Source organism: Phasianus colchicus, unplaced genomic scaffold, assembly GCF_987193195.1.
Source record: "Phasianus colchicus unplaced genomic scaffold, bPhaCol1.hap1.1 HAP1_SCAFFOLD_49, whole genome shotgun sequence".
Taxonomy (NCBI): Eukaryota; Metazoa; Chordata; class Aves; order Galliformes; family Phasianidae; genus Phasianus; species Phasianus colchicus.
In genome coordinates this window covers 341,961-481,738 of record NW_028325227.1, presented here as the reverse complement: position 1 = coordinate 481,738, position 139,778 = coordinate 341,961, and the positions used below count along the sequence as shown (strand labels likewise).

General features: G+C 49.6%; 3 protein-coding genes, 3 long non-coding RNA genes and 4 pseudogenes across 40 annotated transcripts; 6 read left to right on the top strand and 4 right to left on the bottom strand.

The window, feature by feature from the left end:
* Positions 1-26,514: 26,514 nt before the first annotated feature.
* LOC149911965 (uncharacterized) lies at positions 26,515-31,902 on the bottom strand. The gene is made up of 3 exons (XR_016462609.1): positions 30,989-31,902; positions 28,587-29,464; positions 26,515-28,218 (listed from the first exon to the last, which is right to left on the bottom strand). It is a non-coding gene; the product is annotated as an uncharacterized LOC149911965 (long non-coding RNA).
* A 283-nt stretch (positions 31,903-32,185) lies between these two features.
* Positions 32,186-42,717, top strand: LOC149911964 (coiled-coil domain-containing protein 81-like). Of its 13 annotated transcripts, none has more exons than XM_090132927.1 (13): positions 32,186-32,904; positions 34,819-35,145; positions 35,994-36,122; positions 37,885-38,108; positions 38,250-38,754; positions 38,838-39,303; positions 39,817-39,878; positions 40,433-40,586; positions 40,838-41,094; positions 41,429-41,499; positions 41,847-41,926; positions 42,049-42,159; positions 42,525-42,717. In XM_090132927.1, the coding sequence occupies exons 6-13, from the start codon at positions 39,225-39,227 to the stop codon at positions 42,710-42,712; spliced, it is 1,002 nt and encodes a 333-aa protein (XP_089989053.1). In that variant the 5' UTR covers positions 32,186-32,904; positions 34,819-35,145; positions 35,994-36,122; positions 37,885-38,108; positions 38,250-38,754; positions 38,838-39,224; the 3' UTR covers positions 42,713-42,717. The 13 variants fall into 13 exon arrangements, with proteins under 13 accessions (XP_089989053.1, XP_089989048.1, XP_089989047.1 ...); XM_090132922.1 differs by having other exon boundaries at positions 33,740-35,145; XM_090132921.1 differs by having other exon boundaries at positions 33,535-35,145.
* Positions 42,718-52,723: 10,006 nt separating this feature from the next.
* On the top strand, positions 52,724-58,746 carry LOC116244314 (uncharacterized). 8 transcript variants are annotated; one of them, XR_016462618.1, is made up of 7 exons: positions 52,725-53,716; positions 53,813-53,894; positions 54,010-54,104; positions 56,384-56,925; positions 57,402-57,602; positions 57,729-57,834; positions 58,478-58,746. It is a non-coding gene; the product is annotated as an uncharacterized LOC116244314 (long non-coding RNA). The 8 variants fall into 8 exon arrangements; XR_016462614.1 differs by having other exon boundaries at positions 54,007-54,104; XR_016462619.1 differs by having other exon boundaries at positions 53,813-53,902; positions 54,007-54,104.
* A 2,798-nt stretch (positions 58,747-61,544) lies between these two features.
* On the bottom strand, positions 61,545-64,954 carry LOC149911963 (uncharacterized; annotated as a pseudogene).
* On the bottom strand, positions 63,732-68,056 carry LOC149911962 (uncharacterized; annotated as a pseudogene).
* On the bottom strand, positions 66,834-76,149 carry LOC149911961 (uncharacterized; annotated as a pseudogene).
* LOC149911960 (coiled-coil domain-containing protein 138-like) lies at positions 76,088-95,309 on the top strand. Of its 14 annotated transcripts, none has more exons than XM_090132964.1 (16): positions 76,088-76,767; positions 77,611-77,704; positions 80,163-80,230; positions 80,677-80,778; positions 81,012-81,870; positions 82,609-83,072; positions 84,036-84,208; positions 84,681-84,740; positions 84,966-85,064; positions 85,781-85,840; positions 86,053-86,151; positions 86,498-86,572; positions 86,652-86,762; positions 87,519-87,659; positions 88,469-88,585; positions 89,493-92,300. In XM_090132964.1, the coding sequence occupies exons 7-16, from the start codon at positions 84,080-84,082 to the stop codon at positions 89,538-89,540; spliced, it is 939 nt and encodes a 312-aa protein (XP_089989090.1). In that variant the 5' UTR covers positions 76,088-76,767; positions 77,611-77,704; positions 80,163-80,230; positions 80,677-80,778; positions 81,012-81,870; positions 82,609-83,072; positions 84,036-84,079; the 3' UTR covers positions 89,541-92,300. The 14 variants fall into 14 exon arrangements, 13 of the variants coding, with proteins under 13 accessions (XP_089989090.1, XP_089989089.1, XP_089989091.1 ...); XM_090132963.1 differs by having other exon boundaries at positions 77,611-77,763; XR_016462635.1 differs by lacking the exons at positions 76,088-76,767; positions 77,611-77,704; positions 89,493-92,300 and adding exons at positions 78,157-78,245; positions 92,307-92,386; positions 93,125-93,142.
* Positions 95,310-95,313: 4 nt separating this feature from the next.
* Positions 95,314-108,246, top strand: LOC149911959 (uncharacterized). Of its 3 annotated transcripts, XM_090132954.1 has the most exons (4): positions 95,314-97,595; positions 98,151-98,573; positions 107,242-107,353; positions 108,119-108,246. In XM_090132954.1, exons 1-4 carry the CDS (start codon positions 97,259-97,261, stop codon positions 108,132-108,134), a joined length of 888 nt encoding a protein of 295 aa, XP_089989080.1. In that variant the 5' UTR covers positions 95,314-97,258; the 3' UTR covers positions 108,135-108,246. The 3 variants fall into 3 exon arrangements, with proteins under 3 accessions (XP_089989080.1, XP_089989078.1, XP_089989079.1); XM_090132952.1 differs by lacking the exons at positions 107,242-107,353; positions 108,119-108,246 and adding an exon at positions 100,427-101,938; XM_090132953.1 differs by lacking the exons at positions 107,242-107,353; positions 108,119-108,246 and adding an exon at positions 98,807-99,872.
* Positions 108,247-108,810: 564 nt separating this feature from the next.
* LOC149911958 (RANBP2-like and GRIP domain-containing protein 1) lies at positions 108,811-116,273 on the top strand (annotated as a pseudogene).
* Positions 116,274-127,019: 10,746 nt separating this feature from the next.
* Positions 127,020-128,900, top strand: LOC149911957 (uncharacterized). The gene is made up of 3 exons (XR_016462672.1): positions 127,020-127,138; positions 127,763-127,858; positions 128,573-128,900. It is a non-coding gene; the product is annotated as an uncharacterized LOC149911957 (long non-coding RNA).
* The last annotated feature ends 10,878 nt before the right edge of the window (positions 128,901-139,778 follow it).

Sequence of the window (139,778 nt, the reverse complement as noted above, 5' to 3'; positions counted from 1 at the left end):
ACATCTATTCCCTAGAGAAGTTTGTAAAATTACAAAATATTTCCTTTCAAGGTGCTCTTATTCATTTAATTATTTGCTTGCCTTCTTGCTTTGAGATTTTTCTATGTTTGAAACTGCAGATGAGATCTGTGACGTTACTTTCTAATAGATCTCTTGGAAGTCACAAAAATAAATAAATTAATTAATTAATTAATTAAAGTCTCCCTCTACAGTAAGATTGAAAATGAGCAAGCCATAGGAAAAATTTATCAAAAAGCAAGTCATAGGAAAGAAAGTAATGTTACAGAAGGCAAAGTATCCACTGAATTCATTAATGCAAAGCTGATGGAATATTTATATTCAAGCTCTTTTTGAGACAGAGAGTAAAGAGACATGATAGATAGATGTCTCTCGTCATGTTCCCATTTATGAATTTTTTAGACAATCAGCAAATTCATGGCATCTGGAGGCTATGACAACTACAATATATATTGTATTTTATCACTGATTTTTGAAGTTCATAATAAGCTCCTGCAGAATCATTGCCATACGAATAGTTCCTTCAATCACAATACTGCAGCAGATTAATGCATACAAAACAAACAAACAAACAAACAAACAAACAACAAAAAAAAAACCAGTAGCATTCCTATTGAACAGTCTTTGACAGCACTTTTTAAGATAATCTTATGAGGACTTCTGGGTGCTGAAATCTTATGGCATGAGTGGAATGGAGTCACTGATACCTTTGCTCATGGACTAGTTCTATCTTGCTATGTCAAATGTTACTGTTAGAGTATTCTGATGTATGACTGATTTCTTTTTAAGGAAGGAGAGAAAAGAAGAAAAATAAACAAGTCAGACCTTATCATTTTATGAAGAAATGAACATTTTTTTATGGAGATTATTTACTCCTTAGATAGTACAGTGAACAAAATCTTGGTCATGTGAATATTTACAAGAGAAAAAAAAAATTAGACTTGGAGATGCTGTTAAGGCTTAAGCCATAAGTATTTGAAAGGAATATTTACAATAACTGTTTTGAAAATATTGAAGTGCTAAAAATTAGAGCTTGAACAGATTTTGACAAGTTAATCCTATTTGCCTGTAGTGACTTTAAGTGAAACCATTGTTCCTCTTCACTATTAATTCCACATTCATCAGCTGTATTCATCATTAGAAAAATTTCTGTGATACTTGTAATTTCCTTTGCCATTGTCATGCTATTGCTACCAACTATTCATATCTCCATCACTCTCTCCTATGGTTGCCATATGTACTTCACAGAAACTCCATTCTCTCCAAAACTATATATTACATCAAAATATCACAGGGAATATTTAAAGTAGATAAGAAAGCCACTATTTAACTTGTGTGGAACCTAACCAATTTTCTTTTGTCCAGTGCCACTAGATAGATATACTGGACATTTTGTTTCATCAGCCTATGCTCACAAACAAACAAACCTTCACGATCAAAAAACTGATGAAGTGTCTTGATGGCCACTGGAACTCCCTATGCTGAATGAACTATATGTCCATCTGTATGTAAACATATGAATACATATTTATTCTTTTACACTTTTTTTTTCCACCTAAATTGTGAAGATACTTATGTGGTCTCATAATCCATGTAAATGGTTCTTTGCCAACCTCTCATAATATTTTATTACTCATAATAATAATGTTCACTAAACTGTCTTAATGAAAAGATGGACTTCTATGACCATAGAAGTGATGGAACTGCATAAAAATATTAAATGATAGATAGGAAGAAACATTTTGAAGCATATGTTTTGTCTAATCATGTTCTCATATTTGTAGCAACTGTATTAAATCATTGTAATTAAAATTGTTTTTCATTTTGGAGAAAAAAAGAATCACAGATTTGAGAAAATTATCAGCAGTCACTGTAAACTTAGTAGCTTTGTTTGTGACAGTGAATAGAACACTTAAGAGTTATCCGAAGCATCCAACCCTCTTTTTCTCTGTTTCTCTTTAGATATTATTATTCTGGATATTTCTACAATTTCTATGTAATTGATCTTCAGCCAGCATAGTCACAGTTCAACATCTGCAAGCATAGCTTGGTATTTACTTTTTCTGATATTACAGGTGCATGTCTCAGTACTTGTATTAAAACAATGGAGAGTGAGGGAAATGAACTGTGAAAACATTTGAAGATCTCTTTGAAAACATGCTCTGTTTGAAAGCTTAATTCTTTTCTAATGTACTCTCTAGCATGTTTTTTTTTTTCTTTTTTTTTTTCTTATTTGTTTTTACATAGAGGGGACTTCTTATCTTGAAGATCATAAAAATTGGTGATTTTCCTCATTTGCTCCATGGTACTCCTCAAACAGTAGAGTTTTGCAGATTTAGGATCAAAAATAACTTTTTTTTTTTTTTTTTTTTTTTATAAGTATTTAAAGTGTGGGTTGTTTACCTACTCCCCAGGAAGAAATAGTTGTGATTGTTTCTTTGCAAGTGTTTGTTATTCTGGTATGAAAGTAAGTGAGAACAGACTTCAGCTAATTTCTTATCTCTAGTGGTTAACAGTAATAGGTATGGGTCTATTTTGGTTCTGGCTGTGTCCAGCACAGGGCACCCCAGACACACACAGCAGCCCAGCAGGCCCTGTCATCAACTCGGCACCTAAGAATGGTACAATTTTTAAATGAAATATTAAAATTTAACATATATTTTTCATTCTTTTAACATATATTTAGTCTGATACCAAAAAATGTTTTATTTTTGTATCAACTTCTTGAAACCACAGCAAATTGAGCAGTCCATTATTTTTAAATGTCTAGCTGTAGTGAAGTTACTGGTGGATATTCTCAGGCACCACAGGTTTGTGATCTGCAACAGCAATGTGTATCCCATACAAGTACATTTGTTATGCATCAGTGGATGCATAATCAAAGTCAGATTTAAAAAAAATCTATTTTACATGCATACATATCCCACCAAAATGTTCAGTTGCATACTCAAACATTTTTCAATTACACTTGAACACTTTTTTAAATCATTCAGCATTTCCTTTAGAAGAGTATGTATTGCTAGTTCATTTTTAAAAGATTTTTTAAGGTTTTTTGATGGAATACTGTATAATCAATGAATGTACAGATGTTATAACAGAATCACTGAATGGCCAGGGTTGGAAGGGACCTCAAGGATTGTGGATCGCCAACCTCCCTGCACATGCAGGGCCACCAACCTCCCCATTTAATGCTAGACCAGGCTACCCAGGGCCCCATCCAATCTGGCCTTGAACACATTCAGAGATGGGGCATCCACAACCCCTCTAGGCAGCTGTTCCAACACCTCACCACTCTCTCTGTAAAGAACTTCCCCCTGACATCCAACTTAAATCTTCCCTCCCTCAACTTCAAACCATTTCCCCTCGTCCTGCCATTATCTACCCTTTCAAAGAGTTGACTCCCCTCCTCTTTGTAGACTCTCTTTAGGTACCGGAATGCTGCTAAGAGGTCACCCTGCAGCCTTCTTTTCTCCAGGCTGAACAAGCCCAACTCCCTCAGCCTGTCCTCACAGGGGACGTGTTCCATCCCTCTGATCATCTTTGTGGCCCTCCTTCAGAAAAATTGATTTAGAAATACTAAATTTTTTTTTATGGGACACTTGGACTTTGTTTATCTTTTAGAAAGTCACAATAAATTAAATAAGATTTAAATACATTCCCTTAAATATTTTCTTTGCTCTGAAAGTAATGCTTCCCATTTATCAAATTGTATCATCATAATCTTATATAATATAGTTTCCATTTAAATAGAATAAGTTCTAAGCTACAGAAGATTATTTTTCAATGTAGTCACCATGACTATCTATGCATTTTTGGTGGTGATTGAAGAAGGGCTTGTATGCTGCGTGTATTGTTTAAAAAAAAAAAAAAAAAGCCTGGAGCAGCAGATTTGATCCACTATTACTGTCACCACTGCTGAAACACACCACCTAACACACTATGCTAACACTGACTGTTAAATCTCTGTGAATGTTCATCAAGTATTGAAGAATGTCAATGGATGCTGTTTTTTCCACATGGAGGAATTCAGTTATATCTTTGTTTCATGTGCACTTCTGTGTCAGATATAATTTTCACAGACTGCCACTATGCTGCCATCATGGCAACAAAATCTAGTGGGATATTGGTGGGAACGTTCAATCTCTACTGTTATACTACTGATGTCTACCTCTGATATCATGGGCCAACAAAATAAAATAGAAGGCATTGCTTTCAGAGCAGCCTTTGCATGAGAAATCTATAAATCTTTCCTTTTCACATAAGTGCTTATGTAACTTCTAGATTAGAACCTCAAACTTTTAGAAGAATGTATGTAATTAGCAAGTTCTGAAAATAAATATTTTTTTTTACATTATTAATTGTTTTCAGCATTTATTTTTCCGAACAGAACTTCATATTTCTGTATTGGTTGCTGGAAAAAGAATTATTGCTTAATTCCTTGCATGGTAACATCTCTATTTTTCTTTTTCAGAAACTTGAAGTAGTGGATTTTTAATTCTTTCAATATAAACATGTTCTTACTTCCTTTCTTCCTTCGTTTTCTCTCTCCTTGTTTTCTTTATTTCTCATGGTACATAGTTGCCCTTTTGGTTCTAAGTATATTGAACAACTTGAGAGAATAACTTTATAAAACTATAGCTATAAGAAAGTTCTTTGTTACCTAAAAGATCGCATCCCTGGATGTGTTTAAAAACCATTTGGATGTGCTGCTCAGATACATGATTTAGCAGAGGCTTGTTAGGGTAGTAAGGTTAGGTCGTTGGACTCAATGATCTTGAATGTCTTTTCCAACCTGAGTGATTCTATGATTCTATTTGTTTAGCCACAGCTGGCATTTATGTAGCATGCTTTTATTTACGGATGCTCTTGCTTAGTGATGCATGTATAAGTGTGTCTGTCCCCCCATCACTTTACCCCTGTGTACATTCTCTTCAGGTAGAGAGAAAAGCGGTGATTCTGTTTCCTATGAAGACTAAATTGCAAACAATCATACAGACTGTTACTGAACTAAAGAAAACTGAGTTAGTTGTGTTGTTTTTGGTGACATCAGTGTTGCCATGGTACCAGAGGATCTCAACGCACCCCTTTTGCTTGGGTACTTCTTATATTTTTTTCTATGCCTTGTATAGATGCAGAAAATTGTACCATTGAACTGTCCACTGGACTAATGGGGTAAGTGGGACAGCTGTCCCTTCACCGCTGCTTCATAGCTTCTCTTCTTTGACTCGTTTTCTGAGGAAAGCCTCTGAACGGAATACAACTTGCAAGCATTGGTTGTTGGTTCTGTAGGTTAGATTCAGTGAAGCTTACTTATATCTGGTTAATCTGGGGAGGATTGAGATCCTCTGTATCTCTGTCACCTGTTCCACGTTTGAGCACCCTCACAGTGAGAGCCTTTTCATTCTACTAAGTGTCACCCTGGGTAGGGACACATTTCACTAGATGAGGTAAAAGGAGCAGTCCTTGAGAGCAGCCCTGCAGAGAAGAACCTGGGCGTCCTGATGGATGATAAACTTAACATGAGCCAGCAGTGCTCTTGCAGCTCAGAAAGCAAATGGTATACAGGGCTCCATCAGAAAAGGGGTGGTCAGCAGGGACAGGGAGGTGATTGTCCCTCTCCACTCTGCTCTTGTGGGGACCCATCTGGAGTACTGTGTCCAGATCTGGAGCCTCCAGTACAAGAAAGACAGAACTGATGGAGAGGGTCCAGAGGACGACCACAGAGATGATCATGGGACTGGAGCACCTTCCCTACCAAGATAGTCTGAGGGAGCTGGGCTTCTTCAGTCTGGAGAAAAGAAGGCTGCAGGGTGACCTCACTGCAGCCTTTCAGTACCTAAAGGGAGCCTACAAACTGGAGGGGAGTCATTTCTTTGAAAGAGTAGACAACAGCAGGACAAGGGAAAATGGGTTTAAGTTGAGAGAGGGAAGATTTAGGTTGGATGTCAGGGGGAAGTTCTTTACAGAGAGAGTGGTGAGGTGCTGGAACAGCTGCCAAGAGAGGTTGTGGATGCCCCATCCCTGGAGGTGTTCAAGGCCAGATTGGATGGGGCCCTGGGCAGCCTGGTCTAGCATTAAATGTGGAGGTTGGTGGCTGTGCACATGGCAGGGGGGTTGGAGATTCATGATCCTTGAGGTCTCTTCCAACCCTGGCCACCTGTGATTCTGCAATTTTTCTGGGAGGCAATTAAAGTTAACGTAAATACAGTTTTGCAGCTTACTGCTGTGCTTTCTGGAAACTTTTGCCTGTGTAGCTGTGCTCATCAGAGGTCATATTTCACTGCAGTCTGGCTGACATAAATAAGCCAGAAAGGTAGGTAGTATATATCTCAAGTGAAGCAGCAAATGACAAATTCACCAAGAAGTTTAAAAAATCGCTGCACTGCCCAATAACTCAGTGTATTCTTCTATGTTTTAAATACATGAGAAGACAATGCATTCCTGGAGCATGCCTGAAAATCAGTAAAGATGTGCAAGTTGACAACACATTCTAGCAAATCACACTGCCATGGCTTAATACAGTATTTTCCTACAAATGATCTTTACTGCTTTTTTGCTGAAGGTTATTGATCCTTCTGAGAATTTTCACCAGCTTCAGTGGGTCCAGTGCTTCATAGTATAGCTTAAAAAAAAACAAACAGGACCTTCTCCCTGCCTATCTTCAAGCTCTGTTTCCTTGTAGGAAGGTTACTGAACCTCATGTGGCCTGTAGCTTCCCATACAGTAATCTTTTTTTGCTGCAGATTTTTAAGAGTGATCCTTATTCCCCTAGCATTAAAAACAGCATCTTTCTTTCACACAGCCACTTGATTGTGTTCTTAAAATGAGATAATGACAATTTCCACTCTTGAAGATATTCAAAGCTCTGGATACTTGAAGCTCTGGATGTACTTATGGGCAACCTGCTCTAGCTGATTCTGCTTGAGCTGGGGGATGGACGAGATGACCTCTAGAAGTCCTTCCAATCTCAACAATTTTGCAAGTTTCTGAAGATGACATTATAGCTGAGGCAAATACAGTTCTCCCAGTCCCCTACCAATCCTTTCCAACAAGTTTCTAATAATAATATATTGTTGATCTTCATTTTGATTTTACTTTCATGTTATCTCACACAAAGTGGGGGGACATAGGACAGGAAGTAAAAAAGAACAACATAAAAGGAATGATGAATATTTTCACAAAATTAAATTATGTGGCCTGCCATATCTGAAGAAAAAGAAGGATATAAGTTCTTTTGAGAATTGCGGTTTAACTTGTCACGTAGCTAAACATCACACAGCCATTCACTCTCTCCAGACTCCCCCTTTCCATCCCAGATGGAATGAGGGAGAGAATTGGGGAAAAAAAAAAAAAAACAAAAAACCAGGAATTGCAGGTTGAGATAAAAACTATACACTAAGAAAGAATAGGAAAATGGGAAGAAATGCAACTATAAATATATAAATGCATACATTATACAGCCACAGTGCAATTACTCTCTACCTACTGACCAATCCACAGCAATAAATACAACTCCCTGCTGACCTGTGGCCTGCCAGCAATGCAAGTTCTTACCCCATACCAACCAATGCCCAGCAACCCTCAAGGGGTGTCTGTCCCATGTCCTGGCCTTCATGAATACTAGAGCACTTCTCCACCAGTCCAAGTCAATCTACATCCCCATCCCCCTTCAAACTTAGTTTACAGGTCTTTGGATGAGCCCTGCTAATTCCTGTTCCAGAACCCTTTTGCTACTGTGAAATAAACCTTTTCCATGTATTACTGTCAGGTCTGGTGTCTTATAAAACCAGCCATGATCAAAGAACTCAAAGCCCTGCCTATAGCATCAGTCTTGTAGCCAGGCATTTATGGACTGGATCCTTCTATTCCATCCCATGTCATCACCTGAAAACGAAGGGAGGGAAGAGAAAATAACTTGTGCCCCAGACCCTTTCACCAACTGTCCCAAGGCCTTGAAGACTTTCTTCATTCCCCTCAGACTATGGGATGCAGTTTCCTCCCCATCTGTGGAAGATCAGCAGAGGGTAGTAGTCATGACCTTCTGCATGTCATATTTTATAGAATAACCCTTGGCCTAATTCTGGCCACCTGTCCTGGCTCCACCCTCCCCTTGCAGTCATGCGTATAGTGGTGACTTCTTTTTCCCACTAAGTGGCCTGTCCTGGCTTGGCCATGGACATGCTCCCATGACTAAGCAAAAGCCAAGACATCTTTATTTCAGCTGAAACCAGAACAAGTGTTAAAAAGGACACAAAAGCATACCAAAAAAAAAAAAAAAAAAAAAATTACCTAAATTTAAATTTAGAAAAAGTTTGGCTTTCTTGAGTTCCAAGGTGATATAGTCTCCTTGTTGTCCTTCTCCATGGAAAATTACACCTTCACTTTCAGAGGTCTTAAATTTCAGAGAGATGACATCTTTCAATGTTTTCATTTTCTTGTTCCTGAATCTGTATGGTAGCACTACGTGGCCATCAAAATTGATAACATCAGCCCCTAATGAAGAAAAAAAAAAACAAAAAACATAACATTGTTTATGAGCGATTATATATTCCAGTAGCTATTGGAAAAAACAGATACGTTGTATGTAGATTGTATCTGAACAGAATAAAAACTTGTGCAAGTGCAGTATGCATTGCAAATATATTTTCTATTGACCAAGGATTATTCCTATAAAAAGTAGGAACGAGGAAGGGCATAAGTTTAATTCATAGGATGTAAAAAAGCAGCATCAGGAAAACAAATACTGCCACAGTACTGATTTTATTCTGACTTTTCTTAAATGTATTTGCTTTCCTATGCATTTTCTTAACTAGTTGACAACTTCTGAGTTATCATTAATTACTCATATTATGCCTCCTAAAATCAAATATATGCATCTGTGAAGACTGTTAGCACTAAGACATGAAACTAAAAAAATTGTGTAGGAGTTTTAAAATATTTTTCCTTGCCTTGTTCAGTTGTATATATAGAAATGTTTGAAAAATTTAGCTTCAACTGGTCTTGAGAAGAAAAAATTCTATCATTTGGACCAAGCTTTTATCTAGGTTTGGTTTTATTCAAAATCAGGGAGGGAAACTGAGGGATGCAATGATTATCTTTTAAAGTTAATCCAATATTCATGTAAAAGTTGCATAATATACTACAAAATTTGATATATTCTTATTTTCATTTTTTTAAGAATGAGACAGAATTTTTCACAACTTTTTTTGGATGCACGGTCCAGAAGTAATAGCTACAGAATTTCATTTCAATGAACAGGCATACTTCTAGTGAGTTTTGAATCTTCTCTTTTAAAAACAGTTCAGTAAAAGACTGCAAACATATAGATCTTTAAAATTTTATAGATTTGTTTAATAAAACCCTTTAAAAGCCACTTAACCTGTGACCAGTAACTAGTGCTCTAGCTATTATTTCTATGAGTATTTCCTCCTCTCTATTCACAACTAATAATTTAAATTCTTTAAAAATAATTCTTTCAAATGTTGATCTTTTTAAAGAAAAGAGTCTTCCCCACTTATATTCTACGGAAGCGTCCACTGTTATTGGCACAACATATTAGTATAATTCATTTCATGTTCTGAATTAAATAAAAAATAAAATTTATCATAAATTCTTCAATTACATCTTCCTTATTTTTGCCTGCTTCTATTGTGTGCCTATTTTCTTGTGTGACTGCTTGTAACTTTCTAAAAATCCTAACTAGTTTTTGTTATCATGGTGGAAAGTAACTTAAATCTTTCAGACCTTCTCAAAAACACACAAACAAAAACATTCCATTGTGCAGTTAGTGCAGCAGAATCTTAAAAAATTCCATTATAGCATTTTGTACATGATTAATATTACATATAAATGATTAATAAATTATATATATTTCAGTTCAAATTTAGGTAGTCAACATTATCCGCTATTATGTTAAAAAAGTTGCCTTTGTTTTTGGCAACATATGTCAGACATGCATTTTAAAAAATGCTTACTTTGAAGTAATTCTTGAAATATTATTTTTCATCCAGATTCAGTGAAGCGCCTAAAGAAATGTCTACAACCATGCCTAAATGTCTGGGAATTTAGGGGATACCAAAATGATCTGCTGAGTCAATTTTTACGAGTTCTGAGTCCTCAACTGCTATCAAGAGACTGCTTATGTACAGCATCAATGTAGGCTTCTTTTCACATTCTATAATTTCCAGGAACATTTTTGCAGTGATAGAAAAGTTACCTGAGTGTCAGAGAAAAGCAAGCTTCATGATGTTTATTCTTTACTGAAAGTATGTACAAACAGAACCAATGTTTCATTCTATTTCATTGTCCAGTCACAAAATCCACAACACATCTTCTATTCATTAACTAAACAACAGTCAGTTGAGATCAAGGCTTGCAGTTATGTTTATTAAGTGCCTGTCCATACATCCTTTCACCATTAAGCAAAGTGAGTTTTCTGATATACGCACCAACACATTATGTTTCTGTCCTTCAGGATTTTTCCAGCTAGACCAGGCATGTCCAACCCATGGACTGTGGGCAACATGCAATCTGGCGCAGCCTGTCAAGAGGCCCAGCCTCTGCCCCTCACCACCATGGTGATTAGTCTTCTTAACCTACCTGCCTGGTCTGGCCCTAGGTGCTCACCTAGAAACAACCACACATAGATCTGCCACTAACATCATGGTGACTGAAACCAGGAGCTCAGTGTACAGGTAAGTCAGGTTATGGCAAATAATTTTATACTATTTGATACTTTAGCCAAAAGCAGTACTGCAAACAGTGAAAAACATGCAGCCATGCTTTCTGTTTTGATAAAGGAATTTGAGACTATATTTCAAGAGTGATGAAAAGAATCTTTTTTTCTTTTCTTTTCTTTTCTTTTCTTTTCTTTTCTTTTCTTTTCTTTTCTTTTCTTTTCTTTTCTTTTCTTTTCTTTTCTTTTCTTTTCTTTTCTTTTCTTTTCCTTTTCTTTTCTTTTCTTTTCTTTTCTTTTCTTTTCTTTCCTTTCCTTTCCTTTCCTTTCCTTTCCTTTCCTTTCCTTTCCTTTCCTTTCCTTTCCTTTCCTTTCCTTTCCTTTCCTTTCCTTTCCTTTCCTTTCCTTTCCTTTCCTTTCCTTTTCTCTTCTCTTCTCTTCTCTTCTCTTCTCTTCTCTTCTCTTCTCTTCTCTTCTCTTCTCTTCTCTTCTCTTCTCTTCTCTTCTCTTCTCTTCTCTTCTTTTCTTTTCTTTCCTTTTCTTTTCTTTCCTTTTCTTTTCTTTCCTTTTCTTTTCTTTCCTTTTCTTTTCTTTTCTTTCCTTTTCTTTTCTTTCCTTTTCTTTCTTTCCTTTTCTTTCCTTTTCTTTCCTTTTCTTTTCTTTCCTTTTCTTTCCTTTTCTTTCCTTTTCTTTCCTTTCCTTTCCTTTCCTTTCCTTTCCTTTCCTTTCCTTTCCTTTCCTTTCCTTTCCTTTCCTTTCCTTTCCTTTCCTTTTCTTTTCTTTTCTTTCGTGTACTCATGACCCTATTTTCAGTTCCCATAAATAAATTACCTGCAAATTTTTAAATGTAATGTGTAGAGTTACAATCACATATTTAACTCAAACATTGATCCTGTCTCTTCATCAGACTTCTGTAAGACCTCTCTTAGCAGAGACAAACATTCCTTGCTTCACCACCCCATCTTATTCATGTCATTGCTCTCTGATTGTACATAAATTTGTGAACAACAGTTATCAAGGATGAAGCACAGAATGAATGAAATTTCATCAAAAGTCTCTCACTAACACCTTGAGAACTCACTAGGAATTGCAACCACTACTATAAAAACAGACTTGTGCATTGATTTCACAGAAATGAAATCAAATATCTTACTAGTTTTATGGTTCCCCACCCCCCCGCCCCCTTTTTAAAAATTAAAAATTGAAATGTTTTGTTACTTACATACATAAACTATATTATATATTTTACAAGAGATGCTCCAAAAATAATGCCTCCTGCTTTATTGTGTTGGCCCATGGTGACAGAGACAGATGTTGAAAGTGTGGTAGTAGAGGCTGAAACTTCCTGACCATATTCCATCACATTTTGTGTGTGACAGGATGGTGGTCTGACAAAATAACCTCTGACACAGAAGTGCATAAGAAGCAAAGGTGGATAATTCAATTCCTCCAGGTGGAAAATTGGCTCTCATTGACATTCACTGGTGATGACTCAACACTGATGAACACCAACAGTGGATGTGAATACGAGTTGGTAGGTGGTAGATTTCAGCAATTGTGACAGCTAGTCTCCTCCTCTGGTGCAGGTTTTTACAAGAATGGCCTGTGGTTTCTTGTTCATCCCTGGTGAAAATACACAGCTAGTGGTGGTGATTTTCTTGAAAAAATAGTATTATGAGGCTGAGAATTTGCTCTATCAAATAGTGTTATTATGCTCTTTGTATCTGTTGTAGTTTCCATGGAGATTTTACTTGCAGTAACCTACGTACATGTAGCCCACAAAAATTCCTCTTTTCTCAGAACATACCAGGCAAACCAAAAGTATGGAAACCCATGCACCAATCACTAATTCATAGGTCACTCTGAAAGTAATGCTTGCTATTTAGTTACATGCAAACTATAATAGAGGTTTATCTAGACATGAACCAGCAGTATGCCCAGGTAGCCAAGAAGGCCAATGGCATACTAGCTTGTACCAGAAATAGTGCTGCCAGCAGGAGCAGGGAAATGATCATCCCTCTGTACTAAGTTATAGAGAGGCTGCATCACAAGTACTGTGTTCAGTTTTTAGCCCCTGACTAGAAGAAAGACATTGAAAGCCTGGAGTTTGTCCAGAGAAGGGCAATTAAACTGGTGAGGGGTCTGGAGCACAAGTCTTATGAGGAGCAGCTGACGGAACTGGGATTGTTTAGTCTGCAGAAGAGGAGGCTCAGGCATGACCTTATTGCTCTCTACAACTACCTGAAAGAAAGTTGTGGCAAGGTGAGCGTCAGCCTCTTCTCCTTTGTAACTAGCAATAGGACTAGAGGGAATGGCTACAAGCTGTGACAGAGGAGTTCAGGTTGGATGTTAGGAAAAGCTTTTTTTCCAAAAGATTGGTCAAGCACTGGGATGGACTGCCCTGGGAGTGGCAAGTTAGATCAGAAAAAGGTAATACTTTCTTTCTCTACTAGAAACAGTCATAGGCTCCACAAAATTCTTCCTGTGGAAGTAAAAGAGATTAAGAAGACTGAGGGGATAGATTCTATAGTGCAAGTTTCCTCATGTCTCTCTATGACATTGTTACTCTACATTCTACTGGAGTAAAAGGCACCTACAGAGCATTTTTATTTCATGTTATTTTTGAACACAATTGATGTAATAGCAGCTTAGTATCACCAAAATAGACATGTCACATCACTGGAAGGTTTTCAGGCTCTTTCCAATTGCCTATATATATATGTACAGATATATATTAATATGTAGATATTTTCATGGATCACCTCAACCTATCATGACTTCCACAGCATTGACTTCGCATCCTATGAAGGAGGTCAAAGGAAAGAATTTAATTTTCTGCTGTTTGTAAAGTCCCCTATGTAGAACATATCACCTTTCCCCTAAGATCAGCTGGTATCTCTTTGTAACATCAGCATAAGTTACCTTGACTGTCAAGCATGTGACTCACATCTAATCAAGACTTTGACTAGATTTTTGTGGGTTTGTGGGTTCTCAATATGTAGCTCATGAAATACAAGTATCCTTTTCATACCTGGATCAGTCTTTCAGTCATGCAGTTATGTTCTTTTCATTATCAATTTACATAAATTATCACACACTTTAACAGAGTCAAGTAAAAGTATCACATATTTCTAAAACACGGCCCTGAATATTATGCTTTGAAATCATTCAATTAAAAAAGAAACAGGACTAATCTTTGATTGAGTAGCTTTCTTTTATTCCTAGCTAAGCTACCAGCATGTGCACTGGCCTATATAATAATTCAATATAATAATTCACCTAAGGATTACATAGCAATTATGTTTAAGAGTCATTATGTATAGAAAGATGGTAATGACTTATGTTCCTTCTACAATGACTCTCAGCTATTTAATATCACGATAATAACCATGACAAGAAATGGTACTTAGACAGTAAAACATATTGTTCCTATAATTGAAGTGTAAATATATAATATTTTTCATCCTTAGTCACTAAACTAACTACCATTAATAGGAAAGAGACAGTATATAAGTGTATACATATATGTTTATATATTTGTTTATATATTTACTTAGTGCACGAGAGAGACAGGAAAAGAGGAAGAGAGACAAAAATGTGGTAAGATAGGAAAAAAGTAACTGACAATATTGAAAATAAATATATGCATTTAAATAAGAAATATAAATCTAATTACTTTAAACCTGAATTCTCCACTGTTGGATTTCCTGAGATATGGATAAGCACTATTGACATGTTAAAAATACAACACTACTTTCATCTGGCTAGGAAAATGTATTAGCCCTTAATCCATACATTTCTGTGATGCCACATTTAAGCAATTTTCCTCTGAAGAACAATAAATCAGAATATCTCGAAGAAGGTGTTAAAAAATCTGGTGACAAAAGTGACCCCAATTCCAAATCTCAAAGGAAAATAAGTCACCACCCACAGTCTTATTACCTTATTAGACTTGGGTAGGCTTGTTCAGATATTTTTTGCCCTATACTTGTATCTACTTGAAGAATTTTGTAAATTTTGGTCAGTGAACAAAATCTGTAAAAGAGATTCCTTTTTGAATTCCAAAATAATTCATTTAATTAATTACAAACAATTTTGAATTAGACTCAGACTCCAGAACTTCCCTATTTCCTCTTTTTTCTGGTGACGGAAGTGTAACTATATGTCATGGTTTTAGATTTTTGTTCTCAGTATTCCACATCATAACATCATGTAGTACATGTTAAAGCATTAATGCTCCTGTTCCATGCATAGTAGATACTTCAGGGTACCTGTTTTAGAAGAGAAGAAGAACTATATCCCCCAGAGGACTGCTCACTGTTCTGTTACCATTTCTGCTCAGTGGGAAAGATAAAAACCATTCGTAGATCTCTTGACTTCCCTCTTTTGATTTTCTGGCTCATCTCTGCTCCCAGCCATATCACCTCAGCTTAATTAGAGTAAGGCTTCTATTTTTCAGACACTCTCACTTTAGTTATTAGCTTCAATTCTAATTACGTTATATTATATTGCATTATAGTATGTTATCTTGCATTCTGATATCTTATTTAGTAAATTAGTTTGTTTCTCCTCAGATCATTGCCACTGTGCTGTTTTTAGACCCATCTCCCTACCTTTTCCCCTTTTCCTTTTCCCAGGGCTTGGATTCGCAGGTTCCCCTGCCTCATTAGTCTATTACCTATGTTAGTGTCTGAAAAGTGTTAGAATAGAAGTAGAATAGTGCATAGAGGTGCTCATTCACAAAAACTCAACAGTGATTTCATAACAGCTAATTTAGCTACTTTGATAAACGTTACTGCCTTGAATTACTAAAAAATTCCTGCTAAGAGCAGGTGTCAGTGAATTTACATTGGACAGAATAGCAGTGTACTTTCCAGAGAAATGCTTGTGAATATATCTGAAATCAAGCCAACAATATTCATAGGAAATTTACCATTCACACATATCTCAAAATTGCCAATGGCTTCTACACGATCAACTCTGCACACTTCTTACAAAACATTTCACTGGGATTAAAAATATAAAGGTTCTGTACTAATGATTGCTGGCAATCTTAGGTGAAATTTTTCTCACTTTTTTCACTTACATTAACTCTATTACATCTGACATACTTTTTAGATTAAAACATTTTTAGAGTGAGGATCTTCACTTTCAGCATTCTTTTCTTAACATATTATGTGAGCCTTATGCTGCTGTATGGGCACTAATGCATATACTAATTCTGTATGACTAAAAAGCATTAACCATGAATCTATCCTTTAAAAGCATCTATCTTTCAAAAACGTAAAATGTATCAAAGAGCCTCTCGCTGGGCTACCATATTCCACACATGTACAGTATTTTGTTGTTGTTATTAATCACGGGCACCAAAATATCATTATGAAAATTTAAGCACATAAACAATATATTATCAACATACTGCTCTGATGACCAAGAAGGCCAATGAGTTCATTGAAAAGAGCATGGCCAGAAGGTCCAGGGAGGTGATCTTCCCCCTCTGCTCTGCTCTGGTCAGGCCTCACCTGGAGTACTCTATCCAGGTCTGGGCTTCCCAGTACAAAAAATGCAGGGATCTCCTGGAGATAGTCCAGCAGAGGACCACAAGTGACCTGGAGAGTCTCCCCTGTGAGGAAAGGCTAGGTAACCTGAATCTTTTCAGCCTTGAGAAAAGAAGACTGAGAGGGGATCTTATTAATGTCTATAAATATCTTAAGTGTGGGAGTCAAAGGGACATGGCCAACCTCTTTTCAGCAGTCCATGGGGACAGAACAAGGGGAAATGGCCATAAAGTTGAGCATAGGAAGTTCCAAACCAATAAGCGAAAGAACTTCTTCACAATGAGGGTTACAGAGTACTGGAACATGTTGCCCAGAGCTTTTCTTCAGAGGAGGGGAGTTACATTCAGCTAGATTGAGTCAAGGTTAGATATCATGGGGAAGACAGAGACCCCCATGCTTTCTGGGAACGCATCCTCATGGGGACAGTCTTTTTCTCCCAGCTGGAAGATGTCCATGCTGCAGCATGTGTCTGGTGCCACTTGTGCTCCTGTCACTGAGCACCTGTGAGAAAAGCCAGGCTTCATGATCTTCCGCAATCCCAGTAAGCATCTGTAGGTAACACTCACTTTTTTTAATACTGATTGTAGGCAGTTCCCTCAGCCTTTGCTGCGACTGCTGGGTGCCCTGGACTCTCACCAGCCCTGGCTGAGCTCTTGCTCCATGTGGCAATGTCTTTTTCATACCAGGGACACCAGGTAGGGACTTAAGAATCCACATGCAGATTCTCAAGGTCCAAAAGGGGGGAAAAAATAGAGAGAGAAATATGTGTTGTTTTTGTTGTTTTTGTGAGTTCGTTTTCTTAAGTATTACTCATTTTTTATTTATTGAATCAATTGTTCAATATGCCTCATCTTGAAAAGATGACCTTCATGCTGAACTTCAGGCTGCTTCATGTCAGAACCAAAGTCATCTTCTCCACATGAGTAGCCACTTCTGTAACTTGTTTGACACATTCTCAGGGCCCCAGTCAGCTCAGGTCCTTCTGCTGGATTCCTTCTGTTGTCCTGGCACAGCAGCTCAGAGAATGCTGGTCTCTGCCTTCCCCTATTCCTGAGGACTTGGGGAAGAAGAAATGACAGATTTTGGCAAGGGAAAAGGATGGAGATGCGAAGGATGGTCTCACAGGAGCTTTTGTTGTCAAAAGAATTACCAGGAATGGCCATGTGAGCCTGCAAGGTGGTACTGGAGTTGGGACTCCGCCAGCTAGTGGTAAACTTATGGGATGGATAGTTTGGTGCCAAGACAGAGGTGGCCATCTGGGGAGAGGTGGACAGGACCCTGCCTGGCCACCAGAGCACACAGCTAGTTTGAGCTGAAGGGGAAATACTTTGTCCAGTAAAGATCCCAGTAAATCCTGGGAAAGCATCCTTCAGGAATAATATTGGAATATTTTTTGGAATTTGGAATACTTCTTTCTTTCCAGACTTTTTCTGATAATTTGAAAATTTTACAGCAATCTATATAAGTCGATAATTATTAAACTTGCTTTTAGCTTTTACATTATACAGTTTTTAATTTTTTACTTGTAAATTTACTTTCCCTCTTAAAAGCTCAAAACATATCCTGATTGTGTTTTATCAAAAAACAAATAAGTGAATAAAATATATAAACAGGCAATTTCTCTAAAATTAGAAATCTGTTACTCAATTTTCAGGCACATAAGAAGCTGGCTTTCCCTCAAGATTTAGCTTTTTGACCTCAAACATTAGTGAAAGATGCAGTCAGGATTAGCAGGTTCTAAACTGTATTGACTCTCAGGGAAAAAAAAAGCACTGAAGTTTCTGTTCAGATTCTATCTGAAGAGACTGCTGATCAGTTCTTTATTAGAAAAATTTCCATTTTTAGTGAACTTTTGTCATAGGAAATACAGACAAAAATAATAGCTATTTAATAATATATTACAAACTACCAAAATAAAAACATCAGAAGAAAGCTAGAAATTACTTCATCAAAAGTTACTATAGGAAGTAGATTAATTATCTGTTAATATATATTCTGCTGGTCCTATCGTCTGATTTCTTGACTGAACAAGCCTACACATGCAATGTGATGCTGAAAATGCTTATCACTATTTATAGACAAGATTATTCCTACCTTAATGGAGGAAAAAAAAAAAAAAAAGCATGATAACATCTAGATAGGAAAATTCTTTTTATTAAAGGCCAAGAGGAAAGGAAAGCAAGAAGAACTCTTAAGAAGAAAGTGAAAAAGAAAGAAATCAAAAGGGAGAAAAGCTTGAAAAGGGAACGAGGGGGGGAAGAATGAAGTAAAGAATGCTGAAAGTAGGGACTGTTCAAACCTCACTGAAATTGGCTGTAGTGAAGGGGCAACAGGATCCCTTCTCTGATAATGGGGGAATAGAATTTATTTATTTTTTCCTAGAAGTTCATATTGTGTTGCACTGGTGATTAAAGGTGAGCATTGCTTACATATAATCATGGACTGGCCTGGGTTGGAAAGGACCATAATGATCATCTAGTTTCAACCCTGATGTCACGGGTAGGTTTGCCAACCGGCAGACCAGGTTGCCCAGAGCCACATTCAGCCTGGCCTTGAATGCCTCCAGGGATGGGGCATCCACAACCTCCTTGGGCAACCTGTTCAAGTGTGTTACCGCCATCTGAGTGAAAAGCTTCCTCCTAACCTCTAACCTGAATCTCCTCTGTTTCAGTTTAAGACCATTCCCCTTTGTTCTATCACTATACACCCATGTAAACAGTCTTTCCCCTCCTGTTTATAAGCTCCCTTCAAGTATTTGGAGGCCACAATGAGGTCTTTCTGGAGCTTTCTCTTCTCCAAGTTAAACAAGCCCAATTCCTTCAGCCTTTCTTTCTTTATACAAGAGGTGCTCTGGTCCTCTGATCTTAGCAGCCCTATCAGGACCTGTTCCAAGAGCTCTGTGTCTTTCTTGTGCTGAGGGCCCCAGGTGTGGATGCAGTACTCCAGATGGGGCCTCACAAGAGCTGAGTAGACGGGAACAATCACCTCCCTCTCCCTGCTAGACACTCCTCTTTTAATGCAGCCCAGAACATAGTTGGCCCTCTGGGCTGCAAATGTACACTGATGGTTCATGTCTAGCTTCTCATCTGCCAGTACCCCAAGTCCTTCTCTGCAGGCTGCTCTCAAGGTGGTCTTCCTCCTGCCCTTATAAATACCTGGAGTTGTCCCAGCCTAAGTGCAACCTCATTAGATTCTCAGGGGCTGACTTCTCCAGCCTGTTCTGGTCCCTCTGGATGGTTTCCCTTCCCTCCAATGTATCAACTGCACTGCTCAGCTTCGTGTCACCTGCTAACTTGCTGAGGATGCATTTGATGCCATTGGCCAGACCATTGACAAAGATGTTGAAGAGCCCTGTTCCCAAGACTGACCCTTGTGGGACACCACTTGTGACCAGCCTTCACCCTGACACAGAACCACAGATCATGTCCAGCCAACCAGTTCTTAATCCATTGAAAAATACATCTTGTAAAATATATAATATAGTTTATGTATGTAAGTAACAAAACATTTCAATTTTTAATTTTTAAAAAGGAGGGGGGGGGGGGGAACCATAAAACTAGTAAGATATTTGATTTCATTTCTGTGAAATCAATGCACAAGTCTGTTTTTATAGTAGTGGTTGCAATTCCTAGTGAGTTCTCAAGGTGTTAGTGAGAGACTTTTGATGAAATTTCATTCATTCTGTGCTTCATCCTTGATAACTGTTGTTCACAAATTTATGTACAATCAGAGAGCAATGACATGAATAAGATGGGGTGGTGAAGCAAGGAATGTTTGTCTCTGCTAAGAGAGGTCTCACAGAAGTCTGATGAAGAGACAGGATCAATGTTTGAGTTAAATATGTGATTGTAACTCTACACATTACATTTAAAAATTTGCAGGTAATTTATTTATGGGAACTGAAAATAGGGTCATGAGTAAAGAAAAGGAGAGGAGAGGAGAGGAGAGGAGAGGAGAGGAGAGGAGAGGAGAGGAGAGGAGAGGAGAGGAGAGGAGAGGAGAGGAGAGGAGAGGAGAGGAGAGGAGAGGAGAGGAGAGGAGAGGAGAGGAGAGGAGAGGAGAGGAGAGGAGAGAAAAGGAAAGGAAAGGAAAGGAAAGGAAAGGAAAGGAAAGGAAAGGAAAGGAAAGGAAAGGAAAGGAAAGGAAAGGAAAGGAAAGGAAAGGAAAGGAAAGGAAAGGAAAGGAAAGGAAAGGAAAGGAAAGGAAAGGAAAGGAAAGGAAAGGAAAGGAAAGGAAAGGAAAGGAAAGGAAAGGAAAGGAAAGGAAAGGAAAGGAAAGGAAAGAAAAGAAAAGAAAAGAAAAGAAAAGAAAAGAAAAGAAAAGAAAAGAAAAGAAAAGAAAAGAAAAGAAAAGAAAAGAAAAGAAAAGAAAAGAAAAGAAAAGAAAAGAAAAGAAAAGAAAAGAAAAAAAGATTCTTTTCATCAGTCTTGAAATATAGTCTCAAATTCCTTTATCAAAACAGAAAGCATGGCTGCATGTTTTTCACTGTTTGCAGTACTGCTTTTGGCTAAAGTATCAAATAGTATAAAATTATTTGCCATAACCTGACTTACCTGTACACTGAGCTCCTGGTTTCAGTCACCATGATGTTAGTGGCAGATCTATGTGTGGTTGTTTCTAGGTGAGCACCTAGGGCCAGACCAGGCAGGTAGGTTAAGAAGACTAATCACCATGGTGGTGAGGGGCAGAGGCTGGGCCTCTTGACAGGCTGCGCCAGATTGCATGTTGCCCACAGTCCATGGGTTGGACATGCCTGGTCTAGCTGGAAAAATCCTGAAGGACAGAAACATAATGTGTTGGTGCGTATATCAGAAAACTCACTTTGCTTAATGGTGAAAGGATGTATGGACAGGCACTTAATAAACATAACTGCAAGCCTTGATCTCAACTGACTGTTGTTTAGTTAATGAATAGAAGATGTGTTGTGGATTTTGTGACTGGACAATGAAATAGAATGAAACATTGGTTCTGTTTGTACATACTTTCAGTAAAGAATAAACATCATGAAGCTTGCTTTTCTCTGACACTCAGGTAACTTTTCTATCACTGCAAAAATGTTCCTGGAAATTATAGAATGTGAAAAGAAGCCTACATTGATGCTGTACATAAGCAGTCTCTTGATAGCAGTTGAGGACTCAGAACTCGTAAAAATTGACTCAGCAGATCATTTTGGTATCCCCTAAATTCCCAGACATTTAGGCATGGTTGTAGACATTTCTTTAGGCGCTTCACTGAATCTGGATGAAAAATAATATTTCAAGAATTACTTCAAAGTAAGCATTTTTTAAAATGCATGTCTGACATATGTTGCCAAAAACAAAGGCAACTTTTTTAACATAATAGCGGATAATGTTGACTACCTAAATTTGAACTGAAATATATATAATTTATTAATCATTTATATGTAATATTAATCATGTACAAAATGCTATAATGGAATTTTTTAAGATTCTGCTGCACTAACTGCACAATGGAATGTTTTTGTTTGTGTGTTTTTGAGAAGGTCTGAAAGATTTAAGTTACTTTCCACCATGATAACAAAAACTAGTTAGGATTTTTAGAAAGTTACAAGCAGTCACACAAGAAAATAGGCACACAATAGAAGCAGGCAAAAATAAGGAAGATGTAATTGAAGAATTTATGATAAATTTTATTTTTTATTTAATTCAGAACATGAAATGAATTATACTAATATGTTGTGCCAATAACAGTGGACGCTTCCGTAGAATATAAGTGGGGAAGACTCTTTTCTTTAAAAAGATCAACATTTGAAAGAATTATTTTTAAAGAATTTAAATTATTAGTTGTGAATAGAGAGGAGGAAATACTCATAGAAATAATAGCTAGAGCACTAGTTACTGGTCACAGGTTAAGTGGCTTTTAAAGGGTTTTATTAAACAAATCTATAAAATTTTAAAGATCTATATGTTTGCAGTCTTTTACTGAACTGTTTTTAAAAGAGAAGATTCAAAACTCACTAGAAGTATGCCTGTTCATTGAAATGAAATTCTGTAGCTATTACTTCTGGACCGTGCATCCAAAAAAAGTTGTGAAAAATTCTGTCTCATTCTTAAAAAAATGAAAATAAGAATATATCAAATTTTGTAGTATATTATGCAACTTTTACATGAATATTGGATTAACTTTAAAAGATAATCATTGCATCCCTCAGTTTCCCTCCCTGATTTTGAATAAAACCAAACCTAGATAAAAGCTTGGTCCAAATGATAGAATTTTTTCTTCTCAAGACCAGTTGAAGCTAAATTTTTCAAACATTTCTATATATACAACTGAACAAGGCAAGGAAAAATATTTTAAAACTCCTACACAATTTTTTTAGTTTCATGTCTTAGTGCTAACAGTCTTCACAGATGCATATATTTGATTTTAGGAGGCATAATATGAGTAATTAATGATAACTCAGAAGTTGTCAACTAGTTAAGAAAATGCATAGGAAAGCAAATACATTTAAGAAAAGTCAGAATAAAATCAGTACTGTGGCAGTATTTGTTTTCCTGATGCTGCTTTTTTACATCCTATGAATTAAACTTATGCCCTTCCTCGTTCCTACTTTTTATAGGAATAATCCTTGGTCAATAGAAAATATATTTGCAATGCATACTGCACTTGCACAAGTTTTTATTCTGTTCAGATACAATCTACATACAACGTATCTGTTTTTTCCAATAGCTACTGGAATATATAATCGCTCATAAACAATGTTATGTTTTTTGTTTTTTTTTTTCTTCATTAGGGGCTGATGTTATCAATTTTGATGGCCACGTAGTGCTACCATACAGATTCAGGAACAAGAAAATGAAAACATTGAAAGATGTCATCTCTCTGAAATTTAAGACCTCTGAAAGTGAAGGTGTAATTTTCCATGGAGAAGGACAACAAGGAGACTATATCACCTTGGAACTCAAGAAAGCCAAACTTTTTCTAAATTTAAATTTAGGTAATTTTTTTTTTTTTTTTTTTTTTGGTATGCTTTTGTGTCCTTTTTAACACTTGTTCTGGTTTCAGCTGAAATAAAGATGTCTTGGCTTTTGCTTAGTCATGGGAGCATGTCCATGGCCAAGCCAGGACAGGCCACTTAGTGGGAAAAAGAAGTCACCACTATACGCATGACTGCAAGGGGAGGGTGGAGCCAGGACAGGTGGCCAGAATTAGGCCAAGGGTTATTCTATAAAATATGACATGCAGAAGGTCATGACTACTACCCTCTGCTGATCTTCCACAGATGGGGAGGAAACTGCATCCCATAGTCTGAGGGGAATGAAGAAAGTCTTCAAGGCCTTGGGACAGTTGGTGAAAGGGTCTGGGGCACAAGTTATTTTCTCTTCCCTCCCTTCGTTTTCAGGTGATGACATGGGATGGAATAGAAGGATCCAGTCCATAAATGCCTGGCTACAAGACTGATGCTATAGGCAGGGCTTTGAGTTCTTTGATCATGGCTGGTTTTATAAGACACCAGACCTGACAGTAATACATGGAAAAGGTTTATTTCACAGTAGCAAAAGGGTTCTGGAACAGGAATTAGCAGGGCTCATCCAAAGACCTGTAAACTAAGTTTGAAGGGGGATGGGGATGTAGATTGACTTGGACTGGTGGAGAAGTGCTCTAGTATTGATGAAGGCCAGGACATGGGACAGACACCCCTTGAGGGTTGCTGGGCATTGGTTGGTATGGGGTAAGAACTTGCATTGCTGGCAGGCCACAGGTCAGCAGGGAGTTGTATTTATTGCTGTGGATTGGTCAGTAGGTAGAGAGTAATTGCACTGTGGCTGTATAATGTATGCATTTATATATTTATAGTTGCATTTCTTCCCATTTTCCTATTCTTTCTTAGTGTATAGTTTTTATCTCAACCTGCAATTCCTGGTTTTTTGTTTTTTTTTTTTTTCCCCAATTCTCTCCCTCATTCCATCTGGGATGGAAAGGGGGAGTCTGGAGAGAGTGAATGGCTGTGTGATGTTTAGCTACGTGACAAGTTAAACCGCAATTCTCAAAAGAACTTATATCCTTCTTTTTCTTCAGATATGGCAGGCCACATAATTTAATTTTGTGAAAATATTCATCATTCCTTTTATGTTGTTCTTTTTTACTTCCTGTCCTATGTCCCCCCACTTTGTGTGAGATAACATGAAAGTAAAATCAAAATGAAGATCAACAATATATTATTATTAGAAACTTGTTGGAAAGGATTGGTAGGGGACTGGGAGAACTGTATTTGCCTCAGCTATAATGTCATCTTCAGAAACTTGCAAAATTGTTGAGATTGGAAGGACTTCTAGAGGTCATCTCGTCCATCCCCCAGCTCAAGCAGAATCAGCTAGAGCAGGTTGCCCATAAGTACATCCAGAGCTTCAAGTATCCAGAGCTTTGAATATCTTCAAGAGTGGAAATTGTCATTATCTCATTTTAAGAACACAATCAAGTGGCTGTGTGAAAGAAAGATGCTGTTTTTAATGCTAGGGGAATAAGGATCACTCTTAAAAATCTGCAGCAAAAAAAGATTACTGTATGGGAAGCTACAGGCCACATGAGGTTCAGTAACCTTCCTACAAGGAAACAGAGCTTGAAGATAGGCAGGGAGAAGGTCCTGTTTGTTTTTTTTTAAGCTATACTATGAAGCACTGGACCCACTGAAGCTGGTGAAAATTCTCAGAAGGATCAATAACCTTCAGCAAAAAAGCAGTAAAGATCATTTGTAGGAAAATACTGTATTAAGCCATGGCAGTGTGATTTGCTAGAATGTGTTGTCAACTTGCACATCTTTACTGATTTTCAGGCATGCTCCAGGAATGCATTGTCTTCTCATGTATTTAAAACATAGAAGAATACACTGAGTTATTGGGCAGTGCAGCGATTTTTTAAACTTCTTGGTGAATTTGTCATTTGCTGCTTCACTTGAGATATATACTACCTACCTTTCTGGCTTATTTATGTCAGCCAGACTGCAGTGAAATATGACCTCTGATGAGCACAGCTACACAGGCAAAAGTTTCCAGAAAGCACAGCAGTAAGCTGCAAAACTGTATTTACGTTAACTTTAATTGCCTCCCAGAAAAATTGCAGAATCACAGGTGGCCAGGGTTGGAAGAGACCTCAAGGATCATGAATCTCCAACCCCCCTGCCATGTGCACAGCCACCAACCTCCACATTTAATGCTAGACCAGGCTGCCCAGGGCCCCATCCAATCTGGCCTTGAACACCTCCAGGGATGGGGCATCCACAACCTCTCTTGGCAGCTGTTCCAGCACCTCACCACTCTCTCTGTAAAGAACTTCCCCCTGACATCCAACCTAAATCTTCCCTCTCTCAACTTAAACCCATTTTCCCTTGTCCTGCTGTTGTCTACTCTTTCAAAGAAATGACTCCCCTCCAGTTTGTAGGCTCCCTTTAGGTACTGAAAGGCTGCAGTGAGGTCACCCTGCAGCCTTCTTTTCTCCAGACTGAAGAAGCCCAGCTCCCTCAGACTATCTTGGTAGGGAAGGTGCGCTTTTCTTCAGGCTGTCCCGGCAGCTGCAGGTGCCTTTAGCGCACACCAGCTCCGGCACTGGGCTGTGTAATAGACGCTGAAAAGCCGACAGCCTGCGGGCTGACTGGAGCACACGTTGTGAACGCGGCCGAGCAGCACGTCAGTAAAGCGCAGCCCGGGCTGCCCGGTGCAAAGGGCGCACGCTGCTGAGAACGCCCCCTGGAAGTGAGCGCAGGGTGCGTGCTGAGCTGGATGGGGAGCAGCGCCCCCTGGTGGGGGACGAGGGAAATGCAGCCGCCGAGGTCCAGCCCAGTCCCCAAGTGTGGGGAAAGCGCATTTCTGGAACGTAGGTCTCACCCTATATGACTACATGACCCACATGACTATGAGCTACTTTATGGCTCCTTTTGTATACCAGAGGCTTCCTCCCGCTTTGAGAATGGATTTGGCCTAGGTGAGGCTAAGACGTGTATTACAGTGTTAGGTGAGGGAGCTGTAGAGCTAGGGACAAAATAACGTGGCATGATGCACGTGAAATGATTTGCCTTAAGGCATTTCATCATTGATGACAGTCCAAAAAGCCCACCAAACAATCTCTCTTCCTCAAAATTAAGACACTTGCACTTATGCCTTTGCAGGACAGATCTTTCCAGGTACAATCCCTTCCTGGTTTTGTGCAATTATCATCAGTCTCTGTTTTCAAAAGACAGGTGCCTGTGGCAGATAGGTGAATATCTCCAGGAACCAAACTGAAACAATAGAAGCTAGGCACTTAATAAAAAGTAATCCCTCACAAAGCCCACCTAAATTGTTCAGTATCTAAATATTTTACAAATCTGGGTCATGGATCCCTAAGTTCATTTGGGGAGATGCCTATGTGGTCACCCTCACAGCGGTATGTGTCCCTTTTTAAAGCCGGTGGGGCAGGAAGCCTCCTCTGCATCTCCCAGCAACTCTGGCCTTTGGTTATTACTAAAAGGTTTCTCTTTAGCTCCTGTTTGATCTTCCATCATCACAAAACAGCTGCTGTAAGGTCTTCTGCCCATTTGGCCTCTGACTAATCACATCTATCCTGATGTCTGATAGAGAGACCTCTTTGCGGTCTAATGGGAGCAGTGAGGGATTCAACAAAGGACCTTCCTTCCACTTTTAGAAAGAACTTTCATCAAAACGTAACTAAGCTAAGAAAACAGCTAGAGAACTGCTTACCATCTCCTTCAATCATGACTGCAGTGGAAACAAAACAGCTGAAGAGGAAGGAGAAACAAAGTTTTCAAGCAATGATTTTATTGACGGTAATTTCTCAAATGTATCTCAATAGCTTTCCTGTTTTATTTAAAATGAAATAAAAGGAGAATGATGGCAAGTCTGATTTGGGTTTCCAATTGAATCTTGTGTCATCTAATTACAAATGTCTTCATGATATTAAAAATGAAAATATTTCTTTACATCTGCTCCACCCTCTACAAATATGGTTTTGTTTTGCTGCTTCCCTAATCCTGAACATCTGAGCATTGGAAATCCAGCAATGAAGAGTCACATACGCATTTTTAGTAAACATCCAGCTGAACATCTGTACATCCACTCAACACACAACTCTTGCCTGGTGTATGTTCTTGCTCTATCCTGACTGCAATACTATTGCTAATCATGTCATGGCATTTATTGTCTGCAGGGATGCCAGCATATTTCAATCACCTGCCCTTCATCGCTGACAAATTTAGGATCCACCTGCAAATTTGCAGAACTCCCAAATGTAATCCTCCTTTATTTATCCAAGCAGAGATGTGTACACAACACCTTGCACCTGGCTTCCAAAGAATAAAGGTCTATCCATTATGGTGCTGGACTGCACAGTCAAGGGAGTCTGGAGGGAAACGGTACAACTACATATACCTCTTCTTTAAATGCTAGGTGCTGTCCTCTGACAAATTTAGTCTTTGTTAGTCTTCAGCAACCGGATGAAAGAGCTGCTTGATGCAGCTGATCTTAACACACGGTCATCTTAGAACTGCAGCTGTAAGGAAGACCACGCCATTCAAAAGCTTTGTGTTAAACCACTACTCCTGAGTGGCAAGTCGTCTTTATGTTCTTGGGGAAAACTGGGTGTCATTAGCTGCTCTCATTTAAACATCTGTAAAAGCTTGAAACAGCTCAACATAAGCAACACTAAGCTTGAAGAGCAACTAGATTCTGATTAGCCCAGCTATCCTGAAAATAAGAATTACAACTATTGTTTTGTACTTTTAGATCACTAAAATAACATTCCTTTTACTGTCTTTAACATTTCAACCCAAAAGTTACAAAAAAAATGCACTGAAGTGCATTGAAGTGCAGTGAAGTCCCCCCTGGTGGGGGACGAGGGAGATGCAGCCGCCGAGGCATTCTTGGTGCAACGAGGGACCGGGGCTTGTTCAGCTTGGAGAAGAGAAGGCTCCGGGAGACCTCCCAGGACTTGAAGGAAACGTATAAACTGTATAAACTGGAGGGGGAACAGATGTTTACGAGGGTGGATAATGACAGGATAATGGGGAATGGTTTTAAATTGAGACAGGGGAGATTTAGTTTAGATATCAGGGGGAAGTTTTGCATTCAGACGGTGGTGAGGCATTTTAAAAGGTAGCCCATAGAGGACGTGGATGCCCCATCCTTTGGGGCATTCGAGGCCAGGCTGGACGTGGCTCAGGGCAGCCTGGTCTGGTGGACGGTGTCCCTGCACATGGCAGGGGGTTCAAACTAGATGGTCATTGTGGTCCTTTTCAACCCAGGCTATTCTATGATTCTGTGATAACCTTTAGATCTTTGATGTAACGCATGACCTTAGAGAAGCTCATGGATTTCCAAACTAACCTTGCATCTCTTACAGAAGATCTGTGTCAGCAAGGTGTCTTGACGTCAAGCTAAGAAGGAAGCTGTGTGCCCAGTGTCATTCAGGCCCAAACTGTGGTTTCTCCCTGGGAAGGGACACAGAGGGGAGCTGTTGAACAGGCACTGTGTCAGAACCTCTGCTTTCCCCCCCATCCCCCACTCTCTGCCCCTAGACTTCCTTTACTATAGAAGCTCCCCACAACTCCCCAGTTTTTCCCTTCCATCCTTCCCTCCATCACCAGAACCCCTTTCCACCCCACAGCAGTCCCACTCACTCACACCTTCCCCCCCTAGATTCCACACAACCCCCCTTTCCAGCCCAAAAAAGTCCCACTGACCCCTTTCTCACCCCACCCACACCCTCCTTTATCCCCTCTTATCCCCACTTGGAATCATGCAGAAGGATCTGCATGAGACATCCTAGAGAGGTTTGGGGGCTCCAGGGGGCTCTTCTGGACTCAACCAGAAGAGTCTGGAGATATCCCAGAGGGACCTGGTGTAGGGATCCTGCTTTGGCAGGGGGGTTGGACTCGATGATCTCTGGAGGTCCCTTCCAACCCCTACGATTCTGTGATTCTGTGATTCTGTGACCTTGGGATGTCCAGGGAGTCCCCGGGTTGGTCCTGTGGCACCATGGAAGGATCTGGAAGTTCCCACTATGGGCCCAAGAGCTCTGAGGAGTCCCTGGGCTGATCTGGAAATGGCCCAGCAGGGTCTGGTAGGGTCCAGGGAGTTCTCATGTGGGTCTGAGTGGTCCTGGAGTCATCCAGAAGGGTCTGGGGATGTCCCAGAGGAGTCCTGGGGTGTCCAGTGGGTGCTCATGCGAATCTGGGGGGTCTGGCCATCCGTCTCATCATCTGCTGTAACATGACCACAGCACTTTCATCAGTGGTTTGGACTCACAGCGACAAGACGCACTTTGTCAACTGTGTCACCAAGGAATCATAAGAATTGGAATCGTTGGAACTGGTTAATATGGACTGCTGTTTGTACTCTACAGAACCCATCCTTGTTCAGTGTATTAATTTTAGTTTAGCTACTTTTAGGATTGTTTTTGAACCGTGCTTCTTTTTCTCTTAATAGCGAAGGGGGAGATGTGGGATAAAGAAAGTCATTATCTTGCTAATGAGTAAAGAAACTTAGCAGTAACTTGAGCCAGACATAAACACACACGAGGCTCCTGCTTCCTACATGTAAGTTGCTGTTGCACGGGTATAAAAGGTTGTAAGCATCTTCAGTAAAGGTCCTTCATCGTTCCTTCTGCACCAGAAAGGGAGTCTGAGCCTCTCCGCACCAGCAAGGGAGCTCGGAGCCCTCTTGCCAACAAAGAGGAGAGGAGAGGAGAGGAGAGAAAAGATTGAGCAGAACAAAGGAAAAAGGGAAGAGAGGAGCTTGTAAGGGGGAGAAGAGTGATGAACGAGAGGGGAGAAGAAAGAGGGCAGAACAGAAGAGAGGATACAGGTAAGAAGAGCAGATCTAAAAAGATCCTTTTTCGGAGCAGGACACCATCACTCTGATCAGAGTGCTGTCATCTGTTCCCAGGCCCTAGAAAGGAAAGCAGCCCCGTGCAGCTAACACAGAACGTGCTGGAGAATCACTGACAGACACAAAGGTCTCAGTGCCCAGTCTTGTGCAGGAGCATTTACCTGCTCTTAATTACAGCAATTTTGCATTAATGGAGCGATCCATTAGCAGCTAGTGTGGAGAAGAGGAGGCCCAGGGCAGACCTTATTGCTCTCTATAACTACCTGAAGTGAGGTTGTCGTGAGCTGGGTGTTGGCCTCTCCTCTCATGTAACTGGTGACAGAACTAGAGGGAATGGCTTCAAGCTGCACCAGGGGAGATTTACGCTGGACGTTAGGAAATACTACTTCTCTCAAAGAGTGGTCAGGCAGTGGAATGGGCTGCCCACGGAGGTGGTGGAGTCACCGACCCTGGAGGTGTTCAAGGAACGTTTGGATTTCGTGTTGAGGGATATGGTTTAGTGAGAACTATTGGTAATAGGTGGACGGTTGGACTGGATGATCTTACAGGTCTTCTCTAACCTTGGTGTTTCTGCGATCTTCTGTGATCTTCCCAGTCCCCAGTCCTGCCCTGTGCTGGTGCTCTGCAACAAACAGCAGTCCAACACACTGTGTCCCTGCAGAATCACAGAATCGCTCACGTTGGAAAAGACCTTCAAGAGCATCGAGTCCAACCATGACCTGAGCAAAGTACCCCAACTCTAACAACCCTCCTCTAAATCATGTCCCGGAGCACCACATCCAAACAGTTTTTAAACATGTTTGGGGATGGTGACTCAACCACCTCCCCAGGGAGCCCATTCCAGTGCTCAACAACCCTTACTGTTTAGAAGTTTGTCCTGATATCCAACCTAAACTTACCACATGCCTGTGCGTTCTGTGCAACCCCACAGATGTGACAATGGGGACTGGCTTCTCAAAGGAAACGGTGTCAGGAGGAAGCAGCTGATCCTGCCACTCACGCTGCTATTCTGGGAGTCCCTCCCCAGGACTCCCACAGCTTCCTCTTCCCAGCCCCGCTCAGCTCCTCGCGGGCTGCAGACGCTGCTGAGGCTCTCGCACTCCACGGCCGTCATCTTCTTCTCGTGCTGCCGGACCGCTCTCTGCAGGGCTGCGCTGAGTTCCTGCCGCTGCAGCCAGAACCGCAGCTCCCGTGCTGACGGATGGAGGAGCTTCGTGCCGGCACCCACAGCACGTGGTCCCCGGGCTGCCGGTGGCACGGCAGGATGCTCCCCTCCCTGCCTCCCATCGCCCCTCAGCTACGCCATCCGCCTATAATCTGCCTAAGGATTCCAAAGACCCTGCAGAGGGCTCCGGTCAGGCCGATCAACGGCTGATGCCAACGGCACGAGGTTCGACACCACCACACGCCGGGTCCCGCACGTTGGTCACAACGACCCCAGGCATCGCTGCGGGCTTGGGGCAGAGCGGCCGGAAGGCCGCGTGGAGGAAAAGGATCCGGAGCTGCGGGCCGACGCTCGGCTGAACGCGAGCCAGCAGCGCCCTGCGCAGGCGGCCGAGAAGCCGGCCGAGCATCAGCAGCAGCAGCAGCAGCAGCTGATCGCCCCGCGCTCAGCCCCGCCCCGCACAGCGCCGGCCTCGGGCCGGCACCGCGACCGCCGCCTGCAGCGGGACGCCAAGGTGCCCCGGAGCCGCTCGTCTCCAGCGGGTTCCCCACGCCACCGCCGGGCCGCGCCGCCCGCCCGGACGCCCCGCTCCCCCACCTGCCGGCGGCCGCCAGCCCGCGCTCGCCGCTCTCCAGCAAGGCCCGCACGGAGCGGGGCGGGGCGGAGCGGGGCGGGGCGGGCCCGGCCTCGCTGAGGTCCCCCACGTCCCCGCCCTCCTCCCGCAGCCGCAGCCGAGGCCCCGGAAGCGGAGCGGGCGCACGACGGCAGGCATCGCGAGGGCAGCCGGGCTGGGGCCATGGGAACGCGCGCGGTGATGTCGCAATGACGGCGCGCCCGCGGACAGAAAGGACCCCGCGCGGAGCGCCCGCCCCGTTCGGCGCACCGACCAATGGCAGAGCGGAGGAGGCGGGGCCGAGCGCGGGCTCTCCGCCAATGGCGGCTGCGGACGCGGGGCCGCCGCCATGGTGATGCCGATGGCGCCGGCGGGATGGAGGAGCCGCGGGGCTCCGTGCGGGGAAAGCGGCGCTCCGCCGCTCCGCTGCCCCGCCGCCGCCCTCGGGGACGCCGCGCGGTCGGGGGAAGGCGGCGCGGGGGCACCGCCGCCGGCCCCGTCCGTCCCCCGTCAGAATCCGGCTGTCCTCGGAGGGGGAACCGAGCCGTCCTCCGTCGTTGCGGCGAGGCGCTGCCGGGCTGCGAGAAGCGGCGGCTGACCGCGAGAGGCGGGACCCGCCCGGTGTCCGGGAGCGGCTCCTGGCTGAGCCGGGCAGCCCCGGAAGAGAGGGAGCGATCGCGCGGATCGAGGCGCGTTCGAGCCCGGCACGGAGTCCGGCCCAGCGGAGTCCGCTTCTCGCTCGGCTCCAGTCATCGGCAGCGCTGTGCTGAGCTGCTGCCCCGCAGCTGCAGTCTCCAAGCGCCGTTTTCCATCTGATGCCGTGGAGACGGCGCGCCCTCCCTCATTGCAGCGCGTAAAGCCGCCCCCCCGGCGACAGCGCATGCGTGATGGCGTCCCCGTGGCGACAGCGCCTCAGCGCGTGCGCCGCGCCGTCCCCGCTGGGTGACGTCACCAGCCCCGCGACCCGAGGAGGAGGCGGCCGTGCGGAAGTGGGGCGGCGCACCCCGGGGCTCCGAGCGCCGCCTCAGCTTCTACAGGTGGGTGTTCGGGGGGGGGCACCGGGGCGGGGCCGGGGTTAAGGGGGCTGGGGGCCACGTGCCGCTCTGCGTTGGCCCCGCGGGGTCTCTGTGGCGCTCGGGGCTTCCGCTCGGCGGGGGCAGCTGCCCTGTGTCTCCCCGCCTCCCCCGCCCCGTGTATTTCACTGCCCTCCTCCCCTCCCCCCGCCACTGGTCGCCCACAACCTCCCCCGTCGCTCTGTGTGACCCCCGGGGTTGCGCCTCCCCTCCCCTTTTTCCCCCTTCCAGTTCCCCCATTCTGATCACTGTAGTCCTCTTCATCATCATCAAATCATCAAATCACCAAGGTTGGAAAAGACCTTCAAGATCATCCAGTCCAACCATCCACCTACCACCAATATTTCCCCACTAAACCATGTCCCTCAGTACGACATCTAAATGTTTTCTGAACACCTCCTGGGAAGGTGACTCCACCATCTCTTTGGGCAGCCCATTTCAGCATCTAACCACACCTTTGAAGAAGAAATTTTTCCTAATGTCCAATCTGAATCTTCCTGGCACAACTTGAGGCCATAAACACACAACCTGCTGTTAATACTTTTCCTAATGCCCTGACAATACTGAATGAGAAACACATCAACCTCCTGCTAGATATCTCCGAATCAAGTCAGTAGAACAACAGAGAAAGTAGGAGATGCTAACATCTGAGGAAAAAATACTGAGAAGGGGAAGTAAAACAAGAAGAAGGCAATGAAGTGGCAGGTGGGTTGTCCCTCCATACCTCTGCTGGTCCTTCACTAAAATTCTTTTCTGAGGGCAGGGCTTTCTTCTCACTGCAATTTCTTGCTTCCTGCAGCCCTTCCCTAAGGCAACAGACACATTCCTGCCAGCTGCATTAATAACTTCCACCTTGTGACACTGAAAACAGTGGGGAACTGTTTAAAAGCATCCTGTCTTGTACAGATACATACAGAAGCAGCAATTACAGTAACAAGAGGAATAATAACGACAAGAAAAAGCACAAGGTGGAAAAAGCCTGTGAAGAAAGTGTGGGCGAAAGCATTTTTTCAGGTTCCTTGCACGAAATATTCCCAAGCAACAGACACTGTGAAGTGGGAGAAATCCAGAACTTCTACAGCATTTTGTCTGAATGCCCTCACAAAGAGAAAGGAGCGGGCTTCAAGACAGGTATCAGGATTTGGCCAATAATAAAACATACCTTTAGTTTTAAATGTGTTCCTTAACCCATTGTGTTACTTTGGCTCTATCTGAAGGGTTGAAAACTAAGTGCTTTTTTCTCTGCTTGTAATCCATTTCCTGTGGGTTGTTACCACCTATCTGTCTGGCAGGAACTACCCAGTTACCCCGTTGATCAAACCTTACCTTTGGATGTCATCCAAAATTACTTAACAGAAAAGAATCCAACTGGCATATCTACTATGAGGAGAATGAGCAACATTTCCTTGAAGAATTTACTCAAAGTAGGCGTGCGTATTATGTGCCAAGAAAAGAAGGAAATTTGATGCTAGCATCAGTTGATGAACATTAGCATATATTCTTTATATGGTACATGCTGAAGGCAATGCTGGAAAAAAAAAATATGAAGAAAAATCATTGTTTTAAGGTCTTCCTGCCTCAATTTAGGGAAAGAAAATGGCAAGTTCTTCAATGGAAAGGCTTTTTTGTTGTTTTGTTTGTTTGTTTGTTTTCCATGAAGAATGGAAGTACTTCAAGAGATGGGGGTTTTGTTGTCAATGTCTAAACAAAACATTTGCATTGAATTCAAAATCTGTATGTTTCAGCGTGTCCAACACAGCCAAAATATTTTGCTTAGAGAAGGCAGGCATGTGTTACTATTTTCAATGTGTTTAAACATGAGTTTAAAAAAAAAAAAAAAAAAAAGTCAATAATGAAGCATTCACTCTGTTGATCCAGTTCTCACTGAGTCATTAAGGGCAGGGAACAGAAGAGACAGAAGGATATGAGACATCTTTGAACGCAGCGTATACAGCGGACTACTGAGAAATTCAAACCCAAACGTCTAGACTAAGTGGAAAAACTTGAAGGAAAAGAAAATAAAAACAACACACAAAAACACAACTTGGAACGAAGTCAAAAAACCAGGATGAAATGAAACAAACTCCATCTCCCCTCATGGAGATGTTTTGATGCAGTTTGGCAGACCAGCTATATGCTCACTTCCTGCTCCCAGGCCAGCTGTGAAGATTGCTCTCTGAATTATGGACTCACAGAATCGTTAAGGTAGGAAAAGGCCATGAATATCATCTGGTTCAACCGTAGACCTCTGGAAGGTTTCCTCCCAGACCACCACCCCCTTCCTTCAGGGGACAGGTGCCATGGTTTATTTTAGTGGGCAGCACCTCCTCAACTTAAGTTCCCTTGCCTTCAGTTCTCTTGCCCCTCTGCAAACACAGCAGCATGCCCCTAAAAATAAACAAACAAATAAATAAATAATCCTGTGGTTTTGACACCTGTCCTCAAATTCCATGTCTGCTTTGACAGAATTACATGTTTTTAGAGGAGTACTTGGCCTGTGATTTTCAGTTAGTTCTGTCAAGCAGTGCACAGACCTTGGTCTCTGTAAAATGGGGCTCTCAGATAGGGTGAGCAAAGCTCACATGAGGGGAAATCACTAAGGGCAGGCTTGTCAGCAGGTTTGAATCTATCCCCTGAACAAAAAGAAGTGAAAAAACAAATTTGGCATCTTGGAGCCCAAACTGGCAGGCCTGATCTGAAATGACATTGCAGTTTTCATTAGCTAGTAGGAGCTGATTTCTTTCCTCCTTATCCAACACGACCTTGAAACATACCTTAAGCTTAAGTAGGTTGTTGTAGTCTTCAGGGGCCTATACTAGCTTTCCACTAATGGAAACTAAGTTTTGAACTCCAGGGGATGAAATGAGGTGAACAAAATTGTCTATCTATCTAGTCACAGCTGTAAGATTTAAGGCATATGAAATAAAAAATGGGGCAAAAGGGACACCAAGAACCGGTTTGAACTTTAAGGTAGTAGAATATGTATAGGGCTGGAGCTGAAGAAGTAGCTTAAATAAGAGTCTTGTTTCTTGTTTTTGGCTTTTGTGGTTCAGCAGGGTGCAAGGATGACAAATATTTAATACCAGACCACTTCTGCCACAAAGCATGGCCATGGCTACAGAGGCTGGATGATGTCAAAGGATACAGAACAGCAGTCGTGTGATTATCCAGTGCATCACGTGGTAAGTAGGGGAGCTAATATGACTCTGACACCAATTCTTAGTCTACAGGCTTTTGTAGGATGGTATTCCTTAGCAGTATCTCTCACCTGGGGGTAAAGGGAAGGAGACCAAACATCCTCGGACAACCACATGCAATTTCTCACCATCATCAAAAAAGTAACCTGCTGTCAGTCATCTGGCTTGCTCCCTTCTGAGGTTACAACCCTTCAACAAAAGCAATTCAACAACAGACCACTCATAAACTCACGGTCAACAAAAATAGTTCTTTTTTTCTATTGCTGGAAGAGCTGCAGCAGTTTCAGTCTCCCGATGAGCTATACCACTGCAGCACTTCTTTGGGCTTGAGTTAGTGGTGCACCACTTTAACTTAGTAGGCTTAGTAAAATACAGAAGGTACTTCACCTTTTTACTGAGAGGGAGGGCAGGAGAGGCAAAAATTGCTACTTCTTGCAAACTACCCTCAGTTTGCAGTATCCTAATGCTCTGTATGAAAGCCTAAAACCACAAAGAAAATGACTATATCTTTAAATATTAGCAATGCAATTTCCTTTCTTCTATTCTTGTGAATTCCAACTGCTTTCCTGATGTTTGCACTTACCAAGTAGACAACCCAGTGATTACTTTCTGTGATCAAACCTGGCAGCTGTGAACTCAAAAGGGCAGGCTGGAACGAAAGCAACACAGCAATGCTGGAGAAAAGAACAGCGTGGCTTCACGTGGTGATGGAGCTTTGTTTCCTATCTCCTCTGAAATTCTGCTCTTTCACATACCCTGCTGTTGTACAGCAAGAGGAAAAAAACAATCAGTGAAAGGGTTGAGTTTGTAGGAGACATGAGCTCCACTTGAAGAGCCATGAGACGTTGGCTGGTATGCTGGTTCAAGGGTATGCTGGTAACTCGTAAACTGAGAAGCCTCCAAGTAAACACTCAGTGTGTCAATAAAAGGCTTGGTGGAGGGCAGAGAAATGTGCTGCTCCTTAAGGCGTGGTGCCCCCATGAACGGATGCACACGGTGTCCATCTCTGCTCTGCATTTAACGCAGGGCCCATGTCCCAGCCCACGTCCCAGCCACGGATCGCGTCCCGACCCATGCCTCGAAGGACTACATCGCAGTGCTCGCCCTATACGCGGGACCAGCTGCTGAGCCCAGATCCCCCAGCGGGGGCAAGGGGCTGCTCAGTAGGGCTGCCCTTTATGCTCTCACCCCCTCGGGCCCCTCCTGCGAGTCTAGGGGGCGCCGAGCTCGAAGGTCGCTCGATGAGGGCCGGGGGTCGCCGGTCCGGTCCGGTCCGGTCCGGGGCAACGGAGAGGCGGCGTGAAGGGCCGTCCGCACACCCCGGGAGCTCCCCGACAGCCCGAGCGGCCGCAAACAGGGTTAAGGCCGAGGCGATTTGCGCGTAATCCCCGGCACGGCCCGGGGAAAGGGGCGCGGTGCCGGGTAGGGGCGGTGAAGGGGGAGGGCAGCTCGGCTAGACCCCCGGGAGCCGGGGGAGGGAGCGGAGCCGGTGGGGAGGGAGGACGGGGCCCGGAGGGGGCCGGGGGGAGAAAAGGGAGGAGCGGCAGGGGGTGGAGGGAAGGAAGAGCGGCGTGGGGAAGCGCTACGCGCCCGAGCGGCGGAGGGAGGGAGGGAGAGGAGGAGGCGGCGGTGGAACGCGCTCGGCTCCGTGGGCCGAAGGTGCCCACCCCTCCCCTCTGTGCCTCCCCCGTTTTGACCCCCAGGGTCCACCTGTCTGCCCCCCCCCCCCCCCCCCCCCCGGTCCCAGCACCGGATGCCAGCACCGGGACAACCGCCTGTCCCGAAGTCCACACTGTCACTGTAACCATGGAATCTGGGGCCGTACCAACCTGTCTACCTCGAGAGCCCCATCAGCGTCCTACAGCTCCTGGAGCCTGGTGTCGCTGTCACCCTGGCTGTCCATGACTGTCCCAAGCTGTCCCCCCTGCCATGGTGGCACAACTGCAGCGCGGTGCCATCCTCATTGAAGAGGTGACGAGGAGGGGTACAGGGAGGGGGGCTGGGGACAGTTGGGGGACACGTGGGGTGTGACATGGGGTTGGTGGTGTCACCATCGTTGGGTGTCACCTTCACTGGATGCCATTGGGTGTCATCGAGTGTCACTGTCTTCAGGTAACACCGTGACACAGGGTGACCTCGATGTGGAACAGCTGTGATGCAGTGTCCCCATCCCTGGCTGTCACTGTTGTTACCGTCATCCGGTGTCGCCATCACTCGTGTGTCACCATCCCTTGGATGACATTATTCCCTGTGCTGTGATCACCACACAGAGGTAGGCACTGGTGGCCCCGCGTTGTCACCGTGCTGTCTCTGAGCCTCTTGCTGTCCTTTGTCACCCCTCCAGGCCTGCCTACAGCCGGACTCAGTGACACTGGAGCCCTCTGGTGCCCATCATTGTCTGCCACGAGGACGGGGACACACACGGTGGTGAACTCTGTGCCACCACCAGAGGAGACCACATGTGACATCAGCGTGGCACAGCCGTGATGCAGTGTCATCATCGTTGTGCGTCGCCAGCAGCTCACCAGCTTCAGCCTGTATGACACGTGGCAAGTTCTCGTGCCATTTGCCGAGTAAACCACGGTGACTGTCAATAATGATATTTCAACCTCGTGAGGTGTGTGTGTGCCTGTGAACGCACAGGTTTTTGTTTATTAAGCAGACGTGAAACAACTTCTCTTACTAAGCCATTAAAGTTAGGCTTGCGTTCTTTCATAACAGAATTCAGTAAGTTAACTGGAACTCCTCCTGGAAGAGGAGATCTCCTCTCCATGCCAGTGACCCAACAGAGCTCCAGGTGACCCGGGCTGATGTCACAGTGCGATGCGCTGCATCACAAGGAGATCTTCCACAGGGCAGCATCAGTGCCAGCACTTCCCTGCAAGGCCTGGGCGCTGCTGCAGCACTGCTCAGGGGCTCTGTCCTTCTGCGGTCAGGAGTTGGCTCAGGGGCAGCAAGGCTGCACTGGGTGACCTTTGTTGACACGTGGAGGAGCAGGGGCACTTTGCGGAGAATTGTTGGTTGGTTGAGGAGCCTTGTTTGTGGAGGGCATCCTTAGTTCTGAGCTGAGGGCTGTCGGCCAGCGACATGGAAGGCTGCTGGACTGTGAGCCTCAGCTCGGAGCTGGTCTACACGTTCCCAACGCTGCTGGAACTCTCTACCAAAGGTAAGGCTTTCCGGACTCCCTTCCCAAGGCATCGCACGGGGCTGTTAGCTGTCCAAAGCCTCAGCTCCTGCTCTCTGTGCTTGGCTGGGCATGGCTGGGGGCTGCTGCAAGAGCCCTGCCCAAGGGTCCAGCTCTTCTGGGGACCACGTGGCAGCCAGGTCCCAATAGTAGAGCTGCCCAGAGCCCCCAGGTTCCTTTAGGCATGCTCAGTCCCCTGTGATAGGGCAGTCCAAGACCAGGTTTCCCTGGGAGAACACACCTACAGGTGTTTCCGTAGGTTCCTGCTCTGGGAGGAAAGGCATCCTGTGTCCCACAGGTTTCCTATGTCCCCGTTTCCCCTCGGGGCCCTGAATAAGGCTGAAATCAGAGCAAAGCCCAGCTCCGCTAGCCATGGCGGTGCTTTTCTGGGGTGTGTGCGTGTGCCTGTATCGATCACTGTCTGTGTGAGGAGCTTGCCAAGCAGTTGTGAAGAGGCTGTCCTGGAGCATGACATGTCTTTTCTTTCCTTTGCAGAGATTGTGGCGGTCTGGGATGCCGTGTCTGATTACATCCTGGAACAGATGAAGCTGGACAAGGTGGGCTGGTATGCTGGTGGCCCTTGCCCTGGAGAGAGGTTCAGTCCCGCCAAGAGTGTGGGCCTCACAGAGCAGTCCCTCCCTGAGCACCACACTGAGCAGCACTCTGAGCCCAAGCCGGGTGCCCAGAGCAGCCTGTTGGCCAACTGGGAGGGAAACCCAAGGCCAGAGCTGCCCTGAGCAAACGTTCGGCACACGCAGGGGCTTTGCTCTGCCCTGTGATCAGAACGGGGAGAGCCAAGGGAGAAATGGGTGGGGGATTTTTTCTGGCCCTATGCCAAGGATGTCCTTGGGAATAAGTCCCAGGCTTAAGCCCTGTGCTGTAAATGCCCGGGCTCTTCTCTAGCCAAAGGATGTTGGGAAATACTATGCGAAGGTGACTGTCTTGCAGGGATCACAGATTTTTCCAAAGCTTTCCAGAGAGCCCCATCTCACCCTGCTGTCCATCAGGAGTGGGGAGGGCGGAGAGCAGTGACCCCATGCTCTTGATGTTTGTGGCTTTTGCCGCCCCTAAAGTACACACTCGTCAGCCTTTCTGTCTTTTCCCCGTGCAGGGAGTCCTGGTTCCGGGGCTCGGGGTCTTTGCTGGGGTCCGAGAGCAATTCCACAGCAAAGAAGAGGCAGTTTCGGTGCTAAGGCCTGTCTTCCAGCTGGACATCGGGGTGCTGTGGCTGCAGGACCTCCAGTCACCCAATGACATCATCCCTGGTGAGAAGGCAGCAGCCACCTTCCCCTTCCTGTCCCACGTCTGGCTGGGTGTGTTATCCCTGCTCTCTGGAAATGGCCGGGAGCAGCAGAGAATTGTCTGCAAAGCTCGGGGTACAGCGTGAGTTCATCCCGAAGGAACCACAGCTCAAGAGCTGTTTCTCCGAAAGACCTTTTCTATGGGATTTGGTCACGATCATGTTGCATGGGAATGTGGCTTGCTGTGGCAGTGAGGCTGTGCCTTCTCCTTGCAGACGATGTCAAGATTGAGTCGCTCAACTACCGGCAGCTCTTGCGAGCCTCCGGCGTCCCGCTGAACGTGGTGCTGCGCTGCGTGCGAGAGAGCGTGCTCTTATACTGTCACCTCCTGAGGAACAGGGAGCCCGTCTCATTTGTCTTTAAGAACATCGGCGTTATGACGTGCCAAGACGACTTCCTCCTCATGAGGTTCTTCTGCAGCTGCATTGCAACGCTGGAAAGCAATGCCACCGTCCTTTCTCTGTTCCGCACTGTAAGTTGAGGAGGTTTTGAGGGTGCGCCATCAGATCACTGCTGGCCAGCCTGGATGTGGCAGGCCAGTCCAATGCTTGTCCCCACGGCTTTCTCCACTAGCAAAGAGATTTCCTGGATCTCTGCCCCTGCAGAAAGCCTGGCAGTGCTCTTGCACAGCCTCTCTATTTGGCCATCCTGCTCCTTCAGAGCAGAACAAAGCTCTGATGTTCACGGAAGAGGCTTTGGTGGAGAGCAGCTTTCTCTTGGCATGGGAGCCAGGCTTGCTTCCTGTCAAGAAGAGCCATGAAAAAATGGCCTTGGCAAGCCTCCAGCAGGTCTGTGTCCCTTTGCAGAGATTTTGGACAGAAGATTCTGCTGACTTCGGGCCAGAGACCACCGCCCATGGGATCCGGGTGTTCCCGAGGTGAGCGCATTTCCTCTGCAGCACTTAGCTGGCCAGGAGACAGGCTTATTTCCCACCTCCTCCTCTGAGACGTGCCCTGCTGGGTCTGCGTGCTCGGCATCCAGTTGGGTAGAAATCCTGGAAAGTCTGGCTCCTGGGAATCATGGTTGTGTTACTGGTGCCCAAGCTGTCCCGATTCTCATCAGAGAGAATGGACTGCATGTGCAGAGGAATTTGGGCTACGTGTGCTGGTTTGGCATGGCCAGGAAGGAAAAGGATGCCACGCTTTGCATAGCACATAAATACCGCCAACAGCTGCATGGGTAGGAGGTCATCCTTCTTCAAGGGTTGTCACTCTTTGTTTCCAGGTTTCAGCTCACTGTGGAAAAGAGCAGAGCAGAGGTTGCCGCGGAAAAGAAAGCTGCAGTAGAGCGGAAGATGAGTAGAGGTGAGGGAACGGGTCCCAGCTGTAGGGAGGTGGGCCCTGTCCCGTGCCGGGTGGCTGGATCCAGGTTCACGTGCTGTGTCCGTTGGGCTGCTCTGAAGAACTTCTTTCTGTCTTGGTTCCAGGGGGCTCTGCCGGCAGGCTGCTGCAGAGGCGGAAGACACTTCCCCCTCCATGCTGCTGCAGCGCAAGCCAAGCTCAAGGCAGAAAGATGTGGCGAAGGAGCCTTCTGCCAGGTGAGAGCCTTGGGTGAAAAGAAGAAGGAGATGCGTGTGCTCGTGTAGGAGTAGCCTCCCCTTTGGAGCTGCCAGCTCTCAGCACCCAGAAAGGCTCCTGACACACGTGTCCCAGTGGGAGCCGTTCTCTCCAGGGATGGCAAGCACGCGGCACAATTGCTCGAGGCAGACACACCAGCTTCATGTTCCACCCTGGCCCCCGATCCCTGGGGGAGCTGAATGCTGATCCCCATTGATGGCAGAAGCTCTTCTCCCTTCAGGGGTCTCTCCGCACTGCACCGGAGCCCATCTTTACAGCTGTGGGAGCACGGGGGGAGACTGAGGTGCCCTGGGCTCCTGCAGACTCCTCTTGTGTCTGTTTGCAGCACGCTCCCGCCATGTGCAGGCAGCTCCCGCAGGACGAAGAAAGCGGGACAGAAGGAAGCATCTACTCCTGCCCAGACCAGCACTGCACTCCCTGCCACAGAGGAGTCTAAGAGGGTGCTGCAGGTACCGGCCCTGCCTTGCTACGGGGACTGTGCTGCTTGAGACTGCACAAATGACAGAATGGTAGAATCATAGAGAAGTTTGGGTTGGAAGGGGCCACTCAGACCACCTAGTTCCAATCCCCTGCTGTAGGCAGGGACACCTGTCTCTAGACCAGGTTGCTCTAAGCCTGACCCAGCCTGGCCTTGAGTGCTTCCACAGGGAGGGAAGCAAAAGCCTCTGTGTGTGCAGTGACCTGGAGCACAGCCCTTGGGGTGCCATCATTTCACATTTCTACCCGCTCCTTCAGCTCCTCTTCAGTAGATGGAGGGTGCTGCACACCTTCCCTATCTTTTCTCGCCTCCTGGCCTGCCACCTGCCACAGCACTCTGATTTTGAGCAGGGGCCATGAGAGTGGAATACGACCTCTGAGCCACGTTTGCTACAAGTTGCGGATCCCGTCCTGCCTTTAGGGCCCCTGGTCTTTCAGGGACAAAACAGTGCTGACCGGCTGCCAGAGGCGAGGAGCAGGAGCGTGGAGCTGAAGGAAAGTCCCAGGGGCTGAGGCTGATCCTGTATGCTGCTGTGTCTCTGCAGGAGCTCCGGGAAGTGTCTGCATTGTGGAAAGAAGTAGACCGCACGTGGCCCATGCACCAGCAGCAAGTAGAGCAAGCACGGGCAGAAAGGGCGGTGTGGGAAGGCTGGAGCGTAGGGGCGGACCAGCGTCCACCCCAGGTACTGTCAGGGATCGAGCCTGCTGGCAACAGCCGCCATCCTCTGAGCCAGGCTGCGAGCTCAGCAGGACTGAGGGGGTGGGGAGTGGGACAGGCGCCGTGCAGCATGGCAGGGGCTGGCCTGCTCCTCCCTGGGAGGAGAGCTTGGCACCTCGCAGGGAGAGCCCTGCAGGGAGAAGGGAAGGGCGGCGGGCAGCCGTGGGCTGGCAGGGCCAAGTCTCCTGCTTGCCGGGGCCTGCTGCAGGGCCCTTGACAGAGGGCTTCTGAGAAACAGCCCCGTGCTCCCAGCCACTTTGCTGACAGCGTCTCCTCTTTGGCAGCTGATGGCCAGGCAGAGCATGCGTGCTCCGCATCCTCCAGCCCAGCCCAGGGGACAGCAAGTGGAGAGGAGGTGGAGGAAGGATGTGGATCCTCTGCCGGGAAGTAAAATGGGAACAGCGACCAAGCTGGCACTGCATGCTGAGTAAGTGTGTGCGGGCTCTGCTGGCTGCCTGAGGCACTCGGGCAGCTGTGACCCTGCAGCTCGGGGACAGGCACGGCCCGGCCAAAAACTCTGGCGGGGTGCAAGGGTGGGGACACGCGGCAGCACGGGGATGCTGGGCTGGGTGAGGGGAGAGGCAGGGGGGCTCAGCAGAGCCCAAGGGATGACTTTCTCCTCCTGCTGCAGCCTCCTTTCCCCACGAGTGGCTCGGGTGCTCCAAAGGTTGGAGCCGCACCTCCATCAGCAAGAGGCTTTTGCCAGCACAGCGGAAAGAAACCGGCAGAAGCTGGAGCTGAAGCGGCAGCTCCCCTGGTGAGCTCCACAGGCAGCAGATCCTGAGAGCCGGGCTGGAGCCCAGCCTGCACTACTTGCCTGCGCTCAGCCCGTAACGCTCCGTGCGCTGTTCTTTTCACCTCCATAGTGCTCGATGCTCGCGTCGCTCCAGAGGGGAAGGTGCAGCCAACGGTGGTGACCGCGGTGGAGCTCTCGGCAAGGGGGCTGGGAAGCTGTCCAGATTTCCACCTGTGAATGGAAGATCGTAGAATCAAAGACTCATTGAATGGCCTAGGTTGAAAAGGGCATTGAAGGTCGTCTAGTTTCAACCCACCTGCTATGTGCGGGGTCGCCGACCACCAGACCGGGCTGCCCAGAGCCATATCCAGCCTGGCCTAGAATGCCTCCAGGGATGGGGCATCCCCCACCTCTCGGCAAGCTGTTCCAGCACGTCACCACCCTCCGCGGGAAGAACTGCTAACATCTAACCAAATTCTGCCCCCCCTTCCACAGTTTAAAACCATTCCCCCTTGTCCTGTCACTATCCAGCCTCGTCAACGGCCGTTCCCCCTCCACTTTATATCCTCCCTTCAAGAATTGGCCACAATGAGGTCTCCCCGGAGCCTTCTCCTCACCAAACTAAGCAAGCCCAGTTCCCTCCACCTTTCTCAATAGGAGAGGTGCTCCAGCCCTCTGATCATCTTAGTGGCCCTCCTCTGGATTCGATCCAAAGCTCTGCGTCTTTCTTGTACTGGGGCCCCAGCCCTGGACGCAGTACTCCCAATAAAAATAAATTGGCCTTATTTCCAGTCGGTCTGCTGGTGTCGTGTCTGTTGCCATCAACTAATGTGATGGAGCCGTGCTTTGAGAGAGGAGTTTGGGTGGCAACAAGAGCTGCTCCCAAGGCCCGGTAGGCCCATGCTCTCCAAGAGCGGATTCCCAGGACGGCAGCCATCTCTGCTGGCCGTGCACACTTCCTGTGCAGAAGAATTGATGTGTCCCCTCGTATCCCCATAGCTCCCTCCCAGCAACAGAAATTCCGTGGGAGAACCGCAGGGGAGCTCTGTGGGGACGAGGAGCAGGCAGGGGCATAGGGAACATGAGAGCTTCTGAAAGGCCTCTCCTTTCCCCAGAGGGCTTGTGAGCACTCCTGCCTGCAGCTGGGAACTGTATTGCCAGGAGCTCTGCAAAGGTGGATTTGCTTGTAACTGTAGGCAGGGAGTTTCAAACCAACACTGCCGTCCACAAGGGGAACATTTACATTCTCTCTCTGACAGCACTGAGACAAAGATTTGAGCTGGCAGTCTGAAGGCCACATTAAGCTTGACTGGAACAGCTGTACAGTGAGAAACCATTTGCCTTTTCACGGGGAACACAGCTGGAAGGGAAATCCAGAACAGGGGAAAGGAAGGCAGATGGTTGCCAGGCAGAGCTCTGAGCACAAGGAGATCTTGGAGTGGATGCTCCTGGAAGAGATGCTCAGACACATGCGAGATGAGGACGCGATCCAAGACAGCCAGCACAGCTTCACCAAGGGCAGATCGTGCCTGAGCCATCTGGTGGCCTTCTACATTGGGAGTGCCGGCACTGGTGGTCCAAGGAGGGGCAACTGATGTCATGCACCTGGGCTTGTGTGATGCCTTTGACATGGTCCCGCCCCATATCCTTATCTCTAATTGGAGAGAGATGGATTTGAGGAGCAGCCTCTCGAGTGGATAGAGAATTGGCTGGATGGTGGAAGCCAGAGGGTTGTTGTCAGTGGCTCCACATCCCGGCGGAGGCCGGTCACCAGCGCTGTCCCCCAGGGGTCCATCTGGGGGCACACTAACACTACTCGATAGCCTAATGGGGTGTGACTGATCAGCCCCGCCCCGCTGCCGGTACTGCTGGCTCTGCCCTCGCCCCGTTGCCGGCTCGTTAACGGGAGCCCCCGCACTTACCGCTCACCGACAGCGATCGCAACCCTCCTTGCGGTGTAGTCCCGCGTACGGGCGGCTTACGGTTTCTCCTCGCTGAAACAGCCCGCCTGATCCTCACAGCCCGACTCCTCCTCTCCGTCTGTGGTGGGCAGCGACGCGAGGCTGCCCTCCCAGAGGCTTCTTCTCGGCGGGGGCGCGGATGCAGAGCCGTTGCCCTGGCGACGTCCCCGCCGCGTCAGCCGCTCTCGCCAGAGCTGCCCGGCCGCTCTGTTGTCTCGGGGATCCTGGGTGAGGGGACCGAGCGAAAACCCCCGTACCTCGCGGTCGGTCGCTGCGGTTCTGGCTGGAACAGCTCCGAAGCAGCGAACCTCGGCGATCGAGGCTTCTTGCGAGGCACAGTCATCGAGGCAGAAGGGAGAAGCGTTCATTTGTGTCCCCGTGCGAAGTTCCGGAGGAGAAACGAGGCTGTTCTCCCCCCTGAAGCCGAAACGGAAAGTTTCGGAACTATCGCTCATGGGTTCCTTTTGCTAAACTCACACGTTGGTTCTTAAACCGATGTGCTAATCCCTGCTGCCGAACAGAGCACCCCACATCAATCCCTCCTCTTCCTTTGAGGATTATGGTGTTTGTATGGTTGGAAATATCCAGATAATTGCATAGAGAGACGCTTGGAAGGAGGATCGAGGGGAGTATCTTGATGCCTGCCTGTTGCATCCCATCCTTGGAGCTCTGCCCTCCCCCGAGTCGCTCTCCCACCTCCCCAGGAGATCCCTGAGGGCTCTCCGTCCCCCCACTCTCCCGGTCTTCTTCACCCCCCACTGCCCTTCGAGCCCCACTCAGGCTTCAGGCCCCGTGCCCCCCGTCCCCCACCCAGGGTATTTCACTGCCTTCCCCCCACCTCCACCACGGGTCGCCTACAACCCCTGGAGTCCCTCAGTCTGACCCCTGGGGTTCCACTCTCTCCCCTGTCCCCACCTCCAATTCCCCCATTCTCATCGATGGAGTCCTCGTCCACCCCTCCCCAGTTGTTCCTCCACCAGTGTCTGCCCCTGTTCCCCATTCTGACCCCCAGGGTCCCATGCCTGGCCCCCTCCCATCCCGTTCCTTCCTCAGTCCCCCACTCTGATCCCTTGTGTCCCCTTTCCCGCCCCCCCCGTACGTCTTCCCATTTTGTCCCGCAGATTCATCCCCCCCCAGTCCCCTCTACCTGACCTCCAGAATTCCCTGTCCCCCCAAATACCCCCACTCTAATTCCCCTATTCTGAACCATAGTCTCCTACCATCCCCCAGTCCCCTCAGTTTGCCCCCCTCCTTCCTGACCCCATTTTCTGATCCATAGAGTCCCCTGTACCCCCCATGCCCTCCTTCCTGACCTCTAGAGTCCATTCCCCCATTTTGACCCCCAATATTCCCTAACAGGACCCCCCTTATGTCCCATAGTAGCCCCCCACAACCACCAGCTCTCCCCTCCCTCCTTCCCCCAGGCCCCCTTTCCACTCATGGAAGCTTCATTCTCCTCCCCCCAGTCATCCCCCCACAACCCCCACTCTCTGCCCTAGACCCCCTTTACAGAATCACAGAATCACAGAATCACAGAATGGCCAGGGTTGGAAGGGACTTCAAGGATCACAAATCTCCAACCCCCCTGCCACATGCAGGGCCACCAATCTCCCTGTTTAATGCTAGGCCAGGCTGCCCAGGGCCCCATCCAATCTGGCCTTGAACACCTCCAGGGATGGACAGGGCATCCACAACCTCTCTGGGCAGCTGTTCCAGCACCTCACCACTCTCTCTGTAAAGAATTTCCCCAACGTCCAACCTAAATCTCCCCTCCCTCAACTTCAAACTATTTCCCCTCGTCCTGCAGTCATCAACCCTTTCAAAGAGTTGATTCCCCTCCTGTTTTAGGCTCCTTTTAGGTACTGAAATGCTGCAATGAGGTCACTCCTCAGCCTTCTTTTCTCCAGGTTGAACAAGCCCAACTCCCTCAGCCTGTTTTCATAGGGGAGGTGCTCCAGTCCCCTGATCATCTTCGTGGCCCTCCTCTGGACCCTCTCCAACAGCTCCCTGTCTTTCTTGTACTGGGGGCTCCACACTTGGACGCAGTATTCCAGATGGGGCCTCACAAGAGGGGAACAACCAAGAACAATCACCTCCCTGTCCCTGCTGGCCACCCCTCTTCTGATGGAGCCCAGGATACCATTTGCCTTCCGAGCCACAAGGGCACACTGCTGGCTCATGTTAATTCATCCATCAAGACCCCCAGGTCCTTCTCCACAGGGCTGCTCTCAAGGACCGCTCCTTCCAGTCTGTAGGGATGCCTGGGATTCCTCCGGCCCAAGTGCAAAACTCTGCACTTTGCCGAGTTGAACCTCATCAGGTTCACTCAGGCCCACCTTTCTAGCCTCTCGAGGTCCCTCTGAATGGCATCCCTTCCTTCAACCGTGTCAACCACACCACTCAGCTTGGTGTCGTCAGCAAACTTGCTGAGGGTGCACTCGATTCCGTCATCGATGTCATTGATAAAGATGTTAAAGAGCACCGATCCCAAGACAGACCCCTGGGGGAAGCCACTCATTACCAGCCTCACCTGGACATGGAGGCATTGATGACCACCTTCTGTCTGTGGCCTTTCAACCAGTTTCTTATCCATCGAGTGGTCCACCCATCAAATCCACATCCCTCCGGTTTGGAGATAAGGACGTGGCAGGGGACCATGTCAAAGGCCTTGCTCAAGTCCAGGTAAATGACATTGGTCGCCTTTCCCTTGTCCACCGATGCCGTCACTCCATCATAAAAGGCCACCAGACTGGCCAAGCATGACCTTCCTCTGGTGAAGCCGTGCTGGCTGTCACGGATCACACGCCCTTTCCTCATGTGATCAAGCATGTCATCCAGGATGATCTGTTCCATGATCTTCCCAGGCACAGAGGTGAGAATTCACTGGCCTGTAGTTCCCAGGGTCGTCCTATTTTTTTTTTTTAATATATATATTTTTTTAATTATTTCTTTTACACTCTATAGAAGCTCCCCACAACTCCCCAGTTTTTCCCTTCCATCCCTCCCTCCATCACCAGAACCCCTTTCCACCCCACAGCAGTCCCACTCACTCACACCTTCCCCCCCTAGATTCCACACAACCCCCCTTTCCAGCCCAAAAAAGTCCCACTGACCCCTTTCTCACCCCACCCACACCCTCCTTTATCCCCTCTTATCCCCACTTGGAATCATGCAGAAGGATCTGCATGAGACATCCTAGAGAGGTTTGGGGGCTCCAGGGGGCACTTCTGGACTCAACCAGAAGAGTCTGGAGATATCCCAGAGGGACCTTGGGATGTCCAGGGAGTCCCCAGGTTGGTCCTGTGGCACCATGGAAGGATCTGGAAGTTCCCACTATGGGCCCAAGAGCTCTGAGGAGTCCCTGGGCTGATCTGGAAATGGCCCAGTAGGGTTTGGTAGGGTCCAGGGAGTTCTCATGTGGGTCTGAGTGGTCCTGGAGTCATCCAGAAGGGTCTGGGGATGTCCCAGAGGAGTCCTGGGGTGTCCAGTGGGTGCTCATGTGAATCTGGGGGGTCTGGCCATCCGTCTCATCATCTGCTGTAACATGACCACAGCACTTTCATCAGTGGTTTGGACTCACAGCGACAAGACGCACTTTGTCAACTGTGTCACCAAGGAATCATAAGAATTGGAATCGTTGGAACTGGTTAATATGGACTGCTGTTTGTACTCTACAGAACCCATCCTTGTTCAGTGTATTAATTTTAGTTTAGCTACTTTTAGGATTGTTTTTGAACCGTGCTTCTTTTTCTCTTAATAGCGAAGGGGGAGATGTGGGATAAAGAAAGTCATTATCTTGCTAATGAGTAAAGAAGCTTAGCAGTAACTTGTGCCAGACGTAAACACACACGAGGCTCCTGCTTCCTACATGTAAGTTGCTGTTGCACGGGTATAAAAGGTTGTAAGCATCTTCAGTAAAGGTCCTTCATCGTTCCTTCTGCACCAGCAAGGGAGTCTGAGCCTCTCCGCACCAGCAAGGGAGCTCGGAGCCCTCTTGCCAACAAAGAGGAGAGGAGAGGAGAGGAGAGGAGAGGAGAGGAGAGGAGAGGAGAGGAGAGGAGAGGAGAGGAGAGGAGAGGAGAGGAGAGGAGAGGAGAGGAGAGGAGAGGAGAGGAGAGGAGAGGAGAGGAGAGGAGAGGAGAGGAGAGGAGAGGAGAGGAGAGGAGAGGAGAGGAGAGGAGAGGAGAGGAGAGGAGAGGAGAGGAGAAAAGATTGAGCAGAACAAAGGAAAAAGGGAAGAGAGAAGCTTGTAAGGGGGAGAAGAGTGATGAACAAGAGGGGAGAAGAAAGAGGGCAGAACAGAAGAGAGGATACAGGTAAGAAGAGCAGATCTAAAAAGATCCTTTTTCGGAGCAGGACACCATCACTCTGATCAGAGTGCTGTTGGCTGTTCCCAGGCCCTAGAAAGCAAAGCAGCCACGTGCACAGAACGTGCTGGAGAATCACTGACAGACACAAAGGTCTCAGTGCCCAGTCTTGTGCAGGAGCATTTACCTGCTCTTAATTACAGCAATTTTGCATTAATGGAGCGATCCATTAGCAGCTAGTGTGGAGAAGAGGAGGCCCAGGGCAGACCTTATTGCTCTCTATAACTACCTGAAGTGAGGTTGTCGTGAGCTGGGTGTTGGCCTCTCCTCTCATGTAACTGGTGACAGAACTAGAGGGAATGGCTTCAAGCTGCACCAGGGGAGATTTACGCTGGACGTTAGGAAATACTACTTCTCTCAAAGAGTGGTCAGGCAGTGGAATGGGCTGCCCACGGAGGTGGTGGAGTCACCGACCCTGGAGGTGTTCAAGGAACGTTTGGATTTCGTGTTGAGGGATATGGTTTAGTGAGAACTATTGGTAATAGGTGGACGGTTGGACTGGATGATCTTACAGGTCTTCTCTAACCTTGGTGTTTCTGCGATCTTCTGTGATCTTCCCAGTCCCCAGTCCTGCCCTGTGCTGGTGCTCTGCAACAAACAGCAGTCCAACACACTGTGTCCCTGCAGAATCACAGAATCGCTCACGTTGGAAAAGACCTTCAAGAGCATCGAGTCCAACCATGACCTGAGCAAAGTACCCCAACTCTAACAACCCTCCTCTAAATCATGTCCTGGAGCACCACATCCAAACAGTTTTTAAACATGTTTGGGGATGGTGACTCAACCACCACCCCAGGGAGCCCATTCCAGTGCTCAACAACCCTTACTGTATAGAAGTTTGTCCTGATATCCAACCTAAACTTACCCCATGCCTGTGCGTTCTGTGCAACCCCACAGATGTGACAATGCGGACTGGCTTCTGCACTGGCTTCTCAAAGGAAACGGTGTCAGGAGGAAGCAGCTGATCCTGCCACTCACGCTGCTATTCTGGGAGTCCCTCCCCAGGACTCCCACAGCTTCCTCTTCCCAGCCCCGCTCAGCTCCTCGCGGGCTGCAGACGCTGCTGAGGCTCTCGCACTCCACGGCCGTCATCTTCTTCTCGTGCTGCCGGACCGCTCTCTGCAGGGCTGCGCTGAGTTCCTGCCGCTGCAGCCAGAACCGCAGCTCCCGTGCTGACGGATGGAGGAGCTTCGTGCCGGCACCCACAGCACGTGGTCCCCGGGCTGCCGGTGGCACGGCAGGATGCTCCCCTCCCTGTCTCCCATCGCCCCTCAGCTACGGCATCCTCCTATAATCTGCCTAAGGATTCCAAAGACCCTGCAGAGGGCTCCGGTCAGGCCGATCGACGGCTGATGCCAACGGCACGAGGTTCAACACCACCACACGCCGGGTCCCGCACGTTGGTCACAACGACCCCAGGCATCGCTGCGGGCTTGGGGCAGAGCGGCCGGAAGGCCGCGTGGAGGAAAAGGATCCGGAGCTGCGGGCCGACGCTCGGCTGAACGCGAGCCAGCAGCGCCCTGCGCAGGCGGCCGAGAAGCCGGCCGAACAGCAGCAGCAGCAGCAGCAGCTGATCGCCCCGCGCTCAGCCCCGCCCCGCACAGCGCCGGCCTCGGGCCGGCACCGCTTGCCCCGGGCGGGAGTGCGGCCGTCGGCGCCCAGCGAGGAGCCCGAGAAGGCGATCCGCGTGGGGCTGAACTACCCGAACTGCCGCGACCGCCGCCTGCAGCGGGACGCCAAGGTGCCCCGGAGCCGCCCGTATCCAGCGGGTTCCCCACGCCATCGCCGGGCCCCGCCGCCCGCCCGGACGCCCCGCTCCCCCCCCTGCGCCCGGGCAGCCGCCAGCCCGCGCTTGCCGCTCTCCAGCAAGGCCCGCACGGAGCGGGGCAGGGCGTGGCGGCGCGGGCGCGGGCTCGCTGCGGTCCCCCACGTCCCCGCCCTCCTCCTCCCGCAGCCGCAGCCGGGCGCGGCCGCCCCGGAGCCCTGGAAGCGGAGCGGCGCCGCGGGCAGCTGAGCCGGGGCCGGGCGGGACGCGCGCGAGGATGACGCAATGACGGCGCGACGGCGGACGGAAAGGACCCCGCGCGGAGCGCCCGCCCCATCCGGCGGACCGACCAATGGGAGAGTGAAGGAGGCGGGGCCGAGCCCTGGCTCTCCGCCAATGGCGGCCGCGGGGCTCCGTGCGGGGAACGTGGCGGTGCCTCCGCGCCGCCTTCCCCCGACCGCCCGCTCCGCCGCCCCGGGTCCCCGCCGCCGCCTGCCCCGTGCCTCCGGACGCCGGGCGGTCGGGGGAAGGCGGCGCGGGGGCACCGCCACCGGCCCCATCCGTCCCCCGTCGGAACCGAGCCGTCCGCCGTCGTTGCGCCGCCGGGCTGCGAGAAGCGGCGGCTGACCGCGAGCGGCGGGACCCGCCGGCGTCCGGGAGCGGCTCCTGGCTGAGCCGGGCAGCCCCGAAAGAGAGGGAGAGATCGCGCGGATCGAGGCGCGTTCGAGCCCGGCACGGAGTCAGCGAGAGCCTTCGGCTGCTGCCCCGCAGCTGCAGTCCCCAGGTGCCGTTTTCCATCTGCCCGTCTGTCTGTCCCCGCGCGCAGCTCCCGGAGCTGCGTGAAGCCGACGTGGAGCCGCTTCGAGTTGGCCCCGAGGAGGGAAGCCGCGAGGGGGGATGATTGTCAGGGTGGGAGCTGGTTGGGAACGCGGTCATTCCTCTGTTTAGTGCTCTGTGTGTTCAACGATTAAATGTTTAGCGTTCGTTTTTCAGCGCTTCTGTGTGCAGTCGTATCTGCAGCTCCAAAGACCCCCCCCCCATCCCTGTGCCCACCGCTGGGTGAGGACAGGGCAGCTCAAATGGCCGTGTCGTAGGACTGCACCCACCAGCGCCTTTCCTTCCCCCGCATCCCCTCCCCTCCTCAGCACCGCGTGGGAAATGGCTGGGGTGGGATTCTGGCAGAGCTGGGGCGGCTCAGCCTGCAGAAGAGGAGGCTCGGGGGATCCCGGGCACGGCCATCAGTCCCCGCAGGGAGGTGCGGAGAGGACGGAGCCAGGCTGCGCCCGGCGGTGCCCAGCAGCAGTGCTGGAGGCTCACGCTGCAGCACAGCAGGTTTTCCTGCGTGCCAGCGCTGAGCCCCCAGCTCTGGTCAGCGCCGTTGTACGTTTTTGCCAATGATCACGATGCAGGAGATGAGCGCATCCTCGCGAAATGCACCGGGCACCGAAAATGCACCCCATCCTAAGGCACGAGGTGCTGCTGGCACTCCTGAGGTTTGTAAGGGGCAGCGGGGGCTGTGGTCGGGGTGTCTCGAAGGGACTTTGAGGTGCTGTGGGTTCAGAATTGTATTTTTTCCTCGTTTCACACAGACGGTGGCAGTTCGGCTCAGTACCTCAAGGTGGCAGCAGGACCCCCAACAACAACGGAAACGTCGGCTCCCCAAAGCCCCGTGTATGGCTGTGAGAATGATGGAGGGCATAAGAAACGTAGAACATGCACGGGGCTTATGATGTACCGTGACACGGGGATGACATACTCATGTGTCCTTTCCATATCCTTTCAGCAGTTGGGTTAAAGCCTCCTGAGATCATACGAATGGTAAATCCCGCTTGACAAACGTGATGTCATTCTCTGACAAGGAGACCCGCTTAGTGGATGAAGGTGAGGCTGTTGATTTGGTCTACCTGGACTTCAGTAAATCCTTTGACACTGTCCCCCACAACATCCTCGTGGAGAAGCTGGGTGCCCATGGTTTGGATGGGCGTACGCTCTGCTGGGTGAAACACTGTCTGGATGGCCGGGCCCAAAGAGTTGTGGTCAATGGAGCTGAACTCAGCTGGCGGCCAGTCATGAGTGGTGTCCCCCATGGCTCAGTGCTGGGACCACTTGTATTTAACGTCTTTATCAATAATCTTGATGAGGGGATTGAGTTCATCCTCAGTAAGTTTGCAGATGACACCAAGCTGGGAGGGAGTGTTGATCTGCCGGAGGGGAGAAAGGCACTGCAGAGGGACCTAGACAGATTGGTCAGTGGGCTGAGGCAAACTATGAGTTTCAATAGGGCTGAGTGTCGGGTCCTGGGGGCTGGTCTCTTCTCACCAGTGACAGGACGAGGGGAATGGCCTCAAGTTGTGCCAGGTTGGGTATCAGGAAAAACGTCTATACAGAGAGGGGGTGGTTAAGCACTGCAACTTAGAGAGAGGGAAGTGGTGCGAGACCACAGCAAGGGCCTTGCACAAGTCCAGGGAGATGACATCAGTTGCCCTCCTGTTGTCCATCAGTGCCGACACTGCATCACAGAAGGCACCAGGTGGATCAGGCACAATCTGCCCTTGGTGCAGCCATGCTGGCTGTCCCGGATCACTTCTTCATCTCTCAGCTGCCTTAACACATCATCTGGGAAGATCTGCTCCATGATCTCAAGTACCTACAAGGTCGCTATGACTTGTGCACTGCGCAGGTGTAGCGTGGAAACTTCTTGCTCTGAAGAGAAGCCAGTGTAAATGTATTCTGGGAGAATTAAGCAGAATGTGGCACAGCCAGCAGAGTTAAGAAATAGCTCTTTTGTTCACTATTGCACGAGCAATCTGGAAAGCCTCAGCTGGCGGCAGCAGTGGTTGTCCAGGTGTGGGATGTGGTCCCCGCACCCTACGCCAGGGGGACGGCTGCCATCTGCTGGAGGATGGGAGCAGGGATGGTCACAGTGCCCAGCGGGGCTTGGGGCGACTCGATCTCTTCTGCGTGGCCAGGGGGATGTAGGCTGGGCTGGGGGGCCACAGGGGCTGCGCTGGGGACAGCGGAGCTGGGGTGCTCTCTGGTCTGAGGGGGAGGATGTGCTGGGGCTCCACAGCACCTAGGCTGGATGTCTTAACACATGTGGAGGCCGCTGGGGCCGAGCCCACCTGTTCTCTGCTTTGTCTGGGGCCGGCTCGCTGTCCAGATGCCATGAACCCTTGCGGGCAGCACATTGGGCTTCGGCAGATTCCATGAGGTGCCTGCAGAGAGAGGAACTGCTGAGGGCACGGGAGAGCCTCCCACTCTCCTTCCTCCCAGCACCACACAGAGTGGTGTTGGAATAAAGAGTGTGGTGGGATGGAGGTGGTGGAGCAGCTCACTGGTGTTTCTGCCTCTGCTGCTGGATACAAATGCAGTACAGAATCCTTACAAGGAGCACAGCAACAAACAAAGCAAACAAAGCAGAGTGCCTTTGGAGGAGAACATGGAGACATCTTCCACAGGGACGCTGTGTGCTTCTGCATGTTCTTCATGAGCTGCGTGTTCTTCAGCACCCGCAACCTGAAGGAACAATGGTGGTCACTGCTGCGCCTCGTGCCTGACTGGCAATCTCATCAGAGCTCTGACACTGCCATGAAATGTTGTGTTTCATTTCCGTGGCCTCCTGGAACAACGCTTCCCTGGGATGCAGGGACTGTGCTGCTGCTTCTCGCCGTCTGCTGAGTGTGGTTCAGGCGGCTTTGTTCCCAAAGGACAAAGTTCCTAAGTCCTTGGGAAGCCGGTGGGAGGGGAGCAACCTCTAACCGCCAGCCACAGAGCTCTGTGCATGGCCTTTACCTTGAAGTGGAGAACCAGCCACTTGAACGTCCTCTGTGTCCTCATGGGAGAAGAGCAGCATGCAGCTGCTGTCCTCCTGACACACTCAGGCTCATCCACAGGCTCTCAGTTGATCTCTTTAGAAAGAAGGAAGCAGAGTGGGACTGTAAATATCTGCTCTCATCAGGAAGATGTTATCTTCAGGGGGCACTACTTCTCAGAAGACATCAGTGTTTTCCACATGTGTAGAATGTTGGTTTCCAAGCCCTCTGGTAAACAGACAGAAATATACCCACCAGGAGCTGCATTCTCCATCGTGACTGTCTGTAGAATGTGAGAAAACCTCTGAAAATATCTTTGTCTTACCAACTTCCCTCTCTGTCCCACAGGACCTGAACAGGATGAGCCAGCTACTGAACATAGCACTCTGTTTGGTGAAGTCCACCCAGACAGACTACCCACCCCTGGGATACCAGCGGGAGTCCGGCACAGGAAGCAGCTCTGCTCTGGACGCACTTCTGCAAGCAAAGAACCATGAGAGCTTTCCATCATACACCACAGTCTGTGTCACTGCGTGACGGCACAGTGCCATCTGAGGAACAGATGGTACCAGGGATGGTGCAGGGACAGGGCACGCACGTGCAGCTCTGTGCTCTCACTCCTGCAGGTGTGCCTGGCTGACATTAGGGCTGTGAGGTGAAAGCTCGCAAAGGAAGTAAAAAGCCATGACATACCCATGCCATCTGCTAGAGCTTCCGTCCGGGGAGCCGGCTGGGATTCTGCATCCCATTCATCTCCACTCGCATCTGTAAACAAACAGGACAGAGCAGCTCGTGTCAGACACGTCCATATCCATCTCCAGATGGGAACAACGAGGGATCGCTCCACGGCACCCTCCTCTCCCTTCCACACAGCAGCGTCTCAACCATAGGTGCTGGTCCTGCAGTGGCACTGTGCTGATACACAGCAATCTGTGTGTGGAACTGTCTGGGGACGGGGAGGGGAAGAGAACTGAAAGGAGACGGAGAGGGGAGGAAAAGAGAACGGTAGGGGGAGCCTGAAAGGTTCTGTCCTGGCAGTGATTTACCTCTGCGTTCCACCTCAGGAACAAAAGCTGTGTCTGACCAGAACACTGGCTTAAAAGAACCGGTGTAGTCATCTAGAATCACAAACAGATAAGAGAAGCTCCCGTTAAATGCTGTGATCTCTTTTTCCATCAGAGACCAGAGTTGGGTCAGGTAATGAGGTGGGAGAAAGATGGAGGTTGTCAGTTCCACAGCTACAGAGTGGGCAGGAAGACGCAGGGGCAGGTTGCAAAATACTCACCAGGCCATGTGCAGCACCATCATGGACTGCACGGACCAACATTTGGCCACTCAGGCCTTACTTACTTACTTACCATTGCAGATCAGTGGTGGGCACAAAGGAAGGTGACAGTAAAGCACAAGAGGAAACCATGCAGCCAGAAGTTTGCTCTCCTGAAGTTGAGAGTCCTGCTCCACTTTTTGCCAGGCCTGCATTCTTCAAGATCACAAACTCCACCAAGGCATGTCAGCACAGCCCAGGCTGCCTCCAGTCTTAGCCTCTCTAACACTCTCCTCTGCATTGGTGAGCACCAGGTCTGGTAAGGCTTCACCTCGGGTTGGTCCATCTATTTCCTGGACCAGGAGGTTATCCTTGACAGACTCCAGGAATCTCCTGGATTGCCTGCCACCCGCTGTGCCGCTCTCCCAGCAGGTATCTGGGTGGCTGAAATCCCCCATCAGGACAAGAGCCTGTAAGCACAACACCTCCTGCAGCTGAAGCAAGAAAGTCTCGTCAACAGCCTCCTCCTGATCAGGTGGGCTGTAGCAGACCCCAACCACCCAGTGCCCTTTACCGGACCGATCCTTGATTTGACCCACAAGCTCTCGACCTGATCGTGGCTGTTCCTCAGACACAGCTCTTGGCATTCAGTCTGCTTCCTAGCGCAGAGGGCAATTCCCCTCACCATAGCTAACACTGCGTGGGATGTTTTGACACTGGATCTGATGTCAGCCAGCCTCTTGGGCTGGGGTTTGTGGCTTCGGGACTGGGGTTGTGGCTGGTCCGAGCCTTTCCAGCTGTGGCTTTAGGCCTCGGGGACAATGCCAGCCTCTCTGCCTTTCAAGCTGTGGCTTTAAGCCCTAGGCTGGTGCTGGCCTCTCGGGCTGTGGCTTTAGGCCCTGGGCTGGTGTAAGCCTCTTAGGCTGTGACTTTAGGCCCTAGAGCTTGAGCCAGCCTATAGCAACGTGCATTTTAAAATGGCTCATGGAAGTAAATGAAAGCAAGAGAATACGGGGCTGTGCTGGGTATTTCTAGAATTGGAATAGAGACAGGAAAGCGTGCTCAGCCTTGTGTGGTTGGTTGTACCCATCAGTACCAACCACAGCTGAAATCGTCTTTACATCTTTGTTAGGCACTCTTCTGTCTGCCACTTTAAGTCTCTGTTTTTTGGAATGCAGGGATCGTCGTTGCCAGCTGAACAGCACCACCTGCGACGACCCATCAGACTGAAGATCCGCACCTGACACCGGCACGTGGCTGGATCTAGGAGTGCTTTGCTGTCTGTCCCTCTTTCCCCATTTTCTGCCTTTTCTCTTTGCCATCTCTTATTTGACTCTTTGTTTACCTCTACCGCTTATTCATTGCAATTAGCCCATTGGCCAGTGTTACCTCCAATTGGTTGTTGCTGGCTGTTAAGAAAGCTCTCAATAAATGGATGTGTATTATTCCTCTGAGTTTGGATGACTCCATTGCAGTAGTGACCCTTTGCTGACCAGGGGAGGCGCGACTCAGGAGGTGGACAGAGATTCACCCCCTCAAGACACACTGAGTGGGACGAGACGTAGCTAGGAGGAGAAATGGGATGAGCAGTGTCCCTCTGCGCACAGATGTCTGCTGCTGCGTCTGCACAGATCTCTTGTGCTCAGTGGAGTTTGTCCATGAAGGCTGCAGCAAAGAAAAAGTGTCTCTGCTAGGGAGTCCTGGAGAGGCATAGAGATGCAAAACAGGAGAAATGAAAACTAAAAGCAGAAGCCCAAGGCCAAATGCTGCCAAGCAGCATAACCCCAAGAACAAAAGGCTGCACCCCTTTAGCAAAAGCCTGAACCCAAGGCCCGAAGATTTAACTCCTTTAACAGAAAATTGCACCCCAACACCAAATGGTGCACCCCTTTCACAAAATCCTAACCGCAGGACTGGTGGCTTTAGACCCCTGCCAACAATTTATGGGGAGAGCAGCTTCAGGGAAGGGAAGACTGCAGTGCACAAGGGATGTGAAGTGCCAAGGGTGAAAAAAAAGCTCTTAGGTTCTCTGCTCTCTGACCTGGAAGTCTCGGATGGGGAGCGGAATAACCCCCCCACAATTCAGGAGGAAACAGAGTCCTACTGTTCCACCTGGACTGCCACAAGTCCGTGGGGCCAGATGAGATTCATCCAAGAGTGCTGGGAGAGCTGGTGGAGGTGAAAAGCCAAGCTGCTTTCCATCATCTGTCAGCCTTCCTGGTCAACTGGAGATGCACTTTGGCCACAACAACCCCAGGCACCGCCATGGGTGTGGGGCAGAGCAGCTGGAAGTCAGTGTAGAGGAAACGGACCTGGGGTTATTGGTTGACACTCTGCTGAACACGAGCCAGCAGTGTGCCCAGGTGGACAAGAAGACCAACGGCATCCTGGCCTGTATCAGAAACGGTGCTGCCAGCAGTGCAGGGAAGTGATTGTCCCTCTGCACTCAGCTCTGGTGAGGCTGCAGCTCGAGTGCTGTGCTCAGTTCTGGGCCCCTCACTGCAAGAAGGGTCTCAGGGAGACTTCACTGCCCTCCGTAACTCCTGAGGGAGGCTGTGGTGAGCTGGGGGTTGGTCTCTTCTCTCCTGTAACAGTGATAGGATGAGAGGGAATGGCCTCAAGTTGCACCATGGGAGATTCAGGCTGGATGTTAGGAAATATTACTGCTCCAACAGAGTGGTTGGGCACTGCAATGGGCTGCTCTGGCAGTGGTGGAGTCACCGACCCTGGAGGTGTTCAAGGAACATTGAGACGTTGTGTTGAGGGACATGGATTAGTGAGAGCTATTGGTGATTTCGACCTCAGTGACTGCGTGATTCTGTGATTCTGGATGGGGGATTGAGAGGGGACGTTGGGGGGGGATGAGGATCAGAATGGCGGAATAGGAGGGGTGGGACGGGGGAAGGGAAGGAGGAAAGGGACCCTGGGGGTCAGAATGGGGATGAGGGGGGAACTGAGGGGGGCAGTGAGGTCGGGGGTGGAGGAGGACTGCAGGGATCAGAATGGGGAACTGTAGGGAGGAGGGGGCTCCAATAGTCAGATGGGAGGGGGACCACAGAGGAGGGTGTGACCCTGGGGTCACAAAGAGGGACTGGGGAGGTTGTGTCTGAACCACTGGGGGGGGACACAGCACCTCCTGCCACCAAGCAGAGGTTCTGAGCGACACAGAAGCCCCACGGGGCCAAAGCAGAGCTGCATGCGGCCCCCGGCTCCCTTAAGCCCAGTCCCCTCCTCGGTGCCCCCCCCAAACACCCACCTGTAGAAGCTGAGGCGGCGCATACTCCCCATCTGGAGTACTGCCTCCAGGTCTAGGGCCCTCAGTACAAGGAAGGCAGAGAGCTGTTGGAGAGGGTCCAGAGGAGACCCTCAAAGATCATCAGAGGGCTGGAGCACCTCCCCTACAAAGACAGGCTGAGGGAGCTGGGTTTGTTCAGTTTGGAGAAAAGAAGGCTGCGGGATGAATTCATTGCAGCCTTTCAGGACCTAAAGGGAGCCTAGAAACAGGAGGGGAGACAGCTCTTTGAAAGGGTAGATAACAGCAGCACAAGGGGAAATGGTTTGAAGTTGAGGCAGGGAAGATTGAGGTTGGATGTCAGGGGGAAGTTGTTTGCTGTGAGAGTGGTGAGGTGCTGGAACAGCTGCCCAGAGAGGCTGTGGATGCCCTGTCCATCCCTGCAGCTGTTCAAGGCCAGGCTGGATGGGGCCCTGGGCAGCCTGAGCTGGTATTAAATGTGGAGGTGGAGGCCCTGCCTGTGGTGGGAAGGTGACAGAGATGATCCTTGAGATCCATTTCAACCTGGGTCATTCTGTGTGATTCTGTGATTCTGTCCTGGTTCTATCAGTGCTCCATGCCATCCTGCAGGCTGTTGTGCAGAGCGCAGTGCTGTGGAGCTGTGCTTCCAAGCTCTGTGCTCTCCAGCACTCTCATGTGAGTTCCGCCTCTCCCAGGAATCTCCTGTTCCAAGGAACCTCCACTGCTCCCTTGCTCTGTGTGCGCATATGTGTGCAGAACCACACACCGACGTGCAAAGACTTCCCCGTGCATTCACACACCTGCAAGCACATCCTTACACAGCCCTGTGTGCACGCTCCATCCATGTGCGTGCAAATGTGAGCAGAACCACACAGCCACGTGCAAAGACCTTGATGCACACACCCACGTTCATGTACACACATGTGCAAACCCACCCCATTGCACACCCACATGCATGAAGACACGAGCGCAGCTCCAGCCTTGCACACTGTGCACACTCTGATGTTCAACACCATCTCTGCACACCCCGTATGCACACATACCTGCACTCACAGCTCTATGACCAAATGCCGATTGCATGGCACAGCCAACATGCAGACGGTGGGAAATGTCAGAAGGAAAGATGTCCTGTTATGCTAATTCAATCTCCTCTCTTTAATGAGGGCACTGGGGCACAGCTGTAGCCTCATCTTGAGATGTGGGTTGCTACAGGATTCCTCGTTTGGACGCAGCGGGGTTAACCAGGAGCCACAGTCTGAGGGACACTCCTCATGTGCTCTGGAGATGGAAGTTATGCCAGGAGCAAAGAAAAGACTTTCACAGACAGCACAGGGGAGGAGTTCCTGGGCCAGGCAGTGACATGCAGAGCAGTGTCCACTGCCCTGGGATCTGCGTGTGTCCCGTTCCGCAGCAATGCAGAAGGGCTCAGGGTGCTGCACTGTGGCACAGCTCACTGAGGACACTGGGTTCAGCAGCACCAGGTGGGCTATTGGGGTCCTGGACTTGTGACGGAGGTCCTGCCAGGGACTGTGGGGGTCTGCGAGATCCAAGGGATGACCCAAGGGGGTTAGGGAGGTCAGAAGGAGGAAATAGGGGGGATCTAGGGGAGCCCAGAGCAGGGATAAGGGGTGCTGCTGGGGACTATGGGGCTCTGTGAGGTCCCAGGCTGGCTGTGGGGGAGGTGCACCAGGTCTGAGGAGCTCCTGGAGGAGTTATGGGGCTCTGTGGCGGGGTGTGGGGGATATACGCCCATGGGATGGATATGACAACAGAGCCTGCAGGAGCACAGTGCTGTCCAGGAGAAGGCAGGATGTGCGCTGCAGGTGGGACACTGGGATAGGGGGACACAGAAGGAAGGTGGGGATGTGAGGAGTGGTTTGAGGTAAAAAGGGGGTTGTGGGGCAGTGTTGGAGTGGATTTACTTCTTCCTGAGAGGGGACTGGGGGTCCCTGTGGCCCAAAGGTGGGGCCATGAGCCATTACCCCACACGAGCCATAACCCAAAATGACTACATAACCCTGTACGTGCGTGACCCCATGGCTGCACCTGACCCACGGCCCTGTGTGAACCATAGCCCCACACCACCCTGTGACTCCCTGACCCTGCCTGCCCCCATCACGCTGCGACCCGCTGCCATGTGGCCCCAGAACTCTGGGATCCCTGCCCCCACCTCACCCCCACCATCTAACTCCATGTGACCCGTAACTCCATGACACCCCATCTAACCCTACCATCCCATCTGGCCCCATCACTGTGAGCCGGAACCCCATCTGACCCAACGTCACCCCACAACTCTGTGACCCTGCAGGACCCCCACGTGACCCACTACCCCGTGTCCTCACCCCATGTGGCCATAGAACCAGCTGTGTGTGGGGAAAAGGCACCTCCGCCTCGGGGTGGCGCTGCCCCAGAGCTGCCCCAAAGAAGACATGGGCTGGGCTGCAGCCCTACATCTCGGTTTGGAGAGCTGGGAACTGGCCGAAGGGGCCAGAAGAAGGACGTGAATGCTTCTGTAGGGAAATGCCTGTTGCAAGGTTTGGTGGGCAGGAAGCTTCTGTTTCTCTAAGTGGACGGGAACAGAACAAACCGATCCCACTGCGACTGGGGAAGGGACTGGAGCCAGGCTGATGGCAAGGAGGGATGCTTGAACCAGGAATGGAGCTGGGATGGACTGAAGCAGATCAACTCCTGAATGGGGACATGGGAGAAGAAGTCCAAGTCAGCTGCAGAATGAACACAGAATTCCTTACAAAAAGGCGTCCCAGATTGGGTCAGTTGGAGCAGTAGGGACAGTGGTAAAGAAATTTGGAACAGTTGCTGCAACGACCCCGAGAAATGGACAAAGAACTCTGACAGCAGCGCAGCACGGGGAGGAAGGATTGCATGGTGGTGCAGAAGAAGGATGGAGAACATCAGCGGTGGAATTCCCCTTTTCCGTAGCGGTCACCCGCTGCTACGGGACTCTGCAAGAAGAAGCTGCAGCCTGCCGTGGTCAGCATGGCTGTGTGTGGCAGCTGTGTGCTGCTGGAAATCATCTGACCTCTTACGGTTTCAAGAGTGGCAGAGAAAGTATTCTAATGTCTGCAGGGATAGCACAAGGTAGGATCAGAGTGACAGAGTGCTGTTGCTCAGCAGACAGATGCTGAGCAGAGCACAGCAGGGCCAGGACATTCTGACCAGGGTCAGGTGAAGACTGCACACGAGATAAGGCACAGGTGCAGGACGGAGCCTGAGACACAGCAAATGCAACAGCTGTAAGAAATCCTGCCTGCCTGTCTGCATAGAAAAGCACACAATAACCCAAAAGGAACAGGTTGGCCGTAGACCTCATCTGGAAAAACAGCAGAGCAGATGCGTGGCGTAGACTGTGAACCTGCAGTCCCCAGCCAAGAGGGAACAGGCAAGCAGGGACTGCCACGGGAGGAGAGCTGCAGGAGCAGAAGGAACTCACGCAGCAGCTGCGCCTTTTGTCCCTCACCACGAGGAGGGAGAGTGCAGTAATGCCATAGCAATAACGGACGAGCTTTGCTGCTGCACCGAGAGCTGTGCCTGACGGAACGGCAGTGATGAGAGCGTTTCTCGCACACCCCGCAGGCACCGGGGGGATCTGCTGGGATGTGGGGAAGCCCTGCAAAGTTGTGGGACGGCTAAAGAACACCTATGGGAGGACCCCAAAGGGGCACTTTGGGGCAGCTATGGGGCAGAGCCACACCAAGGAGCTGCCTTTACCCAACACACAGCTGGTGGTGGAACTGCTGCTGGCCACGGGCTGTGGGCAGCGATGGGGCTGTTCTGGGGTGCTCTAGGATGGCTCTGGGGCAGCTACGGGGCAGCTATGGGACACACCCACAGCTCAGTGGGGCTGACGTAGCCCCACACGGAGCTGGCGGTGAATCTGCTCCAATCATGAAACCTCTCCCAGAGCCCCCCACTGCCCTTTTGAACCCCATCTTGCCCAGCAAGACGTGGGCAAGGTGAGGGTCAGGGGACGTTACAGGCAGCTGATCCACAGCGGCCCCAGAGCCACCCTATAGTACCCCCTGAACAACCCAAGAACAGACCCATCACTGTCCACAGCCTCATCTGCGGTTATGGTGCTCACAGGGTTATAGGTCATGTGGAGCCTTGGGGTCACGCCAAGTGATAAGGGGTTATGGGGGGTTATGGATCAGGGCTCCACCTTTGGGCCACAGGGAACCCCAACCCCCTCTCAGGAAGAAATCAAGAAATGCACTCCAACACCGCCCCTCATCCCCCATTCTCACCCCAAACCCCTCCCCACGTGCCCCCAGCCCCCCTACGTCCCCATGCCACCCCACGTCCCCACAGCCACAAGTCCCACCTTTACCTCACGCGTTACCTTCTCCTGCGCAGCATTCCGCTCCTGCAGCCTGTGGCCCATATCCCCACATCCCCTCATGTCCTCCCATGTTCCTGTGCCTCCATATCCCCAATGCCCCCCACATCACTTTCACCCACATCTGTGCCCTACACCTGCTTCAGCTCCGCAGCAGTCACCCCAGCCCCAGCACCGTACGGTTGTATGGGATCTGGAAGGAAAAGGGGGTGAGGAGTGGCCCCAGGTGGGCTACTGGGGTCCTGGACTTGTGATGGAGGTCCTGCCAGGGACTGTGGGGGTCTGCGAGATCCAAGGGATGACCCAAGGGGGTTAGGGAGGTCAGAAGGAGGAAATAGGGGGGATCTAGGGGAGCCCAGAGCAGGGATAAGGGGTGCTGCTGGGGACTATGGGGCTCTGTGAGGTCCCAGGCTGGCTGTGGGAGAGGTGCACCAGGTCTGAGGAGCTCCTGGAGGAGTTATGGGGCTCTGTGGCGGGGTGTGGGGGATATACGCCCATGGGATGGATATGACAACAGAGCCTGCAGGAGCACAGTGCTGTCCAGGAGAAGGCAGGATGTGCGCTGCAGGTGGGACACTGGGATAGGGGGACACAGAAGGAAGGTGGGGATGTGAGGAGTGGTTTGAGGTAAAAAGGGGGTTGTGGGGCAGTGTTGGAGTGGATTTACTTCTTCCTGAGAGGGGACTGGGGGTCCCTGTGGCCCAAAGGTGGGGCCATGAGCCATTACCCCACACGAGCCATAACCCAAAATGACTACATAACCCTGTACGTGCGTGACCCCATGGCTGCACCTGACCCACGGCCCTGTGTGAACCATAGCCCCACACCACCCTGTGACTCCCTGACCCTGCCTGCCCCCATCACGCTGCGACCCGCTGCCATGTGGCCCCAGAACTCTGGGATCCCTGCCCCCACCTCACCCCCACCATCTAACTCCATGTGACCCGTAACTCCATGACACCCCATCTAACCCTACCATCCCATCTGGCCCCATCACTGTGAGCCGGAACCCCATCTGACCCAACGTCACCCCACAACTCTGTGACCCTGCAGGACCCCCACGTGACCCACTACCCCGTGTCCTCACCCCATGTGGCCATAGAACCAGCTGTGTGTGGGGAAAAGGCACCTCCGCCTCGGGGTGGCGCTGCCCCAGAGCTGCCCCAAAGAAGACATGGGCTGGGCTGCAGCCCTACATCTCGGTTTGGAGAGCTGGGAACTGGCCGAAGGGGCCAGAAGAAGGACGTGAATGCTTCTGTAGGGAAATGCCTGTTGCAAGGTTTGGTGGGCAGGAAGCTTCTGTTTCTCTAAGTGGACGGGAACAGAACAAACCGATCCCACTGCGACTGGGGAAGGGACTGGAGCCAGGCTGATGGCAAGGAGGGATGCTTGAACCAGGAATGGAGCTGGGATGGACTGAAGCAGATCAACTCCTGAATGGGGACATGGGAGAAGAAGTCCAAGTCAGCTGCAGAATGAACACAGAATTCCTTACAAAAAGGCGTCCCAGATTGGGTCAGTTGGAGCAGTAGGGACAGTGGTAAAGAAATTTGGAACAGTTGCTGCAACGACCCCGAGAAATGGACAAAGAACTCTGACAGCAGCGCAGCACGGGGAGGAAGGATTGCATGGTGGTGCAGAAGAAGGATGGAGAACATCAGCGGTGGAATTCCCCTTTTCCGTAGCGGTCACCCGCTGCTACGGGACTCTGCAAGAAGAAGCTGCAGCCTGCCGTGGTCAGCATGGCTGTGTGTGGCAGCTGTGTGCTGCTGGAAATCATCTGACCTCTTACGGTTTCAAGAGTGGCAGAGAAAGTATTCTAATGTCTGCAGGGATAGCACAAGGTAGGATCAGAGTGACAGAGTGCTGTTGCTCAGCAGACAGATGCTGAGCAGAGCACAGCAGGGCCAGGACATTCTGACCAGGGTCAGGTGAAGACTGCACACGAGATAAGGCACAGGTGCAGGACGGAGCCTGAGACACAGCAAATGCAACAGCTGTAAGAAATCCTGCCTGCCTGTCTGCATAGAAAAGCACACAATAACCCAAAAGGAACAGGTTGGCCGTAGACCTCATCTGGAAAAACAGCAGAGCAGATGCGTGGCGTAGACTGTGAACCTGCAGTCCCCAGCCAAGAGGGAACAGGCAAGCAGGGACTGCCACGGGAGGAGAGCTGCAGGAGCAGAAGGAACTCACGCAGCAGCTGCGCCTTTTGTCCCTCACCACGAGGAGGGAGAGTGCAGTAATGCCATAGCAATAACGGACGAGCTTTGCTGCTGCACCGAGAGCTGTGCCTGACGGAACGGCAGTGATGAGAGCGTTTCTCGCACACCCCGCAGGCACCGGGGGGATCTGCTGGGATGTGGGGAAGCCCTGCAAAGTTGTGGGACGGCTAAAGAACACCTATGGGAGGACCCCAAAGGGGCACTTTGGGGCAGCTATGGGGCAGAGCCACACCAAGGAGCTGCCTTTACCCAACACACAGCTGGTGGTGGAACTGCTGCTGGCCACGGGCTGTGGGCAGCGATGGGGCTGTTCTGGGGTGCTCTAGGATGGCTCTGGGGCAGCTACGGGGCAGCTATGGGACACACCCACAGCTCAGTGGGGCTGACGTAGCCCCACACGGAGCTGGCGGTGAATCTGCTCCAATCATGAAACCTCTCCCAGAGCCCCCCACTGCCCTTTTGAACCCCATCTTGCCCAGCAAGACGTGGGCAAGGTGAGGGTCAGGGGACGTTACAGGCAGCTGATCCACAGCGGCCCCAGAGCCACCCTATAGTACCCCCTGAACAACCCAAGAACAGACCCATCACTGTCCACAGCCTCATCTGCGGTTATGGTGCTCACAGGGTTATAGGTCATGTGGAGCCTTGGGGTCACGCCAAGTGATAAGGGGTTATGGGGGGTTATGGATCAGGGCTCCACCTTTGGGCCACAGGGAACCCCAACCCCCTCTCAGGAAGAAATCAAGAAATGCACTCCAACACCGCCCCTCATCCCCCATTCTCACCCCAAACCCCTCCCCACGTGCCCCCAGCCCCCCTACGTCCCCATGCCACCCCACGTCCCCACAGCCACAAGTCCCACCTTTACCTCACGCGTTACCTTCTCCTGCGCAGCATTCCGCTCCTGCAGCCTGTGGCCCATATCCCCACATCCCCTCATGTCCTCCCATGTTCCTGTGCCTCCATATCCCCAATGCCCCCCACATCACTTTCACCCACATCTGTGCCCTACACCTGCTTCAGCTCCGCAGCAGTCACCCCAGCCCCAGCACCGTACGGTTGTATGGGATCTGGAAGGAAAAGGGGGTGAGGAGTGGCCCCAGGTGGGCTACTGGGGTCCTGGACTTGTGATGGAGGTCCTGCCAGGGACTGTGGGGGTCTGCGAGATCCAAGGGATGACCCAAGGGGGTTAGGGAGGTCAGAAGGAGGAAATAGGGGGGATCTAGGGGAGCCCAGAGCAGGGATAAGGGGTGCTGCTGGGGACTATGGGGCTCTGTGAGGTCCCAGGCTGGCTGTGGGAGAGGTGCACCAGGTCTGAGGAGCTCCTGGAAGAGTTATGGGGCTCTGTGGCGGGGTGTGGGGGATATACGCCCATGGGATGGATATGACAACAGAGCCTGCAGGAGCACAGTGCTGTCCAGGAGAAGGCAGGATGTGCGCTGCAGGTGGGACACTGGGATAGGGGGACACAGAAGGAAGGTGGGGATGTGAGGAGTGGTTTGAGGTAAAAAGGGGGTTGTGGGGCAGTGTTGGAGTGGATTTACTTCTTCCTGAGAGGGGACTGGGGGTCCCTGTGGCCCAAAGGTGGGGCCATGAGCCATTACCCCACACGAGCCATAACCCAAAATGACTACATAACCCTGTACGTGCGTGACCCCATGGCTGCACCTGACCCACGGCCCTGTGTGAACCATAGCCCCACACCACCCTGTGACTCCCTGACCCTGCCTGCCCCCATCACGCTGCGACCCGCTGCCATGTGGCCCCAGAACTCTGGGATCCCTGCCCCCACCTCACCCCCACCATCTAACTCCATGTGACCCGTAACTCCATGACACCCCATCTAACCCTACCATCCCATCTGGCCCCATCACTGTGAGCCGGAACCCCATCTGACCCAACGTCACCCCACAACTCTGTGACCCTGCAGGACCCCCACGTGACCCACTACCCCGTGTCCTCACCCCATGTGGCCATAGAACCAGCTGTGTGTGGGGAAAAGGCACCTCCGCCTCGGGGTGGCGCTGCCCCAGAGCTGCCCCAAAGAAGACATGGGCTGGGCTGCAGCCCTACATCTCAGTTTGGAGAGCTGGGAACTGGCCGAAGGGGCCAGAAGAAGGACGTGAATGCTTCTGTAGGGAAATGCCTGTTGCAAGGTTTGGTGGGCAGGAAGCTTCTGTTTCTCTAAGTGGACGGGAACAGAACAAACCGATCCCACTGCGACTGGGGAAGGGACTGGAGCCAGGCTGATGGCAAGGAGGGATGCTTGAACCAGGAATGGAGCTGGGATGGACTGAAGCAGATCAACTCCTGAATGGGGACATGGGAGAAGAAGTCCAAGTCAGCTGCAGAATGAACACAGAATTCCTTACAAAAAGGCGTCCCAGATTGGGTCAGTTGGAGCAGTAGGGACAGTGGTAAAGAAATTTGGAACAGTTGCTGCAACGACCCCGAGAAATGGACAAAGAACTCTGACAGCAGCGCAGCACGGGGAGGAAGGATTGCATGGTGGTGCAGAAGAAGGATGGAGAACATCAGCGGTGGAATTCCCCTTTTCCGTAGCGGTCACCCGCTGCTACGGGACTCTGCAAGAAGAAGCTGCAGCCTGCCGTGGTCAGCATGGCTGTGTGTGGCAGCTGTGTGCTGCTGGAAATCATCTGACCTCTTACGGTTTCAAGAGTGGCAGAGAAAGTATTCTAATGTCTGCAGGGATAGCACAAGGTAGGATCAGAGTGACAGAGTGCTGTTGCTCAGCAGACAGATGCTGAGCAGAGCACAGCAGGGCCAGGACATTCTGACCAGGGTCAGGTGAAGACTGCACACGAGATAAGGCACAGGTGCAGGACGGAGCCTGAGACACAGCAAATGCAACAGCTGTAAGAAATCCTGCCTGCCTGTCTGCATAGAAAAGCACACAATAACCCAAAAGGAACAGGTTGGCCGTAGACCTCATCTGGAAAAACAGCAGAGCAGATGCGTGGCGTAGACTGTGAACCTGCAGTCCCCAGCCAAGAGGGAACAGGCAAGCAGGGACTGCCACGGGAGGAGAGCTGCAGGAGCAGAAGGAACTCACGCAGCAGCTGCGCCTTTTGTCCCTCACCACGAGGAGGGAGAGTGCAGTAATGCCATAGCAATAACGGACGAGCTTTGCTGCTGCACCGAGAGCTGTGCCTGACGGAACGGCAGTGATGAGAGCGTTTCTCGCACACCCAGCAGGCACCGGGGGGATCTGCTGGGATGTGGGGAAGCCCTGCAAAGTTGTGGGACGGCTAAAGAACACCTATGGGAGGACCCCAAAGGGGCACTTTGGGGCAGCTATGGGGCAGAGCCACACCAAGGAGCTGCCTTTACCCAACACACAGCTGGTGGTGGAACTGCTGCTGGCCACGGGCTGTGGGCAGCGATGGGGCTGTTCTGGGGTGCTCTAGGATGGCTCTGGGGCAGCTACGGGGCAGCTATGGGACACACCCACAGCTCAGTGGGGCTGACGTAGCCCCACACGGAGCTGGCGGTGAATCTGCTCCAATCATGAAACCTCTCCCAGAGCCCCCCACTGCCCTTTTGAACCCCATCTTGCCCAGCAAGACGTGGGCAAGGTGAGGGTCAGGGGACGTTACAGGCAGCTGATCCACAGCGGCCCCAGAGCCACCCTATAGTACCCCCTGAACAACCCAAGAACAGACCCATCACTGTCCACAGCCTCATCTGCGGTTATGGTGCTCACAGGGTTATAGGTCATGTGGAGCCTTGGGGTCACGCCAAGTGATAAGGGGTTATGGGGGGTTATGGATCAGGGCTCCACCTTTGGGCCACAGGGAACCCCAACCCCCTCTCAGGAAGAAATCAAGAAATGCACTCCAACACCGCCCCTCATCCCCCATTCTCACCCCAAACCCCTCCCCACGTGCCCCCAGCCCCCCTACGTCCCCATGCCACCCCACGTCCCCACAGCCACAAGTCCCACCTTTACCTCACACGTTACCTTCTCCTGCGCAGCATTCCGCTCCTGCAGCCTGTGGCCCATATCCCCACATCCCCTCATGTCCTCCCATGTTCCTGTGCCTCCATATCCCCAATGCCCCCCACATCACTTTCACCCACATCTGTGCCCTACACCTGCTTCAGCTCCGCAGCAGTCACCCCAGCCCCAGCACCGTACGGTTGTATGGGATCTGGAAGGAAAAGGGGGTGAGGAGTGGCCCCAGGTGGGCTACTGGGGTCCTGGACTTGTGATGGAGGTCCTGCCAGGGACTGTGGGGGTCTGCGAGATCCAAGGGATGACCCAAGGGGGTTAGGGAGGTCAGAAGGAGGAAATAGGGGGGATCTAGGGGAGCCCAGAGCAGGGATAAGGGGTGCTGCTGGGGACTATGGGGCTCTGTGAGGTCCCAGGCTGGCTGTGGGGGAGGTGCACCAGGTCTGAGGAGCTCCTGGAGGAGTTATGGGGCTCTGTGGCGGGGTGTGGGGGATATACGCCCATGGGATGGATATGACAACAGAGCCTGCAGGTGCAGGGGGAGAGGAGGGGCCTGGTATTGGTGTCAGGGGTGCTGTCAGGGAGTGTGGTTTTCTGTGAGTTCGGTAAAGAGCCCTGGAGGTGTTAAGGGAGGTCTGAGGGAGGAAATAAGGGGGTTCAGTGGTAGTTCAGTGGGCGATATGGGGTGCTGCTGGGGACTATGGAGGTTTGTGAGGTTTTTGGCCAGCAATGAGGGAGGAGTACCAGGTCTGAGGAGGTCAGTAAGGGGCTCTGGGCTCTCGGGGGGGTTGTGGGGTGCCTACAGGGTCTTGCTGGGGAAATACTGAGGGAGCTATTGGGGCTCTGAGGAAATTGCGGGTGGTCTGTTATGGGAAGGTAAAGGATTAGCTTGGGGGAAGCAAGGAGCAGCCTGGGGGATGGAAGGGACACCTACGAGAATGCAAGAGGAATCCGGGCTGAGGCAAGGGGACAGGTAGGGGAAGAACAGGGGAACGTCCCAGTAACTGAGTTCTTCTGTTAAATCCACGTCTTCTGCTTCCTGACGTAGCTGCAAAGCTGCCAGAGGAGCTGCAGTCCTGCTGCCCGTCTCCTGCCTGTGTCAGAAAAAGCTGCATGTTAGTGGGGTGCAACTGCCATTAAAATGCTGACTCCATAATTGCAGTCACAAAACCATCACCTTCACTATCTGTTACAGGCAGACAACCATGGCTTTGTACAGGAACCACTTGTACAGACCAAGGGAACACCTTCACTGCCTTAGGACGTGAGTTACAGAGGAAGAGCCCCAAAGCCATCCTAAGGCTATCAAGCCACTGACTTTGGAAGCTAAACACACCCTCTACTTCAAGAATTAGCTAGACAAATCAGTGCACCTTGCTGCTGGAGAGGGCTGTGCTGCATCTTCTGCTGCCATCCTTGAGCTGTCATCGCGCTGCCCATCCACAGTGCACTTTGAGGGGCAGCAACCTTGCAAGAAAGAACAGAGAGCAGAGAGTTCTGCCTTGCATTTCCTGCTGGAACACAGAGATGAGCCATACAGCCCTCGCTCTCTGAACGCACACCTCTTCTCTTACCAGCTTTCCATTCCTGCACAACACTGTTCAAACCCTTCCTCTATCTCTCCCTTCAAAACACAATGCGCAGCCTCTCCCCAGCGACGAGCTCCAGGCTGTTTAATGCCTGTGCCATCATCGGGACCTGCAGAACAAACCTTGGGGTTAAAAGGTTTGATTAGACAAGCACTCTGTCTGGCAGAATTCACCATCTTAAACACTTCAAAGAAGCGACTTCTTGAAAGCCCTGAATCTGTGTGACACATCAGGAGATGCTGAACTAAATCCGCAGCCTTCTCAAAAATGGAAGGGCTCTTCAGAACCAGCTGGAGGGGGAACACAGAGGTCTGACATCTTTGAACAAAACCAGGGCCACAGACACTGAGACATACAAACACAGGGAAATCCTGCATGCACGCAGATCAAATGGCATTACAGATCAACACTGCTTTACCTCGTCCGCACCAACAGGCTCTGCAGTGCCCCAAACGTCTGTCAGTGGCAGTCTGTGAGGAACGGCCCTGCAGAACACGCAGAGTCACGCGGGGTCTCCTCCTCCTGCTCCTCCAGACGCCGCATTCCTTCCTCTGGCACACGGAGCTCAGCTGCTGCTGCTGCAGGCAGTGCTTCCCGTGTCTGCCCAGCCTAAAGCTATCAGACAGCGTTAGTGGATGCCTGGTGCTCACATACAAGCACAAGTGCTGGTGGAAAATCACCGCAAAGCACAGATGGAGTGGCTGGTACCCTGCAGTGAGCAAAGGCTGAGATGCACAATGTCCTCACCTGCTTGCTTCTTGGAAGTGGAGGATCAACAGCAGCTCCTCTTGTGATTAAGTCCTCCAAAAACCTTCTTCTTTCTTCCTGATCAGGAGACTGGATAGTGAAACCTTCTCCAAAGTCATTATTAAACAATTTCCGTACCTGAAGCCCAAGGAGAAAACATGTTTCAGATTTAAGGCCACAAAACAATCCTACTCTATTCCAATACAACTCCAATTCTGATTTAAGTTTCATGACTGGCATTTCAGCCACCCTGTTATGGATAGGTTAAAGCCAAGGGGAAGGGAGGGAGAGGGGGGGCAGGGGAGCCTTCTAGCCCAACATCCCCTTATAGCCCACCCTATCACCTTATGGCCCCACACAGCCCAAGATCAGCTCTATAGCCCCTCCATAGCCTCTCACAGTCCCCTATATCCCCACCACAGCTCCCTCTGTCCCATATCCCCCTGTACCCCCAACATAGCTCACATACAAGCAGAAGTGCTGATGGAAAATCACCGCAAAGCACAGACTGAATGGCTGGTACCTTGCAGTGAGCAAAGGCTGAGATGCACCTCACTGCTTGCTTGTTGGAAGTGGACGTTCAGCAGCAACTCTACTCATAATTAAGTCCTCCAAAAACCTTCTTGATCAGGAGACTGGATAGCGAAACCTTCTTCAAAGTCATTATTAAACAATATCTGTACCTGAAGCCCAAGGAGAAAACACGTTTCAGATTTAAGACCACAAAACAATCCTACTCTATTCCAATACAACTCCAATTCTGATTTAAGTTTCATGACTGGCATTTCAGCCACCCTGTTATGGATAGGTTAAAGCCAAGGGGAAGGGAGGGAGAGGGGGGGCAGGGGAGCCTTCTAGCCCAACATCCCCTTATAGCCCACCCTATAGCCCTCCATCACCCTAGGGTCCCACACAGTCACTTCTGGAACCACGTCTTCCATTCACCCCCTATAGGCCCACATCTCCCTATATTCCCCCATTGCCCCTCTCAGCCCCTCTACGTCCCCCCCACAACCCCTTATTGTATAACAACCCTCGCTATAGACCCTCCCCAGCCCACTATTATCCTACAGACCCTCCCACAGCCCACCACAACCCCCTATAGTTCCATTAACCCTTTAAAGGGAGGGGGGAGCCTTCTAGCCCCACAACCCTTATAGCCCACCCTATAGCCCCCTATCACCCTATGGCCCCACACAGCCCCTTATAGAACCATATCCCCCATGCACCCCCTAGAGCGACATATCACCCTATAGTCCTCCTAAAGCCCATCCACTGCCCCTTATAGTCCCATATCCCACTAGAACTCTCCTACAGCCTTCCCACTACCCCTTATAGGCTCCCCACAGAACTGTATAACTTCCCCAATAGCTCCATATAGCCCCCCAACATCGGAACTATATCCTCCCTCCAGAGTCCCCCAGTCTTCTATATCCCCCCATATCCCCTTATAATCCATCTATAGTCCCCCCATTTTCCTATAGCCCCATATCTCCCTATAGCCACAATAAAGCCCCCTATACTCCCATATCCCCCTATAACACTTTTATAGCCCATCCAGAGCCCCTTATGATCTCCCCGCAGAACTGTGTAGCTCCCCAAATAGCCCTCTACAGTCCCATGTCCCCCCAGCTCCCTATAGCCTCATAGCACCCTATATCCCCCTAGAGCCCCAAAACCCTCCCTAAAGCCCCCCAGTGCCTTATAGCCCCATATCCCCTTATATCCCCCGCATAGTCCCCTCTTCTCCCGTATATCCCCTATACCTCTTCTATAGTCCCCACAGCTTTCTATAGCCCCAAATTTCCCCTGTAGCCACAATAAAGCACCCTATAGCCCCACATACCCCTATATCCACCCCCGAAGGCCCCCCAGAGCCCTATAGCCCCATACCCTCCTATAACCCACGCAGCCCTATATCCCTCTCCAGCCCCCCTAAAGCCCCCTAGAGCACCCAATAGCCCCCCCAACCCCATATTCCCCAACATTCCCCTCACAGCTACCTACACCCCACATCCCCCGATATCTCCCCACATCCCCCTACACCCCACATTACCCTATACCCCCCTCCCATACCCCATATTACCCCACAGCCCCTCTGCAGCCCCCACAGCCCCTAAACTCCCACATCCCCCCGTATCTCCCCCACCACCCCCGTACCCACAGCCCACCTCAGCCCCGGGGGGCACCGGGAGCAGCGCTGGAGGGCTCGGAGGCATTAGGGTGGTGCTGCCGGATGCGGGCAGCAGCGCTGATGCGGTTGGGGCCCCGAGTCCTTCAGCCGTCCCAAATCCCCGCATCCCACGGCAGAGGGAAGGGCGGGGCGGCTGGGGCCGCGCGCGGTTCCTCTCCTCTCCCCGGCCCGGAGCCGTTCTCCCGCACACCTCCGGCGCCGCTTTCCTCAGCACCGCTCCCGTCGTGCCGCGGTTCCGTCTCGGTGCTGCCCAGAGAGCTCCGGCGCGCTGCGGATGCGGATGCGGATGCGGCTGCGGGGCCGTCGGTGTCTGAGAGGAAAGGCGGTCGGCTCCGAGCCGGAAGCAACGGCCGCTCCCGCGCTCTGTGCCTCAGCCAATCGGAGCCGGCGGCGCTGCCGCCGACCAATCAGACAGAGATCAGAGGCGGGCCGGAACTGCCACTGACCAATGAGAGGCCGGGCGCGGGGCGGATCGGCTGTTGGTGGGGGCTCGGGGTGCTCTCTATTGCCATCGGGGGTGGGATTGGGATCGGAATTGGGATTGGGGACGAGGGATTGCGACTGGGATGAGGGATTGAGATGGACAGGTGGGTGATGGGCTTGGGAGGAGGGACTGGGAATGAGATTTGGAATTGGGATGTGGGATATAGGATGTGGGATTGGCACGTGGGGTAGGATGTTGAATGTGGGATTGGAATGTGAGATTTGGGATTGGGATGTGGGGATATGGATATGGGATGGATATGGGATGGGATATTGGGAAATGGGATATGGATGGGATGGGCTCTGGATATGGGATGGACTTGGAATGGATATGGGATCACAGAACCGTAGAATTGCTCAGGTTGGAAAGAGCTTCAAGATCATCAAATCCAACCACAGCCCAACCGTGAAATCTGTTCAGCCGTGCTTTGGTCTCTGTGACGTCTATAAAGGTTGAGGTAAAATGCCCAAAGTAAAAGGAGGGCTACAATCAGTGATTTCCGGGAACTCTGTAGAACTGAAGAACTTCTGAAACAAACTGACATTTCTGTTCAGCAGAGGGAAATTAGTCATTTCAAGATAAAACCTGCTGTCCAGAAAGTCTGCAGATGTATGGTGGAACATCCTCTCTAGGCACTAAGAGCAAGGTTTTTTTTCCCTTTCCCTTTCCCTTTCCCTTTCCCTTTCCCTTTCCCTTTCCCTTTCCCTTTCCCTTTCCCTTTCCCTTTCCTTTTCCCCTTCCCTTTCCCTTTCCTTTTCCCTTTCCCTTTTCTTTCTCATGTTGTGCAGACTTTCTCATTGAGTGTCTGAAATGTAAGGGAGATACTCCAATGTAGTTCACCTTACCTTTTTTGTAAATAGTCAATATGGAAAATCCCAAACTGCTGTTCTGAATGGCACCACCCCAAAATACATGATATGGGTTTTTTGTTTGTTTGTTTCTTTGTTGTTTGTTTGTTTGTGGAGATATTTCGTGTTGATGACTTTTATTGGTGGATAGGAGCCTTAGAGAACTCCAGGGTAAGGACTCGAGAACTTTGATCTCATTTGCAAATTCCCTTGCATCCCTCTGGGCATGCTTTTAAGATGTTGGTCTTCCTCCAGAGAGATTTTTATTATTTTTTCCCCTCACTCCCCTTCACTCTGTTCCCTCCCTGTCCCTCTTCCCTCCCCTTCCCCGTTTCCTTAACTTCCCTTGCCCGACCTTACCTTCACTTGCGTTTTATTTTTTACCTTTTTTTTGACTACTGACTGGGTCAACAGGAAGGACGTAGACACCAAGGAAAGCATAAGCTTATTTTATTGCCTATTTCAAAGCAATACGAAAAGAAAGCAGTGCCCTGTAGTGAAAAGATAAGCTTACCAGGAAAGGAAATAAGCAGTGCAGTGGGTCTAATCGTTACCGCGTCATAATATAACGACATGTAGCGCAGTGATAGTGATTAAGAAAGATGCATCACCAGTTGCCCTGCTCCTTTATCATCATCCAGATTCACAGTTGCTGGGGAGCCCCGGTTGCAGGAAGGATCTGGAGAACCCGTCCCAGCAGTTGGGAACTCATACGGCGATGTGTCCACCCCGGAGGTGAGGTCTGCAGAGCCACTGCAAGCACGTCCAGCCTTGATGCCCTTGAATAATCTGGGGTAGGCAGCAGTCAGGTGGAACGTCCGGTTTCCTCTTTCTCGTTCTGGTTTTCACCCTGAAAACCCTGTCCGGGGTTCAAGGAGGAGCAGAAAGAGCTGTGCCATCTGTTTTGGTGTAGCACGGGCCTCTTTGGCAAGACTGAGCGCCCAGACCCCCGGCAACAGGCTTAGTCGGGTGACAGACATTGCAGCCGAGTTCCCTTGTGAGCAAGGCTCCCCACCTGACTGTGAGGTCACGCGGCGCAGTGCTCAGAACCCACGGAGCACTCGGCAGAGGTGTTTGGCCGAGTGCTGAGCAGGAACGTGCACGACGCGCGACTGCTGGCTTCCCGCCGCTTCCTCTTTCCCGTGGCGAGGCCAGCGCTCTACCGACGACAAGTGCTGGCCGGAGGGCCGGGTTCGGTGCCATGGCACGGCGCACGAAGCCCGAGGTGGAGCGGTACGTTGCCTTTGTGCGGTCCGCCGCCTCTTCTCCGAGAGAGGTGAGTGCTGTGGGCCTGGCCGGGACCGCCAGTGGAGCTCCTGCAGCCTCCCCCGGGTCACGATGGGGGCTGCTCCCTGCCCATCCCGCCCCCTCGCTCCTCCCGCGGGTGCCGGGCCTGAGGGGTGGCCGTGGCCTGGCCCGGTGCGTGGGAGGCCGGATGGCAGGGGGAGTGGAAGCTGAGGGAAGCGGCTGTGTGGGAGGGCACGGAGCTGACTTGCTGGGAAGATGGTTTGCCAGGGCTGTGCGCTCTTGAAACCGGTGAGCCCTCGGCAGATTTACGAGGAGCCCAGCACTGTGAGTCCGTACGGATCCCTCCGGTTTTGTGGAACTGAAGAGCCCAAATAGGGGACAGGTGTTCCTAACTTCTGGTTTTCTTTCACATGCTGCGTGGTTGATATTCCTGTCTGTGTGGCAGCGCTGTGGAAGGTCAGGAAAAAGAGAGGGAGAGCTGGGCCAGTAGAGTTTTGCTGCTGTCCCTGGCAGCCAGATGATTCCCTGCGATCTGGAAACGGTGCACAGATCGTAGAGAGCCAACCAGTGCAGTTAGTGGGAGCTATTTAATCCCCAAAGGTGCTGCCCTGCTGCTGTGAGTGGGTTTTATTGCAGAGGCAGCAGATTCGGCAGTGTGTTGCAGAGCGTGAATGCACGCGGGCTGCCGTTCTGCAGCAGGGTCTTAGTGCGAGGCAGCGTGCATCTTCATGTTGAGCTTTTCCAACAGCAACAAAGTTCTCCTGTGGCTTTGTTGAGCTGACTTGGGTGCTGTTTAGACTATGCAGTGTGGAGCGTACCGCTGCCAAATTCAGAGATGCTCTTTAACCGTTCTGAGATTCCTGTTGGGCTCAACAAAAACCATCACCTCTCTTCTTGTTGTGCTCGAGGTCAAGTTCTGCGGTTTGGTTTCATCCTTGCAGTGATGCTTACAACTCATGTCTAGCACAGTCAGTGGTGGAAATAGTTACTGGTTATCTTGTGTTGATTTTGGAAGGGAGGGCCTTTCAAGGCTGCCAACATGTCTGATGAAGTTTCTTTTTAACCCTGTTTACAAGGAGATGTCAAGCATGGTCACGCATCAAGCATGATATGCTCTGGCGTATGTCAGAGTGTCCTTGTTTTACTTCAGAATACAGACTGAAGCTCAGGAGACTTGCGTGAATAACTTCCCCCCCCCCTCCCTATTTGGGGGTGGGAAGAGGGTTGGAGATGAAATTCAGGCGTATCTAGACTACAGAGACTTGTTTCACGTTACTTAGTTTACGTCTGACGTGAAGTTTTTGCTTGTGACTTACTAGTTCTCTAGCTCCTTCATGCAGGTAGAATCTGCTTTTTGGATGCAGTAGTCTATTTCTGATGTTTTCAGCCCCTTCACAACACACACTGCGTGAGTGAAAGGTGAAACGTAAGTCTCCAAAGGTATCTATGGAGGGGTAGAAGGAGGAAACAAAAGTGAAAGTACAAAAAGCAAAGCAGATGGCAGAGCCGGCAGGAGGGGAAGATGGCAGAAGCATGAGCAGGAGGAGCTGGGGTAACATCTTCACTCAGTTTGTAGGATTTGTTTTCTCCTGCAACACTGTTACGTTGCAACAGCAGCAATAACAAAAAGCTCAACTGTAGCGGACCCATTCTCCTAATTTCTTTGGTCAGAAGTGTTTGTGAAATGTACCAAGTATAAAGATCGGTCGCTTGCTTTGCTAGTCGCCTCAGTTTTCCTTCGGTAGCCTCTGCCCGTGATTGGAAACAAGATTCCTTTCTTAATCCCGTCTCTTTCAGAAACAGAGGCTTGAATACAAGAAGTAATGGTAATTAACTGTTAGCAGTGTTATGCGTTGCTAAGAAGAGTGCTCTCCCTGTTCGGTTACTTTAAAAGTAGTGTACGTCTGAAATGTGCCTGTCATGTTTGTTTTCTTTTTCCATTCAGAAATCATTGAAAGGATTCATCTGTGCTAAGCTGTATTTTGAAATAAAAGAATATGAACTTGCTAAAAGGTAATACGTGTTGATGTACGTGGTTGATCTGTTCTCGAAAGTGTAATAGAAAAGCTAGTTGAAGTAGAGAAATCAAGATCACGATCATGCCATTTCTGGATGGAAAGGATTGGGTGCCACCGAAATCCTTCTAAAAGAGCAACTGCATTAGTTATGTGGCACCAAAGAATTCATGGAGTTGAAGTGGCTTTTATTTCATCATATGATGCATCTCGTTCTGTGAGCTGCTGCTTTTTTAATGAACGTCAGTACTTGCTGGCAAATAAGTAGCTCTGGTACGTGTAAAAATAATGTTTCTCACATTAGGGTCTAGGTCAAGTATCTAGAAAGAAATGTAGCCCTGCTCTCCATTTGACAGATTAAATTCCCTTTAGCTTTAGCTACACGGTGTGGGGGGACTTGTATTATTGAGAGTATTGATCTTTCTGGGTTTTCTTGCTCTGTAGATATATATCTACTTATCTCAGTGTCCAAGAGAGAGATCCCAGAGCACACAGGTTTCTTGGACAAATCAGGACGAGACAGAAAAAGCTGTTGGGTGTTACAAGGTAAGTGCTCCAGTGACCCCCAGTCACGTCCAGCTTTCTTCCTTTGTAAATGGACTTTTAAAATGCATCTGTGCTGTGCATTCCTTAAGCTCAGAGAGAAAATGTGTTGTTTGTGGACAAATTAAATTGTATGATGTACATTTTTTATTGCCACATCTGTCTATGACGTACTTAAGAAAGGATTCTTTTTTTGGTAGAATTGGCATCAGTTTTTAATTTTTTTTTTTTTCCAGTTGATTTTTTCTTTTGTGTCCTGACTTGATCCTTGTGGTAGCTGCTGTGATAGTCTTACTGTTGCCCTTTGGACTAAGGGTCTGTGCCTGCAGTGGAATTGCCTCGCAGGGATGATGGTAATCTAGTTGCAACTGGAAGACTCGACCGAGGGTGTTTTTCAGTGGCACTGTTTGTTTGTTGCTGGTGGTGGTTTTGTTTCAGAGGTAGAGAGGTGCAGGGCAAATAAAGTGCTGATTAGGCAAGTGCATACATGTGAACGTCTCGATCAAAATTCCTTTGTTCAGGCTTTGGGCAGGGGGAGGGTGTGCTGGAAAGTCCTGTTGCCAACAGAGTGAAGCGCTCTTGCCCTTGATGATGTACTTCTTCTTTTTTTCCATAAGTCACCATATTGAGTTAGACGAGAAGTCATAGTCCAGCTGCCTACATACAGCAGTAAGCAGATGTAGAGGAAGAGGATCTGGTTTTGGCATTCTTCCTCAGTCTCTTCTGAATTCCAGCAGTTATCTGAGTGCTATAATCTAGCGGTGGCCTTTTCAGAGTGAATTCAGAAAGTATTTACTGAGAGTTGTAGTTGGAATATTTGGGTCCGTTGAATGGCCATCATTTTCTTTCCTATTTTCTTTTCCCATTTTCGTTCTATCCGGATTGCAAGATCAAGGTCCCAGTAACCTTTTTTGTCTTGCTTGTGCATGGGGAAAACTAGCGTTCTCTGGAGCTGAACCCAATATACAGAAAGATCTGGTGCTGAAGATTGCGGAGCTATTCTGCAATAAAGACATCAGTGATGGAAGAGCAAAATACTGGGTGGAGAAAGCTGCCAGGCTGCTCCCTGGGAATGCTGCTGCTCTCAGATTGAAGGTAAATTCCAGCTTCTCATCTCTGCTCTGTGCCTTGAAGAAACTTTCCGTATCTGACTGGGTGCTTCTGGCATGTCATCTAGTCATCTCTCAGCGTATTTCCTTGGCTAAATTAGTTTAGCATCAGGAATCTTAAATCTATTACATGTTAATTTCTTTGCTGTCTGATGTTTTGGTTTAGCTTGCATGAAAATTGCAGCTCTGGGCTTTCCCACGCGTTTGAAGATTGACGCGTTCAAAAATGTGGGGAAACTGTGTCAGCAATAATATCCAAGAAGTTGAGTTTAGATAGGCAGTACTTGATGTGTCTATTGCGACTAAGCTGCTTTTTGTTTTTTTGAGTTTAAAAATGCAGAATGTAGGAAGTGCTGTCATTCTCAACGACTGTGTAAATGCTTTCAGTTATGCAGTGTCACTTTGGCACTTAGTTTTATGTAGCACAGCTGCAGGGACACGGAGGTTCTTAGAGGCTTCTGTTGGTTTTCTGTTGTCCTATTTGGAGCAGCTATTCTGTAACAAGGTGTGCTGTCTCTGTCTCAAACAGCCTGACAGTCTTAACTTAGCATCTACAAGAGGCACACTGAAGTTTTTTCCCCTGTTATCTCGTTTCTAAGATGTTGGAGTAATTCCAGCAAGTCTGTAGTCTGTGTAGTGGAGGTGAGCAAACTGTCAGGTAATGTGGATGTTGAAAAGACTGATGCAGGAAAAAAATTAATTATGTTGCCTTCATGTTTAATAGGAGAAGTTACAAGAATATAAAGTTGAAGATGGCTGGAATGAGCTCTTTTATGTGACTCAAGCTGAACTCTGTGCAAGACCTGATGACGTCTAACTTAACATCAGACTTGTTGCACTGTACCGCTCATGCAATAAATTGCAAGATGCTGTGCTCCGTGTTCAGGAGGCAGAGAAGAAAATACCTCTGGAGACAAGCTTGGAATGGTGCTCCTGTGTGGTAAAGACACTTGAGGTTTAAAAGCAAGAGCGTAGGGATCATTCCTTAGGTTTTCTTCAAATACCTATGGAATACCTTTATGTTCTCTTAATTGAAACACTGTCTTTAACAGAATGAAATTCAGGAAATTAAATGTAATAACTCCAGTGTGAGTGTGTCATCTCATCGATGGCCTGCTAAAAGCCGTGGAACAGATGGTTCTGATGGTTCTCAGCGAGCACAAAATCTTCAGGAAGCTCCCTTAACAGGTAAGTTGTTATTCCAGAGAAAGCAACTGCAAAGAACTGTGTTTTGTGCCAAAGCCCAAATCCAGCTCCATGGGAAACACGTGGCCCCCCATTAACTGAATGTGCTGCAAGTTTCAAAGCCAGCCGTAATACTGCACAAGAGAATTTTGGATCTGGCTTTGCTACAATGGAAGGTCAGTGGGACTGGAATGGTGAGAAACGAACCCACTGCCTCCTAGCGTGTTGCCTGCCAGAATCCAAGCAAAGCTAATACAAAAGCATCTCTTCAACAATTTTCCTTTAAACTTGAACAAGTAGATGCTCCAAAGACCACTCAGAATTACTTGAAAACTGCTTTTTCTATAGCTGTTCTGTATGCCTAGTCCAAAATAAAGCAAGTGATGAAAACTCTTGTTCCAGTAAGAATCCTAACTTGCAAAGTCAACCTAAAGTCAGCCTACTATCTGTCGTTCAGGTGGATTATTATATACCCTGTAAATATATTAATATATATGATATTTATATTATATATGTGTCTGTTACATTTCAAAGACTGAGCAGTATTCCGGTTGTCTCAGGAGCATGGAACTAAAAGATGACTTCTTGAACAGTGAAAGTTTCAGTAGCAGCTACCCTGGTAATAGGTTGAGATTAGTTAGTAAAAAGCACAGATTTCCCATGAGTAATTTGAAACAAGTCCTCTTTAGTTGCTGTTTATTACTGTCTTCTGGAATTTCAAACGCTTGAAGTTATTCAGTAGTCCAAGTTGATTTTTGTGTTGCTTTTTTTTGCGGGGAAACCAAGCCTTACAGATTTGCAGTTCCCATGCCACTCTTAAATAATGGTGCTATTTGAAAAGTTCTAGCCTTACTTTAAGATGTTCTGGATATCATTAGGAAAATTTACAATGTAGGTGCCAAAAATTGTCTCCATATTAAGCTACCTCATCATCTGTTTTCCACAAATTTTTGTTCTTTGCGGTAGGTGTCACAGGCGGGACTGAATTGGAAAGTGAAAGTGCTACTGCTATGGAACCTCAACCAACTCCTGGTGAGAAAAATACAGGACAACTTCTGCAGGATCTTTCTGCATCTCCCCGGGGCACTGGCAGCAGTGCTGAAGGCACTCAGACAGAAGTTAAAATTCAAAACATGAAAGTAAGAATGAAGTCTTTACAAAAGTTTTTGTCACTAAATGCAGAGAATTATTCTCAAACCTCTACTACATGACTATTTTCACTTTGTAACAAATAAAACATGCAGGGGGAAACACCATCTGACTCCTTTCACTGTGCCTCAGGTCTTTTCTAACACTGGAAGTGAGGCACAGATCTTAGGTTTCTCAGGGAGAGTAAGGAGTTACAGCTGTATCCAAACCTGGAAACAGCTTTGGCTAGTAAAATTCCTCCTACCGTGTAGGTAAGGATTAATAGATTTCAGGGAGAGATTTTAAAGAGAAACGGTTTATTTTATGGAATGATACTACTTCAAGGGAATAGCAGTCACTTTGGTCACCCATAGTGTAACACCATAAATGAAAGCAAAACCCCATCTGCAGGACAAAATCGGGATTAAGTGAAAATCAAACAGCTTTGGGAGCCATTTCAACTTTTTCCCTTGATTTTTCCAGCTCCTGGAAAGAGAAGCAGCTCTAAGGGAGCGAGAAGCCTGCCTGGATAAACTAAAAGAGGTGTGGTAGTTTAAGGATGCTTATTGCCTTACGTGCCATTTCACTTGGTGTTTGCTATCTGAAGCCATGATGAGCTTGACAGCCTTAATGCTTCTCTCTTTAAAGTACTTGAAACGTGGAAATGGAAATTCATTGGAAGTTATTTGAATACTGAAATGCCACTTAGCTTGTAGTTGTTTCTAGAATACTCCGGTTAATCATGTTTGAAATGTGATATTTCCACAGCAGAAGGATGCAGAAGTGCAAGCGCTAGAAACGTCACTGAGGGAGATCTCCAAATGTCGGGACGATCTCAGAGAAGCAAATGAATCCTTGAGAAAACAGGCAAGAGGAATTATTTCCTACCATCAGTAACTGTATCAGTCTGAGTAAACAGTGTTAATTGTCTGAATAGGATGTTTGCAAAATTGATGGTTTTCCAAGACAGGAATTGCATGAATGCATGAAATTACTTTCTGACCCTTTTTTGGGTGCATCTGCTCCCATGGTTACTCAGTAGCTTCAGTTGTTTTCAGGACTGCTGATGAAAGCAGTACTGTCTCTGTTCTTAATGTCAAGCTGAGGCAGCAGTTCACATTAACACAGAGTTAAAACTTTCCACTCACTCGACTGCTGAAGCTGACCTAAATGCTGACAGGGAAATGGATCTTTACCAGGGATTCTTCGCACTAACTGAAGAAACCAAATAGCAATCTAGAGTTCAGGGCATCAGACTCTGTTTCTCCTGGCAGGTATTTGCATTAACCAGTAGTTCTGGAAGTAAATGCTGACTTTTAAAGGTCTTTTGTTTCTACATGAACAGCCAGTTGGAGTTGCTTCCTGTGTTTCAGGATGCCAGGCAGTGCTGCCACAAGTCAAAGTCATTTGTGTTAGTGTGAGAGGGAGCTGAGCATAGATGGCCATTAGCACATTTCCAACTAGTCAGCTGTTGTGTAAAGTCATAAATAAAAACGAAACCCCATATGCAGGCAAAGTCAGGATGAAGTGAAAATGGAATAGGTTTTGGAGCTACTTCATCTTTTTTCCCTTGATTTTTCCAGCTCCAAGAACGAGAAGATGTTCTAAGGGAGCGAGAGGCCTGCCTGGATAAACTAAAAGAGGTGCGGTAATTTAAGGATGCTTATTGCCTTACGTGCCATTTCGCTTGGTGTTTGCTATCTGAAGCCACTATGTGTTTGCCAGCTTTTATGCTTCTCTCTTTAAAGTACTTGAGATGTGGAAATGGAAGTTTGTTGGATTGTTTTAATACTAAAATTGTAGTTGTTTCTAGAATACTCTGGTTAATCATGTTTGAAATGTGATATTTCCACAGCAGAAGGATGCAGGAGTGAAAACACTAGAAACGTCACTGAGGGAGATCTCCAAATGTCGGGACGACCTCAAAGAAGCAAATGAATCCTTGAGAAAACAGGCAAGAGGAATTATTTCCTACCATCAGTAACTTTCCAAGTTTGAGTTAGCGCCGCTACTTGTCTGAACAGGATGTTTTCAAAATTGATGATTTGGTTTGTCCGAGACAGGAATGGTGTGATTGCATAAAATTATTCTCACCCTCTCTGTTTCTGAATTCTTTAGGCATTTTTTTGAGTGTGTTCTTTTATGTTTCTTCTTTATGAAAAGAAGAGAAAGAATAGAACTGTTGTTTATTAAATCACTTTGCTGCTCAGGAGCTCTGTCAAAGGATTTCAGAGTGTTGTTTACAAAAAAAAAAAGTGTTTTCCATTCACTGATGTTTGAGTCTTTTTCAATTCTTTCAGTTAAATGATGAGATTGTTCAGAAGTACTTGAATGAACAAATAAGGACAGGAGAAGCTCATTTCAGCTGTCTGGAAGTAAGGTTTTTTCTTATCTGTGCATGCTTCCTTCGTAGGTAAGAAGTAAAATAGAATTCATGGTTCTTTTTTGTTGTAGTGGAAACATCAGTTTATAATGGCAGAGATGTATAAGGATACCCGTGAAGTGGCACAACAGACGACACCTTTTGTGCAGGAAGAAGTGAGGGCAGCATCAAAAGGGGATAAGGTAAGAACTGGGAAGGTGAAAAATTCACTCAAAAGCCTTTTGGCATTGGAACATGCTCTGTATACCTGTTGAAATACGAAAACGTAGCTGCTACTTTTTTACATTCTAATAGGTATTAGGTTACAGAAAGAATAGAGTCTATTTGGGGGAAGCAGGCAGTAAATGGAAAGAGTAAAGCTTGCTGCTAAAATTGTCTTCTGAATTTTATGTTGTGTATGTATCTACTTTTTATTTGTTTGCTGTGTTTTCCTCTCACCTTCTCTCTCATCTGTCAAAATTAGATTCTGCTCATCCTCCTCCTTTGTGGTCATCCAAGCTGCGGTCTAGTTTGCTTACAAGAGAAGATCTCTACTAACTAAACAAGTTCACATGAGAACTCCCTGCTGGCCCTTGACACAAAGACAAGTCCGTGCAGGTGATGGCGTGGTCACCTGTACCAAGTGGGAGCTGTCTGCAGACTCCTTTTTAACAAGGAGCTGCCCGTATTTCTCCCGCAGCCATCGGGGACTTCTCAAGCCCTAGATACAAGGCCCAACAGAGCAGGCACGGCCTGTTCCAGATTACTGCTTCCTCAGAGATAATGTCTTCCACGGGCTGCCGGTAACTTCTGTCCTGAGCTTTGTCTCCTTTTCCGTTAAATGATGCATAATTTGTCAGAACTAACGTGCTCTGGCAGGCATGTCCGTCTGCTACTGTTTGGTTTAGAAGGTCGTCAAGTTGAAAGCTGAAATAGCTGATGATGTGAATGTGTTACAGCTACCACCGAACTCTGAAGTTTATGGGCTCCTGACTGTTCTTATGGATTGGATCTCAGATGAGCACCTTAGCAAACTCCAGAGACAAGAAAGAAAGGACGGTCAGAAACCTCAGTCTAGCGAAAGAACCTACATCCAGGAGGTAAAGGGACTTGAGTTTGCTCTGGTTCATGTGTTTTCAGAGTCACGTATATATCGACTGATTTTATTGTGAGAGTAGAAAAGGTCAGCCTGTTTTGTATAGACCTCGGATAGAGTAACAAAAGCAGAACGACAGTTACTAAGTCAGTATGAATCCCAGCAGTCAGATGGAATGGCTGAGTTGTCACTTATAAAACAGAGCCATCATTTTGAGGGAAAAGAGTTGTGTTCAGTCTCAACTTGCCTTTTATTACCAGTGGCTGGCTTTTGCCAGCTGGTGATTTATCTTGTATTTTGTGTGTAACACTGTACAGAATTCATGTTTTCCTACAGAGATGCTCGCACCTAGTTCAAAATATTTTAATGTCTACATTGGATGTCAGAGTTTCAGTTAATGACTGATAACAGATGATGCTATGCTCTACTGAAAGCCCTTCCTTCCATCTCTCTGGGGATAACAAGGCTTGGAAATCAATGTGGTATTCTGGAGTTCTGCTTTTACTGCTTTCCTTTGTTCTGTGAAGGGTTTGTAGCACTGGTATTGGCCTTGATAGTTGAGCTCACACGCCATATCTCTGCTTTGCATGCAAACCTGTGTAATTTAAAATCTGTCTAAGGAGGGAATTCTTTACCTCTACAGGCCGTGACCAGTGAGTGCTTGCACGTGCAATCTGACAAACTCCGGGAGTAATTTGAGGTTTTGGTTTGGTTTGCTGGGGTTTGGTTTTTGGAGGCTTGCTGTCACTTGTAGCCTGCTCACACGCTAAGCTGACATTCTGCATGTAAGTTTGCCTTTGTGTGTTTTTACAGCTGCTGCCTATGGCTGCGGAGCAGCTGCAGTGGATGCCGTTTGTGAATCCTAAACTACACATGCCCCTGATTAGGCTGATATACTGGTGTGTAAGACAGCTAGAGAATGATATTAAGGTAAATTCTCTGCAGTTATTCGGGTATTTTTAATACACATAGAAAGTGGATATTTTCAGGGTGTATGTATGACAGAAACCTGGCTGTCTTTGCTAAACATCAATTTGTAACAGAGAAATGGAAAAGTTGGGCAAAAAAACCCACTTCTCATAAACTGAACTTTCTGAGATCATTTTATTGATTTTTGCACTGTGTATCAAAACATATTTTTACATACATATTTTACATACATACAGGCGATTGCTGTTGCAATAGTGTCCAAGCATCTCAGGAAATACATTTTTATAAATGTGCTTAGCAGACTTGGGCGTTAGGAAAGGAAATACATTTTTGTTTACTTTCTGTGCGAGATTGACTGAAATTGATGACAAAATGCGGCAAAGCAGCATGGGGACTTTGGCTTTGTTCTCTGCTGAATGTCCCTCTGAACTCCCTGTTGTTTCTCTTGACAAGGAGAAGCTGTTTTAAATGATCACACTGGAAAGTTTGATTCTGAAATAATATTTCTGCACAGATTACGATGACAATTTGAATTACTGTGCCTTACCCGAACGGAGTTCTTAACGTTCACGTTTAGATCTGTGAATGCTTTTGCAGCTCATGACTTCAGGAACCTGCACAGGACAGCACAGGTAGCACTGATTGAACCGGGGTTTCCTCTGCAACCAGAGGCAGCTCAAATAACATCAGCATATCATGGGCCCTCTCTCCTCGGTCTCTTTGTGCAGTTGGTGTTGATAAGGCCCTGTGCTAATGGCGTTCTGTTGCTTTTGTAACGCAAGCAGGTTCTGTTGTGATACACGATCGAACCATTTGCTATTTCACACGTAATCCCTAGGGGAACAGAGTAGATGGGAGCTTCATGTGTTTTCATATTTACACTCAACGTGCACACTGTTTGATACAGGACACAACAGTGGCAGAAATGATGTCGGGACTTGCTGAAGATATTTGAAGATATATGTGAGCCCCCATGTCCTTTTGGCAGCTGGGCCGGCAGGGAGCTGTGCTGGTGTTTAGCTGTGAGGTTTGCAGGAAGAGGCTGTAGGAGTGGGAAAGGCTGCAGTCACCTGGCCAGGTGCATCCAGTGCAGCTGGAGCTGGTCCATGGGGCTGGTCACGACCGACTCAGCGTTGGAACATGATCATGATGCCAGTGCCACCCCAGTTGTCGGAATGGAGCAAGGAGAAACCCGTCTGGGTGATGATACGGGAGAGCTGTGGTTGGTGGCCAAGAGGAGCTCGCTCCCTCCTGCATGGGTTTGTGACCCAGCGAACTTGAGGTGCAATCAATTTGTTCAAATCAAAAATTGGGCGCAAGTGCAGTCAGTTTGCAACTGAACATGAAGTGAACATGTATTCAGAGAAACCATTCACAGCATAATTCCACACCCAGATCACACATGCGAAAGTGATAGGTATACAGGAGACTGGAGAATTAAATGGGAAAAGGGGGGAAAAGCTTACTTTGGTGAACTGGTAACTTAACTTGGTTGCATTTTGGAATATGCATCCTTGGGGTTTGCACTTTTCCATTGCCAGCCCTAGGAATGCAGTACAGGATGGAACCAGCTGAGAGCGATCTGTGCTGCAAAGCCTCCCTTTGGGCTCCAGCAGGAAGTCAGGTCTCTCTGGGCTCTGCAAGTACTGTCTGTACATTATGCCATTGCCTAGAAGTTCCATACCATAGGTGAAATGAGCAACAGCCAAGCAAGCATACTTGCTCCAGTTCTAGAATAAGCTACAGTGTATGGTGGTTGCCAGAGTAAGAACAAAGGAGTTGCTTAATGCACAAAGAGTAGCTTTTCAGAGTGACATCTCCACATGCATTTGCAAGAAAACAGGGCCTTCAGGGATGCGACGAGGAAGGCTAAAGCCCGCCTGGAACTGAACCTGGCAAAGGTGATAAAGGATAATAAGAAAGGCTTTTTTTAAGTACGTTAACAGTAAAAGGAAGACTAGGGAGAATGTGGCTCCCCTGATTAGTGATGGGGGTGTTCTGGTAACGGGGGATGCTGAGAAGGCGGAGGTACTGAATGCCTTCTTTGCTTCTGTCTTCAGTGAAAAAGCTCCCCCTCGGGAATCCGAGACCCTGGAGGTTAGTGAAAGGGTCTGGGTAATGGAAGACTTCCCTTTAGTCAGGGAAGAGGTGGTTCGAGAGCGCCTGGGCAACACCAATGTTCACAAATCCATGGGACCCGATGGGATGCATCCACGGGTGCTGAGGGAGCTGGCAGAGGTGATTGCTGAACCGCTCTCTGTCATCTTTGAGAGGAGAACGGGGGAGGTGCCTGAGGACGGGAGGATAGCCAACGTCACTCCGGTCTTCAAAAAGGGCAAGAAGGAAGATCCAGGCAATTATAGGCCAGTCAGCCTCACCTCTGTCCCTGGAAAGGTGATGGAGCAGCTTGTGCTGGATGCCATTCCAGACAACTGGAAGAAAAGGAGGTTATCAGGAGTAGTCAGCATGGGTTCACCAGGGCGAGGTCGTGCTTGACCAACCTGGTAGCCTTCTATGATGTTGTCTCTGGCTGGGTGGATGGGGGAGAGCAGTGGATGTGGTCTACCTTGATTTCAGCAAGGCATTTGATACTGTCTCCCATGACATCCTTATAACAAAGCTGAGGAAGTGTGGATAGATGAGTGGACAGTGAGGTGGGTTGAGAACTGGCTGACTGGCAGAGCGCAGAGGGTTGTCGTTGGCGATGCAGAGTCTGGTTGGAGACCTGTAACCAGCGGTGTTCCCCAGGGGTCGGTGCTGGGTCCGGTCCTGTTCAACATCTTCTCAATGACCTTGATGAGGGGGTAGTGGCCACCCTCAGCAAGTTTGCTGATGATACGGAGTTGGGAGGATTGGCTGACACGCCTGAAGGCTGTGCTGCCATTCAGCGAGAACTGGACAGGCTGGAGAGCTAGGCAGAAAGAAACCGGATGAGGTTTAACAAAAGCAAGTGTAGAGTCTTGCATCTAGGGAGGAATAATTGCATGCACCGGTACAGGATGGGGGATGAGCTGCTGGAGAGGAGCTCTGCGGAGAGGGACCTGGGTGTCCTGGTGGACGACAGGTTGGCCATGAGCCAGCAGTGTGCCCTTGTGGCCAAAAAGGCCAATGGCATTCTGGGGTGCATTAAAAAGAGCGTGGCCAGCAGGTCGAGGGAGGTGATCCTCCCCCTCTACTCTGCCCTGGTAAGGCCTCATCTGGAGTACTGTGTCCAGTTCTGGGCTCCCCAGTACAAAAAAGACAGGGATCTCTTGGAAAGAGTCCAGCGGAGGGCCACAAAGATGGTGAAGGGCCTGGAGCGTCTCTCCTATGAGGAAAGGCTGAGTGAGCTGGGCCTGTTTAGCCTTGAGAAGAGAAGACTGAGAGGGGACCTGATCCAGGTCTATAAATATCTAAGGTGTGGGGGGCAGAGTGGCAAGGCCAGACTCTTTTCAGCAGTGTGCGGAGACAGGACAAGGGGAAATGGCCAGAAGCTGGAGCATAGGAAGTTCCGCACCAATGTGCGCAAGAACTTCTTTAGGTGAGGTGACGGAGCACTGGAACAGGCTGCCCAGGGAGGTTGTGGAGTCTCCTCCTCTGGAGATATTCAAGACCCGCCTGGACGCCTACTTGTGCAACCTGGTGTAGGGAACCTGCTTTGGCAGGGGGGTTGGACTCGATGATCTCTAGAGGTCCCTTCCAACCCCTATGATTCTGTGATTCTGTGATTCTGTATTTGCAGGGGTCTGATAACTAATGGGAAAGTGTATCACAGCCCAATGGAGGCAGCAGTGTATACGTATCCTTCCAGGAGGTGTGTATGTAAGTATGGAAAAGTGACCCCTCAAAAGGAGGGTTTGAAACTGGGGAACTGAAACTCTTCAAGAGCTGATGCAAATGAGGCAGTCCTCTTCAGGCTTCTCTGCTGGAGACTTCATGTGAGATCCTTTGTCCCAGGGTCCCAAAGAACTAACAACAAGCGAAGGCACTGAAATCACTACAGCGGGTGAGGGCAAACAAGTCAGAGGGCCATCTGAATATCAGCGCTTCTGAGCTGTTTTCAGAGCACTGGTTTTTAGTTCAACGTTACGTGCTGCAATTCCCACCCCACTTTAAGCCCCCATCGATCTCTCCTGACTCAGCTTTCTCTACCCCTGTGGTCCTACCTGTGGTGTCAGTAAGGCTTCTCCAGCAGAAATATAGAATGACATGAGAATGTATTGCTTTACTACTGTGTGGAAGGAAAATTGATTGCTCTTCCACTGCTAATTAGCTATGGCTATGTGGAAAGCGGCCCTTTCCTGCAGTAGTGAAATAGAGATGCAGTTGAGTTTGATAGAGAGGGGGAGAGACTTATGAGCAAAAACATAGACATAAAACACAGGCAAAAGTGCAGAAATTACAGCTGTTAATGGCCATGTACAAAATGATTGAAGAACCTGTTGCTTACCCAGCCCATTGAGTCTTGCAGTAATTGTTCTCTAATTGACATCAATGACAAAATCATCACTGTTTTCCCAGGGACTGGACATGAGCACAAACACTTTCTATTTGCCACAGGTTTGAATTGAATCTTAAACATCTCTCAAAAAGGAGAAGATTGGAATCCTGGGGATCCCTGGGGATCCTGTTTATACCAGAACAATCAGAATTGCGCAGAGCAATGCTGATTTCCATCTTCTACCCTATGCAGAGAGCTTACTAGCTTGTGTTTCTTCTATGCTTTGGTGGTCTCCAGACTGGGAGATGTTTCTATGAACAACGTCTTTATGCAGTGATGGGGTGGCCGAGGGCTCTCAGTCAATTTGATCCAGTCCAAGTTAATCTGCCTGTAAGGAAAAGCTTATGTCAAGCAAGCAATCTGCGGATTAACTCTGCATTGCCTGCACAATTAACATGCACAGCTGATGGTTCATTCATAAGATTTCAGAGGCTTGAGTGCTTTGTTTTAAAAAATCTGTCGTGGCCACAGCTTTCTTTCAGTGCTGCTTTGTTCAGATTTTGTGTTTTTGTCACTGGTGGGATTTGCGGCCGCAACAACGCAGTGGCAAGGTGCTGGCAAGCATTCCCAGCACAGTGTGAAAACAAACTCCCTGTGGATTGTTGAAGTCCTGCAGCATTTGTCTTCTGGCCCTTTTTTCTCTCTCGGTGAGCTGACTTGACTTTTTAAGGAGAATAGATTTCACCAAGGCAAATTGATATTTTGTCCTGCAATCTAAAGCTGATTTATGATGGGTCACTTTATTTCCATACAACTTCCGTACAACAAGCAAGTCAAAATGTCAATTCATATTGCCATTCCTTCAAACCTGAACTACTGGGGACCCTTTGAGCCGCTGTTAAAGCCACAGAGCAAAAGCCATCCGGGTGCAATCCCCAGCTGCCCGCTGCAAGAGCAGGAGGACGGGCTCCCAGCACATCCATACTGTGTGCTTCTGGGGGTGCTCCTCTATGGAGAGACTTCTTTGTTCTGTCCAAAGCTTCTTAATCAAAAGACCTCTGCTAAGTGTCAGCAATGGATGCAGTATTTCCTCCTCTTAGAGATTTGATGTAGGGCCAGAAGCTGCCACTGAGCTGCTCTTAATTTCTGAGCTGTTGAGAGTAAGCCATGTGTGCCGTGGCCCCTCCTGGCAGGACGTGACTCCAAGCTGAGGACCTCACAGCTGGACTCCATCAGCACTTCCTCACTGAGCTACCCCAAGCGCCACGTAAGAGGCAGCTGTCTCTTCTGGCCTGCATTGCATTATACATTGCATTGTATTCAAAAAATAAAGAAAGGAAAAAGCAGTGCAAGAAGAGAGCATTCACCTCTCATGTGGCTGGATTCCAGCGGAAAAAAAGGGAAAATTCAGGAGCAGCTTTCCCTGGCTGCCTGCAGACAAGAAGTCCTGCTGGCCTGCTCCTGGGCTGCCAGCAGAAGCTCTGCCATGGACTTGGCAGCACTGTGCCCAAATGCTGCCCGCTTTGTGCTGCACTTCCCGCTGGGCTGGGAACACAGGCTGGAGGAGCTCTGCATGGCAAAGCAGCTGAGTGTGAGCCGCCTGCTGAGCACCTCGAGGCTGCCTTTGGTCCTCGATGGAGGTTGCCTTAGCATAAGCCTTAGCATAAGGCAATCTGGCTTTCACTGCCTCTGGCTCTGATGCCTCTGAGTTTGCCACCTTTATGAGGATGAGCGACGACAATGCCAACGCTGAACTTCAGGACTTTTTCAATGCTATGTAAAATGAAGACTTAGTAGAACAGCTTAGCAACAGCCCAAAAGGATGGAGGTGGTCAAGTAAGCATTTCCTTCCTGCACATAAATTCAGCTTTGCTCTAAGCAAATTCCTTGGTCGCCTTGAAGCAGCCCAATATCTCATCCTGGACACCTTGATGACCAAACTTGAAATAATGGTGATTTTGGCAGCTGCTTTTTGACACTGAGGATTCATCTGGAGATACGCTGAGCCAATGCACCTATTGAGGTCCAGAGGTGCACTCTTTGTCCTCTAGCACAACGGGAAACTCTCCTCTATGACACTGCTACAGACGAATGATTGGGCAAGTGGTGCTATCCACCACGTTGTGCCATAGGGGTGATGTGCACCAATAATGCTGTGTTGTTAATTTTCTCCACAGTGCCGTAAGTAGAGCTTGCCTCGTCTGTAGAAATGAGGCAGGTGAACTGGAGTGTCTATTATTTGTAGACACATTCTGTGCTGTATAAATGAATTTTTCATAGGAAAACTTTGTACAAAAAAAAAAAAAAAAAAAAAGGCATTGGAGACTGCTTCATAAATAATAGTAACTGGGAACTTCAAATATAATTTGGGGAATGGGTGAATATCCTTTCAGTCCTTTCCCCTTAAAGCTATCCAGACGGAACCCTGCATGCACTGAAAACAATGGTGCTTTGACCCTGGGGAGAAATCTCAGCTGTTATGGACAGCAGCAGGATTGTAAAACACTGAACCACAGCTTGTGTTGACTTCAGTTGTCTTGCAAAATTCAGCTGCCTTTGATCAAATACGATGTGCTGGTATGTTGATGTGTTTGGGATGCATCTCTTGAAAAGTGACATATTGAGACTAGACTGAAGTACAGTCCAACTTGTGAGGGAGAAGGAACACTTCTGTGTCAAGCAGGTGACCTCTGTATTGTCTTTGCTGCACTCTATTCAATGCCAGTTGGGAAGAGGCTCGGGGAAGACATGAAATATGGCAGGAAGTGCTTGAGCAGCAAGGAGCCCGCAGGCATGAGAGGAGCACAGAGACCCACCATCAAGATAACAAACACGGAAGGGTTGAGGAGGGAGAGAAGGATAAGTGAGAGGTCTGGCTGAGCAGACATTGTGTGTGGATGCTGCATTAGACTCTGGTGCAAAGAAACACCTACACACCTGCCTTTCTGTACTAAGACAAGGAAAAATATTGCTGCATCTTATATGGAGGTGAGGAGCAGGGAGACCCAGGAGAGAGCTGTGGGATGTGGGTGAGGCCCTTGGAAAGGCAGGGTGCCCGAGGGGTCAGTAAATGCAGGGGCACTAAAGGTGCCTAAATTGGAGAGGACCTCACAGCCCCACGCCGGGTCTTCTTAAGGTGAGAGCACTTCAATGTTTTTGTTATGAGACACAAACCGCACTGAAAATCAAGCATGGCCTAAAAGGCTTTCCTGAGCTGAGCCCTTAGTTCCAGAAAATACGGTTATGAATTTATTCGGTTATGAATTTATACGGTTATTGTATTTTCTACCTATTATTTTTGAAATTTCACGTGTATAGCCTAATTTTTAAAACAGCCTAAGAGGCTGGACTCATTCAGGTTCCCATAACACACTTCATGTTCTAGGGGAATTTTTCTTCCCCCCCCCCAAGCAATAACTGCTTATTTAATACTGCGGCCTTTAATACAGTTATTTAATAACTGCTTAAAATTAGGCTATACACGTGAAATTTCAAAAATAATAGGTAGAAAATACAATACTGTCTAAAGGCAGCATCCTGCATGAGTGCTCACCGACAAAGCACTGGGGCAGGAGCGAGGGAAAGCCGTGCTTTGTCCCTCAACAGCTGCCTGACACAGAGGCAATTAGCTGGGCACTAATTGGGTTAGGGCTCAAGCGTGTTCTGTGGGCATGAAGGAGCGAGGTGCCCGCCTGCCCCCAGAGCTGAGAACAGCGTGGGCAGCAGTGAGCTCTGCCCTCCCACCACACCTTTGTGCACGTGCTGAAGTTTCCCCATCCCGTTCTTTGCCTACCACCCTGCTGCTTTTCTGGGGAATAGAGAAGCTGGCTGCTCTCAGAGAAATACGGGGCTGGACAGGCACATGTATTGAAATGTATTGCCCAATTAGTGCTTCTGTTTTTATTAATTCGTCTTGGAAATCGTTTATAATTCATAATCGTTTCTAATTCATCTTCTCAGGGGAAATAAGACTTCGGGAAAAAATTGAATCCCACAAACAATTAGTAAAAGCGACAGCTGTGCCATAAGGGGGATGTATTTAGGGAGAGAGGCGGGGGGAGAGAGATGTTCCAGGCAGGAACGTGCGAGTCTGGGGGACGGCAAGGTCCTAAAAGCGCAGGAGCGGTGCTCGACACGCACCCACCAGCCGCCGGCTGTCACCGTTGCTCAGTGTCACATCGCACCGCGAGCGCTGGGGGGCCGGGAGGGCAGCGGTGCCGGGCGGATCCCCGCAGCGCTCCGCTCCCAGCGAGATGCGCTGCGCGGGCCCTCCCGCCGCGCCGGGCTCTCAGCGCGCCGCAGCCCCGCGGCGCTCCGCCGCTTTCCGCTCTGACTTCGGGGCCTCGCACCGCGTGAGGCGACGTCGGTGCCTTTGCGCCGCCCTCACCCCCAGGAGGCGCCCCTCCAGCACTCGGAGGCGTCCGTGCGGGGAAAGTTTGCTCTCGGCACGCAGCCACGCGCGCCCCACACACCCGCCCCCGACGAGCCGCTTCCTGCCAGCACGGCGGACGCACGCGCGGTCCCACGCGGACTTTCCGAAGCCGGCGCGGCCCCTTCTGCTGTGCTTTTTCCCTCCCCCTCTCAGCAGAGGTAGGACGGGGGGTTGGGCCCACCTCCCGCCGCTCCTCCGGCCGACGCCGCTGGAGCTCGGCGCTCCGCTCCGCTCCCTGCGGCCGCCCCATTGGGCCGCGCGGCGGCAGCGCGATGCGGCGGGTGGGTGCGCGGCTGGGCGGGCCGGGAAGTTGGAGCGGGAGCCCCGGTGGCGCGAGGGGAGGGCGGCTCCGGAGCTGCGGGGAGCCGCGAGGAAGTTGCGGGGTGCCGCGGTGCGGAGATTTGGCGGCGTTCGGGAGAGCGACGGCGCGCCGTGCCCGTCGCCGGGCGCCTCTCGGGGCTTTACGTAACGGCGGCGGAGCCGGGAGCGGCGGAGCGGCTCAGCCCGTCCCGCGCTGCGCGCCGCGCTTCTTCCCGTCCCCGGCAGCGGCAGACGAAGAGCCGCTCCGCTCCGCCGTCCCCCCGGGTTCCCTTCCCCACTGCGCCGAGCGGGGCAGCCCCGGCGGGAGGGGTGCTGCGCGCCCCTGCCCCGGTCGCCCCTTTCCCCATCGCTCCCTGCGTTCTCCCCTTTCTCCCGCTTCTCTCCTTTCCCAGGGCTTTCGCATCCCGCAGCCGATCCGCTCTTCGCGTATGTTGGCAGTGTGCCGTTTTGTTTCTCCCCTCTCCTCGTAGCGAGGATCCCGCTCCGCACGACGTGTGCGGGGTTGACTTTGTGCCCCCGCTCGTCTTCGGTCGGTGCCGGGGATGGCAGCGCTCCCCCCCGCCGCGCCCCGCTTGCACTTCTCCGGCCCGTCCGCCGCGATGTCTGCCCACTGTGTAATATTAGGCTGAGCTCTGGGAGCCTCCGCGAAGGCACGGAAAGCGCGGAGCTGCAGCCCCGGTCCTCGCTGCCGCCGCGCTGCTCTCTCCCTGCGAGGGGCCGTGTCCGACGCTGGGCTCCGGCTGTCCCTGGGTGTCCCGGGAGAGCGGCCCCGGCACCGACGCTCCCGTCCTGGTCCCAGCCTCCGGAGGTGCCCGGTGAGTGCTGTGATTCGTTTTCTTTTTATAAAGGGATGGGTGGATGCATGTATGGATGCTGGCGCTGGGAGCTCCGCTGGTCCTCAACGCGAAACAGTAATAAGGATGTGAAATAATACCTATGATTTAGCAGCTGGCCCAGGGCAAAAGCCCTTGCCCTGTCCCCCAGCGGGATCAAAGCTCTCCTGTGGCTTTGGAGGGATATTGGAATTGCTCTTTTTGGAGTTAAACAGATTGGACTCGCTGCGGTTTGCTTCAGTCGCACGAAGGAAGCACACCCACCGGGCAGGGAGCAGGGAGCAGGGAGCAGGGAGCAGGTGGCGGCCCAGCTTCGAGACACCGTGGCCGTGCCGTGGCAGCAGCTGTAGGTGGCAGCAGCTCTCGGAGCCGTGGTTACTCGGCTCACTGCAGGGGTGCGGGGCTGCAGCTCCTCGGAGCTGGGCGGTGTCTCTGGGCACCGGGCACATGCCGAGCTCCTGAAGCCTCGGAGCAGCTGCGGGGTTTGAAGACTTGTCCTGCTGCAGAAACAGGGTACAGAGCTGGGGTAGCTGTGTGTTTGTGGGTGTGTAGGAATGGAATGTTGTTTCTGCATTAGATGTGAAAAAGGGGGAATTGATCTGAAGAAGTAGAGCACAATGTATTTGTATTTTGCAACTTGTCCTTAGAAATAGCTGATGTAAAAAAGTAGAAATACCGTATTGTTAGTAACATGCTTTGGAAATATAATTGCTGAATTGTGTGATTAATTTTTGCTTGCAAAACTGCAATAGTTTTTAAATGTTCCAAATAGTATAGATATAGTATTATGGACTAGAAAGCATATTGTAGGGCTGTTCTGTTTGGATAAGAGACCCTCAGCAAAAGAAAAACAAACTTAACAAACATCAAAGCAGGCAGGGCCTCCACACAAGACTGGCTTGCCTTGCTCTGTGGGTAGGTTGGGATGCAACAGGCAGGCATCAAGATACTCCCCCCTGTCCTCCTTCCAAGCTTATCTCTATGCAAGGACGAGCAGATGTGCAGAAACAGTGACCAAGTGTTGAGTGAGCAAGTGTGAGAAGTTAACTAATTAGCGATATATGCTTAGCTAGCAGCAATTTATGTTTATCCAGTATCCATATGTTTAGTTGAGCATTAGGAAAATTGTGAACCTGAAGTACTCAGCCAATGAGGAACCAGGGGAGAAAGAGATAAGCATTGAATAATAGGGCATAAAGGATGTAACGCTGTTTTTCTGGGCACTCTCCTGCTTGCAAGAAGCCCGCCATTGCAATTGCAAATAAAATCTGCTTTATCAGAGATACTGTCCTGATAAATTATTCGTATATTTCCAACAAGGGCAAGGAGAGGGATAGCCTTGGGGTGGTTGGTGGCAGAAGGATGTGCGAAGGGCCAGGTTAATTGAAAAGCTGGCTCAATAGGGTTGTCCTGACCTGGAGACATGCAGAGGTGAGCAGTGTTTAGTCCTGGAGTCTCTTCTATTGGGTGCTGGAGCACACAGAGGTAGAGGTCAGCATGCAAGGCATTCTGAGGGCTGGGGACTGAGGGGCAAGATCCACAGTGTGTCTGAGGATGCATTTTGGTGTCACAGACGGTGGTGACTGCACAGCTCTGGGGTTAGGAGAGGAAGAGCGGTTGCAATCCAGGGTTTTGGGAGGCTGCACCATCAGGGCAGTGTCAGTTCTCAGCTCGGGTGACCCCAGGGAGCTGAGAGCATTGATGTAGGTGACAGCTGCTGAGCTGCAGCCTGACGTCACTCTGTGAGCTTTACACGGGTAGCCCTGAACACGGCCGTGTGCACTGAGATCTTTGCATGCGGCCGCGTGGTACTGCTCACATTTACACGCACACAGGGATGCGTGCGAGTGCACGGGCCTCGAGGAGCTGCGCTCACCGGGCGGCACCGCGGTACCAGGCGGGCCCCGGCTCCAACCCGGCATCGCGGCCCGCACACCCCACCCCTCCGGCTCTCCTATTGGCCAGCCGTGCCCCATCCGGCCCTCTCATTGGCTCTCACCGCCGTCTGTTATGTGCACGGTCACGTTACGATAAAGTCTGTGCTGGTACTGAGGAGTGGAACGGCTTGTGTCTGCCGGTAACTGCCAGCAGCGCTGCGGCGATTCGGGCAGTGATGCACAGCAGCTGTCGCGCTGACACGTGCTGCACTGACCCGCGTCTGCAGGGCGGCACGAGTGCCGTCCGTACGGATGGAAGAACCGGGTCCGTGTTCTTCTGTTGTGCTCGGATCGGTTCGTGGAGTTGAAGCAATTCGAACATCTCCTTATTGCTCCTGAACAAGATTTTGCATAAAATAACTGATGCTTGTGTAGGAATGGAATGTTGTTTCTGCATGTGACATTACAAAGAGCAACTGGTTTGAAGAAGTAGAACATCATGCATTTGTATTCTGTAACTTATCCTTAGAAATAGTGATCTAAGAAGTAAAATTCTGTATATGTTAGCGGTATGTTTTAAAACATTATTACTGAATTATGTGATTAATTCTTTCTTGCAAAACTGAATAGTTGTTAAATGGTCCAAACAATGCGAGTATAGCGTGTTAGGGATTAGAAAACATACTGTAGAGTTGTTCTGTTAGATAAGAAACTGCCAGCAAGAGAAAAACAGATGTAGCAAACATCAGAGAAGCCAGGGCCTCTACACAAGGCCGGACTGTCTCACTCCGTGAGGAGTTGGGACGTGACAGGCAGGCGCCAAGATAGCACAGAAACATAAGCTCTTAGTTGTTTAATTACCCCTAGCATTTGTGCCCTTTACACTGGTCACTGTTCTGGTCATCCCTCTGTCCTCGCACAGAGATAAGCTGGGAAGGAGGACAGAGGGGAGTGTCTTGGAGCCCGCCTGCGGCACCCTGAGGTTCCCACAGAGTGGGACAGCTCTGCTTCGTGCAAAGGCCCTGGCTCCTTGAAAGCGTGTTCAATGTGTTTCACTTCTGCTGGCCTAACGAACCACCTCACAGCGGGTTTCCCGGTTCAGAACACTACACCCACATCGCTTAGGACATCTAGAGCCTACCGCAGCTTTGTGAGAAAGGATTTCTCACGTTAACTCGGTAACTGCGTTTCTAAAACACGTTACTAATGTGCGCACGGAACTTCTACTTTTCACATCAGCTGTTTCTAAGGATGCGCCACAGCGCGCTTCTTCAGATCAACCGCCCTTTCCAATACCCGACGCAGAAACGACGCTTCCGCTCTCCGCGGCGCGTCGCTACGGGTGAGGAGAGCGGCTCGGTACGCCTCACCGCGCCGAGCTCCGTAAGACGCGCGAGGGCAGGCCGGCCGAGGACGGGACCGGCGGCGCCCGGCAGCCCGCGCCGAGCGGCCCGACGTCCCGCGGCTCAAAGCGCCGCCGCGCGAAGCGCGAACCGGCCGCTCGGCGCCGCGCATGCGCCGCCCCGCCCCGCGCTGTGACGTCGCGCGTCGCCGCGGTCGGCAGGGAGGGCGTTCCGCCGCGTGCGGCGGGGAGCTCCCTTAGCGGCGCGCGAGCGCCGGCCTTCCGCCGCTCCCTCTCGCTCGCTCCCTCTCCCGGCCATGGCACGGCGCACGAGGCCCGAGGTGGAGCGGTACGTCGCCTCCGTGCAGGCCGCCTCCTCCTCTCCCAGAGCGGTGAGTGCTGCGGCCCGGCCGGCGCCGCCGGCGGCGCTCCCTCGGCCTTCCCCGGGCCGCGGTGGGGGCCGCTCCCCGCCCGCCCCGTCCCTCCGCCCCTCCCGCGGGTGCCGGGCCCGAGGGCGGGCTCCTCCGGCGGGGAGTCGAAGCCGAGGGAGGCTGCCGGCGGGCGGGCGCGGAGTCGCCTCCTCGGAAACGCGGTTCGCCGCAGCTGCGCGCCTCGGAAAGCCGCTGAGCCCTCGGCGGCTTCGGAAGGAGCCCGGCGGCGGGGCGGAGTTCGGCTCCCTCCCGTTCCGTGGGCACGGTCCCCGGGCTTCCGGCCTTCCCTCTCTCGAGGAGCCGGAATAGGGAACGCGTGCCGTTCGGCTTTGGGCTCGTTTGGCCGCTGTGCGGCTGCTGTTGCCGTGGGTGCGACGGCGTTGTGAAACGCCGGCAGGAAGAGAGGGAGAGGCGGGGGGAAATAGCTCTGCTGCCTGCGTTGGTGGCTGGGCAGCCGGGTGATCCCCTGCTCTCTGGAACGACTGGCTGTGGAGCGCGGTCGGTGATGGAAGTAGCTGCTGGTCTTCCTGTTGCGTTGATTTTGGAGAGGAGGGTTGTGCGAGGCTGCCGGCGTTTCTTTTGAAGTTCCTTTCCAGCCCCGTTTACGAGGAGGCGGGGCAGGCGAGAGAGGAAGGTGACAGAAGCATGGACAGGAGGAGCTTGATTTGTGGCATTTGTTTTCTTCTGCAACGTAGATAGGTTGCAAGAGAAACAGCTTGTATGTAGCTGACCCCATTCTCCTCGCTTTAGTCGGAAGTGTGCTTGTGAAAAGTAACAAGTGTGAGGACTTGCTTTGCTACTAACCTCAGTTTCGCTTTGGTAGCCTTTGCCAGTTACTGGGAAGAAATGTTATTTTCTTACTCCTGTGTCTTTCAAAAACAAGGCCCAGAGTACAAGGAGTGAACTGGAGCTGATAACTGTGAAGACACTTTTGGAAGTATTATGCACCCCTGGAAAGAAGGGTCTCCCTACTCAATTACTTCAAAAATACTGTATATTTAAAATGTACCTTTTGGTTTTTTTTCTTCAGAGATCGTTAAAAGGATTCTTTTTTGCTAAGCTGTACTTTGAGATAAAAGAATACGAACTTGCTAAGAGGTAATAAACGTTACGTATGTTGTTCTGTTCTTTAAAGTGTGATGGGAAAGCTAAATGAAGTAGAGTGGAGAAATGAAGACCGTTGTCATGCTGTTTTAAGGTAGCAGCAAATGGGAAATGTGGTGCCATTTAAATCTTCCTAAAACGGCAACTTAAAGCATGGGTAGTTGCATGGTGCTGTAAAAACCCATCCGGTAGAAATGTCTTTTATGCCATCGTGTTTGACCCTACCTGTAGGGAGGTGTGCTGCCTCCCTGGGGCAAGGGTCAGGGACATTGCTAGGAAACTTCCTGGTCTGATTGGCCCTTCTGATTATTACCCGTTATTGATAGTTCAGGCTGGCAGCGATGAAGTCGCTGAGAGAAGCCTGAGGTCTATCAAGGAAGACTTCAGGGGACTGGGGTGGGTAGTTGAAGGAACAGGTGGTTTTTTCTTCCCTACCTTCAGTGGCAGGGAAGGATACCGACAGCATCCAAAAAACCCGCCTCATAAATAAATGGCTAAGAAGTTGGTGCAAGCACAGGAACTTCGGTTTTTTTGACCACGGGGCAATTTACTCTGCGCCTGGCATGATGGCTGCAGATGGAAGTAGCCTGTCTCCAAGGGGTAAGAGGATCCTAGCCCAGGAACTGGCAGGGCTCATTGAAAGGTGTTTAAACTAGGTATGAAGGGGGAAGGGGACAGAATGAGGGCCACTGGGGTTGAGCGGGTAGTTCGTGGCTCAAAACGGAGTTCGATGGGTGAAAAGGGTGGAGTTCAAAGGGATGGAGAGAGGCAGGGGGGTGCTGCTTCCCTAAAGTGTCTATACACTAATGCACGCAGCATGGGAAGTAAACAGGAAGAGTTGGAGATCTGTGTGCGGTCACAAGGCCATGATCTCATTGCCATCATGGAGATGTGGTGGGACAGCTCGCATGACTGGAATGTTGTCATGGAGGGCTATGTGCTTTTTAGGAAAGATCGGCTGGCGAGGCGGGGGTGGTGGAGTTGCTCTTTATGTGAGAGAGCAGCTAGAATGTATTGAACTCCACCTGGGGGAGGGTGAAGTAGCAGTAGAGAGCTTGTGGGTGAGAATCAAGGGGCAGGCTGGTATGGGTGACACCGTTGTGGGTGTGTACTACAGGCCCCCTGATCAGGAGGAGGAGGTTGACGAGGCCTTCCACAAGCAACTGAAAGTAGCGTCGCAATCCCAGGCGCTAGTGCTTATGGGGGACTTCAATTATCCGGATATTTGCTGGAAAAGCAACATGGCCAGGCACGCGCGGTCCAGACGGTTCCTGCAATGTGTCGAAGACAACTTTCTGATGCAGATGGTGGAGGAACCGACGAGGGGAGGGGTGTTACTGGACCTTATTCTCACAAATAAGGACGGGTTTGTTAAGGAAGTAAAAGTTGGGGGTAGCTTGGGTTGTAGTGACCACGAGATGGTGGAGTTCAAGATCTTGAGTGGAAGGAGCAAAGCAAAAAGTAGGATTGCTACCCTGGACTTTAGGAGAGCCAACTTTGATCTCTTCCGGGACCTACTTGGAACTATCCCGTGGGCTAGGGTGTTAGAAGGTAAGGGGGCCTGTGAGAGCTGGTTGGCATTTAAACAGCTCTTCTTCCAAGCCCAGGATCGGTGCGTCCCTGTGAGCAAGAAATCAGGAAAGGGTGGCAGGAGACCTGTGTGGATGAGCAAGGAGCTCATGCGCAAACTCAAAGGGAAAAAGAAGGTCCATGAAATGTGGAAAAAGGGTCTGACCACTCGGGAAGAATATAGAAATGTTGTCAGGGCCTGCAGGGATGCGACGAGGAAGGCTAAAGCCCACCTGGAATTGAATCTAGCAAAGGTGGTAAAGGATAATAAAAAAGGCTTTTTTAAGTATGTTAACAGTAAAAGGAAGTCTAGGGAGAATGTAGGTCCCCTACTAAGTGAGGGGGGTGTTCTGGTAACGGGGGATGCTGAGAAGGCGGAGATACTGAACGCCTTCTTTGCTTCTGTCTTCAGTGAAAAAGCTCCCCCTCGGGAATCCCAGGCCCTGGTGGTTAGTGAGAAGGTCTGGGTAATGGAAGACTTCCCTTTAGTCAGGGAAGAGGCGGTCCGAGAGCGCCTAGGCAACACCAATGTTCATAAATCCATGGGACCCGATGGGGTACATCCACGGGTGCTGAGGGAGCTGGCAGAGGTGATTGCTGAACCACTCTCTATCATCTTTGAGAGGTCTTGGAGAATGGGGGAGGTGCCTGAAGACTGGAGGATAGCCAATGTCACTCCGGTCTTCAAAAAGGGCAAGAAGGAAGATCCAGGCAATTACAGGCCAGTCAGCCTCACCTCTGTCCCTGGAAAGGTGATGGAACAGATTGTGCTGGATGCCATCTCCAGACAACTGGAAGAAAAGGAGGTTATTAGGAGTAGTCAGCACGGGTTCACCAGGGGGAGGTCGTGCTTGACCAACCTGGTAGCCTTCTATGATGTTGTCACTGGCTGGGTGGATGGGGGGAGAGCAGTGGATGTAGTCTACCTTGATTTCAGCAAGGCATTTGACACTGTCTCCCACGACATCCTTATAACAAAGCTGAGGAAGTGTGGATAGATGAGTGGACAGTGAGGTGGGTTGAGAACTGGCTGACTGGCAGAGCACAGAGGGTTGTCGTTGGCGGTGCAGAGTCTGGTTGGAGACCTGTAACCAGCGGTGTTCCCCAGGGGTCGGTGCTGGGTCCGGTCCTGTTCAACATCTTCATCAATGACCTTGATGAGGGGATAGTGGACACCCTCAGCAAGTTTGCTGATGATACGAAGTTGGGAGGATTGGCTGACATGCCCGAAGGCTGTGCTGCCATTCAGCGAGACCTGGACAGGCTGGAGAGCTGGGCAGTAAGAAACCAGATGAGGTTTAACAAAAGCAAGTGTAGAGTCTTGCACCTAGGGAGGAATAATTGCATGCACCGGTACAGGATGGGGGATGAGCTGCTGGAGAGGAGCTCTGCAGAGAGGGACCTGGGTGTCCTGGTGGACGACAGGTTGGCCATGAGCCAGCAGTGTGCCCTTGTGGCCAAAAAGGCCAATGGCATTCTGGGGTGCATTAAAAAGAGCATGGCCAGCAGGTCGAGGGAGGTGATCCTCCCCCTCTACTCTGCCCTGGTAAGGCCTCATCTGGAGTACTGTGTCCAGTTCTGGGCTCCTCAGTACAAAAAAGACAGGGATCTCTTGGAAAGAGTCCAGCGGAGAGCCACAAAGATGGTGAAGGGCCTGGAGCATCTCCCCTATGAAGAAAGGCTGAGTGATCTGGGTCTGTTTAGCCTTGAGAAGAGAAGACTGAGAGGGGACCTGATCCAGGTCTATAAATATCTGAGGTGTGGGGGGCAAAGTGGCGAGGCCAGACTGTTTTCAGCAGTGTGTGGAGACAGGACAAGGGGAAATGGCCAGAAGCTGGAGCATAGGAAGTTCCGCACCAATGTGCGCAAGAACTTCTTTAGGTGAGGTGACGGAGCACTGGAACAGGCTGCCCAGGGAGGTTGTGGAGTCTCCTCTGGAGATATTCAAGACCCGCCTGGACGCCTACCTGTGCGACCTGGTGTAGGGATCTTGCTTTGGCAGGGGGGTTGGACTCGATGATCTCTGGAGGTCCCTTCCAACCCCTATGATTCTGTGATTCTGTGTTACGTTCTTCTTACAGTTCCTGTGAGCTACTGCTTTATTTAATGAAGGCCAGTGCTTGCAGGCAAATATGCAACATCTGTACATGTAGCAATAATGTTGTGCCTCACTTGAAGATCTAGATCAAGCCCCTTGAACTAAATACAGCTAACTGTCCTGTATGACAGATTAAAGTCCCACGTTAGCTGCAAGGTGTGGGGGGACTTGTAATACTGAGGAATACTGATCCTTCTGGTTTTTCTTTCTTTCTTTATTTACTCTGTAGATATACATCTATTTATCTCAGTGTCTGAGAGAGAGATCCCAAAGCGCACAGGTTTCTGGGACAGATCTACGAGGCTCAGGATAACACGGAAAAAGCTTTTGGGTGTTACAAGGTAAGCACCTCACTCACCTCCCTGATGTCCTGCTTTATTCCTTTGTAAATGGACTTGATCTTTGTGCTTCCTGCTCTGATAGTCTTCTTCCCGCTGCCCTTTGGACTAAGAATATCTGAGCCCTGTAGAATTCTGCAGTAGGGATTATGGTGACAGCAGTAATCCACCTGCTACTGAAAGACTGGACTGAGAGTGTTTTTCAGTTGCATTGTTTGTTTTCTTGTTAGCGGTGGGCTTTTTGTTTGTTTGTTTCCTCAGAGGTAGAGGGAACGGGGCAAATACAGTTCCGATTAGGTAAGCATATAAATGTGAACTTCACAGTCTGTGTTTCATTATTCGGGCACCGGGGAGGGAGAGGATACACACAAAAGTCTTGTTGCCAGCACAGTGACTGAGTGCCATCAGTCTTTGTGACTTAATTCTGTTTTCCGGAAGCCTCCGTATTAGGTTAGGCTAGAGATACCCCTGGTCTGTCTGTCTGAGTAGAGCAGCAGCGGGTGGTAGAGGAGCTGGTTTTGACATTGTTTCTCTTACGGTGTTCTGAATTCCAGCAGTTGTCTGGGTGTTACAAACCAATGGTGGCCTTCTTGAAAGGGAGGCTTTTCTTAAAGTAGTGAGAAAGTATTTATTGATAGTTCTAATTTGACTTGCTGGGTCTGTTTAATGGGGGACATGTTTGACATGTTTTCTTTCTTGTTCTACGTGGACTGCAAGATCAAGTTACTAGTAACCTTTTTTCTTATGTGTATGCATGGGGAAAACCAGCGTTCTGTGGAGCTGAATCCAATGCAGAAAGATCTTGTACTGAAGATTACAGAGTTACTATGCAGTAACGACATCGCTGATGGAAGAGCAGAGTACTGGGTTGAGAAAGCTGCCAGGCTCTTCCCTGGGAATCCTGCTACTTACAGAAGGTAAATTCCAGCTTCTGATCTCTGTTCTGTGCCTAGAAGAAACTTTTGTTGTGTCAAGTGATGGGAAAACCATATTACCCAAGAGGTCAAGATTAGATAGGTTAAGTATTGTCTCTATTACATGACTACACTGCTTTCTAGTTTTTTTTAATTTGAGTTGAAAACTGTCAAGTGTAGGAGATGCTGTTATTCCCTAATACTGTGTAAATGCTTTCAGTCATACAATCTCACTTTTGTACAGGCGTTAGTTTTCTGGAGCGCAACTGCAATGAAATTGAAGTCTTGAGAGGCTTGTGCTTTGGGATTTTTTGTGTGGTTATGTTATTTTATTTTTTTAGACAAGCTGTTCTGTATTGACGTGTGGCATCTTTGAACCAGGTGGTTTGACAGTCTTAACTTAGCATCTAACTTAGCATCTACAAGATGCAAACTCTAAAGCTTTGGGTTTTGTTTTTTTTTTTTTCCCCTCACTTCTAAAATGTTTGTCAAACTCTCTGTAGCACCTACCAGCTTTCCAGAGCAGTTTGAGTAATGTAGCCTGTAATGGCAATGAGAAAACAGTCAGGTAACGTAGTTGCTGAAGAGGCTCTCGTAGAGAATGAAATTTTAACGTGTTGCCTTCGTATGTGATAGGAGCAGTTACTGGAACGTAAAGGCGAAGATGGCTGGAATCAGCTCTTTGATATGACTCAAACCGAGCTCTATGCGAGACCAGACGATCCCTACCTTAACATCAGACTGGTTGCTCTCTACCGTTCAAATAATAGATTAAGAGATGCTGTGCTTCATTGTCAGGAGGCGGAGAAGAAAATACCTGTAGACTCCAGCTTGGAGTGGTGTTTGTGCGTCGTAAAGACATTTGAGGTATTTAATCATGTTTTGATCCTGTCATAATCTCCCATGTCCTTGAAACCGGTGTTATTCTCTTAGTATCGTTACAATGGCAGCTAATTCTCAAGTGGCTTAACTCCTTTAAATGTAATGTCTGTGGAAACAATGATTTATTTAGGATTTTCTTAAGCCTTAAAGAGTTGTTTAGTTTCTAGCTGAGGTACTAAGTTAGATACAGCAGCTCCATCAGGGAGGGAATTGCTGAGGCATATAGTTCCTGGAACATTGCTGCTGAAGAATACGTTAACATCTCACCTGGGAAACTGGATTATGTAGCAAGATGTTCTGGAGAAACTCTTGCCTTCATAGAAGGATGGCGGTTCCTCATTCTGTGATGAACTTGATTCTTTAGGAATACCTTCAATCAGTACGGGACTTGGAGGCTGATAAAAATAATTGGAGAGCTGTCAAGAAGGATCATCTGCTGGCCTATTCTAGCTTGGTTAAAATGATGCTTGCTTCTAGAGATGTTTGAGAAAGCAGAGGGGCCCTTGAAAGGTACTCTTTTAACTGTTCTGCTTATTTAAAAAAAGAAAATTGAATATTTTTTCTGGGTCACCGAACTTCTAGCAGGCATCATTTTCAGTGAGTAGCTGTTTTATGGATGGAAGAGGAGTTCCTCTGTACTAACTGCAAAGGGCAAACGTTGCTAGGCTTGATCCGCAAGCTGTGTCTGAGCTAAAGGCCTCAGAGAAGACTCAGCGATAGGGGTCTAGTATAAATCCTGGGAGACCAGGACTTGGTTGAAAATGAATCTTTTCTATGTTCCAGTTTTGATCGTGTGCTTCACTCTGTGAAGCCGTGTGCGAATGGACCTGATGAGCTGTCTCGTACCTTCCTTGAAATGAAAGGACACTTCTACATGCACGCTGGAACTTTCCTGCTGAAAACGGCCCAGAACAACGAGGCACAATGGAGAGATGCATGTGAACTCGCAGCATTGTGTTATCTGAAAAGTTTCCATGTAAGTCACTGTTCAGTTTGTGCCTGTAATTGTTGCAGTTCTTGGATGCTCTCACTGTACGTGCACTGAACGCCTGCATTCCAAAAACTAACTACTGTTTTTGAGGCTGTCTCCTGGCCAAATCTTACCCTTCCATACTTGTTTAAAAGATTTCAAGTAGTGTGAAGAAAATCTCATCTGTTTCACTTGTCAGAAGTAAAGTGACTAAGGGCTAATGAGTGTGTTTCCTATAGGCTATTCCCTTCTCTGTAATGCAGCTAAAATAACTAGTATTAAGGTTAGTAGTATGGGGGGGAGGGGAATGACCTGAGTAGCTCTCATATACTAATTGCATAAGCAGCAGAGCTTGATCAAGCTTAATTCTTTGCTTTATGGAATAAAATCAGCTTTCCCTTTTGCACAAGTGCTTGCGTTCAAAACATCGCTTTCTCTTGTGCGCTCTTACAGCTATTTGCAATTGTTCAGTTACTCACCTTGTGTCCTTTTCAGGAAAGAAACAAGCTTGTTTCCTAACTTTTAAGACTAAATGAGGGTGAGTTGTTTTTTGTTGAGAAGAAGCTGTAGCAATTCTTTTCTTTGCCAGATTCCTAAACCAAAGTCAAAACTAATAAGAGGAGATCATGCTGGGCAAGATGCGCTGGAAATGTTGGCCTGTGACCGAAAAAGCCAGTCTGGTAATAAAAACTAAGAATTATAAATGTTCCATTTTATGAGCAGTTAATGTCAGAGTTAATGGCTTGTTAAAGAGCACACTTGGTGTCTTGGAACATGCTATCAAACGTTCTGTATTTTGGCTACGTATGAAATACAAAAGAGCGGTTTGATCCTGACACGTAACGGGCTTTTTCTTTTTATTTCCAGGACATTAAGATAGAATTTAACTATCAGTGTCTCCGAGTCTGCTGGTTTCTGCCTACTAATATACTATTTGTAAGCATTGCTAGTCCCAAGTATAAAAGAAAATATTGCTCCTTTCCTGTCGCTTTTGTTCCCTTCTTTGTTCCAACAGGTTTGGTGCATTTTTTTTCTTTTGGTGAAGCCGAGGTAGTTGTTTTCAGTCTTCATTATCCTGTGGGCTCTAGGTGAAAACGAAGAAAACACCGGGCATCAGGCTGAATTGTTCCTGAATAGAGGAGACTGACAGCTACTTATTTTGAAGACAATTGCAGTGTCATTGTAATAAAAATACACAGTAATTCTGGAGAACTGGATTTGAAAATGCCTTGGGACTGCTGTCAGCCCATATGCTAAAAGGGTGACTTAATTATAGGGAGAGTGTAAGTTAGAAATTTGTAAATATCTTAAGGGGAAGTCTGGATTCCCAGCCTAAAGCAGCAGGAACAACCCACTGCATCAAATATTGTTGTCCTTGTTTAAGTTGAGTGTTCTTATGTGACATTACGTTTTTCTAGGTCATATGTTGCTGAACTTAAGCCACGGCAAGGAAGACTTCTTGAAAGAGATTGTGGAAGCTTGCAAACAGAAGTGGTTTATTTACATTGTTTGAAGGCCTGTTTGGGAGTGGAGCTTCTAAAGAGAGGTCTTTTCTCGGCACAGATGATATGGGAGATGTCAGTCCCCAAGCACCAGAGCAGGGAGAACTGAGTAAATGCGATATTGGTAAGAGATGCTACTTAAACTCAACGTAAGCATGACTCTGTATTAGAGGTTCTTCTACAAGTGCTTCATTTGCCACAAAAGACAAGTGTCTGTAATAGCTGCTCGTGGTTGCCCTACTCAGAGGGTGCTTTGCAAGAAGTTTCACTTTCAGCTGTAGCTGAGGGGCAGTATCATCATGCCAGGTTCTGAAGAATTTCTCACATACTTCTTGATTCCACACTGTTGTCTTCAAGTCTGTTCTGACTCATTTCCAATTGAAGCTGGAAAGTGCTTGTATGCTGATGAGTGCTGATAGGAAGGCCCACATTATTTATGTGTAATCTATGAACACAGGTGACAGGCATAAAAATGAAATAATTCCAGGATGAATTGTGAACTAATGATATCTTCCCATTTTTTAGGCTTAACTTGATGATGAAGTCTGGCTTTGAATTTGAGTGTAACAGGAATAGAATGATACCTTTCCTAACGAGGACGCAGATCCTAGCTTCTTGCAACCCTTGTTTTTGCATAGGTGCTGTTCGGATGCACAGTGGTAGTCTCCAGCACCTTGCATGGCTTGGCTTGCAGTGGAATTCCATGTCAGTGTTATTCCCACTGCGCAGATCATTACAACAACTTTTCCACTTGCCCCAAGAGACATCGAGACTGGAAACAGATGCTCCTGAGTCCATTTGCCTGTTGGACCTTGAAGTAAGCAAGCTTCCTAAGTTCTTAAATGCATTTAAATGCCTGTTTTTTGCTACCTAATACCTTCTGTTTGTTTGTTTTCACCAAAACAGGTTTTTTTACTCGGGATGGTGTTCACTAGCAACTTAGAACTGCAAGAGAAGTTTAATACTCAGCGTGGCACACATCAACCTCTGTTCTTACCGTTGCTGCTGTGCAAACAGTTCTGTACTGAGAAGCAAAGATCCTGGTGGGATGCTGTTTGTGCTCTTATGCAGAAAAAAACAACGTAAGGCTGCTTCAGTTTGGAAATATTGGAACCAACCTTCTAGATGGCTTCTGAATTGATTCTCATAGGTTGCGTAAAACTAGTTCCTTTTGTTTGACATCCTTTAAATGTTAAATGTTTTTTGCTGTAGGCGTGTGAGATGCTGAAGAACTTTATAAAAATGGGCTTTACATTTCTGACAGTGCATTTGTAAAGAAGAGCTAGCTTAGGACTGAAGCTGCTTGTTATGTTCATCAAACAAATGACGTGTGAACAGATGAAAAAGAGGGAATACTAATTGAGGAATATTTCTTTTGATATTCAGACCAGACTCAGCAACCAAACTGAAGCTTCTTGTACAGCACGGATTAAGTACTGTGCGAGCCCTGGAGAAACACGGCCTTCAGCCTGCCTTAATTATACATTGGGCAAGAAGTCTGCAAAAAACAGTACGTTAAGATTATCTGTAAATAAGTATCATCTGTTTTTCTCTAATTTTGCAAACTTAATAGACTAAATAAAATCAGATGAGAATGTAGTATTGAGAACTGCTGCTACTAATTTTGATGGGATGTCATGCAAGGCAGTTGCTCTAGTCAAATACTCTTACCTCACTACTCTCAACTGCATCAGAGAAGAATAAGTATGAATAACACTCTATTTAAATATTCTGCGATAGTTTGAATTTCTCTTTCTTCAACAGGGCGTTAGCCTTAACTCCCACGACCAGAAAGAATATATTGGAAGAAGCGTCTACTACTGGAAGACAACTTTGCTTAGCTTGAGAACTATCAAAAAGCACAGAAGTATTCCCGAACCTGCGTATCCTCTCTTCAGACATTTCCATAGTGTGGACATCCAGGTACTGATGGATTATTCAAAGATGAGAGTAAGAGGGGTTGTATGTCACAGGCTTACATATGAATTGTTAGCTGGTTGGTTTGTTTTTTGTTTCAGTTGGCTTTGTGTGTTGATGGGTTGTGGTTGGTTTTGTTTTTTTTGTTTTTTTTGTCACTGTACTGCTACTACTGAGATTTGGTAGTATCTTTCTGTTGAACTTCTGAGTTTTAAAACACTCTGATTGGAAGATTCTGAACTGCCTTAGTACCTCCTCCTATTTGACTACTGCATGGGAATTGCTGAGTCAAGGCCTGAACCTCTGATTAATCACCTGAGGTGAGCATTGAGGCAGCCCTGGGAGCATAGGTGAAAGCAATTCACCTGTGCTGCAGGAAGGGGTGGAGCCTGGCTCCACCTCTCCTAGACCCATTTAAGAGCTGACTACCAGTGGGGAAGGATCTCTCTCTCTCTCTTCGGAAGATCCACTCCACTGGAGTTTCCTGAGCGAGCCCACGATATGGGTAAGCATCCTATTTATTCTCTTTGTCTTGCTGTGCCTAACTCTCTTGCTTATTTCATTGTTGTAACATCTTAATATTATTTGATTATATAATATTCCTTTATATAATTTTCATTGATTATACAACTACTTACTAGATGCTTGCAGTCACTGACTGTTCCAAGTGTCCACACTGTGTCATGTGTGATATGTCTTTTGCTTTGGTTGTAGGTCTTCCAGGTTGCAGCCTATGAAGAAGAGGCACGTGTAGTTTTTGCAATGCTGGATGCAGCTGAAGGCAAAATTGATGCTTTACTAGCGTTTGAAGCTATTAAGAAAGTGGTTTCGTACTGGAATCTTGCCATTGTAAGTTTGTAAATTGCATTACCTCAGAATGCTTTTCTATTATTTACATTCTGACTGATTATTCCTAATCCATATTCTGTTACTTAGCTTTACCAAAGAAAGGCAGAAGAGGTTGAGAGTGATGATACGTTACCAGAAGAACGCAAAGCCTATCTTGTTAAAAGAAAGCATTACCTGATGAAGATCATTGACGAAAGCTCCTCTGACCCGTCAGTAGCTGACAAAGTAAGTAAAAGAATTAATGCTTGTGTGAGTTGTCGTCTTACGTTAATGTTAACAGATATAGGGCTTTCCTGGGGGAACAAAAACAACAAAAAACACCCAGAATTTCTGTGCAGAAAGCCTTGCAAACTGTTCAGCCGTAGATCAGAGCACAGCTTCTTGCTCTGAGGAAGAATTGCGATCATGACTTGCATTTCAAATACATTTCTAGCTGCCGGTATCTGTTAAAGCTGTAACGGAAATGCTGAATGCAGTGATCCAGGAGCTTGGAGAGAATGGTGAAGAGGGAAGTCTTGCCTCCGGAAATATCTCACCAGCTGCACACGTGGAAGTAAAATATTCAGTTCCATCACCTAAGAAGTTCTCTTTCTCGCCAACAAATACCTACCAGGTACATTAGCCGGTTACTCTTCTAGGGAAGTGTTACGTTTGTATAAAAAAATCCAAGTTCAATTAGTTTTTTTCTTTTCTTTCCAGTTTTCTCCTAAGACTCTCTCTCAGTGGGCAGAAGATCACAAGTCCGTACTTCAAAATCTGTGTCAGCACGTGCAAGCTTTAACGGTAAGCAACTTTAGTCACTATATTCGATGCAGAATGGTTGATCTTTTTGTTCTGGTAAGTACTTTGTGACCCAAGCATTGAACTTCCCTTACCAGGCTACCTCTTAACTCAGTGAAGATAACTGCTATAAACATCTGCTTAAAGTGAGTTCAAGAGTAAAACTTTGTTGCCTACAAACTCTGATTTGGTACTCAGATATGGGAAGTAATCCTGAGGATTGTGCGTGCAGAAAGTTGTGCTTTATTCAGCTTAGCTACTGTCATCTTTGTCAAAGAGGAGGAATGATTACCTCGCACGTGTAAAAGAACTGAGACCTGAGGCTAGAAAAAATGTCAATCCTACTGGGGACTCGCTGTAATAACCCAGCCTTTTCTTGGACTTCCCCCAGACGGCGAGCTCGGGCTTTACAGGCTAGAGGTGGAGCTAACACAGAGACCTCTGGATTTTCAAAAAGGAACAAGAAGGCTGAGAATCAGGTGCTTTGTTTGACGTTTTTACTGGCTGTCCTACTTAAGGATTCTGCCTGTCCATAGGCACGTTTGGTTGGTTTGGCTGGAACTTAGGAGCCTGGTGCTTATGCCTTCGGTTCTTTGTGATACAGAGCTGCGCCCTTTGCTGCCCAGACCAAATGCACGTGTTGTTGGAAGAGATTACTCTATGCATTTTACTTTTTTTTCTTTAATGCTTTTAAAGAGTGAGAGTGGTATACGCCTTCAAGCAGGTAACATATGAAACTTGTTTGTTTGTTTGTTTTCCTTTTTTCCTTCGAGCACTGGTTCGGGGAAATATGGATGCTTTCTTCTCTGCCGCTATGTTTCCCGCAGTGGAATTTGGGGAATGGCTTCTGTTGTTGGTTTTTCAATACTGAAGAAACATAGCATTCTTTTTATTCTGCCTATGTAGAACTCCCTTTGTTTCCTCTGTAGTTTTGAGTTGTGCTCTGGAACAGAATGTTCAGCTGAATCTAGAACAGCTGCCAAAGAGGAGTCTGTGGGCAAGTGGCTCTGGATTTCCCAGGCAGAGGTCGTAAAGCTCCTTGCCTGCTCACAAAGCGTTCTCATTGTTTTTATACAGTGTTCTATTTTACTGCTGTATTGAGACTTTTATGAAAAATCCTTTGTTTCCCAAAGGTGATGCTGAGAAACACGCCTCATAATGACTTATGCATACCTCGCATTTCATATTAATTCTCCCTTTGGGTCAAAAGTAGACCAAATCCTTGAAACCGTGCCTGGGAATCCCACTGATATTGAAACAGTTCAGCAGTGGTGCCCATGGTCAGAACGCCCTGCGGCGGCAGATCCTGGCATTGACTGTGAATGGAAGAACTGACAACAAATCGCTCGATATCAAAATTGACCCGGTGGATATTTACAAGCGCCGGGAGACCCAGACGGGATCTCAGAGTTGCATGGCCAGGTACAGAAGTTGTTTTACTGGTGGTTTTTTTGTTTGTTTTCTTTTGCAACGTTAAGGATTGTTAATCATTCCTCGCCATCCTTGGCTTCACTGCGCCCTCCTGTCCAATTGACACCAGCTTTTTCATCACCTCAGTTGCCTTCAAAAAAAAAAAAAAAGCATGACAAAATCAATTTGATGATGACGTTATTTATTTATTTACCGATATTCTTAAGCACTTAGCAGAGTTTTGCTGGGCATAGAGAAGTTTTCCTTGTTTTTCTTCGTCTTGTTCCAACTGACGTAATTCTCTCCTCCCTCAACCCCGACCTAACTGCGTTTTTCCTCTGCCCTCACGAGAGAGAAGGAGCGGAGCGCCAGAAGCTGCGGCGCGGCTCCGCGTCAGTCCAGTCGGAGCTGTTGTTTCCGCGGTCTCTGGTGCCCCCTCGTGGCCAATCGGTGGAATTGCGGCCGCGTATGTTCGGTGCCGCAGGCAGCAGTACGCATGCGCGCAGGCACGCGGAAGTGGCGTACGTACGTTCTCATCGCTCTGCGCAGCGAATCTGCCGAGCTTTGTTAGGGTTAGTCCTCCAGGCAACAGCACGCATGCGCCAGAGAACTCATAAATAGCTTTCAAATCTACCAAGCCCTGAGATGCAGTCGAGCAGTCAATTCCTGCTGGCTCAGCAACGGTTTTCTCTCTTGCTGTCGGAAGTGCTCCTTGTCTATTTCCTCCGACGGTCTGACGCTCGAGCCTGCCTCGGGAACAGGCACATGCGTAGTGCGGTGCGGAGGGTGGCGCTTGCGCAGTGCAGCGTCTAGGCTTGGGCACGCGTAGTGCTCTGCCGAGAGGGGCGCATGCGTAGCGCCGAGCCGCTACCGGCACATGCGCACTGCAGTGCCCGGGCTCGCGCGTGCGCGTTGCTCTCCCGAGGCTCGCTGCTCGCGGGTTGCTGCCGCGTCGGTGCTGCTGCACGCCAGTACCGCGACCGCGAATCTCCGAGCTGCTCGCGTTCCACTGCCGCTGGGAGGGCTTTTAAACGGCTGGGGGACGGTGCAGGGCTGGGGGTGGAAAGGGACTTTGCTGGTTCACCGGGGCGGAGAGGAAGTTGGATGCCACGAGGCGCTGAGGGGCAGCTGTGAGCCCAACCGGTCCGCTTCCGCGTGGGCTTGGGCATAAAAGGGCGGAAATAGACGAGGGGCATCCTGGATTAGAAGGGGGAGAATATCGCTGGGCCGGCGGCCCGGGAATCGACTGCTTGCCCGTCCCCGTCGTGGTCTGTCGAAACAATTGCTGTCTTTAAGTGGACGGGCGCACGGTCGCTATTAGCTGGAGGACTGATCACCATAGAGAGCGGCGCATTAGCTGCGCAGAGCGGTTAAAACGCCACTTCCGCATTTGTACGCGCATGCGTTGTGCTGCTTGCGGGACGCGGCGACAGACAGCGGCAGTTCCGCGCATGGGCCACGAGGTGGCAGCAAAGACCGCGGAAAGAACTTTTCTGACGGGATCGGCCCGCGTTTTTCTCCCCTGGCGACCCGTTCTCTCTGTCTTGTGATGGCGGGAGAAGAGCGCGAAGTTGGAAGCGGGGGCGTTGTGGGGGGAAAGACGAAGAAAAAAAGAGAGAGACTACCCCAAACCCAGGCAAGCTCTGCTAAGTGCTTCTAAGTAGCTGTGAAAAAATAAGTTCTTTTTTTTTTTTTTTCTTTTTGCCAGCATCTGTTGCATTGTTTCTAAATGTTCACAGACCAAAATGCAACTGCCCGGCAAATTTAATGATAACGAAATTAAAGCCCATTGGCAGAAAGCGCGGGGCCATATTAATGTTCACTCAGCCTCTGTCTTGTTCCTACTTTTAATGTATTTTTTCCCAAGGGCCTTTCTTCAACTCCAGGTTTCATTTTTGGCTTTTTATTCTTTTTTATGCCCTAAAATGGGTAGTGTTAGGCCCCAGCAGGTCTACGCAGGCAGTCACAGCACAGAGTTGCTGTTTTGAGATTAGTGTGGACCATTACAGCGTTTCCACAAAGACTAACGAAAACTGCAGTTCTCCACCTAAGTTTGCAGATGGAAAAAATTAATTCACCTGCATAGAACGAATCGATGCGTCACAGCTGCCATCGGCAAGATGGCCCGAGAGCTGTGCGGGTCTATCAGGCTCAGCTGCAGCTTTTCATCTTTTCAGCTGCCCTTCTCTGGTCCTCCTGCAGCTGGACAGATAGCCCACAAGGGCACGGGGTATACGCAGGCCCTCCCCAGCCAGCTGCGGCAGGCGCTCCTTTTTTGAGGATTACTTGTTCACATACCCAGTTTCCAGCTCATTCCCTTTGGAAAGCTTTTCTTGCGCTCCATGTTACTAGCGCACAATAGAAGTTAAGCCAGTTAAGCCTCTCTCAAGCCCAAGGAGTCCAATGTGCAAGTGTTTTTTGTTTGGGTCTGTCTGTTTTTTTTCCGGGTGTAGGGGGCAGGGGGTGGGCATTTGAGATAGCTGAGCTGTGTGAAAAAAGTCAGTGTCAGAAAGGCCTCTCTCTGATGCCAATGAATATGTCGTTTCCTAAAGCCTGGTCAGTCTTCTCTGCTGGTTGCAGAGAGTTGAGCTATTACGTATGGCCAAGACGAAAGTGTAATCAGTGAAATAGGTGGAGTTGCTCCTTCTGGTAATTTAATGCCTCACCGTGGTATAGGGCGGATGAATGCTGGCTTTGTACCAAAGCACTTGGTAACCCTGAGATTCAAACCTTAATGCTTTCCAGCAAATTTATATTTTCAGGTAGTGCCGCAGAGATGCGGTGACTATTGTTCACGTATTTTCACGTGTCACTGATTACATGGGTTTTCGAAACAGGCACAGCAGAAAACTATTCTCATTGACCGGAATGATTTCTAGTAGGATTCTGTTGTTTTTGCCTCTGGGCCTTGTGTTAAAATAGTAATTTCTGGGGGCTGGCAGGTGCTATCAATATCAGAGATGGGCAAATAAGGCATAAATCTGTGTCCTATAGTAAGTTGGATATGAGCGAGCCGGGTACTTTATTATGGGAAATTGTAAAGCTGTTTTTCTAGGAATGGTGCAGCTGTGTCTCAGTTGTGTGCGCAGTTGGTGTCTAGACTAAAGGAGACTTGTTAAGCGCTCTGCTGACACGTAGGGATGGATGGAAAATTACAAGAGGGAGCTTGAGCATGTATGTATAGAATGTAAGGACCTGCAGTTAAGGATTTGGATTGGCACCTGAGTCCGTGCCTTCAGATGATGCAAGCGCTATGCCTTATCACCCAGTGGAAACGGTCAAAGAGCTGCTTTGGGACAGAATGTTTATATTGCTCAGGAAGTGTGGCCTTCCAAGGTACTTCAGGTATCCCGAAGAACAGAAGCAAGCAGTAATGATTCCTTTCTCTCTCGATTCCAATACTTGTAGGTAGTGCGCTTGAGAAAGACTTTGGAGGCTTTCCTCAGCCTCTTGCTTTCCTCATACCTTTACAAAAGCGGACTGCCAGAAAACAAGAAGACTTCACACGTGCGTTTTGAGTTTGGTTATTTTATGGTGTTTTTTAATTTTTTTTAGATTTTTTTCAGTCCAAATGTAGTAAATTCCCAGTCATACAAGTGATAAATTTTCAAGGTCTTTGTGCCGATGGACCATGCTTCAGTTGAACATCAAGTGGAGCAGGAGGTATTCTTCATCTATGTGGATGAAAATATGGAATCTTGATGGGATGCTGCCGTATTATGGAGAGGAATCTCCGCATCCCCCAGGCTCAGCCAATACACGGACACAGATTTCTGGATGGTGACCATCACTTTCTGCCACCGCTCCTGCTGCCTAGTTGCTCGTCATCGTCGGTATCCAGCAGGAGATCACGAAGCTGTGGAGGCACAGTCGTATCCAGGTCATCATCTGAAACTTCTTCCACCAGATTGGAAGGGACCAGTCCTCTTGTGCCATCCGTCAGCTCTCCCAGAAACCAGCCATCTTCATCTACGTCTCCAAAGATGTAAAGGTATTGTCCAGCAGTCAGTGGAAGCTCGTTTTCTGGGTCCTCATTAGGGCCCTCAAAAGGATTGTAGCTGTGACGTGCTATGAATCTTCGAATTAGTGCTGGTGATCGTCTGCGAGAATGCAGGCTGCAGCTTGCCATCAGCCACCCTCCCGACTTCTCCAGCCATTCCTGTTCTGGATTTCCGTGCGGCTCCAGCTTTTTCCCAGTCTCCTTTTCCAAATGCTGCCCCTGCAGCTGGTTGGCTTCCTCTGCCTTTTCTGCGGCCCCTCTGGATGTGGAAGAGGCCTCCTTGAGCTGCCGGACTGTTTCCCGCAGCTGCTTGGTAAGGAGGCTGAGCGTATGCGTCTTGTCCTTGAGCCGCTCCACCTCCTCCCTCATCTGCTGAGAGCTTCTGCTCCTCAGCAGGCAGTTCTCCTCTCCAAGGAGGCTGCATTGTCTCTGCAAGTCCTTCAGTGCCCTCAGCAGATGGGCACTCTGCTCCCGCAGCTCCCTGTGCTCAGGTGGGCAGGCCTGTTGTTGCTCTGCAGCCTGAACACCCGCTTCTGCTACAGCCCGACGGCAGGCTGGCCTTTGCCGTGTGCGCGGCCCAGCGGCTGCAGCCCTGGCCCCGTTGCAGGAGGCGGGCGGCTGCCCCTGTCCGTGCTCCAGGATGTAATGCAGGAAGCGTCTCCTCTGCTCCTGCAGTTCGCGCTGGAGGCGCAGGACGTGGGCGGCCTGCTCTGCACAGGGCTTCCTGCAGAGCTGCCGCTGGACTTCCTGCTGCAGTCTGTGGGCCTCTCTGCTGCTCTCGCCACTCAGCAGCTCCTTTGCTAGCTGCCGCAGCAGATCCCGTACCTGGCGGTTGGCGTTGTTGCACCGCTGCTGCAGCCGCTCCTGCGTCTGGCGGAGCTGGGCCTCCTTCATCTGCAGCAGTTGGCGGATGTCCGCCTCCCGCTGCCTCTGGCTCTGCTCCCGCAGGCGCTGCAGCTTTGACGCCCGCTGTCGCTCCCAGTTGGAGCGCAGTCGGTCGGCCAGGAGCTGCCGCTCCCGCTCTGCCGCCTCCTGCAGCTCACGTCTCTCGACGGCCCGGCGGCGCTGCATCTCCTGGGAGCGGAGCCGCTCGCCCTCCAGCTGGGCCCGCAGCGCCTCCAGCTCCCGCCTGTGCTCCTCCCGCTGTGCGGGGCAGGCAGGGGGCTGGGCCGGGCCCCGGCGCAGAGAGGGCTGGCAGCACTTTGCCTGTCTCTGCGGCATGGTCGCAGGGACCTGAAGAGACCCTCAGCCTCCAAAAGCTGTGGCCGAAGGCCGCTGAAAGCTACTCTCCTTCCTGGGGCCTGCAAGGACAGCTGCCCCTGACCCCGTAGCGCCCACTGCCTCTCGTCCCTGTCGCAAGGGTGTGCAGACAGTGAATGCCGTGGGGGGGTGCGCCCACAGTCTTCTATGCTGTGTGCCTGCCTGGCACGTAATGGAGGGTGGGGCAGCGGCCTGCAGTGCTATTGGGCAGTGCAGCCTTCCGGCCTAACTCACAATGAAGGGAGGGTGGGGCTATAGGGCGGGGCGGCCTTCTGGCCCCAGCTCAAAATGGAGGCTGAGGCACGGTGGCTTCAAGCTGCGTTGGGTGGCAGAGACGTCGCGGTGTTGGACAGAACTGCCTTCCGCAGCACTGGGCTGTGTGCATGACCTTTTGTGGTGCTGGAATATGTGGACTTCTCTGGCACTGGAGAAGAAAAGCAGGATGCCATCCAACTCATTGTGATTTCCATTTCGATTCCCGTAAAGGAACTATCTCACCATACCTACCAGCCAGTTAAAGGAAGCTAGTTGCAGGCGTACTCTGCTTAAGGAGCTGCTGGGGCAGATGGCCAGGCTGTCACGAGAAAGCAGCAGCCTGAGGTGCTCCTGGGAATCTCTGAGGGAGACGGATAGGAGGTGGTGTTGTGGGAATCAAATGTTGTTTCTGCATTAGAATTGGATAATATTTATATTTCGTGAACTCCGTTGTCATAGCTCTTTTGGGGAGTCCTTCTACTTAACTTGGGGAAGATCTCAGGTAGTTTGCATCACTTATCGTCTAGCCAAATCTTCCCAGGAATGCCCGCTCTGTATATAGGTGTATATATGTATATTTTGTCACACACATTGCAAGAATATCCTGCACGAGATCAAACCGGAGAAGGCTGGACCCTGTGTGGGGCTGGTGCTGCAGTCCAAAAACTGGGGTGGAAAGACACTGCTTTGAAGGGGTTGGGTATGCTCAGCCCTTTCATCCCCCAACATGTATTGCCCCAGCCCCAGCTCTCTCAGCCTGTCCTCACAGGTGAGGTGTTTGATCCGGAAGTGGTGCGCGCACGGTCCTGCTCCTCTGCGCAGGCACCCCGCCGATCTGCGTTATGCTCGGTCCTCCGGGAAGCAGTGCGCATGCGCCGTCCAGCTTTCCAATAGCATCCATTTCTTCGAAGCCCTGAGATGCAGGTGAGCAGGCAATACTTGGACCGCCGGCTCCGCGACACTATTCTCTCTTTTCCAATCCAGAATGCTCCTTGTCTATTTCCTCGGGCGGTTTTATGCCCCGGTCTGCTTCCAGAACGTACTGTCCAGGCGGACCGTGCACCCGCCGCTTGCGCAATGAGGCGACGAAAAAAGCGAACGCGTACGTGCGTGCCCGAAAACGAGCGTACGCCGTAATCCGCGCGCGAGAAGCGCATGCGCAGTGCCGTGCCAAGGCGGCCGCACGCGCAGTTCGGTGACATGCTTGCCGCATGCGCACTGCAAACGATGGCGCATGCGTTTTGCGGCCGTGAGGAGAGCATGCGCATCGCGGTGCCGAGACTGGCGCATGCGCAGAGCGGTGCGAACGGTCGCGCATGCCCAATGCGCTCTTGCAGCTGGCGCGTGCGCAGAGCACTTGGCACATGCGCATTGCGGGGCACAGACAGGCGCATGCGCCGTGGCGGGCAGAATCCGGCGCATGCCCCGTTCGGAGCAGAATCCAGTGCGCGCGTAGTGGTGTGTGGTTTTTTTGTTTTTTTTTTTTAAACCACTGGCGCATGCGTTGTGCTTTCTCATGAACCGCGCGTCCGTACTCCGTGCTGTTGTCTCGAGAACCGCGCCTGCGTAGTGCGGTGCCTAGAGAGACTGCCGCGTGCGCAGTGCCTAGATTCGCACGTGCGCGTTGCTCTCGCGAGACTTGCTTTTCCAGGAACGCTGCGGTGCAGAGCTGGGGCTGGAACGGGACGTCTGCTCCTCCACCGCGGCGGCAAGCACGTTGGGTGCCACGAGGCGCTGAGAGGCAGCCCTGAGCCGACCCGGTCCGTTCCCGGGTGGGCTCGGGCATAAAAGGGCGGAAATAGACGAGGGGCATCCTGGATTAGAAGGGGAGAATATCGCTGAGCCGGCGGTCCGAGAATCGGCTGCTTGCCCGTCCCCGTAGTGGTTTGTCGAAACAATTGCTATCTTTCAGTTGACGGGCGCGTGTTCGCTATTACCTGGAGGACTGATCACCACAGAGAGTGGCGGATTAGCTGCGCAGAGCGGTTAAAACGCCACTTCCGCGTTTCTACGCGCATGCGTTATACCGCTTGCCGGCCTAAGCAGCGGGCAGCGGCAGTTCCGCGCATTGGCCACGAGGTGGCAGCAGAGACCGCGGAAAGAACTTTTCTGACGGATTGCCGGGGACCCGCGGCGCAGTCCCTGGCGATTCGTTCTCTCTGTGTCTCGTAATGACGGGGGCAGAACACGAAGTTAGAAGTGGAGGGTGTGTGGGGGGAAAGACGAAGAAAAAAGAGGGAAACTTCTCCAAACCCAGGAGAGCTGTGCTAAGTGCTTATAAATAGCTGTAAAAAAAGAGGTTTTTTTTTTTCCTTTTGCCAGCATCCGTTGCATCTTTTCTAAATGTTCGCATTACCAAAGTGTAACTCCCAGCAAATTTAATGATAACGAAATTAAAGCCCGTTGGCAGAAAGCACAGGGCCGTATTAATGTTCACGCAGCTTCTGTCTTCTTTATACTTTAATGTATTTTTTTCCAAGGGCCTTTCTTCAACTCCAAGTTTCATTTTTGGCTTTTTATGACCCCACACATCAACCCCGTGTCCCCACATGTCCCCTCATGTCTCCTCACCTCCCCCCACACTACCTGTCCCCCTTCGCTCCGTGCCCATGTCACCGTGGGGTTGAGGGCAGGGTCAGGGATGCCTGTGGGGCGCGTGGAGTCCTGGGAGAAGTTGATGGCTGTGCGCAGTGGGGTGATGGTGTCCTCCGCACACGGCTGTGACAGTGGGGTGGGGGTAGCGCCCCACAGGTGGGGGTCATTGCCCCCAGAATGGGGCTTGTGCCCCACACACGTGGGCCGCTTGTATGGGGAGTGCATTCTGGAGATGATCTGTCTTTTCTCCAAATCTGCAGTGACTTCAGCAATCCCCTGTCGTGCCGCAACAGAAATGGGGTCCTGCAGTACGTCAGTGATCTCTGACTCGAGGAGTGCAGGGGCTGCACGAAGTACGCACTCTACAGCCTCCCGACTTCTTTGGGGTTTGGGATCGATGTTTGAGCCAAAGGGCTTCACGCTGCCATGCGGGCAGGTGCCAGGTTCACCCACTGAGGAACCAAATCCTAAAATAATTTCACAATGGTCTTTAATTGCTGTGCAAGTAGATGACACAGATTTCTCACTGGGGAGCCAAAGCTGACCCTGGCAGTTTGGCAGACAGCACTCGCTCCATTCACACCGGTAGTCTCAGCCCTTTTGTTGCACATGCAGCTTCTCAGCATCTTGCTGTATCAGTATAGAAATCTGTGCTCCCCTATTTATTAGAAATGCCACCAATTGCCATTGAGGACAGACTGGAATCAAAACATGTGGACCATCCTAGCTTGTCCATCGATAACCCCCTCCCTCCCCCCTTGCCCAATTGGCTGCCAGTCATTACTTCATTACTTTTTTTTTTTTTTTTTTCATGCTTTTATGGGAACTTTGAGATCACAGCCTGAAGCAGTGACGGAGCACCTGGTGAGGGGTGTAGCCCTGCAAGCACAGGTGGAAGCAATGCACCTAGAGAACCAGATGAGGCTGAGCCTGGCTCCAGCCCCTCCCTCTCCTCATTTAAGGGCTGGCAGCCCCAAAGGCAGGGTTTCTTCCTGGAGACTGCCTCCTGTGGATTGTTGGGTGAGCTCTGGTTCCTGGAAAGAGGTAAGTGATCCTTTCTTTTTTGCAGGGTTTTGGCTTCTGCCTTTCTGTGGGGATCCTAAGTTGGTTTAGAGTAGCTATGTCCGCTATGCCTCTCCTTATGATGCCTTCCAATTGTTCTCTGAGGGGAGTGAAGGGGTTATCTGCTTTTCTCTGAATTGGTAATGAAGAGACTGACGTTCATTCCTCTCTTTTACTCTTATCTCATGCCTGGAATGCTTCAATCAGCCCCAAGGTAATGCTGGTTGGCTGACTGAGCATTGCAACTCTGGAAACGCCTGGAGCTAATGTGCTTTTCTGTAAAGAGATTCTGCATTCTCCAGGTTTCCTTTGCAACTCTTTTCAAGCCCAGTACCTTCTTGTGAAGTCTCCGTTCCTCTTTCATGACTCTCATTGCACAATCATCGACCTGGGACTCCAAACTACCACACTGTCCCAACCTATTTTATGACACGTTCCCTCTGTGTCCTACTTGTGTCTTTGTGTTCTCCCTGTGTCCTCTGCCCCTGTCCCCTCTGTGTCTCCTCTGCCACGGATTAATTCCGCCCATGCTGAGTATTGTTTAAGGGCGCGTATTTAAATTATGCTCCGTGTCTCTTTGGATCCCGTTCTGTTTTGCAGCTCGATGGGGTTTAAGGGTTTCTGGGGCTCCTCTAGTTAGTGGTTTAAGCACTGTGAAATCTGTGGAGCAGATAATGGAACGCCATGAATCCCTTGTTCATGCATCGCTTGTATGCAGGTGGGTTTGGTGATGGCTGTGGGACGCTCACTTAGAGATAGAATGGGGGTCACAAGGGGCTCGCCTTGCTCCCTGGGGTTTATTCTTCCAGCCCAATAAGCTACGTGGCTGGTGATAGAGTGAGGTGCGTGTATCAGGCTGGGACCTGAGCTTAAGAAAAGCCCCAGCCCCAGTGGCCGTTTTCTTCATCCTCGCTTAGTGTAATGCAGTCTCCACTACTTGAGCATACTGAACACGAGTATTCTGTTCCTGTTTTGTCTGGTTCTCTCCTAGACCTCCCTTACAGATTTGTCAGTAGTAACAGATGTCAGGGCACAGTTCTCAGAGCACGTTGTGGCCGACCACCCCAGGGTCCTAGGGTTCTTTCTGTTTTTATGGCAGATCCGGCTTCGTCTTTCTAGGAAACAAAGGATTGTCTTCTACTGGACCACTTTGTCTGGATCACCCCAGATATCTCCATCCCAATTGTCAGGGGATGCTGTTAGTTTCCTAGTCTGTATGATACCCAACCTCCCCACCCCTCTTCCTTCCATCCCCTGGCCCCCATTCAATAGCTAGCTCTGCCGCTGTGGGACCCACCAGTGTGATGAAGCAGTACCTCTGGTGTGCTGAATACTGGGACTGGCACAGAGAGGCTCTATGGCTGATGTGAATCTTCCCGACTGGACTACTTGGTGAGTTTCCCCGGAGCTGTTGAGCACACAGGCTTCCCCACCTACCCTGGTTGCTCACCATGCCATCGATGTCCTTTGTGGACATGGCTTCAGGTATCATACCAGAGACTCCTTAGAGTCGGAAGCGACCATTTATGATGATCTAGTCCGACTCACCCACAATGAACAGGGACCAGCACAACCCACAATGAACAGGGAACAGCTAGATCAGGTTGCCCTGCGTGTCACCTTGGAAGGGACAGGGCATCCACCGCATCTCTGGGCAACCTGGTCCACTGCGCAGAGTCACAGAAGGTCCCGGGTTGGAAGGGACCTCGAGGATCGTGGATCTCCAACCCCCCCCCCCCGCCACATGCAGGACCACCAACCTCCCCATTTCATACTAGACCGGGCTGCCCAGGGCCCCATCCAACCTGGCCTTGAACACCTCCAGGGATGGACGGGGCATCCACAGCCTCTCTGGGCAGCTGTTCCAGCACCTCACCGCTCTCTCTGTGGAGAACTTCCCCCTGCCATCCAACCTAAATCTTCCCTTCCCCAGCTTAAAACGTTTCCCCTTGTCCCTTGCTATGAAGGATATTTTCCTTATATCTAACCTAAATTTTCCCTCCTTCTTTCCTTTAGCTCCCCTTTGGGTATCGAAAGGCTGTTACCAGGTCACCTCGGAGCCTTCACTTCTCCGGGCTGAACAGCCCCAGCTCTCTCAGCCTGTCCTCACAGGTGAGGTGTTTGATCCTTTGGTTTTTTTTTTTCTTGTGGCCGTCCTCTGCATGTGCTCCAACGGGTCCATGTCTCTTCTGCACTGAGGGCTCTTCATATGGACGCAGTACTCCAGGTGAGGCCTCTTCAGCACAGAGCAGAGGGGCAGGATCACCTCTTTTCACCTGCTGACCGCACATCTTTTGGTGCAGCCCAGGATGTGGCTGGTTTTCCGGGCTGGGAGGGCACTTTGCTGGCTCGTGTACAGCTTGCCATCCACCAGCTCTTTTGGGACGGGCCTAGGCTCAGCCCTTTCATCCCCCAGCATGTATTGGTAGTGGGGGGTTCTCTTGTCCCAGGTGCAAGACACTGCGCCTGGATTTGTTGAAGCTGATGAGGTTTGTCTGTGCCCGCTGCTCAAGCCTCTCTGGGTCCCTCTGGTTGGCGTCCCATGTCACTGCTGGCGTGTCGCTGCTCCCCACAGCTTGGTGTTGTCAGCAAGGTTTCTGAGTTGTGGCTGATAAGACGACTGCCTGGAGTGAGTCAAGCATCCTTCAGCTTGAACCAGGTCCAAGTGTGCACAGCAAGAAAGACATGGCCTTCATCAAAAGACCACCAGATGACCCTGAGAGATACCTCGCATGTGTAAAAGAACTGAGACCTGAGGCTAGAAAAAATGTCAATCCTACTGGGGACTCGCTGTAATAACCCAGCCTTTTCTTGGACTTCCCCCAGACGGCGAGCTCGGGCTTTACCGGCTAGAGGTGGAGCTAACACAGAGACCTCTGGATTTTCAAAAAGGAACAAGAAGGCTGAGAATCGGGTGCTTTGTTTGACGTTTTTACTGGCTGTCCTACTTAAGGATTCTGCCTGTCCATAGGCACGTTTGGTTGGTTTGGCTGGAACTTAGGAGCCTGGTGCTTATGCCTTCGGTTCTTTGTGATACAGAGCTGTGCCCTTTGCTGCCCAGGCCAAATGCACGTGTTGTTGGAAGAGATTACTCTATGCATTTTACTTTTTTTTCTTTAATGCTTTTAAAGAGTGAGAGTGGTATATGCCTTCAAGCAGGTAACATATAAAACTTGTTTGTTTGTTTGTTTTCCTTATGCATACCTCGCATTTCATATCAATTCTCCCTTTGGGTCAAAAGTAGACCAAATCCTTGAAACCGTGCCTGGGAATCCCACTGATATTGAAACAGTTCAGCAGTGGTGCCCATGGTCAGAACGCCCTGCGGCGGCAGATCCTGGCATTGACTGTGAATGGAAGAACTGACAACAAATCGCTCGATATCAAAATTGACCCGGTGGATATTTACAAGCGCCGGGAGACCCAGACGGGATCTCAGAGTTGCATGGCCAGGTACAGAAGTTGTTTTACTGGTGGTTTTTTTGTTTGTTTTCTTTTGCAACGTTAAGGATTGTTAATCATTCCTCGCCATCCTTGGCTTCACTGCGCCCTCCTGTCCAATTGACACCAGCTTTTTCATCACCTCAGTTGCCTTCAAAAAAAAAAAAAAAGCATGACAAAATCAATTTGATGATGACGTTATTTATTTATTTACCGATATTCTTAAGCACTTAGCAGAGTTTTGCTGGGCATAGAGAAGTTTTCCTTGTTTTTCTTCGTCTTGTTCCAACTGACGTAATTCTCTCCTCCCTCAACCCCGACCTAACTGCGTTTTTCCTCTGCCCTCACGAGAGAGAAGGAGCGGAGCGCCAGAAGCTGCGGCGCGGCTCCGCGTCAGTCCAGTCGGAGCTGTTGTTTCCGCGGTCTCTGGTGCCCCCTCGTGGCCAATCGGTGGAATTGCGGCCGCGTATGTTCGGTGCCGCAGGCAGCAGTACGCATGCGCGCAGGCACGCGGAAGTGGCGTACGTACGTTCTCATCGCTCTGCGCAGCGAATCTGCCGAGCTTTGTTAGGGTTAGTCCTCCAGGCAACAGCACGCATGCGCCAGAGAACTCATAAATAGCTTTCAAATCTACCAAGCCCTGAGATGCAGTCGAGCAGTCAATTCCTGCTGGCTCAGCAACGGTTTTCTCTCTTGCTGTCGGAAGTGCTCCTTGTCTATTTCCTCCGACGGTCTGACGCTCGAGCCTGCCTCGGGAACAGGCACATGCGTAGTGCGGTGCGGAGGGTGGCGCTTGCGCAGTGCAGCGTCTAGGCTTGGGCACGCGTAGTGCTCTGCCGAGAGGGGCGCATGCGTAGCGCCGAGCCGCTACCGGCACATGCGCACTGCAGTGCCCGGGCTCGCGCGTGCGCGTTGCTCTCCCGAGGCTCGCTGCTCGCGGGTTGCTGCCGCGTCGGTGCTGCTGCACGCCAGTACCGCGACCGCGAATCTCCGAGCTGCTCGCGTTCCACTGCCGCTGGGAGGGCTTTTAAACGGCTGGGGGACGGTGCAGGGCTGGGGGTGGAAAGGGACTTTGCTGGTTCACCGGGGCGGAGAGGAAGTTGGATGCCACGAGGCGCTGAGGGGCAGCTGTGAGCCCAACCGGTCCGCTTCCGCGTGGGCTTGGGCATAAAAGGGCGGAAATAGACGAGGGGCATCCTGGATTAGAAGGGGGAGAATATCGCTGGGCCGGCGGCCCGGGAATCGACTGCTTGCCCGTCCCCGTCGTGGTCTGTCGAAACAATTGCTGTCTTTAAGTGGACGGGCGCACGGTCGCTATTAGCTGGAGGACTGATCACCATAGAGAGCGGCGCATTAGCTGCGCAGAGCGGTTAAAACGCCACTTCCGCATTTGTACGCGCATGCGTTGTGCTGCTTGCGGGACGCGGCGACAGACAGCGGCAGTTCCGCGCATGGGCCACGAGGTGGCAGCAAAGACCGCGGAAAGAACTTTTCTGACGGGATCGGCCCGCGTTTTTCTCCCCTGGCGACCCGTTCTCTCTGTCTTGTGATGGCGGGAGAAGAGCGCGAAGTTGGAAGCGGGGGCGTTGTGGGGGGAAAGACGAAGAAAAAAAGAGAGAGACTACCCCAAACCCAGGCAAGCTCTGCTAAGTGCTTCTAAGTAGCTGTGAAAAAATAAGTTCTTTTTTTTTTTTTTTTCTTTTTGCCAGCATCTGTTGCATTGTTTCTAAATGTTCACAGACCAAAATGCAACTGCCCGGCAAATTTAATGATAACGAAATTAAAGCCCATTGGCAGAAAGCGCGGGGCCATATTAATGTTCACTCAGCCTCTGTCTTGTTCCTACTTTTAATGTATTTTTTCCCAAGGGCCTTTCTTCAACTCCAGGTTTCATTTTTGGCTTTTTATTCTTTTTTATGCCCTAAAATGGGTAGTGTTAGGCCCCAGCAGGTCTACGCAGGCAGTCACAGCACAGAGTTGCTGTTTTGAGATTAGTGTGGACCATTACAGCGTTTCCACAAAGACTAACGAAAACTGCAGTTCTCCACCTAAGTTTGCAGATGGAAAAAATTAATTCACCTGCATAGAACGAATCGATGCGTCACAGCTGCCATCGGCAAGATGGCCCGAGAGCTGTGCGGGTCTATCAGGCTCAGCTGCAGCTTTTCATCTTTTCAGCTGCCCTTCTCTGGTCCTCCTGCAGCTGGACAGATAGCCCACAAGGGCACGGGGTATACGCAGGCCCTCCCCAGCCAGCTGCGGCAGGCGCTCCTTTTTTGAGGATTACTTGTTCACATACCCAGTTTCCAGCTCATTCCCTTTGGAAAGCTTTTCTTGCGCTCCATGTTACTAGCGCACAATAGAAGTTAAGCCAGTTAAGCCTCTCTCAAGCCCAAGGAGTCCAATGTGCAAGTGTTTTTTGTTTGGGTCTGTCTGTTTTTTTTCCGGGTGTAGGGGGCAGGGGGTGGGCATTTGAGATAGCTGAGCTGTGTGAAAAAAGTCAGTGTCAGAAAGGCCTCTCTCTGATGCCAATGAATATGTCGTTTCCTAAAGCCTGGTCAGTCTTCTCTGCTGGTTGCAGAGAGTTGAGCTATTACGTATGGCCAAGACGAAAGTGTAATCAGTGAAATAGGTGGAGTTGCTCCTTCTGGTAATTTAATGCCTCACCGTGGTATAGGGCGGATGAATGCTGGCTTTGTACCAAAGCACTTGGTAACCCTGAGATTCAAACCTTAATGCTTTCCAGCAAATTTATATTTTCAGGTAGTGCCGCAGAGATGCGGTGACTATTGTTCACGTATTTTCACGTGTCACTGATTACATGGGTTTTCGAAACAGGCACAGCAGAAAACTATTCTCATTGACCGGAATGATTTCTAGTAGGATTCTGTTGTTTTTGCCTCTGGGCCTTGTGTTAAAATAGTAATTTCTGGGGGCTGGCAGGTGCTATCAATATCAGAGATGGGCAAATAAGGCATAAATCTGTGTCCTATAGTAAGTTGGATATGAGCGAGCCGGGTACTTTATTATGGGAAATTGTAAAGCTGTTTTTCTAGGAATGGTGCAGCTGTGTCTCAGTTGTGTGCGCAGTTGGTGTCTAGACTAAAGGAGACTTGTTAAGCGCTCTGCTGACACGTAGGGATGGATGGAAAATTACAAGAGGGAGCTTGAGCATGTATGTATAGAATGTAAGGACCTGCAGTTAAGGATTTGGATTGGCACCTGAGTCCGTGCCTTCAGATGATGCAAGCGCTATGCCTTATCACCCAGTGGAAACGGTCAAAGAGCTGCTTTGGGACAGAATGTTTATATTGCTCAGGAAGTGTGGCCTTCCAAGGTACTTCAGGTATCCCGAAGAACAGAAGCAAGCAGTAATGATTCCTTTCTCTCTCGATTCCAATACTTGTAGGTAGTGCGCTTGAGAAAGACTTTGGAGGCTTTCCTCAGCCTCTTGCTTTCCTCATACCTTTACAAAAGCGGACTGCCAGAAAACAAGAAGACTTCACACGTGCGTTTTGAGTTTGGTTATTTTATGGTGTTTTTTAATTTTTTTTAGATTTTTTTCAGTCCAAATGTAGTAAATTCCCAGTCATACAAGTGATAAATTTTCAAGGTCTTTGTGCCGATGGACCATGCTTCAGTTGAACATCAAGTGGAGCAGGAGGTATTCTTCATCTATGTGGATGAAAATATGGAATCTTGATGGGATGCTGCCGTATTATGGAGAGGAATCTCCGCATCCCCTAGGCTCAGCCAATACACGGACACAGATTTCTGGATGGTGACCATCACTTTCTGCCACCGCTCCTGCTGCCTAGTTGCTCGTCATCGTCGGTATCCAGCAGGAGATCACGAAGCTGTGGAGGCACAGTCGTATCCAGGTCATCATCTGAAACTTCTTCCACCAGATTGGAAGGGACCAGTCCTCTTGTGCCATCCGTCAGCTCTCCCAGAAACCAGCCATCTTCATCTACGTCTCCGAAGATGTAAAGGTATTGTCCAGCAGTCAGTGGAAGCTCGTTTTCTGGGTCCTCATTAGGGCCCTCAAAAGGATTGTAGCTGTGACGTGCTATGAATCTTCGAATTAGTGCTGGTGATCGTCTGCGAGAATGCAGGCTGCAGCTTGCCATCAGCCACCCTCCCGACTTCTCCAGCCATTCCTGTTCTGGATTTCCGTGCGGCTCCAGCTTTTTCCCAGTCTCCTTTTCCAAATGCTGCCCCTGCAGCTGGTTGGCTTCCTCTGCCTTTTCTGCGGCCCCTCTGGATGTGGAAGAGGCCTCCTTGAGCTGCCGGACTGTTTCCCGCAGCTGCTTGGTAAGGAGGCTGAGCGTATGCGTCTTGTCCTTGAGCCGCTCCACCTCCTCCCTCATCTGCTGAGAGCTTCTGCTCCTCAGCAGGCAGTTCTCCTCTCCAAGGAGGCTGCATTGTCTCTGCAAGTCCTTCAGTGCCCTCAGCAGATGGGCACTCTGCTCCCGCAGCTCCCTGTGCTCAGGTGGGCAGGCCTGTTGTTGCTCTGCAGCCTGAACACCCGCTTCTGCTACAGCCCGACGGCAGGCTGGCCTTTGCCGTGTGCGCGGCCCAGCGGCTGCAGCCCTGGCCCCGTTGCAGGAGGCGGGCGGCTGCCCCTGTCCGTGCTCCAGGATGTAATGCAGGAAGCGTCTCCTCTGCTCCTGCAGTTCGCGCTGGAGGCGCAGGACGTGGGCGGCCTGCTCTGCACAGGGCTTCCTGCAGAGCTGCCGCTGGACTTCCTGCTGCAGTCTGTGGGCCTCTCTGCTGCTCTCGCCACTCAGCAGCTCCTTTGCTAGCTGCCGCAGCAGATCCCGTACCTGGCGGTTGGCGTTGTTGCACCGCTGCTGCAGCCGCTCCTGCGTCTGGCGGAGCTGGGCCTCCTTCATCTGCAGCAGTTGGCGGATGTCCGCCTCCCGCTGCCTCTGGCTCTGCTCCCGCAGGCGCTGCAGCTTTGACGCCCGCTGTCGCTCCCAGTTGGAGCGCAGTCGGTCGGCCAGGAGCTGCCGCTCCCGCTCTGCCGCCTCCTGCAGCTCACGTCTCTCGACGGCCCGGCGGCGCTGCATCTCCTGGGAGCAGAGCCGCTCGCCCTCCAGCTGGGCCCGCAGCGCCTCCAGCTCCCGCCTGTGCTCCTCCCGCTGTGCGGGGCAGGCAGGGGGCTGGGCCGGGCCCCGGCGCAGAGAGGGCTGGCAGCACTTTGCCTGTCTCTGCGGCATGGTCGCAGGGACCTGAAGAGACCCTCAGCCTCCAAAAGCTGTGGCCGAAGGCTGCTGAAAGCTACTCTCCTTCCTGGGGCCTGCAAGGACAGCTGCCCCTGACCCCGTAGCGCCCACTGCCTCTCGTCCCTGTCGCAAGGGTGTGCAGACAGTGAATGCCGTGGGGGGGTGCGCCCACAGTCTTCTATGCTGTGTGCCTGCCTGGCACGTAATGGAGGGTGGGGCAGCGGCCTGCAGTGCTATTGGGCAGTGCAGCCTTCCGGCCTAACTCACAATGAAGGGAGGGTGGGGCTATAGGGCGGGGCGGCCTTCTGGCCCCAGCTCAAAATGGAGGCTGAGGCACGGTGGCTTCAAGCTGCGTTGGGTGGCAGAGACGTCGCGGTGTTGGACAGAACTGCCTTCCGCAGCACTGGGCTGTGTGCATGACCTTTTGTGGTGCTGGAATATGTGGACTTCTCTGGCACTGGAGAAGAAAAGCAGGATGCCATCCAACTCATTGTGATTTCCATTTCGATTCCCGTAAAGGAACTATCTCACCATACCTACCAGCCAGTTAAAGGAAGCTAGTTGCAGGCGTACTCTGCTTAAGGAGCTGCTGGGGCAGATGGCCAGGCTGTCACGAGAAAGCAGCAGCCTGAGGTGCTCCTGGGAATCTCTGAGGGAGACGGATAGGAGGTGGTGTTGTGGGAATCAAATGTTGTTTCTGCATTAGAATTGGATAATATTTATATTTCGTGAACTCCGTTGTCATAGCTCTTTTGGGGAGTCCTTCTACTTAACTTGGGGAAGATCTCAGGTAGTTTGCATCACTTATCGTCTAGCCAAATCTTCCCAGGAATGCCCGCTCTGTATATAGGTGTATATATGTATATTTTGTCACACACATTGCAAGAATATCCTGCACGAGATCAAACCGGAGAAGGCTGGACCCTGTGTGGGGCTGGTGCTGCAGTCCAAAAACTGGGGTGGAAAGACACTGCTTTGAAGGGGTTGGGTATGCTCAGCCCTTTCATCCCCCAACATGTATTGCCCCAGCCCCAGCTCTCTCAGCCTGTCCTCACAGGTGAGGTGTTTGATCCGGAAGTGGTGCGCGCACGGTCCTGCTCCTCTGCGCAGGCACCCCGCCGATCTGCGTTATGCTCGGTCCTCCGGGAAGCAGTGCGCATGCGCCGTCCAGCTTTCCAATAGCATCCATTTCTTCGAAGCCCTGAGATGCAGGTGAGCAGGCAATACTTGGACCGCCGGCTCCGCGACACTATTCTCTCTTTTCCAATCCAGAATGCTCCTTGTCTATTTCCTCGGGCGGTTTTATGCCCCGGTCTGCTTCCAGAACGTACTGTCCAGGCGGACCGTGCACCCGCCGCTTGCGCAATGAGGCGACGAAAAAAGCGAACGCGTACGTGCGTGCCCGAAAACGAGCGTACGCCGTAATCCGCGCGCGAGAAGCGCATGCGCAGTGCCGTGCCAAGGCGGCCGCACGCGCAGTTCGGTGACATGCTTGCCGCATGCGCACTGCAAACGATGGCGCATGCGTTTTGCGGCCGTGAGGAGAGCATGCGCATCGCGGTGCCGAGACTGGCGCATGCGCAGAGCGGTGCGAACGGTCGCGCATGCCCAATGCGCTCTTGCAGCTGGCGCGTGCGCAGAGCACTTGGCACATGCGCATTGCGGGGCACAGACAGGCGCATGCGCCGTGGCGGGCAGAATCCGGCGCATGCCCCGTTCGGAGCAGAATCCAGTGCGCGCGTAGTGGTGTGTGGTTTTTTTGTTTTTTTTTTTTAAACCACTGGCGCATGCGTTGTGCTTTCTCATGAACCGCGCGTCCGTACTCCGTGCTGTTGTCTCGAGAACCGCGCCTGCGTAGTGCGGTGCCTAGAGAGACTGCCGCGTGCGCAGTGCCTAGATTCGCACGTGCGCGTTGCTCTCGCGAGACTTGCTTTTCCAGGAACGCTGCGGTGCAGAGCTGGGGCTGGAACGGGACGTCTGCTCCTCCACCGCGGCGGCAAGCACGTTGGGTGCCACGAGGCGCTGAGAGGCAGCCCTGAGCCGACCCGGTCCGTTCCCGGGTGGGCTCGGGCATAAAAGGGCGGAAATAGACGAGGGGCATCCTGGATTAGAAGGGGAGAATATCGCTGAGCCGGCGGTCCGAGAATCGGCTGCTTGCCCGTCCCCGTAGTGGTTTGTCGAAACAATTGCTATCTTTCAGTTGACGGGCGCGTGTTCGCTATTACCTGGAGGACTGATCACCACAGAGAGTGGCGGATTAGCTGCGCAGAGCGGTTAAAACGCCACTTCCGCGTTTCTACGCGCATGCGTTATACCGCTTGCCGGCCTAAGCAGCGGGCAGCGGCAGTTCCGCGCATTGGCCACGAGGTGGCAGCAGAGACCGCGGAAAGAACTTTTCTGACGGATTGCCGGGGACCCGCGGCGCAGTCCCTGGCGATTCGTTCTCTCTGTGTCTCGTAATGACGGGGGCAGAACACGAAGTTAGAAGTGGAGGGTGTGTGGGGGGAAAGACGAAGAAAAAAGAGGGAAACTTCTCCAAACCCAGGAGAGCTGTGCTAAGTGCTTATAAATAGCTGTAAAAAAAGAGGTTTTTTTTTTTCCTTTTGCCAGCATCCGTTGCATCTTTTCTAAATGTTCGCATTACCAAAGTGTAACTGCCCAGCAAATTTAATGATAACGAAATTAAAGCCCGTTGGCAGAAAGCACAGGGCCGTATTAAAAAATTAAATAATAAAATTATTTTAATAATTAATAAAATCTGCTGTTATCAGAGATACCGTCCTGACAAAAAGTATTTGGATGTTTCCAACAATTTGGGGCTCGTCTGGGATTATTATCACCTCTTTGGAGGTCTCCCTACTGCCCTGGACAGGATAGGTGCACCCTGCTGATTTCAGCGGTCCTGTCCGTGTAGTGAGGTGACTCCTTGGGACGGCCGATAAGAAACTGAGGCTGTTCCATGAAGGTGGGCTCTGTGAAAGCCACGGGGCAGGTAGGCATGGGTATTGACCCCTGGAGACCCGGTAACTTCGTGCGCGGACCAAGGTAAGGGAGTTTGATTCTTACCTTGGGGGTCGGTGGAGACTCGAGTGAGTGTGTATGACTGAGACGCGCTTTCAGTACGAAGCGAGTGCTGAGTCCCGATTTGCGGTTCTGTTGTCCCGCGAGGGGCACGGCCAGGGACGGACGAAGCTGTGTTGGTAAAAGGAAGAGTCTCGGCAGGGAGCTGTTGGTGTGCGGTACCCTGGACACTTGACGAAGTGCCAGCAGTACACCCCTATTAATCCGAGAATCGGAGCGAGGTGCTCCAGAGGGATTGGCCCTAGATCCGAGAATCGGAGTGTGGTAACCTGTGAGCTGGGGAGTTCACAGCAGCATTCCGGAGGGATGGGGAATAGGAGCTCCGTAGAACAGGGGAGAAGGGTCCCCAAATTCGTGCCTAGAGATAGCCCCTTGGGAAAGAAGCTTCGGAATTGGAAAATAATCCCCAGACCAGGGATAAGAACAGGGAAAAGATGTTTAAATACTGTATACAGACATAGTCTAGAGAGCCACTACGGGGAAAATCATGATTTTGACCAAAATAGGGGTCTGACGGAGATTGGGCCTGTCAGACTTTGTATTTATATGTAATCAGTAAGACTCCTTTTTCTGAAACAGAATTGGCTTATGTTGCTGAATGGGTGTATGAAGTAAAAAAAAATGTTCCTCACAAGAAGGAGTTGAAGTTCAAAAGAAAAAGGAAAGAGAAGCAGAAAAATCATAAATGGGATCCCTTATATAACTCCCCCCCCCCCTTCAATTTCTAAAGCAGTGGAAGTGGCAGTGACATCTCCAGAGAAGGAGAGTGGCCGTGCAGCTGATCCTGAGCAGGGTTCTGGAGAGAGGATGCACTCTCGATTACTGAGGGAGTTGGAGTAATGTGAATGGGACCTGGAGAGTTTTCCTTTCCCCAGCACTGACCTTACTAATACTTCACTTTATCCTCTTAGGGCAGTCTCCTTAAGTCATGGGAAATAGGGTATGCTAATGCCTGCTGTTTTTACTAGAAGAAAAGTTAGGAGTTTCAAGAAGAATTCCTTAGTTGAGGATCCTAGAAGTGTAGTAGAACAATTAGATCAATTTCTAGGGCCTAATTTCTACTCGTGGATGGAAATGATGTCTATTATTTGGTATGTTGTTTACTGGAGAGGAAAGAGGTATGATTAGGTGGGCACCTATGCAAGTGTGGAAAATGAATACAGAGGGCAGGTTGGGCCCTGGAAGGAGGCGGAGAGAGGAAGGATCCTGAGGATAAATTGTACTTATTATTGTCATTGTCTTTGTGATTGTTAAATGTTTATGTTGTGAAAGTGTTATGTTACGTTACATTATGTTATGTTATATCATGTACGAGGCTGTTGTGGAACAAAGGGTGTCTAAAGTGATACTGGGAAGACCCCCTGGGTTGTATTTTGGCTCACTGGAGAAACACTGCTGGTGAGCCAGGGGGAATACTGAATAAGAAATCAGGAACATAAATGGAGTAATGGGACCGGTTTTATAATTGAGTGCCCTAATCATAAGACCAAGTGCTGGGTGTTTGTTGAAGGTGAAGAACTGTATTGTTTGATTTGTGGATTTGGAAGGCAGTGGGAGAAACTGTCTTGATGATATATGGAAGTACAGTTGTTAATGGTGCAATTGGTAATGGTATATGGAAATGTAATTGAGGGTGTACAAATAGTGGAATTGTGGAAAAGCAAACAAACAAACAAAAAAAAACAACAGCAAAAAGGTTAAGGAAAACAGTGAGCTTGAGATATTAGAGTTTGGGTCGGCACGAGAACACATCCTCCACACTACCCCCCCCCACCGCGGCTTGTAAGAACAACTTGGTGCGAGAGAGAGGGCTGGGGGCCGGAGCCTCCCGCTGTAACTGTGCGGGGTGTATTAATTGTGAATGGGGATGGGACGGGACAGTGAGAGTGAGAATAGCTGTCATCTGCAGAGATCTCGGGAAACCCGACATCCCAGTGTAAGCACTGGAAGCCTGGGGAGGGGAGGGGAGGATGTGAAACAGAAATTACTAACATTATATTTCAGTAATGATGAAAGTCTGGAAAGTGAAAAGGGTTTGGGAAAAACACGGACTGAGGAAGGCAAAGTTGAGCAAGGTGTTACAGGGATGTCCTTACCTAGAAGAAGAGGTAAGGGGGAGCCTGGAAGGGCTCAGGGAGAGTTCCACCCCCACTGGACCGAAGGCAGCTCGGGAAGCAGGGTAAAGACGCTTATTTTCTGATATGGGTGCCTCTTACTCTGTGTTACATCAAGAATTATTACCCATAGATGATTTTTGTAATAGTTGTAGGAGCTCTGACAAG

What these genes read in the sequence shown, in the direction of transcription:
- LOC149911964 (XM_090132917.1), top strand. Translation starts at nt 39,627, where the DNA reads ATGTCCCCGTTTCCCCTCGGGGCCCTGAATAAGGCTGAAATCAGAGCA. An exon ending in AACAGATGAAGCTGGACAAG is followed by an intron (nt 39,879 to 40,432) that starts GTGGGCTGGTAT and finishes TTCCCCGTGCAG; the next exon opens with GGAGTCCTGGTTCCGGGGCT. An exon ending in GGGATCCGGGTGTTCCCGAG is followed by an intron (nt 41,500 to 41,846) that starts GTGAGCGCATTT and finishes CTTTGTTTCCAG; the next exon opens with GTTTCAGCTCACTGTGGAAA.
- LOC149911960 (XM_090132965.1), top strand. Translation starts at nt 84,080, where the DNA reads ATGGAACCTCAACCAACTCCTGGTGAGAAAAATACAGGACAACTTCTG. An exon ending in ATGAATCCTTGAGAAAACAG is followed by an intron (nt 85,065 to 85,780) that starts GCAAGAGGAATT and finishes TGATTTTTCCAG; the next exon opens with CTCCAAGAACGAGAAGATGT. An exon ending in CTCATTTCAGCTGTCTGGAA is followed by an intron (nt 86,573 to 86,651) that starts GTAAGGTTTTTT and finishes TTTTTGTTGTAG; the next exon opens with TGGAAACATCAGTTTATAAT.
- LOC149911959 (XM_090132952.1), top strand. Translation starts at nt 97,259, where the DNA reads ATGCGCTGCGCGGGCCCTCCCGCCGCGCCGGGCTCTCAGCGCGCCGCA. An exon ending in CCCTCCCCCTCTCAGCAGAG is followed by an intron (nt 97,596 to 98,150) that starts GTAGGACGGGGG and finishes CTCCTTTCCCAG; the next exon opens with GGCTTTCGCATCCCGCAGCC. An exon ending in CCAGCCTCCGGAGGTGCCCG is followed by an intron (nt 98,574 to 100,426) that starts GTGAGTGCTGTG and finishes ACACGCACACAG; the next exon opens with GGATGCGTGCGAGTGCACGG.